The sequence below is a fragment of the Abramis brama genome, assembly GCF_963993115.1.
Source record: "Abramis brama genome assembly, chromosome: 15".
NCBI lineage: Eukaryota > Metazoa > Chordata > Actinopteri > Cypriniformes > Leuciscidae > Abramis > Abramis brama.
In genome coordinates, this window is record NC_139977.1 from 10,064,527 (window position 1) to 10,208,705 (window position 144,179).

Sequence of the window (144,179 nt, forward strand, 5' to 3'; positions counted from 1 at the left end):
AAAGTCAGTTAAGACCTGTTCATCTTCAATATTTACAGATAATATGTCATCCCATACATCCTCATGGGAACAATATTTTTTTAAAACATCAGAAATGGGAACATAGGAGAAGCTACCTATTTTATGTCCTGTAGACCCTCTTAAAGTGTATTGAACTGGTTCAGTCAAGTCTAACACCGACTTACAGTATTCTTTCAATTTGAACTGAGAAGAGAACTCTTTTGATGCTTCCTCAAAAAAATCATTGGACTGTAAAACCTGCTGAAGTTCAGGACATCCTTTGACATCAAAAACATTTTCTTTAAGATGATAAGATAAAAATTCATCGTAATTCTCCTTAAAAAAACAAAATTTGGGGGTTTGGACATCTGCATCATTATCACACATAACACGCTCATGTTCATCTTCAGAAGCAGGGTTTTCACTAGCAGGCTTCTCACTAGCAGGATCACCAGTAGGTAAAATGCAAGCTCTATGTTTTCTATAAACATGACATCTGAAAGATGGATAACTGGAAAAGTGGATTGACAGTCAATGAGTCCACATGTGATCGAGAAGCCTGCCTCATGGGCATGAGTTAGTCCCACATGTTGGACCAACTTCATGAGAGTGAAGGTTTTTCTTTGGCACTTAGGGCACTGGTGTACACGAGGGTGTAAACGAGGCATTTAGAGGAGGTTTATAACTCTGGTTACAGTCGTCGGCAGAGGCCGGTCTCCCTTCACATTAATTTTCGCAATACATCGCTGGAGGAAGGTCAGAGTGTTCTTGTTTTTGGGTTGGTATTCAAGATTGAGCTGTCAGGCGTCCTTGCAGGCTCCAGCGACTGCCACCAATCCGAGTGAAAGAAAGAGGCACACTGCCTTCACTGACCTAGAACGCGAATAACGGGGCGAAAAAACAGCCAGTCATAATATTAGACAGACCAACAACAGGACAATTTTGACAATTTTCGCCATCTTATTCATCACTAAATTCACTTTTGAGAACCTTTTAGGCGAGAAATGAACTGTTTAGATTTCGAATATAGGCAGTCTTGTGAAAATTGATGCCGATTTGACAATTTGCTTCAAAGTTTTCGGAGTTGAGAAGCTCCATGAAGTGAGGCGACAGCCAGCAGGCGCCTGCCCCGGCCGCTAGCTCGTTGCTCGGCCAGTCCTGCTCAGAGACCCCGCTGTGAGCTGGAGGTCTCTCAGACCGGTCTCGTAAATAAGAGGCTTTTATTTCGCTGTTGACGGTTCGTTTGTTTAAATATCACAACACATGTCCATCATAAGATTAACAGGAACCTGTGGTCTTTTCGGAGTTAAACTTCACAAGTTGGCCGATCGTCACACACACACACACGGCCACAGCACAGCAGGCAGAGTTGGGGGGGAGAGAGAGATACCCGTTTCTCTTCGGCAGACTTGTCTATGTAATACTCCTGTAAAGGATGATATTAATGAACAAGTTCAAGCGATGCGATCATCAGTGTTGCTTTATCTTGAATGAAATACAAATATGTACATTAACGTGCAGTCTCATTCTTTTACACACAGCTTTAAATTACATGCTGTTCATGTAAACACTCAAATTCCATTAATGCCATTGATGTACATCCAAGTTCACTCGACTACATACTCATGATGTCACATACATACTCACTATCAGTGAAACAGCACGAAATAAACTAATAATACAGAATTAATGAATAAAGGAAAACATAAAACATGCAGAATAACACTATACTCGGTACTTTATCTCTGCATAACTTGCGGCGCGCGCACGCTAATCACAGCACGTTTGCTAACAATGTGCACAGCACAGATCGTTAACACTATAAACAGTTTACAGACACAACAGTCTCATATACATAGGAAACAATACAGTTAACAGTCCTTCTTATGAAGATCTAAAACAATGATGGTGTGCATTTTATACATTCGTTACCTGTAAAGGATGATATTAATGAACAAGTTCAAGCGATGCGAACATCAGTGTTGCTTTATCTTGAATGAAACTTATTGTGAGAACTCCTTCTCTAAATGCACGCAATGACGCGCCCACGCCCGCACAACCAATCACACACATCCATCTTTAACTATAATAATATTGAATTAATTCGAATCAATAGTGCTTATTATAGAACCCAAAGTATATGCAACAAGTATTTAAATGAAAACAATAATAATAATAATTATAAAAATAGAGTATAAATCTGTAAATAATCCCTTAGCAGAAACAAATGAAAATACATACGAAAACTGATAGTGATAATAATTATGCACTTATCACAGAGGATTATTCAGCATACCACATTTACAAATTATGACAAAGGCTCTATCATCTTAGAAAAGGCACGCACAAGTAGCTGCTACCCCAGAGGATTGTGTACCCTGTCACTTGAAAATTACTTCTTAGTGCCCCACAGGAAGTGTACCCTTTGACTTGAATAAGGTACTTTTTTGTACCCTACAGGATGTGTACCCGAAAGGTACTTCTTAGTACCCCATGGGAACACGATAGGACCTTTAATGGTACATTTGTGAATGTTGTACCTTAAAGGTATAGCGGAGGATTTTTTACTTCCGGGTGGATCACCTATACTATTGGTCCTCCTAATTGTCAATCATTCTGGTGAATCAATCAAACTTATTCAAAAAGTGGAGAGGGCGGGTCTTATCTAAAATTCGGAAAGATCCTCCACTATACCTTTAACTATTACTTTATATATGACAATGTACCTTTTCAAAGGGCACCTATATGTACCTTTCACCATGCATATTTCATTGTGTACCCCTTTTCTTTGGAAAGGTACTTTTTGGTACTCAGCTGGATGTTTGTACCTTTGCTGGCACATTTGTGAAATTTGTACCTTAAAGTACTTAATTGTACCCTCACTGTACCTTTATTTCTGAGAGTGTAGCTGCCATGTTTGACCTAAGGTCACAGTGCTGAAGACATCCTTGACACATGAAAGAGACCAGCATAGTCAAGGACGACTGGCAGGCATGGCTTCAATCAGAGGCAGCGAGGAAACAACTTAGCTGCCTTAAGAGAGAGCCATGGAGAGCCGAGCACACACACACACACACACGCACGCACGAATGCACACACACGCACACACACACACAGACAGAGAGAGTGGAAGCTCGTTCAGACCCGCACAGTGAGTACTGAGCTCTGAAACAGCAAAAATGGCACCAAATGTGAGTTTTTGTCAGTGCTGAGGTTGGTTTTGGATAAGCCTTTTGGCTCCCTTTGGTTTTATAAAAGTATCCTTTGAAACCGATATGGTAGAAACTATTTTTTTTTTTTTTTTTTTTTGTGCAGTCTTTGCTGCCATCTGGTGGATTTTTATTATATACCATCAATCTCTGATGTCTCAAATAACACTCACACATTCATAATGAAAATGCAAACCATAAGATATGTTGCTCTGAATTTCGGTGTGGGATTGCGCATAATTTTCATTCTCGTGTGAGTGTCAAATTGCTTGTTGCTAATAAACAGTCAAATACACAAAACAAATATTGAGAAAATCACCCACTGCTTTTGACTAATTAACCTTTGCAACTTTATTTGATTAATCTGTATTTAATTTTTACAATGAAAACAATCCAAGATAATTTTACATTTAATTAATTTATTCAGTTTCTATAGTATTTCTTACCTAAACAGCCCGACTACTGTTAGACCTACCTGTATTTTTATTCCATTTTATTTATTTGTGCTATCTTTTGTACATTTTTCATTTGTTCTTATTCTATTACTGACTGTTTTCTTGTCTTTTTAAAAATTCAAGCTCTACACTAATGTAGGTCAAAGGGTGCTGTGACTGAAAAAAGGTTGGGAAATACTGCTTTAAAAAACAAGATTTAAAAACAAAAACTCCAAAAGTGTCTGGGTTTATTATATTTTGGACACATACAATAATATATAATTAATATATATATATATATATATATATATATATATATATATATATATATATATATATATATATATATTATTGTATGTGTATATATTATATATTATATATATATATATATATATTACATTTGTTTATGTTATTTTAAGGTGTTTCATTTAAAATGACACCAATTTTATTTATTTGCTTAATTGTACGTGTAAGGGGAGGCTTCAAATTTTATGTCAATTTCAGGCTGAAATTAAGCAAAATAAGGTTAAGAGCTTAAGGGGTTAAGTGAACATAAAATCATTTTTCGAAATAGTGGCATATGTATCAGTATATTGGATCCATGCAACCGGTCTTAAAGTGACAGCAGCCTAATATTCCTGCTGTCATCTGTGTCATTAATGTTAATCAAAACATGAAAAGATAAAGAGAAAATCACTCACTGCTCTTTAGTAGATTTACTAGGATTAATCTATATTTAATTTATACAGTGAAGACTATGCAGTGTTATTTAACATATAACTACACTGTTAGACCTTACCGGGTTTTTTTACAGTAAAATACTGGCAACACTGTTGCCAGTAATATACTGTTAATTGTACAGTTCTTTACTGTAATCTACAGTTTGTTTCTGTAAAAATGCACTAAATTAAAATTCAAGTTAACTAATTACACTTGCAGAAACCGACTGCCTTAAATTGACCAACTGTCATTTAAATGTATTAACTAAAATTTATAATGCATTAATAATCTGATAAAAGTATTACTGTGAACTTCTTTCATTTGAGACCACTAAAAAACTATTGTACACATAAAGAGATTTCCACTGAACCAGCAACTAAAAAAAGCAACATGCAGCATATCAGCAATGTTTGAAGATCTTCTCCTGGACTGAAGCACAGGCTCTACTCTTCAGCACAACGGTGACCCAAAAAATAAATTTTACAGTAAACATAGGCTACCTGTTTTATAACTTACAGTTTATTACTGTTAAAATACATTTTGTGGGTGTGACTTTTTATCTTACACTGTTAACACTTTCAACCCCACAGGAAAATCCACACTACAAAGAGTAAAAAGTAACATCGACGCAGTGTTGCAATGAGATAATTAAGTGAATATGTTGAATACTAAGTTAATAAGTGAAATAAGTGATTGTTGAGCATTAGTGATGAACACCTGCTGTTAACAAGCAGAATCACTAAAGAAAAGAGGAACACAAGAACAGAAAATAGAGAAACACAAGAAATACAACTGACTTCCAGCCATTACACATTTTTACACTTATTATTAACAGTATGACTTTTTTTTCTGTCATACATCTACAGAAGTTGTTATTGAGATGTTTAATTGAAAATGTTTGGTTTGAAGTTACCATGATGGAGATCAGTGTTTGCTCTAGTTGGGATGCTGACCCTTGACTTTATAACATTAGCATTTCACTGGCCGAATGACCTGTGTCTTTGCATTTGTGCACACACACACAGTTTGTGAATGATTGCAGTTATACTGATTATGATGAAATAATCATTGTATAGCCTGTTCATACACTAAATATCTTTTAGTTTTTAATTCTGTATCAAAAGTGTTATATTACCACCACTGTGAAACCCTAGTAATAAATTACAATGATCATTTTTTAACACATAATGTACAGCCTAAAAAAGAAACAGCTACAATGTCTTGTAGAAACACAGAAATATCAAAAATCTGCATATGTCTCTCAACAATGGTGGCAATAATTTATTTGTATTTATTTATTCATGCAGGAGTGCATGCTGGGAGTTTTATACAATCCTGGAACCCAGCATGCATTGCGACATGAAAGTTTTTATTGTCACCATTGTTGAGATTCATGTGCTGATTGTTGATGTCTGTTTGTGTCTGAGTTAAGCAAGAGTTCAAAAAGTTTTAAAACACTATGTTATTTCAATATTCTTCAGAATAACTAATTACAGAAACATTGCTGTATTTCACATTATAGATTAACAGATATATGATTAATATAAAAAACCCATAAATCCAAAGCTTTTACACTGGTTAAGATCAGAAAATCAGACATGTCCAGAATGACTATGTAATCATCACAACAGTCATACACACATGATCATCTTTCTCTTGACTTTTTCTTGCCATAACAAATGAGTTTTATAAACTCATAGTTAAAGCAGCCAGAGAAAAACTGATATAATAATGTCAATGGTTCAAGAGCCCAACTAAAACAAATACTGATCTCCATCATGGTGATAATAACTTTATTATTTTCAATAAAACATCAACAATTAAATATCTGTTAATTCTCAAGAATAACTTTTGTACAAAAGAAATAATCGTAAACTGGTTTGTAAACTGGTTTCACACTCAGTGTGGCTGGAAGTCAGTTGTAGTTCTTGTGTTTCTCTTTTTTCTGTTCTTGTTTCTCTGTCCTTCAGTGATTCTGCTTATCAGGTGTTGATCAGTGTCTCAATTTACTCACTTCTTTTCATTCACTCTGTCAAGGGGACCATATTAGTGAACTAATGTAGGGAATAGTGAATGAGGGTATAGGGTGTGATTGTGAAAACAGCCTCTGAGTGTCGATTTTGAGCACTGTTAATTCACAGTATATTCCTGTAGGCTATTTTTGTTTTCTACGGTATATTACTGTTTTAATGGAAAGTGGTATGATACTGTCTGAATTAGGCCTTTTTTTACAGCAAGGGTTAACAGTGTATTTTCTATTGATATAGACTGTTCTGGGGTTTTTTTTTTAATCATTTTTTTTATTTCACAGGAATGCTATATTTGTTAAGCTCTAAGCTGTTCCTAATCACCTCAAGAGAGGGAATGGAAAATGTTGCACATGTTGCTTGCCAATAAATAAAGAGTTGTCAATTCATGATACTTCCTCATCTCTTAATTTTTTTAATAGGTAAGGGCCTACTTAAAATACATTGTTGTTAAGAATAGTAGGCTATTATTTATCTCTGTGATCGGTGACTGTATTGGCAAATACTGCTTCCAGTGATTGGTAATCGGTGACCAGACCCCAAAAATCCTGACCGGAGCACACTTAGGTGAAATGATTTTGAGACGATTGTTTGATTTTGCCTGAAAAGAAAGGGGTTTTGTGAATGTAGTTTGAAGATTTGGCTTTGTGTTTAATGTTGTAAGAAAATGGGTGAATGTTTAAAAAAAAAAGTGTCTTAGCCGGGTCGGATTTTGGACACCGTATCTCACTCCTGAGAGACTTCATTGTAAAGATTTGAGGTGTTATGCCGAATTCTGTTACCCACCGAATTATGTGACCCTATAGTATTTTATTGTATATTTTATCTTATTATTCAGTGCAGTACCACAAAGGTATGATGTGAGGACAATAATTTAGTGGCATAAATGGGCAAAAATGCCCTGTCACAAGCTTCTATTGTTTTTTCTGGTTTGTGGTTGACCCTCCGGTAAGAGGCTGGATTACTGGTATAATCTCATTACAGTGAGGTGATTTAACTGAGATTGAGTCAAGGGGTCAGTTGAAACCGGTTCAAACTGTGTACAGTATGTACACACACACACACACACACACACACACACACACACACGCATGCTGCTCTGTGATATTGGCCTATATTTCTGCAATGGTACAGACTATTTGTTGTATTGACGACATAATTAAACAGGTAGGCTACGCTTAAATATATTTTATTATATAAAATAATGTGTAATTGTTTGTTGTCTATTAAATTCAAATGTTTTTGTTGTTGTTGTTTTTTAATAAAACAACAGACAGCATAATGAATCAAACTTGTTTTTCATTTTGTGCTTGCCATGTGGCAAATAAGTGATGGTTGACAAAATTTTGGTCTATACACTGATAACGTGTGTAATCCTTTGGCTCATACTTGTACAAGAGAATATTATGTACTAATTTATTAAAATGCACTATTGAGTTTTAACTTGTTTTAATATATCACACTTTCTGTTTTGCTTTAATAGTATGCTGTATTTTTCTCTCAATTAAAAACAAGTATTTTGTTTTATACAAATTTATACAGTTAGGTACGCTAGTTCCAGTCATTGAATTTGATTGGTGATTGATTGGCGCCAAGTCTTTTTATGTGTGTATTATGATAATTGAATCATTCATTTATTCTAAACCGATTCGTTCACTCACTGATTCATTTAGCAACGCCGTGACTCAGTTGTGCTCCTCGGATCTCCTTTGGCGGAGAAAAAAAAGACGACATAACGGACAATATTGAACAATGTAAGGTACTTAATATTAACTTATTGTTTATTGAACTGTAGTATAAAATAAAAGCAAAAGATCCACACTGACTAGCAGTCGTGCTGTTGTGATGGATGAGATTTCTGAAATGGAGACATTAACGTTACCGTGTTCAGTGGTCAAAATGTCATTGAAATCTCAATTGTTATTAATTATAAATAAAAACGGGGACATTTTTGTATGTTTTATTTTTTTGTTTTTTTGTTAGTTTTTTTGTATGTGGGGGGTTCCATACTATTTTTAATAATTAAATTGTTTAACTGACCCTAGCTGGTTTTAATGCAATTCACCAAAAATCATACTAGGAAAAATAGTAATAGCATGTAGGCCTGCTCAACTGTATAGTGTATGAACTTTATAGGGTTATTCGTAGTTAAAGCTGTGACTGTTGTCGAGTGCATAACGTCCCAATTCGCCTAATTATACAATGTACTAAAAGTATGTACTGTTTTTGTGAAGAAATAGTACATACTTTTGAGTGTGTAGCAGAAGAGTAGGCTTGCGTTGGGATATAGGCTACTTCGTCATAAGTGTGTCATCAACGGACTGCTCTAGGACCGTGACTCCTGTCACAGTTTAAACTGCCCTGTCAGTCAACCTGTCACAGTTTAAATCCTCCGCATTCAATTTAATTTAATTTCCTACAGTTTCGGAGAGAAATGTAGTAGCAAGTTTATCTTGCCAGTCGTGGGTCTTTCATGCGGAGACTCTGCTCATGTGTTTGTAATTTGTGCATTTAAAAAGTTAATGACCAAGCGTATCTTTACAAAAGTTCACAATGCCGTTGCAGATGAAATATAATGTGGATAATATTGAATATCTTTTCGTCAGGTTATATGCTGATTATTAATCATTCAAACCCCTTTATCTAAACATCAGTCTCTACTTTAACCGTCGGTCACGCACGTCATGTTTGTAGATTTTTTTTAAACACATTTTACTCATGTTTGTTGTTCTAATCGAATCTTTGTTCAACGCGCAATGGGTTGTGGGCAATATTAGCCATTAAAGTGTACGGATCTGCACTACGGAAAAAATTCCATACGGAAAAAGTTTACCTAGAAGTATACTTTGAAATGTAGTGGTCAGGTTACTAAAATGAAGCAGCCTGACGTATGCGGCCAACAAAAGTGACCTCCGGAGAACGCAGCCATCGAAATGAGACACAGTTAGGCCTTGTCCACACGGACACGGGTATTTTTATAACCGTGACCTTTTTTTACGCGGTTCGGCCGTTCGTCCACACGGAAACGCAGTATCAGGTCACTGAAACCGGACATTTTTGAAAACCCCTGCCAGGGTGAGGATTTTCAGAAACGCCGGTTGCAGTGTTGTCGTGTAGACAGTAAAACCGGGGTTTTTGCCTTGCGACATCAGAGTGTGCGCCGTTATCCGCTGTATTTTGACGTCAGATTGTGCGCCGCTGACTGCTTTGTTGACGATTTTGTGCAATGGTGGACGTAGCCCAGATATTGCTGATAATAACTGTGCTAACAGGGCTTATAACATGTATACAGATACATGCTCAGTTCTCTTACTATATTGCGGAACAGAGGTGTCAGAATGCAATTCTACGCAGGGCACTGCTAATGACAACACTCCCGCGACACAGACCCCGCCGCCACCATCGCCGGTTTTGGACGAGACCCAGTCGGACCTCTAGTTGGTGGGACAGCTTTGAGAATGAAGTGGTTGTTGCTGAAGAATGGAGAGAGAATTTTCGTTTGTCGAGGACATCGCTGTTGACTTTGAGTGAGCTGCTTCGCCCGCACATTGAAGGGCAGACAACTGTAATGAGATCGCCTGTCAGTGTTGTCAAAAAAGTTGCCTGCACACTGTACTATTTAGCAGACGAGGGGAGATTACGCAAGACGGCAAACGCCTTTGGATTATCTAGACAGGTGGTGTCGAAAATAGTAAGGCATGTATGTGAAGCAATTACTGTCCACTTGGGCCCTGTGTATATACAGTTACCTGTCACTGAGTCCAAAGTAAAGGAACTTGTAGCGGGGTTTCACCGAGCCCATGGCATTCCTCAGTGCATTGGTGCCGTGGATGGGACCAATGTGGAAATAAAGCAGCCATCTACAAATGCTATGGATTACTTGAACAGAAAGGGGAGGTTTTCTCTTAACATACAAGCCACATGTGACTACAAATATTCATTTATTGATGTCGTAGTCAAATGGCCAGGTAGTGTCCATGACGCCCGTATGTTTGCAAATTCAATGCTGAACACACATTTGAAAAATGGCACGATCCCCTCCTCAAAAAAACTAATTTTAGAACATGAGGAGTCCATTCAGTTTTTCTTCTTGGGGATCCAGCGTATCCTTTGCTTCCCTACCTGATGAAGGAGTATGCAAATGGGGGAAGCACTGTTCAGGAACAGTATTTTGGACTCTCCTTATGTTGAGCCAGAATGGTTATTGAATGCGCCTTTGGCAGACTGAAAGCACGATTTGGAGCATTGAGAAGGGCAATGGACATTAATCTAAATGACCTTCCCTTTGTCATCTATGCCTGTCTTGTGCTCCATAACTACTGTGAGGCCACCAAGGAGACGATGGATGAGAACAGAGTCAATGAGGCAATTCAGCATGACAAGGACAACCAGCCAGACACACAGACTTATTTCAGAGCCGACTGCATCACAGCAGAAGGGAAAAGGGTCAGGAGAGTTCTTACTGAATTTCTTGATCCATAAAAGGGACTTCTATCTGTTGGCCACTGAGGCCACAGTCTTCTCTGCCTAGTACATGAGGAGGGTGTGTTACATGCCAGTCAAACCTGCTTATGGTCTATAAAGTGTAATCCTGAACATGTGAAAAACTGTTAAGTGCCTTAATTTAAAAGTTGTTGTTTTGTTGCAGGAAATCAATTAAGGCAATTTTATATGAAAATTATGTATGTGGTTGTCATGTCCTTGTGAGTTTACAGCATCTACAGTTCATAGCATTGTCTTGTTATGTTAAATAAACACTCACTCAGACATGTACAATTTTCAAACTCTTTGTATTGAATACATTCTTCACATTGTTGGGTCTGTTTCAGCACAATTTAACAAATTAACTTCAGGAGCATTACCAGTGTCAACAATGGTAACTTAAAGAATAAGCTACTGGCATGACCTGACCTCATAACTGGTCAGGTCATAACAGCAGGCGAAGCACTGCTACTTGGGCGGAGTGATTTGCTCGCAGCGCCTGAGAAGCCCCGTGGTGAAGAGCAGAGTTCGCTCAGAGTTGGAGTAAATCACTCCGCAGAAGTAGCAGTGCTTCGCCTTCTGAGAATATAGTTCCCAGTATGTATACGGTTAGAAGATGGCTGTGTCTCATGTGACCTTGTTATTTGTACACGCTGTGACTATACAAATCACAACATGTAAATAGGAAAATGTTGGCGTTATTTTGTCACTTATTGGGAGCAGTATGCTAGCTGGAGCCGTTTACCTCCAGTCTTTGTGCTAAGCTAGGCTAGCAGTGGGTGCGTCAGACAGTGTTACGGCACGCACGGAGATGAAAAGGGTATGTATGGAGTCGGCGTGTTCCTTTAATAACTCAAGAACAGTTCATTCAGTCCTCGTGCATGGTGGACCAGAACATTGAATTATTTCAAATGAACATAGATCTGTTTAACATAAAGATTAAAATATGACATGACAAACTTCAAACTCATGAACAGTTCATTCAGTGCATTTGCTGTTATCAAGTATTAAGGTTGGTGCTTTAGAAACAGGGGCAAGTTCTTCTTTCTAAAAATAAGCTTTTCTGCTTTTTCACAGTGCAATCTGTTTCTTTTACTGTCCTAGACATTGGATGCAGCACTGAACAATCGTTCACTGTCGGTGCTTGTGCACGGTGCACACGAATAGTTGCGTGCAGTTTGCGCAAAAGATGGAAAGCGATCTTGATTGACACACCAGTATTGAAGAGGATTCTCATTTCTTTCAACTGGGATTTCTGCGAGGTAGGCATCCACTTGTGGTATGGTAGGGTTAATCCTAAATCCATGTGATAAATTTTCTTTCAGAACTTTGTCGAACATGTCACACAGACTGGGTGCATTTCATTGTCCTTGCGTGACTTTTTGGCTTTTGGGTTGTCCTCTGGGTGGCGCACTGCGTCTTTTCCACCACTTTCGTCGCTCAAATCCAGCTGTACTTGCAGCATCATGCGTACTGCCTGCTTTTTGTCCGTATCGAAGTAGTTATCTTTGAATCTTGGGTCTAACACTGTTGCGATACAATAAAGAGGTTCTGAGCCCTTTTTAGCAAAACGCTTTGTCACCGCGTCTGTTAGTGTTTTTTTTTTGTGGTTTTTACTCCCTGGTCAGTTTCAAGGTCCTTGCTCAGTAGCCGCTTTAGCGCAACAATTTATGGAATAACATCTGCTGCAGATGCTCCAGATGCACTCATCTCCCTCATTAGTTGCTCAAATGGGTAAAGAATAGACACTGTGTTCTCAATTAAACACCAATGATGGGCAGTTAATGTCACAGGCAGAACATAATCTGCACTATAAGCCGCAATTGCTTGCTTTTGATCCAAGAGGCTTCTCAGCATGTAAAAAGTACTGTTCCACCTTGCTGAAGAATTTTTGGTTGCATTCCCAACTGAATTTGGACACTGTGTAAGCGTGAGTACGCAAGAGGGGAATACTTAAAGTGGCCTACTATTCGTCTGCATTTTGCTATCACGTCAGATATGCTCCGTTGACATAACACGTGATTTAAAGCACCGTTTTTGAAGACTGTACATGTGTGAACGTGCTCTACTATGTAAGAACGAGCCTATGATTGAATCTGGTAATACATTAATTAAAAGAAGGTATTACTCCACCACGTGCGTGACATCATTAACCAACGTGGATGAACGACCAATTTGCGACAATATGGTTTCGGGAAACAGTCGTGACTAGCTAGTTGATTTCTTCAACGATGCATCGCACTACGGTTGTTAAGCAGCGAGTTAAGTCGTCGTTCGGGAAATGCACCCCAGGATGCTTTTTCAGATGGCAGATTAAATTGGATGTGTTGAAATTCTTAGCCGTGCTACCCCCCTCTTGATATTTCTGCTGAACACTCATTGCAAATGGCGATTTTTTGGTCTTTATCCGAGATTTTGAAAGAGGCCCCGACCGCAGACATTTTTCCGAGACTCCTATTCAGCGCGCATTTCTCACGTGAATGTTGAGCAATCACTCACGTGATTTACAAATTCCCCACCCCCGATCCACATCTGACAAACTATATTTTATTTTGTACAGATTTAATTTTGTTTTGGTAAGTATTTCATTATTTTATGTTGAATATGCAACAGACATGCAACTCATTGCCTTTAAGCAGTTAATTAATAAACCGGTATCAGCCTTTTTCATGCTTTTGCTGATATGCCGATGGTTTTAAATTAATCAAACACCGGCCGATAAATATTGGTGCATCCCTAATATATATATATATATATATATTTTTTTTTTTTATATATATAAAATCCAAAACATCTGATAACATTTGAGTGAATTCCACACTGCTGGAAAAAAATAACACTAACATGCTAGGATTGACATTGTCCTTTACCATAGTGGCCTTGTTTTTGGGATGAAAGCAGAAAAGGTCAGTTTTGGGGTGAGTAACGAGTAAATATTTAACTTATCTTTTCCAGAGGTGCCTGTGTGTACATGACCAGGGGCAGCTTCTAATATCTACATCACAACAGAGATGTTAGGATCACAAAAAGAAGGACTGTGGGAACACACATCCACACATGAGTGAATGAAGCACCACTGGAAACATCTCACCCGTTAACATATGTAGTGTAAGTACACTCGCATTACACTTTAGCATACTTTTAAAAAGAGTACTTGATATGGAAATAATAAAATAATATACTTAAGTGTGTATTGAATATAATGTTTTTGCAATTTAAGAGTGCTTTTTAAAGTAGGGCTTATGTACAACTTTATATGTGATTTCATAATTACTTCTGTTGTCTTTGAAATTGAAAAGTGTACTGCTGAATGTTCTGACAAGCATTGACACTTGTATGTCATGTAGAAATATACTTGAAATTACACATTTGTAATTAAATTCAATTCGATTTCACTTTATTAATGGAATTGTCTCCCAAAAATGTTCTCCCATCCCACAGCGTTTACTGTCTCACATCCGTACACATCCACATCAAGTAACAAAACGCAATACAATAAACGCCACTTAAAACAAATACAAGTATGTAAATACATAACCGGCTGCAGTGCATTGATTTAGTCCTTTCTATTTTTCAGAACCCTAGATTTACTTAGACTACCAAATCTGATTTATTAATTTTACAGTCCGATGAACAAAAGATTCCGAAATCTGCTCACTCTAGCATATGCTACTCTTAAGTCTTCTGTTTGACGGCAAAAGTTGATATTCCTCATACAAAATATGAGAAGGGTCAGACATAAAAAGAAGTTTCTTAAACTTCTTCTTCCGAACCACCCTCCAGAGATCAGATGTGCTCCTTCAGTAGTTACATTCAAATCCAGACTCAAAACACATCTGTTTAGCTGTGCATTTACTGAATGAACACTGTGCCACTGTGTGTCCGACTGATTACACTGTATTTTATTTCTGCATCCTACTTTTGATTCTAAACTCAAATGGCACTGAAAATTGGATAAGAGGCAAACATAAATTACTTAATTGGAGAAATTGAGAAATGAAACCATGCTGATGACCTGGGTCTGTGGTGGAGTAGTGAGTTTGATGTGTCAATTAAACTCGAGGTTCTGTGGGGTGCGGACTGATGGGGCAGTGAACCCAAGGATTCAGTCCTAGAGCTCCAGTCCGATTTTAGGGAAAAATCGGGTCTATTGGACACGTCAAATTGATTTTTAGGCGCGTCGAAAGATCACCACAGACACAGTACATTTAACATGTGATAATCTGAATATATGATACAAAATATGATACAACAGTGTTTTGCCAGTTTATCTCTTTTAATTATTTTTATAACTGTCTAAATTGTTAAAAGGTACCTAAGGGGGATTTACTCATGATGGTCAAAGGAACACTGTGGTGATCAGTATGGGGATACTAGTCTGGTGGGTTTAGTTAATCCACGGTATTGTAGTGGGGGAAACCCTGAGGGTCTGGATAATCAAATTTGTGAGCAAGTTGTGAGTGCTCACCTTTTTCAATTGAGGTGAAAATTGATCTCTCTAAAGACGTCTAGAGTTATATAGGTGTACCGAGGGAAAAACCACAGAAAAGACTGACCATCATGGGAAAACCTCAGAGTATCCACTGTACGTCCGGCTGACTGCACTGTATTCTTCCTTTTGATTCTAAGCTGAACTCAAATGGCACTGAGAATTGGGTAAGAGAGAAACATAAACCACTTAATTGGGGAAATTGAAAGATGCAAAATAAGATACACCGGTGTTTTTCCAGATGAGAAGTTTATTCTATGTATCATCTTTTTACTACTTTAATTCATTCCTTTTATAACTGTTTTAATTTCCCTTGCTTTTATTTTGTGCTTATTTTCTATGCAAAGCACTTTGAATTGCCATAGTGTGAAATTTTAATTCCTTTCTATGTAAAGCATTTTGAATAACCGTTTTAATTTTCCTTGCTTTTATTTTGTGATTATTTGTATTCCTATGAAAAGCGCTTTGAATTGCCATAGTGTATGCAATGTGCTATATAAATAAACTTGCCTTGCCTTAAATGTTAAGTTAACTTTAAATGTAATATTGAATAACACACTGCAGTTAAATTATTGAGAATTAAAAATTATTAAAAAGGCTAAAGTGAGCTGTTTTCCTTTACAGTGATCAAGCAGAAGTGTGTCTGACTTTTGGAGAACACATTCATTCAGTGGGAGACATGGCGATAGCAGCGCTAGAGTTGATGGGTTTCTTTTTTGGCCTTTTTGGCATGCTTGGGACCCTGGTAGCCACTCTTCTGCCATATTGGGCGACGTCTGCACACGTTGGCCCCAACATCGTGACGGCAGTGGTCAGCATGAAAGGTCTGTGGATGGAGTGTGTGTACCAGAGCACTGGAGCCTTCCAGTGTGAGACCTACAACACCCTTCTGGGTCTCTCCACTGATCTACAAACAGCCAGAGCCATGATGGTCATCTCGTCCATCTTCTCAGTCATGGCCTGTGCCGTGTCCACCGTCGGCATGCAGTGCACCGTCTGCATGGACGGCTCTTCGATCAAGACCAAGGTGGCTGGGGCAGGTGGTTCCCTGTTTCTCCTGGCAGGGCTTTTGGCGTTGATCCCCGTGTCTTGGAAGACCCATGAGGTGGTCCAGACCTTCTACATGCAGAACATGCCAGCCGGGCTCAAGTTTGAGATTGGCGACTGCCTGTATGTGGGTTTGGCTTCTTCGCTCTTGTCCATGCTTGGTGGAGGGCTGTTGAGTGCATCCTGTTGTGATGATTTAGATGGTAGCAGGGGAACCAGACGCCATTACCCCTACCCTGACCGCACCGTCCCGCGCGGACAGCCCCTTTCCATGCCTTACCATCCAGTTACTCTACATTCCACCACTAACCCCAACTTTACCAACAAGAACCAGACCCTTAACAGCCATACAAGCACTAGTACCCACTCCAATACGCCCGCCCAGGATCCCAGGAAATCGGCTCGGCAGAACACAGCAGCCGGGTATGACGTCACCGGCTACGTTTGAGGATTTGCACTAATCTGTGCAGTCGTTTTGTACCGTTTCTCCTAAAAGCACTTAAGTGATTAATACTTGAACCATCAAAAGACTCTTATAATGGGTTGGATTGTTGGATTAAGGCGCAAGCAGAGCGGACACATTCCCAGAGAATTTGACTGAACACAATATGAGGTGCTTTTTGGTTTCGGTCTCACATTGGACATTTCTGTTCTTTGTTTGGAGGTTCAAAAATACTAAAAACAGCAAGATGATTTTCAATATGAATCGACAGGATCATATGCTAACATGCAGAGCTAATATTTGACAATGACTTTTCAGCTGCCCTCTTTTATGAAGCACTGGATCATAACTGCACTTAAACATACAAAATGCTTTTGTAGTCACATGTTTTTTGCAACATTGACTGTTTTACACAGTTTGTTTGAATATTTTAATATGACAGTAATGTTCACTTTGTCAAAATTAACACATCTATATGCACTCACTTTGAGCTCTAAATGATCATATTCACTTTGTTAATAAAGTTTTGGGTTGTTTATTAGTCTTTGGCTCCAGACTCTAGAATAGAGAGGCTAGCAGTTCAAAAACACTATGTTCCTCTTCTCTTAGAAACTACGAGAGAATTTTAGAGTAAAAATGTGAAAGGAAGACGGTAGTTTTAAGTCAAATTAAAGTGGGAGGAGTTTTCAAACTGGGTCCGAGGATCTCCAGGGGGCGCAAGTCTGTTCAAGAGTTTAGAGAAAAACGTTTTTAAAAAAATAAAAAAATAAAAAAAATAAAAAAATTAAAATAATAAACAAATCATTCAGAAATTAACCTTTACAGTACAGTACTATAGTGAGTAGAAATGTAATGTAATAATGTAACATAATAGGTCACAAATTATTGTCAAATAATATTTTACACATTTATATTTTTGACTTTTTAATAGATGAAAATAGCTTTCTTTTACGTTTAGGGACAGAGGTCCCTCGCACAAGGATGATCAAATTTGGCATTTAAAAGAGTGAAAACCCTAGGCTATGATTTTCTCAGGGTAGAATAATAGAAATTCTTGATACAAAATAATGCAAAATCATTTTAAATTCAGCATCAAGACGTTAAAATTACATATTTGTGTGAAGGAAAAATATTTTGGATCTTGTAAGTGGTCGTCATTTTCCCTTTAGTTGTTCAATTTAAATGGTCTTGCATTGTGATTGATTTATTTTTAAAAATAAAAATGTCCATTGTAGTAGCTAATAATATGGTCTTATAAATCGTATATATGATTTTTGTTAACATTTTACATAAATTGCTGGCAGTAATTGGATCATCATTCTATTTTACTAAGAATAAAGAAGAAAAGAATATAGTGCCTTTTTAAAAAATGATTTCATCTTTGTAAATTTCATGTAAATTAGCATATCCCTGGGGTGGGCGCAGCTCGTGATTGGGTGGATTATCCTACTGAACTATTTGTTGTTCTTCAAATGAAAGAAGGGGTTATTTTTGTTTCATTAACTACCCAAATATATCCTTACAGACACATACAAAACAATATACTGAAGCCTGTGTGTTACACGTTTATGCTAAGGTGAGGTTATCACATAAACAAGTGCTTTACAGTAAAAGCACTCCAACTGAAACTCAAGTGCATTGATTTTAACCCCATTTTAATGTGTAACTATGTGGGAAAGATAGCATAGCAAACATGGCACTGAAATGTAATTGGTTCTTTTGCGGAGTCCTGTACTTGCAGGGTTCATTGACTGCGAGCACAACCTTGCATATATTTTAGAGAAGCAAAAGTAAAACATCTACACATAGCAACAGCAGATAGTAGTATCTAGATAGTGTCACTCTGCTTCTGCTGGTGACTGTTAAAGAACTGTTCATTTTGGGTTTATGGTGACTTTAGTAATGGAGAAAGAGTGGGATCTGCTGGTCAACAAAAGAATTACAAATATACTTTGAGACATTTGTTTTGGGATTTATTTAAGAGATTCACAATGTGACATTATTTCCAAATAAACAGCATATACAATTGATTATTTACAAAAAAACGGAATGAAAAAGCCACTTAAATACATTTAGGTGGGTTTCTCGTTGCAGGACTGTTCATCTTTTTGTATTGAAGAAGGGGTGTTGGGATCTACAGAGGATCCATCAGTCTGTGCATCAGTCTCTTTATTTCTCTCTCTGCCAAACTCAATGATCAGAGGCTTTTCAAGCAGCTTGTAGCCATTTAACAAGTCTAGAGCAGCTTGGGCGCTTTTGACATCTGTGAAACACAGAAGGCAGTTAATCCAGATGTTACATAGCATACTGTACCAGCAACTGTGTACTTATGTGCCCAGATGCGTTATATGAAGTTCTGCATTAACTAATATTCACCCAAAAATGAAAATTCTGCCATCATTTACTCACCCTTAAGTTGTTTCAAACAACTTTCAATTTCTTCTCATTTCAACCACTAGCTGTCAATATTAGAGGTCGACCGATAGTGGATTTTACTGATACCGATAACTAGGTTGGACCGCACTAGCCGATAACCGATTAATCAACCGATAGTTTTTAAAATGGATTCTGAATGAAAACAAACATTACACATAAAATAGTGCTGAACTTTATTACAAAAATTGAAAACAGTACTGAACCATGAAAATGTACTGAACTTTTTAAATATAAAAAAATATTAATATATTAATTATACCTTGATCATTCATGTTAGTTCATGGTGCATTAACTAATGTTAAGAGATACAACAATAAAATGTAAAAACGTATTAGTACATGTTGAAATTACCAATGAACAATACTTTTATCAGTTACAAATGGACATTATTGTAAAGTGTTACCATTTCATATAAATCCAAACAGTCACGCTTACAGATCTTTAAATATCTACACAAAGACCATAGCACTGAAATTAGACACATATGTATATTATATGTATACTTTCATACTTTATTTGCCTCTATTTTAGAACACTTGATTATCTAATCAAATTAACAAAATATGTATTACAGTGACGATTAAAAAAAGAACTGAAATTGAATGTGTTTCTGATTTGTTTATATGTGTCTGTCGGCTGCATGACGATACAATTTGCTTTCTCATGACAAGCTTTAAATAACTTTGCTGCATTACAAATGGATAAAAGCGATCAGCCGGACATAAACTAATGCAAATAGATGGTAACAATCGTGACATTAAACATTTGGGTCAGACGCTCAAGGTACTGCTAATGTTAGTGTCCTCTCAGCCTCGAAGGCAAATATACTGCTGTTCTTTCCCTACTAATGCTGCATCTAGTCAACAAATGAATTACTTTATAATGATATGAAAACATGTACTGTAGTGTACTGTATATACCGTTTCATTGACTTTAAAATCCGCATTGGAAATGTCCCTCCCTCAGCCTCGCGTGTCAAAACAAACTCCATGAGGCGCCAGTGATATTTTATTTCGCCTCTAGAGGTCGCTCTCGTTCTATATAATGACAGCAGACCCTTCTCAGTCGCTCCAGTAACGGACACAATCTGGAAAAACTGTCGCTATGGATTTTTGCAGATTGTAACGGTCACTTTGTGTTTTTGGGTTAATATGGGGTGAAATGGGAACTGCGCATGTGCGTAGAGTGTCAGTTGTAGATTTGACGGGTGATGAGAGGAGATAACCGCTCTACCGCTACTCTTTCTTTTATTTCCTTTTATATTTTGTGACCAGAGTTGGATGTTTGTTTGTATAAGTTACTTTTTCTCACTCGATCCCCATGTATGCGGACGAGTGTGACGTTTAAGTAATTGTATTAAACACGGGGAAAATACGCCATCTCTCGTCTCTCGTGCATCTTTTCCTCCGACACCTATTGTTTTTTTCTTTCTGGGCCACATCCCAACTTTGCGTTACAAGATAACCATTGGTTCCAGCAATCAGTTATCAGTGTCTATTCATCGGCAAAACTGATCAATCGGTCGACTTCTAGTCTATATTACATACTGCACCTTTAAGCCTGTATGGTTGTTTGTTATGGGAAATAATATAGCACAATGGAGTCTTTCTCTTACCAGAGAGTGTAATGAAAGCCTGGCCCTTGAGTCGGCCAGTCAGCAGGCGGTACAGAATGGGCTGTTTGTCGTCCCTCTGAAACCTTGAAAAAAGAGAAACCAGCTGAGCCACTGTTGCCCGTGGACTCAGATTCTTCACACACAGGACCTACACACACAAGAGAGACACAAATGTACTCGGATGTATAGAAACATCTTTGCATGCACTACCATTCAAAAGTCTGGGGTCAGTAAGTGTTTTGTTTTGTTTTTTTCAAAGAAATGAATACTTTTAATCAGCAAGGATGCATTAAATTGATCAAATGTGGCAGTGGAGACTTTTTACATTGTTACAAACATTTCTATTTCAAATAAATGCTGTACTTGAACTTTCAATTCATCAAAGAATCCTGAGGAGGGTTTTTTTTTTAAACACGGTTTCCATAAAAAATTAAGCAGTACAACTGTTTTCATAATTTACAGGAATAATTTACATTTGAATTAATATTAAAATAGAAATGGTTATTTTAAATTGTAATAACATTTCACAATATTACTGTTTTACTGTATTTTTGATCAAATAAATGCATCCTTGGCAAGTACAAGAGATTTTGTCCAAAAAACATTACAAAATCTTACCAACCCCAAACATTTGAATATAATATAATATATAATACAGCCCAACTTTTAAATGATATTATAATATATTATAAAGATTTCTTACTAATTCATTATTTCTTTCGTAAACATTTTGTAACATTTCTAAAGCAGGTATGTTGCTATTATCCTCACTTACGTTGGATGGATTTCCTCTCTGGTAGTTCTTAAATCGGGGAATATTCCGTATATCCTCTTCTGTCTCACGATTGTTCTTGATCTCTTCATCTGAAATTTCCTCTATCCTTCCACTTACTGTAAGGGGCCCATCATGCCCTTGGACAAAAGCTGCACTCAGTGAGCCAATGGACTGACTAACTGTCATTTTCATAGTTTTAACTCTTTTTTCATGAGACTGTGGTTGGAGGACAGTGTCTGATACAGGGCTTGAATCCTGGGATACGTGTTGGTCTTTGGATGGGCTGGAATCACAGACCGCGCGAGTTGATTGGTCAGTTTTAGAGCTTGATGACTTACATGGGATATTAGTGACAATTTTTGGTTGAGGAAAAGTACTAGCAACATGTTTGTTCTGGCCTTCAAGAAAGTCTTTATAGAAATGGTCCATTGTGATGGCAGATGTCGCCCCCTGCTGGCTGACCAGTGACTCTTCTTCTGTGAATAGAAAAGACAGCAAAGATAAAAAAATAAAAAAACATTAAAAAAAACTCCTACAGCTGCTACTTAGTATTACTTTATCCTCTAACCTTGATGGTAAAGGGCAGTGAGGAAGCTGCAGCGGTCACTGCCGTGGAAAAGAGCCTTTTCGATCTCCATCTCCCTACGGGAAAGCGGCCGACTGCTCGAGAAACGCTGAGGTCGGGACAGCAGCTCCGCATGTGCCACCATTTTATCCCGGATGGCCTGTAGGCGCATATTCCTTGCCTCTGGTGCCACACAAACCCCTCTGTCCTGTAAAATAGTGAATTGAGTGACATGGCATTGAGTGACCTACAGCCTTTACATTTCTCACTTTCCTTACAGTTCAAAATCATTCAGTTTAGAATCCACGTAATGTTAAAACTGAAAAACGACCTTCCAAGAGCTCTCCGGCTGGTTCCTGCATCTCCACAGCTCTATTTCAGCTTCTGTAAGGCCCAACTCTCTAAGAGCGGCCAGTTCCTGATCCCCGTCCTGCAAAGCCTGGAACTGGGACAGACTCCTCACACCGGCTGCCTGTTCCCCAAAAGGCTTGTATACTGCTGCTGGAGCAAAGCATTTCTTCTTAGCGACACACCTACAACAATGATGTGAATGAGGAAATATTTCATACATTATGTAAATACACTTTAAACAAATAATATGAAATATGTTGCACATATATTTATTTAATAATCATTGAAATAAAAACAATATAATACAATTGTAGATTTAATTGATTATAAAATACATGATTTTTTGGGCTGAAGAGAGGAAGCCTTTTTTTAGGCCGAAACCCAGATATGAGTTCGCATTTTTGCACTTTCAGTTCCAACGTCCTGATGTCAATGGGTTTTTGGGTTCAGTTCATCTATAGCCTATGTTTAGATTTTTACTTCTGGCGATTATATTTTCAAAATTCATAAAATTTGTCAGTTACTGCTATATATGTGTGTACCAAATTAAAATCAATTATAAAGCCATGCTTAGTTATGAGAAACTGACTGTTCAATGTTTGCATCTGTATCCAGTTGCTGCAGCAGCAGATTGTGTAGTTGTCTCTGGCCCTCTGTCTCCTGTTCTTCAGGGATGGGCACATCATCACAGGCATGACGTGTAACCCTAAAAATCACAAAACACATTTCTGTCAACTGTTTTTCTACTCTCTTCAAAATGCATCCTGATTTTTTTTTTTTTTTTTGTGCAAATCTAATTATTCTTGTTCTTTTAACCAGCATAAAATAAAGACAGTGCATGATAAGACTATCATGATGTGCAAGTATAATATTTTTATTACAATATCCATTTTTGGATTCGTTTTTCTTTTATTTAATCCTGCGTTCATGAGGAAGAAAGCTGAAAATGTCCAATCACTTTTTTATTCTTTTTTAAATATTAAATATTTAATATGCTTGATATATATATATATATATATATATATATATAAAATTATGAGTTTTAGTTATATTTATTTCCTGTCTCAGAAAACGCCAGGTACACTAACCACCATCCAACAGATATAAGTTAAGCGTGTTTTCTCATCATTAACCCTTCACAAATGTAGCGTGGCTTGCTTTATCAATACAAGAGATTTCTGCTCATATTTAACATGGCTCTGTGGGAATATTTATTATAATGCGGTCAACGTTCACGTAGTTTCAGACCTAATTAACTTGAAAATTATAAATAAAAACTTAAAAAAATAGCCTTTCGCTTACCGCTTCATGTTTACACCAGAACCTCACTTCCTGTTTCAACAGAAAGGAAACGTCGGTTGAAAGGATCATGGGAAATGTAGTTTAAATCAGTCGAGCAAATCTCATTCTTGCTCTGCAAATACCAACACGCACATCTGTGTCAAGACCTAACGGAATGCAGAACAGTGATGTGGTATCAACTTCAATTACATTTGACCGTATATTGATCATATCAAAACCAACATTCATAAACCAATTTAATATATGAGGTTTCTGGTTGCAATAAACAAAATTAGGCTAACAGACATCCTTGTCTTGGTTAAACCTGGATAGAAAGTGCTTAGCATGGAAAAATACTTTTAATTAGAATTAAAAATGTCCATCTTATTTGTAATGATATATGTATTAGGTAACAGCCAAACATTAATACTTATAGTAAACCTAGGAAATGACAGATAGTTTGCTTAACATCCCTTTGAAGATAACATATTGCTTTAGCTGCAAAAAAACAGGGTCTGCTTGCATAAACCGCTACAAGTTAGTCATCAAGGCTGTTCATAACTTTTTTTGTGTCAGTAACATAAAAACATAGATTGGTCTAATTTGATAACAAAAAGTAAGACTGTCTGTCCAATAACTAACTGCAAGTGGATCATACTAGATCTTAAGTCACTGGCTTCACATAATGGCTGTGTTTATGCAACTTTTTATTATTTTTTATGTTTATGCAACTGACCCCTCACTCACTAACCCGCACTGACGTCACAGCCATGAGCACATTAACATATGATCGCCCACACTAATGGGCCGCCCATGGTGAAACCACAAGGAGATTAATATTGTTTCTAAAAAATAAAATAAATAAAAAAAGGAGGAAGAATCCGGTGTTATTTGTGTGTATCTAGATTCTATATGTGGGGTAAATCCATCAAACGTTGTGCCATTCCCGGCTGTAGGATCGAGCCCGCGTCTCTGCACAGCCTCCCAAAAGATCCCAACATCAGAAACGAATGGCTGAAGTTTCTCTTTACCGACATTCCCGATCGTTACAGTCCGACATTAACGATCTGTTCAGCGCATTTCAGTCCGGACTCTTTTGTGAACCTGTCACAGTTTAATGCAGGCTACGCCAGTAAACTCTTATTGAAGGAAGGGAGAGTGCCGACTATATTTGACCCGGCACCAAACCCGCAAACCGTAAGTAAGATTTCTTACTCTTTTTTGTTTACATGTGAAGAAGTTGGCAAGTGATAACAAGTGTAGTCAGCATACAGAACCCGTACGTACACTAACGATAAAACACATTGTAAAGTGCTTTGCTCCTTATCGCTTCATGTTTCCCATTGTACAAGAACTTCCTGTTTCAATAGGAAGTGAGTGTACGTGAAGAGGATTATGGGGAATGTAGTTAAAACGTACGGAAAAGGTAAAAGTTTGAGTGATAGCCTAACTGACATGACGGTTATATAGAAGCCCTTAATCTTATTTTTTTTTTTATCATATGGTATTCAAACGAAGGAAAAAACAACAACAACAACAACAAAAAACACAACTGACAGGTTTTTGAGACACTATAAGCAATTTATTTTGGCCTTGTTCTTTTCTGTATCACATTTGTTGCAATATTTTATTCTTTATTTAAAATATTTGATGCTGCTTTAAAAACAGAGTAGACCTACTAAGTACCCTGTTGAACATTACTTTTAAATGCATGCCCATATAGGCTATAATAGAGTATGATTGCATTTATAATTTTAATGTTACACTTTTTGGTAACATTAAATTATATTGAACATTAAAACATTGAATAAAACATTGAATTATAACTAAAAAAGTTTATGCAAACTAGCTTTTGTAGCTTAGATTTCATAAATTGGGGCAGAATGAGTTTGTATTTTATATCAAAAGAAAGCAAATAGGAATTGTAAATAAATAAATAAAAACATACATTATAAAAAGCATTATGCATGATCTAAATTTAATCAGAATCCCCTTCTGTCAAAAAACAATTCATGACAATGCATGACTTCCCGTTAAGAAAAAAAAAAAAAAAAAAAAAAAAAAACCTTTTTATATATTTAAAGTATATTCAATCACTAAAGTATTCTGTGTGAAACAGTATTCAACAATAAATTAGCCAGGATGTATTTGTGGCGGAAATTCATCAAACAACATGTGCAACATAGTTCATTCCCTCTCTTAGAGGTGATTAGGAACAGCTTAAAGCTTAACAAATATACCATTCCTGTGAAATAAATAACAATAGTAAAAAACACTGTCAAGTCAAGTCACCTTCATTTATATAGCGCTTTTAACAATATAGATTGTTTCAAAGCAGCTTTACAGTGATAATAGGAAATTAAAGTAACAGAGATTGTTTTGGCTTTACAGCAGCTCTAAAATAAAGTTACTGTCCAGCTAAAGTTAGTTTTGATTGATTCACTTCCATTGCAAAGATCATTAGTTATTAACTTAGAAAACAGAAAACCCCTAAAGTGCTCTGGCCCTCTCATTCGCACAACAACAGTGCCTGGTGGCTCGAGAACGTAAACCTTGAAATAGATTCCAAGGTGCAAGCCTTAAAAAACTTTTTTTTTAAATCTCTGCGCAAGCTTTAAAAACGCAAACCTGTGAAAATGCTGATGACGTCCACATGCGTATTACATGTTTAGTCTATAGGAATGTGCGTTTGAATATGTGCGCAGGCGTGTAGTCTTTCTTTACAAATTGACCTCAACAAATTACTTGTCCGGCCTTAAAATACAGAATTATTTATCGCTTCAGCATAGCCACGTGAACCGGAACTATTTTAACAACGTTTTATCTGTACAGAGGTAAAGGGAAGGAGAAGGGGGCCTTCACAGGGGAAAGACTAGTTGACACTTCAGGACTGCGTTGTTGTCATGTCTGGGCACAGGTCCTTCATCAGATCTGGATACGTGGATCCGGCAGACTGCGGTAAACCTCGGGATAAACAGAGAGACTAATATTAGCGTAGACGCCATTCTTTTTATGATGTAACGAGTACATCAGGATTTATGGGAAGTATTCCCGGTTCCGGCTGACCTAATCCATGCAGCCTAACATTGGATTATAGAAGTTTATAATGTGTTATGTGTATGCTAGGCCAAAAAGATGTGTTTTGGGTCTAGATTTAAACTGACAGAGTGTGTCTACTTCCCGGGCAATGTAAGGAAGACTGTTCCAAAGTTTTGGTGCTAAATAGGAAAAGGATCTACCGCCAGCAGTCGATTTTGAAATTCTAGGTATTATCAACTGGCCGGAATTCTGAGATCGCAATAGACATGAAGGACTATAATGCGTTAAGAGCTCGCTCAAGTACTGGGGAGATAAACCATTTAGTGCTTTGTAAGTAATCAGCAATGTTTAAAAATGTATATGATGTTTAAAGGGTTAGTTCACCCAAAAATGAAAATTCTGTCAGTAATTACTCACCCTCATGTTGTTCCAACCGCGTAAGACCTTCGTTCATCTTCGTAACACAAATTAAGATATTTTTGATTAAATCTGAGAGCTGATCACTCCTCCATAGGTTTCTATGTGATTGAAACTTGCTGGCCCAGAAAAGTTATTAAAGAGATCGTTAATATAGTCCAAGTGACTACAGTGGCTCAATCTTAAGTATATCAAGCGACGAGAATACTTTTTGTGCGCAAAAACAAACAAAAATAACGACTCTATTCTACTATTCATTTCCTTCTCTCTGGGCCTCTAGTTGGTTCACGTAGTGTTTTGCGCTGTGCGTCTGTGTTGCACGTCACCACGTAGGCTCACTATTGGCCGACGCTGGTCATGTGTGTGATGCGTGATGACGTGTAACACAGACGCGCTGCGCAAAAACACTACGAGGCCCAGAGAGAAGGAAATGAATAGTGGAATAAAGTCGTTATTTTTGTTTGTTTTTGCGCACAAAAATTATTCTCGTCGTTTGATATACTTAAGATTGAGCCACTGTAGTCACTTGGACTGTATTAACGATCTCTTTAATAACTTCTCTGGGCCAGCAAGTTTCAATCACATAGAAACCTATGGAGGAGTGATCAGCTGTCAGATTTAATCAAAAATATCTTAATTTGTGTTCCGAAGATGAACGAAGGTCTTACGCGGTTGGAACAACATGAGGGTGAGTAATTACTGACATAATTTTAATTTTTGGGTGAACTAACCCTTTAATAGGGAGCCAATGCAGTGTTGACAGAACCGGGCTTATATGGTCATACTTCCTGGTTCTGGTAAGAACTCGAGCTGCTGCGTTTTGGACCAGCTGTAGTTTGTTTATTAAGCGTGCAGGGCAACCACCCAGTAGAGCATTACAATAATCTAGCCTTGATGTCATTAAATAATTGTTCCGCATTTGTCATTGAGAGCATATGACGTAATTTAGATATATTTTTAAGATAGAATAATGCGCTTTTACAGATACTAGAAAATACTAGTGACTTTCAAATTAAAGATTGGTATCAAAGAGCACACCCAGGTTCCTAACTGACGACGAAGACTTGACAGAACAGCCATCAAGTGTTGGACAGTATTCTAGATTATTACGTGAGGAAATTTTTTTGGCCAATAATTAGAATCTCTGTTCTTTCAGAGTTAAGTAGTAGGAAATTACTAGTCATCCAGTTTTTTATATCAGCTATGCATTCTGTTAATTTTGGCCTTTATGTATAAATTAAATATTGGTGCCATAGAATGGAAAACTGTATTTACCTTGGCATAGTTAAATAATAAGAGTTCTGTACATGGAACTGACATACCGTGAGCCTCAAACACCAATGTTTCCTCCTTCATATGTAAATCTCGTGTTTGCAAAAGACCACTGAAAAACCATAGACAGTATATAAACGTGAAAAACGGGTGAATCCCAACATAACAGCAGCTGTGACATTGCAGTCAGGATCATTAATATTTACGCCCCCAGAATTTGCATATACCTGCCCATGTTCTAGGCCAGGCAGTATTAACATGGACCTGCACAACCTAATCATCAGAAGTTGTGCAGGTATTGTGAAGAAGCAAGCAAGGAGAATAGGGAAAATAGCAGATCATGGATATAAATGTTATGTTCCAGGCTGTGCAGGGGATGTGAGCACTTTTCACACCCTTCCCACAGAACAGAACTGTCAGCAGGCATGGCTGATGTTTATCTACAACAGGATACCGCAACATTTAAATTCAAAGTTGTTAGTTTGCTCTGCCCATTTCACCACTGACAGTTTTTCTAACCTGGAACAATATCAAGCAAGCTTCGCTCAGCGTTTGATACTGAAGAAGGGGGCAATTCCAACTATATCGCCATTACAACCCCTACCGCAAGCAGTAAGTAACGTTAGTGATTTTATCCACTTATTGACTGTTTAAACCATTTCTGTTTAAATCGAAAGTTTCTTGGTGAGCTAACAACATTAACGATAATTTTCCCATTGTTGTCGAGATCGAACGTTAGATGACGAGGCTGAATCCAGCTACTTATTCGTGTGTTACTTATTGACGCTGTCCGTTCCACCTTAAATGACGCGAACTTCCGCGTTTGCTGGCTACTTATTGACGCTTATAAGTCTTAGGGACCGTCTGCTTTTCTCATTTTTTTGCGTTTTTAAAGGTATTGTGTTAGACCTACTTTTTTGTCTGTTTTCAGAATAAACGAATAATAAAAATGTTTAAATGCAAATAACACTGATATATCAGCGAAAATGGACAGTAAAAATATAAAGGCACACTACAGTATTTTTTAATTATTGTACATGTCATTAGCTCAATTTAAGGTCCATGTGGGTTTTCACTTATTCACACTTTTTAGAGACCCTGTTTGTATTGTTTATATTTTCAGAAAAGAATATAATAACATAATTTAAAGGTATTTAAATACATTCAATACATGTATTGTTTTTATTATTATTACAAATTAGAATTTAACGAGGTAAACCGATATTATGTTCTAGCTTGGATCAGATGACCCAGCACCTCAATAGATGATGAAACCTACCCCTGCAAGGACTCCAGAATCAAACATGGATGATTGTACAAAAATTATCATTACTTTAAACTGCACACTAATCTTGGTAAAATGCATGTTTGATATTTGTTAATACAAATTTTTACTAACTTTCTGATATCTCATAAAATCCTATTTGATTTTGTAACACATAAACCTGCATTTTCTGTAAAGCTCCTTTTAAATGATGTATTGTGAAAAGCATTATAGCCTACAAATTAATGTATGAATTAAATTGAATTGACTTGAAAGCAATGGGCATGGTTAATGTACAATTTAAAGTTATGGAACCAATCTGACCATACAGAAGAGTTATCACAAAATCAAATTTAGACATTTTCACTGTAGCATTTTGAAGTTATGCACCCATGACAAATGTGACGATACAGTTCTAGAAGTTGCATTGTTTTGGACGCATTTGCATTTTCTTCCCGTTTCACAGCCGCCTCAGAGGATGCGTTAAATTGGACATTGCCCCGTTATATTAGAGCTACTCCTCTAATGGAATCCACATTTTGAGCAGGTTTTACTGTATAATTTTTATTTTATTTTTTTTGCTGAATTTTGCATTTGCAATAAGCCGCCTAATGCATTTTCTGCCCATTTTGCGGCGCTGTTTCTCGGCCGCCTCAGAGGGTGCGTTAAATTGGACATTGTCCCATTATAGTAGAGCTACAACTCTAACGAAATCCAAATTTTGAGCAGTTTTTACTGTATAATTATTTTTTCATGAATTTTGCATTTTACAGTGCACAATAAGCCGCCTAATGCATTTTCTGCCCATTTCGCGGCGCTGTTTCTCGGCCGCCTCAGAGGGTGCGTTAAATTGGACATTGTCCCATTATAGTAGAGCTACTACTCTAATGCAATCCACATTTTGAGGAGATTTTACTGTAGAATTATTTTTTAATTAATTTTTGAATTTGGCATTTTACAGTGCACAATAAGCCGCCTAATGCATTTTCTGCCCATTTTGCGGGACTGTTTCTCGCCGTCTCAGAGGGTGCGTTAAATTTGACATTGTCCCATTATAGTAGAGCTACTACTCTAATGAAATCCACATTTTGAGGAGATTTTACTGTAGAATTGTATTTTTATGAATTTTTTAATTTTGCTTTTTACAGTGCACAATAAGCCGCCTAATGCATTTCTGCCCATTTTGCGGCGCTGTTTCTCGGCCGCCTCAGAGGGTGCGTTAAATTTGACATTGTCCCATTAGAGTAGAGCTACTAGTCTAACGAAATCTACATTTTGAGCATTTTTTTACTGTAGAATTATTTTTTAATTAATTTTTGAATTTGGCATTTTACAGTGCACAATAAGCCGCCTAATGCATTTTCTGGCCATTTTGCGGCGCTGTTTCACGGCCACCTCAGAGGGTGCGTTAAATTGGACATTATCTTATTATAAGACAGCTGTTCCTCTAATGAAATCCAAATTTTGAGCAGTTTTTACTGTAGAAATATTTTTCTATGAATTTCTGAATTTTGCATTTTACACAGTGCTCAATAAGCCGCCTATTGCATTTTCTGCCCATTTCGCGGCGCTGTTTCTCGGCCGCATAAGAGGGTGCGTTAAATGGGACATTGTCCTATTATAGTAGAGCTACTCCTCTAACGAAATCCACATTTTTAGCAGTTTTTACTGTAGAATTTTGTTTCTATGAATTTTTGAATTTTGCATTTTACAGTGCACAATAAGCCGCCTAATGCATTTTCTGCCCATTTTGCGTCGCTGTTTCTCGGCCGTCTTAGAGGGTGCGTTAAATTGGACATTGTCCCATTAGAGTAGAGCTACTCCTCTAACGAAATCCAAATTTTGAGCAGTTTTTACTTTAGAATTTTGTTTCTATGAATTTTTGAATTTTGCATTTTACAGTGCACAATAAGCCGGCTAATGCATTTTCTGGCCATTTCGCGGCGCTGTTTCTCGGCAGCCTCAGAGGGTGCGTTAAATTGGACATTGTCCCATTAGAGTAGAGCTACTCCTCTAACGAAATCCAAATTTTGAGCAGTTTTTACTGTAGAATTTTATTTTTAGGGCCCAAGCCCTGAAAGGGCGGAGGCCCTATTGTTTTCGTAAGGATTATTTTTAGGGCCCAAGCCCTGAAAGGGCGAAGTTAGTTAGTGAAAGTTAGTTACCTAAAGGCACCGGGGTTGCGGTGCCACCGGCTTGGGCCCGTAATCGCTGCTCGCAGCTATATATATATATATATATATATATATATATATATATATATATATATATATATATATATATATATTTTTTTTTTTTTTTTTTTCTTCATTATTTTTTTGTGTGCCTTTTTGCCACTTTTGGGGCCCTTAACATGCTCAAAAACTCTTGAAACTTTGCACACAGGTCAGAACCTGCGGCCATCAGGGCCGGACTGAAGCTGGTACCCGGGCGTGGCAGGGGGGCTCGACAGCGCCCCCTGGAATGGGGTCCGAAATCTTGGTCCATAAATCAAACACGCTTGCATGTAATAATATGAAACTCAGTACACATATAGATCTCATCGGGCCGCACAACTTTCGTGCTCTAAGTTTTACAAAAGCCCAACAGGAAGTCGGTTATTATACGTTGTTTGGAAAACGCATACAATGGAATGTGAAATACTCCTCCTAGGGAATTCATCAGATCGCCGCCAAACTCGGTGTGAATGAAGTGAAGACATTGAGGATGAATTCTTGCGAACAGATTTTTGATATCTCGAACGGTTTGGCCGTGGCGAGGAAACGAATTTATGGCGAATAATGGGACACAGGAAGTGTGTTATAACTTCTGCATACATTATCTGATCTTGCTGAAACTTCAGCAGTGTGTTTGTTGTAAGAGGCCGATCACATGGATGTGACTATTGTGAGTCAAAGTTATAGCGCCACCAATTGGCAACAGTAAGTGTGTCCCTTGCAAAATGCTTTTGACAAAAGTGGGGGGTAGGGGTGGAGCCGAACCCGAATACGGTATTCGGAAAGGCACAAATAATGTGTTTTTTACGAATACTTATTTCGAACAAATACTTTAAAAATATTTGTATTCGGGAACAAGAAAAACTTTATATCAAAAAGCTGCGTTTCCTCATGAGACATGGCGACCGGCGGTGCTGCTGAGGAGGAAAGAGCCACATATGGAAATATTTTGGATTAGGCTAATGTTACGTTGTCATAAGGGGTCGTTCTCATAGCGCGTTTTTTGCATGTGCAGATTTCAAATGTAGGCGCGCGGCAAGCGCGCTTAAAATAGAAGCGAGCGGCGCGTTCGTTTTTCCAGGTGCGCCTATGTCCATGTTTGCATAGCAACGACAGACGCCACGAGTACGGTGTACATTTTAGGACATCCTCAGACCTCAGACATATGAAGACAAGGCATCATGCCTCAGACTAAAAGGCTTCAGTCATTGGACAAAACGGCATCGCGCCTCAGACTGAAAAGCTTCAGGTCTCAGGAAAAACAATGTCAGGTGTCAGGTCTCGTACAATTAGGCATCAGATGAAACGGACTCAGACATAAAGGCATCAGACATAAAGGCATCGGACGAAACGGACTCAGACAAAAAGGCATCAGACGAAACGGACTCAGACTAAAGGGCATCAGAATAAAAGGCATCGGCGAAAACGGACTCAGATGTCATCACATGTACGCGATTCATAGCTAAAAGAACGCTTTACTTGATACATTTCTAAAGTCTCTAAGGTTAATTAAAAACAAGAAAAGTTACAGATTCTTGAAATATTATGATATTTTTGACAATACCACTGATGCATGTTTCCTCTGTGTATGTCTTTTATTTATTTATTTATTTTATATATGTGAAGCTTTACATATACTTGATATAATTTAATTCCTGTAGAAGTTATATGTCCTTTATATCCGCTTGTTATCTGATACATATTCAATAAAAGAAAAAAAAGAGGAAGAAAAAAAGAACGCTTTACTTCACGATAGTTTGCCAACATACAAGCTAGCTAGTTGAAATATGTCATCTAACTTTTTAAACGTGCAAATAAAACTCGTGAAATGCATGTTCTCTTCTGTATACAACATAATTAGTGTAACATTTAATTAAAGCACATACATATATATATATATATATATAGTACAGGCCAAAAGTTTGGAAACATTACTATTTTTAATGTTTTTGAAAGAAGTTTCTTCTGCTCATCAAGCCTGCATTTATTTGATCAAAATGTAATATTGTGATATATTATTACAATTTAAAATAATTGGTTTTCAATTTATTATACTTTAAATTATCATTTATTTCTGTGATGCAAAGCTGAATTTTCAGCATCATTACTCCAGTCTTCAGTGTCACATGTGACGTCTATCACATGATCCTTTAGAAATCTTTCTAATATTCTGATTTATTATGAGTGTTGGAAACAGTTCTGCTGCCTAATATATTTGATGAATAAAAGGTTAAAAAGAACTGCATTTATTAAAAAAAAAAAAAAAAAATTTCTAATAATATAAATCTTCTGAACAGGGGCGGATCTAGAAAAATATTTATGGGGTGGCGAGAGGGGGGCAGGAATTTTTGAGGGGTGGCAACATATGGCAGACGTATATATACTGAATTTAATCACAGTTAAATTGGCCATAACTTTTAATTTGTTGCTGCCAACTGCGGTATATCCGCCCCTGCTTCTTTACTATCACTTTTTATCAATTTAACACATCCTTGCTGAATAAAAGTATTGATTTATTTAAAAAAAAATAAATAAATAAATTACTGACCCCAAATTACTGACCATTGTATAATGTTGTTACAAAATATTCATATTTTTAAAATATTTGCTTCTTTTTTTTAATACGTTTTATTCATCAAAGTATCCTAAAAAAGTATCACAGATTATGAAAAAATATTAAGCAGCAGAACTGTTTCCAACTTTGATAATGAATCATCATATTAGAATGATTTCTAAAGGATCATGTGATAGACTGGAGTAATGATGCTGAAAATTCAGCTTTGCATCACAGAAATAAATGATAATTTAAAGTATAATAAATTGAAAACCAATTATTTTAAATTGTAATAATATATCACAATGTTACATTTTTTCTGTATTTTTGATCAAATAAATGCAGGCTTGATGAGCAGAAGAAACTTCTTTCAAAAAACATTCTCTCTGTCCTAGCATGTATCCCATATTGTATAGGGTTAAACACTTTTTTTGTTAAAAAAAATATTTTTTTTGTATATGTTTCCAAACTTTTGGCCTGTATTGTATATATATATATATATATATATAATATATATATATATATATGCTTTAATTAAATGTTACACTAATTAAGTTGTTTACATTAGAGAACATGCATTTCGCAAGTTTTATTTGCACATTTAAAAACTTAGATGCCATATTTCAACTAGCTAGTTTGTATGTTGGCAAACTATCGTGGAGTTAAAGCGTTCTTTCGAGCTATGAACCGCGTACATGTGACGTCATATGGGGCGGGGCAATGCGAACCTCCAAACTCCATCTGAGTCCGTTTTCGCCGATGCCTTTTAGTCTGATGCCGTTTCGTCCGATGCCTTTTAGTCTGAGTCCGGTTCGTCCGATGCCTTTTAGTCTGAGTCCGTTTCGTCCGATGCCTTTTAGTCTGATGCCGTTTCGTCCGATGCCTTTTAGTCCGAGTCCGTTTCGTCCGATGCCTTTTAGTCTGAGTCCGTTTCGTCCGATGCCTTTATGTCTGATGCCTTTTTGTCTGAGGCTGTTTCATCTGATGCCTAATTGTACGAGACCTGACACCTGACATTGTTTTTCCTGAGACCTGAAGCTTTTCAGTCTGAGGCGCGATGCCGTTTTGTCCAATGACTGAAGCCTTTTAGTCTGAGGCATGATGCCTTGTCTTCATATGTCTGAGGTCTGAGGATGTCCTAAAATGTACACCGTACACGAGAGAGCAAGCGCTTGTGGAAAGGAGAAAGCGGTGCGAACTGCGCTCTCCATGATGACGAGGAAGTATCAGCAAAGAATTAATTAATTTCTAGCCCTTGCATTAGCTTTAGATATATTTATGGAGATGAGAAATGAAATAAAAAGCCGTCATTAATATCAGTCCGTCAGAAAAGCAGTTCTAGGCTTATTCTTGGCTGGATAACTCTCGGTAATTTAGACAATAGGCTGTTGACAGAGTAACGTAAGGTAATGGCTGTTATGTTATTTTCTTTTCAATGACGTTCCTTGTTACATGTTCATTGCTGGATTTATGGAAAAACATTAATCAATATTGCATATCCATAATTATTATAATGGATACAATTAAAGAGTACTTACACTATAACGTAAATTAGAAGTGTAACGCAAAAAAAAATGGATTTTTACACCTATTTTGAATTTTACTCTAATACAACTACAAATACAAATACTTTTCCCCCCTCAACAAATACAAATACAGATACAAATACCGGCTGCTTTGCACACCCCTAGTGGGGGGGTTAGTTTTACCCACAATTACAAAAATCAGTACGTATATTGGTCTCATCGAGCCGGACAACTTTATAATTTACAGTCATTAGCTCTAACCAACAGGAAGTCAGATATGTTGGTTTGAATGTGGATTTATTTGCAAAATTGGCCTCTGAATTTTATATATATATATTTTAAAGTGACAAGACAGAGAATATTACTTGTCCTATATATATATATATATATATATATATATATATATATATATATATATATATATATATAAATATAGCTGCGAGCAGCGATGGAGGGCCCAAGCCGGTGACACCGCCACCCCGGTGCCTTTAGGTAACTAAAGGCACTGGGGTTGCGGTGCCACCGGCTTGGGCCCGTAATCGCTGCTCGCAGCTATATTTATGAATTTTAGAATTTTGCTTTTTACAGTGCACAATAAGCCAGCAAACGCAGAAGTTCGCGTCATTTAAGGTGGAACGGATAGTGTCAATAAGAAGCTGCGAATAAGTAGCTGGATTCAGCCTAGTCGTAAGATGCTAGTAACGTTAACCTTAGCTAACTAGCAAGCTCCAAGTAACGAGCATAGATTACTAAATAGTATGACGACCTATTTACTTTACACGGAGGTTAATATTATTTCCGGCCTGTGTTGTCATATAAATCAACAAAATACAACTCTAGATACATCTATGTCAATCCCTTTTGTCAGGTAGTATTATAATTTAGCTTATATTTAATCAACAACACATAACTCAGGAGCTAACCAGGTTAGTTGCTCCTTCTAGCTAACGTGACCTTCTTCACCACTTAAATTGAAACGATTGTCATTTGACAGTGTATCTAGTCAATTTGTCAAAATATTTTTTTGTTTAAGAACTTAAGTATGATTATTTTGCACGTTTGTATTTCATAGTACATCACAGCTTCTGCGTAAACCCCAGTGTCGCCCCGCCCACAACCAATTTCATTCGTTTATAATACAGCAATCTTAGGCTACGTTTACACATGGATGGCTATTTTCATAAACGGACATTTCACCCCTCTTCGTTTTCAAAAATAACATCGTGCACACGAACCTGTGTATATGCTGTCAAGAGCATGCCAAATCTGTAGATGGCAGTGTAACGAGAAGCTCGAGCACACCTTAGCCAATCAGAATCCTGAAAATAGTCACATTCTGTGACGTCGCTGCCTAAAACCAGAGAATGTCTAATAGGAAGAGAATTGGCACTCTCTGCTTACTTCCGGTTTCTGGACTGGCTGCAGTAACACGTCTCTGTCCATGCGGGGGCGCTCGCAGGCGAGTGCAGAATGAATGGAGGTCTATGGCGAAAAACCCTAAAAATCCACTTTTCTCAGGATATAATTTTTTGTCTAGTAATTTGAATGTTGTATTCGAAAGGAGATGCAAAGAAATTACACATTGCTGGGTGTTAGATTTTTTAGAGTCACTTATTTGGTTTAAAAAGTCTTTTAAAATGTCAATGACGTCAGAATGCTGACGCCATTAGCAGAATGCTAGCGTGTTATGGGCAACAACAACTCAACCTGTAAGAAATCGAAAAGAAATAAGTACTCGTTCATTCAACTTTCGACCTATAACCCATGTTGAACTTGCAAAACCTACAATAAAATCTGAGATTTCTCAATGGCAATCGGGTGAAAGAGACACATTTAGCCGTCTAGCCCCATAGACTCCCATTCAGTCTGCACTCGCCCGCGATCACCTCCAGTGGAATTCTAATGGAACTGCAGCCAAGATCGATACAATGGGGCTAATAGGAAGTGCCAAGGCTCTCCGTAGACGGGCTCTGCTAAAACTCCGTTTTTCCGAGTAGCCTCTCGCTGCATCCTGCGGTGGACATCCAACCCTGCCACATCCAAGTGGGCCGGGTTGGATATCCACCGCAGGATGCAGCGAGCTGTATATGGTTTTTCCAGAGCCCGTCTACGGAGAGCCGGAAATATATACATGCACATGTGAGTATTTATATATACAAAATAATTATACACAATACACACATATATATTATGCAAACACAAACTTTTATTTTGGATGCGATTAATCGCGATTAATTTTTTCCCAGCCCTAGTTTGCATATAAATGTGTCTTTGCAGTGTGTGGGCGCAACCACCATATACTGAAAAAAATCCATTCACTCCTTTATTTTTTGTCCTCAAAAAGCCTAAACACTCTCAATAATCAAGCCATTTGTATTTTCTGAGCAATATGATGTCATTATTGCTCATGCTCCGCCCACGACCGCTGACGGACTGTCCCCTATTAGCATATTTCTCATATTAGCATATTTCCTCCCTCAGCCATTTGTATACTTTCTGCCAAGGCAGCACTTTTCTTGTCTCGTGTTGACACACGCCCCACGGAAGAGAGGGGTGGGGTGAGCAGTTGCTCATTATCATTTAAAGAGACATGCACCGAAACGGGTCGCTGTGAACAGAGCTGTTTTTGAGGAGGTAAAAAGGGTGTTGTTTTACACAACCATTGAGGAATTTTAACCAAAGCATGTTACAAACTTTACATGAAGACCCTAAAGAATCATACCAACTTGTGGAAAATGGGCATCCGATGACCCCTTTAAGTGATATCCATAGCGATTTCAGTAACGATCAATACGCTCTTTGCACGAATGCTGCTGATGTATTCCCGGTATAATCTCAGCCAGCGTCTTTACTTCTGCATAGCACGTTCTATAGCGGAGTGTACTAGTGGCAAAACTTTCATAAAATTAATTTTCTCAGAAACGGAGACAACGATTTTATAAACCGATTCCCTAGTCGGATTTTGCATGATATGAGAGAATACTCACCCTCAAAGTTGTCGATGTAGCTTGAAATATATAATTTAAAGCCCTTCACTTTCTTACTCTTATTTGACAGCTAACTGCCTCACAATAACATCATTCATGTTAACCGCTGGAAGTTCTTGTAAACAGCGAGTGTAATTTACCATTATCTCCACCAAATGTAAAAACGGCTTCCGACGCAGCACCGGATGTAACTGGGCAGGCTGAGACAAAATGCGGAAGCGATCGTGCATAGAGCCTATTGGATAATATTTTGCTGAACTTAATACGAATCAAGTTAGATTAAGATACTGTACAAACAATCATTTCAGGCAGAACGCCGTGTGACATACGTGCTGCTAAATCTGCGGAACGAATTCTTAATTTGTGGCCATGATAGGCTAGCCTATATAGACCTAGGTCTATATCAAGTGAAGTCAAGTCAAATTAATTCTTATAGTGCTCAATTCACATCATTTCAAAGCAGCTTCACAAAAAGTAATATTGCATAAGATTTAATATTTAGCAGTTTTAGGGCTGGGCGATATCACAAAATATGTTGCTGATATAGGCTAAATGATACACTGTTTGAGATTTAGCTGTATTGTATTTATTATTTAGTGCCACTTTTAGTGAGCAATGAGCATGACTGCATGAAATTACTGGCATTGCAAAGGAGAGATATTTTCTATTGGCTGATAGTTGACAATATTTTCCGCATGTCATGCAGGGCTCCGTAATTTCACATCATTCATTAAGGCTTCTTCACTTTTCCATAATAGGATCGGTGGATAAACACAAACTCAGGATTTTACACAAATGATGATAATTCACTGTATTTCAGTAAGACATTGGATAAATCCGAAAGTGTGTTTGATTTTAGATTTTAAAGAGGTCATGACATGAGAAAACAAAATTGTCCTTGATCTTTTGGTATATAAGAGGTCTTTGTACCATTAAAACTTCCTCAAGTTTTATAGCTTAAGACGTCCTCCCCATTATAAACTAAGCATTTATTTAATCAAGCTCTAATTACAGTTCGTTGGGGATCCATGGTAAGAAGTGACGTCACGGTACGAAGTATCTGTACACGGTATTTTTTGCGTACGTCCCAGTCACGGCAGTGTTAATTTAAGAGTGTGTTCTCTACATTTCAAGGATGACTGTTTTGAGAACAAATCGCAGTATGATGCTGGCTTTGCAAGACAACTTTTGCTTAAAGATCAAGCCGTGCCGACTATTCTGGGCACAACTGGGCACGCAAACTGTAAGTAATGTATTTCATCTTAAAACTACTTTTAGCCAATGACGTTAGCCAATCATAACAATGGGCGTTAACACTGAACTCTTAAAGGGGAAACACCCCCAAAACAGACTGTTTGAATCAGAGGATGAGAAACAGGGTGGGAAAAGGTCATTAAATTTTTTTGGTCCAAAAAACTTTCTTTTTTACTAAAACATATGTTATTATGTCAATCTATGGCAAATATTATTTTTATGTGCTCAAGAGCATATTTAAGCAATAAATGTTCATATCACTTCTCTGCTGGGTATTTTTATTCATTTTTGAAGTACTGCAGGTTATATTGCACAGATTTACAGCAGTGATTTTTTTTTATAGTTATGCAGCTATGAATAATATAATATTTGAAACTATTTTTATCCTGTACATACGCAGATTATAACATGAACACAATGTGGGGGTGGATAAATAAATACATTTTAATACCTGATGTCACAGTCACAGATAGTCATGTTAACCGGTTGACACTTATTTAGGCCTAATAGAAAATAGGAACCTTTAAAAACTATAACAAAGGCCTATAGGCTACAGAACCAATATATAGACCCTCATATTTTATTAACCGGTAAACAAGGAAACATGAGTTTGCCATTAAACATTTTATTTGCACTTTGTACCAAATAATGCAAGCATTGGACAACAAATCTCGTTAAAAAAACGGTTGTGCTTTAAAATTTAAATCAACTGCTTGCGTTCGGGTTTGTCCGAAGTCTTAATTTAATACAGTGAATTATCATCATTTGTGTAAAATCCCGAGTTTGTGCTGATCCACCAATCCTGATTGACATGTAGAAGCCAAGTGAATGATGCACTAATGTAAAATAGCTCTATTAGCCTGAAGTACACCGAGGTGCCGTCACCAAGCGTTCTTTTTTAAACAATAACATCTATTCTGTGTCTTAAGTACAATAAAGCCAATAGATCCTAACAAAAACTACCATGTTAAACCCTAACAGATAATAAGATACGATTAGAGTTAGCACTTAATTTTTCTTTAATACGTCCAAATCATTCACAAAATCGTATACAAAGGAATGTGCATGCTCAGGCTTGAAGCGTAAATGCCAATAAGATTGCTGTATTATGAACGAATTAAATGGGGGTGGTGTGTCCTCCAGACTGCACTTGTACTACTACAAATCTGTGAAACAGCCAATCAGAGCAGAGCGCAATATTATTATTCATGACCCTTCCAAATAAGGTAATAACAGCCCATTTCATTCTAGGGACAAATCCTAGGGTTGTAAATGGACATGTAAAACCGTGTCAGGAGAATTTTTGCCTTTACTTAAGCCACATACCTTCTATGTAGATATCAGAGAACAATTTAAAATATTGTATCAATGCATTCTATGGCACCTTTTATCGTACTAAATCTACTAAAGAGCAGTGAGTGATTTTCTCTTTGTCTTTTGTTGTTTGACTAACATTAACTAACAGATGACAGCAGGAATATTAGGATGCTGTCACTTTAAGGCCGTTTGCACAGATCCAATACTAATACATATGTGACTTATGTCTTAAATGTTTATGTTCATTTAAGACATAACCAACGGTGTTTAAGCAGCTATCACCAAGCTGGAGATTTTGACATGTTTTTCTTTATAACCGTTTAGCTTCAAGGTGTGATGTCTGTGCGAGCAGGGTGTGTGGAGGTATGAAAATACATACGTTGACAGGCAGGTAGGACATTGTATCGCTGCATTCGGACCGAGTATATATATATCAGGATAACAAAAAAAGTTTCTAGAGCAAATCACCTACCCTGCCTTTAACACTGAGAATTCAAATAATTGTAATGTGACGGTTGGGTGCAGATGATTTATTTTTAACCGCAGTCAGATGACGTTAGAGCTGATCCAAGCATCTCTATGAAGTGGGTTTTCATGAAGAAGAAAAAACCTAAATAAAATCAGACCTGCAAACAAACACTGGATGAAAAAAAAAAAAACAACAACAAAAAAAAAACACTCCCAATAAATGTACAGTGATTCTAGCAGAGCATTTATTGTGTTATGGTATAAGCCTATTGTACATCACTTACATGATCTTCTATTGCATTTCATGTTGATTTGATAGGAAACATATTTTGCATTATTGCCATTGTTCCATTTGAAATGTTTTTAAATGCAGCTTAAGTATTTGACATATGACATATTAACATTTAACTTTTATCCACTGCAGTCAGAGCCATATAGACTAATGTGTTGTTTTTAGATAAGTCGTTCAGATGGGTTTGAACTGCATTATGCATTTAGACAGACTTGCTTATTTATATTCATATTAATTTTAAATTGTAAAGAAATAAATATCCGACTTTGATTGTCGAAAGAATTCCAGGTGCAATTTACTCTCAGCCAACAAGACTTCATGTAGCAGTTTCATCGGCCAGTCGTGGAAGTCTATTCGGATTGGTGCAGGAGCTTTCTACTGGGCAAAAGCCAAAAGCACGGAGATTCGCGCTCGCGCATTACATGGACCTGTCATTCAAATAACGCCCCCCCCCCCCCCCCCCTTATACAGGCTTCGCAAAGAAGCTGATATGAAAGGATGGGGCAGTGCCGACAATATTTGACCCTACACCAACCCTGCAACTTGCGAGTAATTTATTTAAAAACTCTTTGAACTGTCACTTTCAGATTTGTCCCTTACCGCTTCATGTTTCCTGTTGTAAGGAGACTTCCGGTTATCACGGGAAGTGTAGGTTGAAAGGATTATGGGAAACGTAGTTGATAACCAATAAACTAGACTCCTCAATCCTCTGCAAAGAAATTCTGTGAGAATAATAAAAATTAAAAAAAAAATCCTAAAAAAAAATCCTATTTAATAAATAGTAAATAATAAAAATATTTTCATTTAAAGCCAAAAGTAAGAGATCTTATCTGAAAAATATTTTGGTTTTAAATTAAGCAAATGCAGAATGAAATGGTAACTGTGCCAAGTTCGGTGAGTGGTAATACATTTTTTAAAGACCTCTAGTGGGCCTCTGCAGTTTGAAAAATCTTGATACAGAGTGGTATATGACATAAATTTGTAGGCCGGAACATGGAAGTGAGGTAGCATTTTAGCATTTCCAGTTCCATCATCCAGAAGTCAAAGGGTTTTTGAATGGATTTTTGGTTAAATGGCTGAAATATGGTCTGTGGAGAACACAAGCTCAAGATACTTTCATGTTTTATTCTAAGACATAAAATACATCAGTATCACCCCACTTGTGATTTTTTTAAGCTGTTTTGTGTCTTGAAATGGTGTAGTGTGAGCGACATTATTAGGTTAATAACTAATGATCTTTGCAATGGAAGTGAATCAATCAAAACTAACAATTGTTAGGACAATAACTTTATTCTAGAGCTGCTGTAAAGCCAAAACAATCTCTGATCCTTTAATTTGTATGTAAAGCTGCTTTGAAACAATATTGTTAAAAGCGCTATATAAATGAAGGTGACTTGACTTGAAAATGGTTGCTAACAAGTGGCTTAATGTGACTACAGAGGCTACCAGAAAAGGTAAACTCAGTCAGCTTTTACAGCCTATTATGCTTATAATTGTGCTCTTACAAACTATTCTTACTCAAACGTTTTAGACAAATGTTTTTAGGTAAAAACTGAAAGAGTTGTTGGAAGCTTAGTGGTGGTGAGGTTGAAACAGAGGGGCCATGGTGTAGTTAGTTTATAGCCTAGCTTTTTACTTCAGGTGACAGCATCTAGGCCTCAAAATTCACAAGTTATGTTCATCTGTGAAAATGATCTTGATGGACAAAACGTGCAAGTATGATATCATAAACTTTTGTTGGTCACAAAGCTTCACAAAGTTTTGGCGATAATTTAAAGGTGAACTAAGTAACTTTTTTACCTTAACTGAACAGCTTCGGAGTCACTGGAATGGTTATATTACTTATTTCGGGATGAATGGTGGTCGTTTCGCACATAGATATCATATATAAAGGCTAGATGTCTGCGTGCGCGGACATCTAGACATCTAGATCTGTGCGCGCTGCTGGCCAATGGAGGTCGACGTCCGCACGTGGCGGCCATCTTGCCACAGTGTGCTCGCTCACTCGTTTAATGGTGCATATACTTTTAAATAACCATAACTTGCTCAATTTTCTACCAATTTTCAAACGGTTTGGTTTGTTATAAACGTCAGAGATGTAGTTATGACACTGCATACATACACTGCATACATATGAATAATTATAACATACATGTTCAAGCATTCGGAATTATAGCCACGTTAATAACGTTTGTAAGAAACCAAACCGTTTGTAAATCCGTCAAGATTTCAGCGAGATATGAGGATTTGTGTGCGTGCTGATCATTCACCTTAATTCACAGCTTCACTGTGACAAGATGGCCGAACGGTGATGCCGGAAGTGACTGCGCCATAAGACATCTAGCGTTTATATGATATCTATGGTTTCGCACCCCCCTGGTGCCCGTGAGCGGAAAATCCGCACTTGCAACTTTGAGCCGGCGGGCCGCCGGCCGCCGCGTCAGGAAGTATCGCGTGATATCAGGTCTCGCGATGTAACGAATTGCTTTATGGCCAAAAGAAATCTGCTAAAATGCTGTCATTATTGCGCTCCCTCACGCTGTTCGAACCCGAATGAAGAAGACGTTTTAAAGAATGTCCCATCTGCTTTGATGTCGTTGATCTACTAGCCTCTGGTGTCTGAGAATCGCCAACGAGTTTTTACAAGTGTTGTCAAATATCTATTCCGAAGCTGTAGGGGGAGCTCTAGAAAGAAACCTGCGAGCAAAAAGCGAGAATACAGCGAAGAAATCCCGAAATTACTGAGCCCTGCTTTAAAAGCCTATGGAAAAATCCTTTTGGGATTTTGTGGAGGAAACCAGTGTGATGCTAACTGCCAATTGGCCTACAAAGTGATGTCATACCTGTACAGCTCTATAGACTTTGATTATTTTATATACAGCTAATTATATTTAAAGTCATAATCCTACCACTATTCTGCATTTTAGAAAGAGAAGGAAAAAAAAAAACACTTAATTATTTTAATTGAGGGCAAAATTGTCCCTAAAGTAAGCTAAATCAGAATTAAAATTAAAATTAAAATTCATTCTGGGGCCCTAAATGTCTGATTTTTCTTACTTTAGGGGCAATTTTGTCTCCAAACCTCCACACAGCAATGAATGCACATGAGGCATCATCTTTAGCAAAAAGACCACAAGTAGCTCCGAACATCCGGTGCAACTTTACGTCAATAGGTGAGGTGACACGGGTTGTGTGATGATGATGACGATGATGATTCTGAAGTCCTATTATCGCAGTGGCGCGTTGAGCGCCGCTGCTGGTTCTGGCTACACACTCACTCACACACACACACACACACACACACACACACAGCGGCTGTGATTGACACAGCGAAGGGGTGGGGACGCAGGGTGGGGTCAGCAGCAGGGAGAGGCGGAGGAGAGACTCACAGCTCGAGCCCAACCCTGAAACACGGCAACAAACACACACTGAAAGACGACCGGGGCGACGGAAAGAGGGTTTATTTCTCGACGCCGGGGATATGATTTATGTGATCCGCCGAGGCAAAGAGAGCACCCTTCTCCTCTAATACTGAGGTGGAAAAACTGACATCGACTGTAATTCAAATATCACCCCGCCCGATCCGATCGACCCCCCCTCCACTCCGCCGCCGCTTAGATACCGAGATGCACACGGAGACTCGGAACAAAAAAGTAAGTCCGTTTATCGTTCGCTATAGACTCATTTGCAACGTAGCCGGTAGCTTTAGACGGCAGTCGCTGTCCTATTTCCATTCTGCGGGAGTTCCTCATCTATGAGCAGTTACCCGGTTTCGGTTTGCTCGCCGTTAACCGTAACGAGCCTTTAATAGCTGAGCTGCTGGGTGATTACTTGACTCCTGTGCATGCGCCTCTGAGCCAGCCCGTTATCCGAAAGCCTCCTAACGATAGTGCTGGTGCATTTGAAATACTTGTGCAACTTGTGAGAAAGTCAGTGTGTCACATCCGTCAGGGTCGTCTTATCTGCAGTGCTGTTTTAAAGCTGTGAACGCAGGAAGGAAGCGCGCCGAGTGCCGCTTGCTGGAGAGACACCATCTTAGCTGATTTCTTAAAGGGACAGCAGCCTTGAATTTGCATGCGATGAAGAAATTGTTGTTGCTGCTGGCAAATTCTATGTTCTATTGTCTTTTGTCATCCGCTCTCAGTTATTAAAGGGCAAAATATTAATGTGTTGCCGGCAATGCATTGCCTAATAAGAGACTGCAGCTTGTACTCAACTAAGGACTGTCTGTAGGCTACTGAAAACTGTCATGAGCATCCCATGACAAGGAAGGGGTCAAATTTGTTGTGTGCATTTGTAACTCTGGTTATTTGTTATTGTTGCATGAAAGTATGTTCTGGAACTTTTAAAGGGTAATATTGATATCTAGAGCTGCTATAATGCCTGTCACTATCACAAAATAACAGCCTGACAGGATGTTTAGCACCCCAGCACACAGCAAATAGGTTATTTTGTTATTTTGGAAAATGGTTTACCAAATAAACATTTATATGTGATGGCCCGGAAATATGAACTATTTCACATCAGAATGCAGTGATTGGTCAAACACAATCAAGTATTTTAGAGAGCTGTGAAATTATTTATATCAGACTTATTATTGCAAGATATTTGGACACTTTTAGATGCTATATATATATATATATATAGCATCTAAAAGTGTCCAAATATCTTGCAATAATTAGCCTGGCCAATATATTCATCCATCACAAAGATGCATTGTTAAGATAATTAATGGTAATAGTGGTTTCCCAAATTAATGGTCAGTTATATAGCAATGCCTTGGACATCAGTCATTATTCCAAATGATTTGACTGCAAAATACAGTGATTGGCCAATCAGAATCAAGTAGAGAGTCTCATTTATTAAAAGAAAAAACAAAAACCATCTAGCTTATTGGATGTGATCATCTCAATACGCCTAAATGTCTTGCCGATATATTGATCCATCTCTACAAAGACACATTGTTAAGGTATCGCACATTTGAATCTACTCTGTAGAGCAACCCGTAAGTTTAAAAGACATTAATGTAATTGTACACCACTTTTTGCCTTTAATATCTTCTGTTGATGTGTTCTGCACTTGAGCTCATTTCTTTGGAGCAGCGTCTCCTGCAGGAGCAGTTACTGAAGGAGTCAGGGAGGTGAGTGGACTGAGGCGTTATCATTGGAGGAACAGAGAGTGTTCTGGGCGTGCCAGACAGCTGGTAATCATTAACATCTGTGGACAAACTTTGGTCAAAGTGGTTTAACACTCATCTAACCCTCTGTAGGTCTCAGCCTTTGGGTTTTGTCTGGGTGACATCGTTTCAGGAGGGTGTTCTAGGTTGAGGCATCCATTGGCAGCCTAATCAAGCCAGCTAGCCAGGGGGTGATGTAAAGTGTATCTGTTTTTAGGAGTTGAGACAGTTAGGGACTGTCTCGGTCCAAGAGCACAGTTATTTTTAGGAGAAGGGTGCAGTAGGCCCTGGGTGTGACTGAGGTTGTGTTTTTGCAGGGCGGCTATGGTGCACGCCTAGCAGTTCCTCTCACTCCCTGTCTTAAATCGCCTCTCGTGTTTTTGACTGCAATTCAGTCACACCCTTAACCTGTCCTAAAGCTTAGCTCTAAAAGTGCAACACCAATTAGTCAGTGTTCAGTTTTGTATAAACTTGATTCGGTATCACTCTTCCTCCCTTAGATATTTCAGGTAAGTCAACAATATGGTGTAGTGCCTCAACATCACATGCTTTGTTGATCATTGCCGCCTCTTAAAAAGCCCATTGTCTGCTCTGTTGTCAAGAATGTTACCCATATGAAGTTGGAGCTTATGACACCTTCAGTTTAGGCCTTATTCTGAATACAGTACAATGTGTGAATACAGATACAGGTGGGATAAGTCCAGCATGTCTTTTATGATCCACTAATACAAGGTCATAAAAGACTCTCACACTCAGTCAGGTGTAAAATCCCTTTATATTCTTACACCCTGCAGACTAGGGTCAACATTACACCTGCAGATCTGAAGTTCTTCCTGTTGTTCTCTGGTTTGCTGTTGTGGATACATGGACGAGTAGTTAATCATTGGTATAATATAAATAGACTTTTTGCAGTTTTAATTAGTCATAAGTGAAAAACTTTTTATTGTAAAGCTTGTATTTCAGTAAATATTCAACCTTTCAAGAAAGGTTGAACATAAACATTAAAGTCCCCCTAGTCATTAATTCCATCCCTTAAAACTCATATTTGATCACCAAAATGACATTTCAATGTTTTTTTCCTGTGAAAAAAAATTCTTCATGCCTTAAAATAGCTTGAATGTAACTCTACACCCTTGTTTCATTTATTATACGTGGATCCACAAATATGCAAATTAGCCCCGTCTCCACTTACTCACCCAGCTCAGAGATCCACTCACTCAACTTTTACTCAAGTTACTGTAGTAAACTCTGCTCAAAGGTATCGCTCTATACAACGGCGGACACATAACGGTACTATAATTAGGCCTAGCCTTTTGCTTGACTACGTTATCAAACGGCTAATAATGTGTTGCTAGTGTTACACAAACAATGTTCCCGTTCGCCGTCTCAGAGTCTCAGTCTGCCTTCTAAAAATCAGCATCCTCAGAAACACTTTGAACATCATAGGATGTCAGTGGAGAAAGGCATATAGTTCATCATAACATCATAATATACATCATATACATAATTCACCCGCTATATTGTTAAATGTACATGATTTTTCATATCAACAGAAAGATTGTATGGCTTCTTTTGAGATTCCCGTGCTTCACAGAAAAGTAATGATATGCAAAACCCGCCGGCACGTTGACATGATTGGTTACAAGGTAGTTTGTGAAGTCAGAAACACCAGCGATTTCAAACCGTGTTTTTTAGACTGTCTTTGGTTCACTGCAGTTTTCAGGATAAAATACTCAGTAATGGTGTTGACTTATGAATTTGCACATGGTTTGTCTGAAAGCATATTAAATACAACAGACACATAAACGACAATAAAAACTTGATTTTCACCACAGGGGGTCTTTAAGTTGAATGAATGTAGTACCATTTAAGGCCAAAGTGTGCACAGTTGAATGCACAGCCTTTCAAAGTATATTTTTTGTATGCTATTTGATTGGACGTCAACACATGCACACTAGGAAGTTTCATCCTTGTCCAGTGTCTTTTTCTCCAAAAGTTCTGAGTGATAAAAAATGTCTTTGTACTCGTTTAAACTAGAGCTGCCAGTGTCTTTTAACCCTCTCACACAACACAAGTGCTCTTCAACTTCTGCCGGTTGCCGTCTCCAGTAATCCCTATTCTCTGTTTCTTTTCCGACTGTGTAACAGTGGTTTGGGCCAGTTTTGCCAACTTTTGGATTAAAACTAATCAGTGCATAAAAAATTCAAGGTTCATGTGCTGATGACTAAATGTTTCTCGCACACTGCAATGCATATATATGCATATATTTAAATAAACTATATTTATGCAAATAAACTAAATAAACAAATAAACTATATATGCAAATTAAACAACACTCAAATTAAAATACTGCTGAACTTTATTACAAAAAATAAATAGTACTAAACATTTAATGTAAAAAATAAATAATAATAATATATCTATATATATCTATATATATATATATATATATATATATATATATATATATATATATATATATAGAATTTTTTTCCTTCATTTTAAAAGTACATTAAATGTTCAGTACTATTTATTTTTTGTAATAAAGTTCAGCAGTATTTTAATTTGAGTGTTGTGTTTATTTTAATTTATTATCCAAATAAAAAATTATCGGTTGATTAATTGGTTATCGGCCAGTGCGGTCCAACCTAGTTATCGAATCACAAAATTATTTAGCCTGCTGACAGGTTTTATGAGGGTTTTAGGCTTTACACTTTTTTTTTTTTTTTTTTTTTTTTAATGTTCTTAAGAAAAGGAAACCTTATATTCTCAAGGAAATCACAAATGAATCAGCCCTCTATGTCATCTGTAGAAATGAAAGTTCGTTAAATGCAATAATCCAGTCCTAGCTTGAGCTCCAAAAATGTATTTTAGGACCATTGACTTCAGTATTACTATCTGCCCCTTCATTAAGTTTGGTTTCTCAGCATCTTGGTTTCTAATAATCTATATTTTACACTAATATCCACCGTTTTCAGCTCACTGATTGTGCACACGGCACATTATTCTACTGAAAGGCCTCAGTATTGAGTTAATGAACAAGTGGACATATTTTTATGTCACACTTTTAACATTGTAATGAAGCACAGTTCACAACCCATTTTACATCTATAGTGTGACATTTTCAAGTGACGAAAAATTATGTACAGTGAGGAAAATAAGTATTTGAACACCCTGCTATTTTGCAAGGTCTCCCACTTGGAAATCATGGAGGGGTCTGAAATTGTCATCGTAGGTGCATGTCCACTGTGAGAGACATAATCTAAAAAAAAAAAATCCAGAAATCACAATATATGATTTTTTTTTAAAACTATTTATTTGTATGATACAGCTGCAAATAAGTATTTGAACACCTGTCTATCAGCTAGAATTCTGACCCTCAAAGACCTGTTAGTCTGCCTTTAAAATGTCCACCTCCACTCCATTTAAATATCCTAAATTAGATGCACCTGTTTGAGGTCGTTAGCTGCATAAAGACACCTGTCCACCCCATACAATCAGTAAGAATCCAACTACTAACATGGCCAAGACCAAAGAGCTGTCCAAAGACACTAGAGACCTCCACAAGGCTGGAAAGGGCTACAGGGAAATTGTCAAGCAGCTTGGTGAAAATAGGTCCACTGTTGGAGCAATCATTAGAAAATGGAAGAAGCTAAACATGACTGTCAGTCTCCCTCGGACTGGGGCTCCATGCAAGATCTCACCTCGTGGGGTCTCAATGATCCTAAGAAAGGTGAGAAATCAGCCCAGAACTACACGGGAGGAGCTGGTCAATGACCTGAAAAGAGCTGGGACCACCGTTTCCAAGGTTACTGTTGGTAATACACTGAGACGTCATGGTTTGAAATCATGCATGGCACGGAAGGTTCCCCTGCTTAAACCAGCACGTGTCAAGGCCCGTCTTAAGTTTGCCAATGACCATTTGGATGATCCAGAGGAGTCATGGGAGAAAGTCATGTGGTCAGATGAGACCAAAATAGAACTTTTTGGTCATAATTCCACTAAACGTGTTTGGAGGAAGAAGAATAATGAGTACCATCCCAAGAACACCATCCCTACTGTGAAGCATGGGGGTGGTAGCATCATGCTTTGAGGGGTGTTTTTCTGCACATGGGACAGGGCGACTGCACTGTATTAAGGAGAGGATGACCGGGGCCATGTATTGCAAGATTTTGGGGAACAACCTCCTTCCCTCAGTTAGAGCATTGAAGATGGGTCGAGGCTGGGTCTTCCAACATGACAATAACCCGAAGCACACAGCCAGGATAACCAAGGAGTGGCTCTGTAAGAAGCATATCAAGGTTCTGGTGTGGCCTAGCCAGTCTCCAGACCTAAACCCAATAGAGAATCTTTGGAGGGAGCTCAAACTCCGTGTTTCTCAGTGACAGCCCAGAAACCTGACTGATCTAGAGAAGATCTGTGTGGAAGAGTGGGCCAAAATCCCTCCTGCAGTGTGTGCAAACCTGGTGAAAAACTACAGGAAACGTTTGACCTCTGTAATTGCAAACAAAGGCTACTGTACCAAATATTAACATTGATTTTCTCAGGTGTTCAAATACTTATTTGCAGCTGTATCATACAAATAAATAGTTAAAAAATCATACATTGTGATTTCTGGATTTTTTTTTTTTAGATTACGTCTCTCACAGTGGACATGCACCTATGATGACAATTTCAGACCCCTCCATGATTTCTAAGTGGGAGAACTTGCAAAATAGCAGGGTGTTCAAATACTTATTTTTCTCACTGTATATATATGTGAAAATTAAATTTGTTGACGTCAGCCAAAGAGTAAAGTCCTTTCAGAGTTGAGAAATGTATGACTTTTTTCAAATAACAAAATATGACCAGAAACATGAATTAATAAATCCTATATAAGGATGAACTGGTACAGATACTAGTATTACAGATAGTTGTATTAGTACATCTGTTAACTAAACAAATTAAGTCATCTAATATAATTCTTATTCTTTTGGTCTCTCAACCCAATATTTGTAAAAATTACAAATGCAATGAAAATATAAGTTATTGCAAAGTACCAAAATTAAAATGCTGGTACTCGTTCTGGAAAAAGTAATCCCTAAAAGTAAATAAGATACATTTTAATTTAATTTCTTTTTTAAATAAAAACAAGATCAAGTTCAGCTAAAGCCTTGAGATTGTGCTGGACTTCTTTTTTAGAGGTTGTGTAGGCTATATTGCTGGTGGCGGAAGAAACAAACGTTTTTCGGTTGAGGATTCGGTTGTCCGAGAGAGCAGAGGAAGTGAGACACCAGCATACTGACTGGAAGGAAAAATAAGACTTGTAAGAAAGAGGTTAAAGGGAACTTGCAACATTATGTAGTTTAGCTCCCAGACCTAAAAAGTAAACCAAGTTCGAGGTGAGGTTTTGGATGAGTGGGGCTCGGGTGTGTTTGTGTGTATGGTACGGGAATGTAAGGATATTGTCCATGTCTCCCCAGATTAGAGCCGATGTGACAGAATGACCCCCTACCATTGCAGCACAATCATTAACCAGGGAAAGAATCCCGTCCCCATAGCAACCCCTGCAGTTCTGCCAAACTGTCTGCAGTGAAAAAGAGGGAGCGGGGGTGGGGTGCTCAGGGTGGGGAGGGTGTGTCTCAATATATGTGTGTGTGTGTGTGTGACTATTGATGCAAGCCATTGCTCAGAATGTGAAAATTAGGCGATTTGGAAAACTAGCTGCAAACCTTTGTTTGTGTAACCCCCTCTAAACAAATGCAAATGCTGGACATTTGCATTAGCCTTTTACTGTAGCGTAATTATAAGGAGCGAGGTGAAAATGTGTCTTTGCCGACCACGTTCTTCCAGGGAAGTGAAGGCTATCCGCTCAGGTATGTGCTTTGGGAATTGCAGCTTGCCCCTATACCTTTAAAGTTGACATCACCAGCTCTTTCTTGCTTTGTTTTCTCTCGGTGCAGCTCTGCAGCAGAGATGAGCTGCCTTACAGAAAGATAGAAACTTCTTCCTTCCTGTCTTCGGTGCTCGTCTGCTTCACAGACATTTAATGGCTTGAGACGAGGTGAAACATTGAGGTATACACACTGACACATTGGCTCGTCATGTGAAGAAACTTTATTTCTGCTGGTATGCAGGACAGACCTTTCTTTTTGAGGAAATGAATTGGAGGTAGAGGAATGAGCAGGTTTGGACTATTGTGCATGTGTGTGTTTTAGGGTGGGGAGGGCTATGAGAAGTAGCAGCAGAGTTTGCGTCAGAAGGGTGTGGTGAGATAAGGGCAAGTTCACTGCTATGGTGACTCTGCCAACCATGAAGAGAAAGTCCTACTTGTGCGCTTGTTTGAATTTACTTGCTGCTAATATATACACACCCAGCCATCACTGGTATTCTTAAAGAAACAGTAGACCCCAAAATGACAATTATGTCATTATTTACTCTTCATCATGTTGTTCCGAATCCAAACCCTTATGATGTTAGTTTTTCAGAAGAACACAAAGAAGAATTCTGAAAAACGTTCGGTTTAACCACTCTGTCAAGCTCCAAATAGGACCAAAAAGATCTTATGGTCCTGTTTACACCTGGTATTAAAGGAGAACTCCGGTCAATTTTAACATTGAGCTAATTTTTTTGTAAATTTGGAGTGCTGTCAGTACAGACAACAACGACAAAAATCGGTGTTGCCTACACCGTGTTATCCTCTTTTTAAAATTTGCACCCTATTGACTTAAATGGGGCAAGTTTTAAACCTGCTTTTAGCCTCTTAACATCCTTGATGTGTCATTACAAGTGCACAGCCAATGTGAGTGATTCCTTCAGAGTGAACACGTTGAATCTGACTGCAGTAAATGTGAAAGATATGAATAAAAAAGTTAATTCAGCCAGCGCTCACACCTGTATTTATTTCCTGTTTTCGGTCGAAGTCCATAGTAATCGATTGTCGAGTTCACGTGCGTGATCATAGGTAACTAAGCAACATTGGAGAACTCGACAATCGACTACTGTGGACTTCGACTGAAAACAGGAAATAAATACAGGTATGAGCGCTGGCCGAATTAACTATTCACATCTACTGCAGTCAGATTCACCGTGTTCACTCTGAAGGAATCACTCACCGATTTTTGTCGTTGTTCTCTGTACTGACAGCACTCCAAATTTACAAAAAAATGAGTTCTCCTTTAAGATGCGTTTTGGCTGATCGGATCCCAAGTGGATGATGCTAAATACAGGTGTAAATGGGGTGTAATATTTGTCCACTTTCAGGGGTATTCAAAAACGCATTAGACTGGATTGCTTTCGTAGTGTAAGCGCTAAAGCACTGTTAAACAAAATCCTGTTTAATTTACGGTAAAAATGCTTATAATTATTTATTATTACCAAAATCTGCCTTTTTACCTTTAAATATAGCTGTTCATAAAACATGGTCAATACTTGTATATAGGCGCTGCACAGGGTCATACATACAAAGATTAAACACTGTCAAGGTAACATGCATAACGCTAAAATATTGCAATAAACATTAAGTAAATAACATAAAATGTAACACAAAAGACTCTAATGTACATTACTGACAACAAAAATAAGAAACAAAATGGTTATAAAATGCAATCATGTGGTGTAATGCAGGGACTTCTGGGAATGTCCTTTTACTGTAAATTATATGGTAATTCATAGTTTTTACTTGCAAAAACCATAAATTTGACAGTATGTTAAACCATTTGCAGTTTTTCACCGTATATGGTAAGGTAACTTACAGTTAACCAATTAACATGTTTTTATTTTTCTGTAAAAATTACAAAAACTTTTTTACAATGTGTGGTCGAATTCACAGCCACAAAAGACCACATACTGACCTAATACGTAAACATTATGGGAAGCGTGCTAGCCTGACGGGATTTAAACTATGTTGGCTGGAGACACTAGTTTATTTGAAGACGGAAAACGAACCAAGCGCAATGTTCTCTCACCATTCCTGATTTCTAACACGCATTCACAGCGCTCTGCAAGATTTTGCTATCAGAGCTTAGGGTTGGGAATCGAAAATTGATTCCAATTCTGGAATCGGATATTTAAGGTCAGGAATCGGATAAAATTTCGATTCTGTTTGTCGATTCCTGTTGTGCGCATTTTAATGTGGTTTTAAACCATTCAAGCAAAAGACACAGTTTTCTGTGCTGGGAACATCCTGAGCATGCGCACAGAAAGCCGCCTCTTGTATAGTGCACAAATACTAAATTGATTCCTCTTTTGCGTCTCCTTGCACTTGAATGGACAAATTCACAAACAATTATGTCAAAATATCCTCGTAAACAGTCGGTTATGTCTTAAGTGATTTTTAACAGTTGAGAAAGAAATTGCTTGTGTAATAGTATATTGTGTCCATGCATTCGGTCTTAAAGTGACAGCAGCCAAATATTCCTGCTGCCATCTGTGTCATTACAGATAATCAAAGAACAAAAGAAAATCGCTCACTGATCTTGACTGAATAACTTTTGTATTAATCTATATTTTATTTTATATATAAAAAACTATGCAGTGTTATTTTACATTTGATATCAATTTCTGAACTTTGTTCAGTTGTATTTATTTGTGCTATATTGATAATTTGTTTATTTGTTATTGTATTAGCAACTGACTGTACACTTGTCTTTAATAATGTTTGAAATTTATATTAGTTAGTCTAGTTTATTAGTTAGTTGTTCTTTAGGCTGCTGATTTTTCATAATAGGCCCATTCAGCTGCAACGGAACATTTTGCAAAAAGACATTGAATAAATATGTTTGATATCTGTGATATCTATGTTTGCCTCTTTTTTATTTATTTTTTAAACATATTGGAATCAACTGTGAATCGATAAGCATAATCTAAAATTCGCATGATACTTAAACCTTATCAGAGCAGAAGAGAAAGCTGTTCTCCGAATGCTTTTCCTTCGCCCATACATTTACCCACCCAAAGACACTCCCCTTGAAGAAATCAGGACAGAAGTGGTTGAAAGTGGACAAAAGAGACATAAAACACCAGGTGTAAACGGGAATGTATACTATAGACCAAAACGCATCTTAATACCAGATGTAAACCAGGCCTAAAAGTAGCACTGTCATCCAAGTCTTCTGAAGCCATATGATAGTTTTGTATGATAAACGCACTGAAATTCACTTATCTTTCCCTTCTGCCAAATTAACTGCAAAAGTCTTTTAGATTGCAAAATGGAGTGCAAATGCTATTTAACACCCTTTGGAATTGTTTTTTAACATGTTTTGTGGCCAAACCTCATTAACATCAATGACGCCGTGTTTGATTTGAGAACCACTGTGGAGATGCTCAGTAAATAATGGCTTTTAAATTTTGGTCTGTTCATTACAAATATCTATCATATGGCTTCAAAACACGTTAGTGTACAAGTCATGTGAGCTTTCAAAATAGTAAATAATGACAGAATTAAAAATTGTGCTATTTCTTGAAATTCTTTTTGCAATTAGCATTTTCTGAAATGCATTGTTTTAGGGTGATATGTGTTGAAATGGAGTCGGTTGCCCCTCTTTGAGACCTTTTGTAGCCCAGACGTTCCTACTTCAGTCATCCAGTTGGCCTTGACTTAATCAGGTGATTATTTATTGGTCTCAACTCTCACCTCAAAAACTCCTTAGTTTCTCTTTTCGGTGCTCACTTCCTCTCATTTCAACCCTCAGTAAACTCCTCTGAGGCAGGGCCTCAGTTGCACACAGCCCTTTTGTTCCAGCACGACTTCTGTGCGTGAGGGTGACATGACTCTGTCTCACACATCTTGCAGTATTTCTGTTTACAAAATCCAGTAATTTCAATAAGAATCCACACAATAAAGAGTCCTGATTGTGTCAGGGCAAAACATTTCCCCACGCATATTTTGCGATTTTGCCAAAATGTAACAGCGCCTTTAGTGGGAAGTGTTGTCTAAAATAAGCTGCAAAGTGGACCAGACTTTGTGACAATTTTCAAAAGTCTGGCTTTGTGAGACTAATTTCAAAGTACTGTCTGAAACCATCACTGGTACCACAACTGTACTTTGTAAGGGCATAGTGCTGTAAAGTAGAGAAGCCCGACACACAGGGTGGTCTTTGGCCAAAGGGAGGCGATGTACCTTTAAGAGGGTAAAGGAAAGAACCAGAGGGTAGGACAGAGTCCTTGCAGCACAGTGTGTGTCACAGAACCCTCTGCCTGACTATCCCCCTTACACACCCTACGCAGATGTGACCTTACATGTGTATCCTCCCTTTCTGCCTCTTTTCTCTTTCCCTGTCTCTCTCACTCTTTTTCTTTCTCTTCTTTCGCTCTTGGACCGATGAGTTGATTACATAGAGGGACGCAGTGACAGCACTGGCTGGTACACAGAACAAGATGTGCCCCAGGCCCCAACAGACTGCATTAAAATTACACTGTTCTGACATATTTAAACAGCAGCGGAAAACATGTACACGTACACACAGATCTGCACATGCATATACAACCATAGATCTTGTTTTCTTGACAAAAAGAGTAGTCCCCCCCCCCCCCCCCCCCAGTGATGTACAGGCTATCTTCTCCAATGAACACTAAAGGAACATCTCATTTGTTTTCGTAGTTGATCCTCGAGCACCTTATTTGGCAGTGTATGGAGTTAGTGGAGCGACTCTGAGAAAAGCAATGACAAAGTAAGTTGTAGTACTTGTCAGTCAGTTACTCTCTTAGAGTTTGGTTCACTTCATACTCACGCCACGACTTATTTTACAGCATTCAAGAATCACAGCATATAGGAATGGCAATTTAAAATTTTGCTTTACATCAAATGTCAAAAATGACAACTGCTCAAAGTTCTTACATGTAAGAAGAGCTTGCATCCTAGCAAATAAAGCAAGTATGGACTTGGATACCGTTACTTTACATGAAGATGACAGTGGAGAAAGGTATAACGGTGCAAGACCGAGAGTGAGCACATAAAACAGTTCAAAGAAGCTTTTTATAGAAACGAGAGAAATTTACACCTGATGAAATTGCTTATAAGCAAAGTTTACTATGCTGACATATTTCCAATTGAAACAAATAATCAGGGTGGAACCCTGGAGGGTGGAGTTTTTATATAAGAAAATAGCCTTTAGTCTATGTAACAGCTGTGAACCACGGTTTGCTACTTGCTATTGCTAATTTTACTTGACAGAAATTTGTATACTCCACTGAGTGCAAGATGAGTCATCATTATTTTTGGTCTAGAAGAGAAAGACATGCATTTTAAATGTAAACATATCTGATAAAATGTTTTAAAAAATCAAGATACATTTAAAATATATATATCTGTTAAATGTTAATTTACATTAGCTTATAGATGCATCAAAGCAAAAAAAAAAGAAAAAAGAAATAAAGTCTGATGTTTTTGCATTGCAACATTCTTTGGCAGATTTAACATAACCTGTTGGTAAATTTACACATCGGTCAAACAATCTTGTCCTGTTGTATGGTGTAAGTAACAGTCTGTAGGGAAAGATCTTGCTGAATGGAAATGAAGTAGATTTAGAATTTATCTTGATTTTCATATTTTTCAAATATGAATATGTGAGAACATTCTTTGTTCAAACCAGATTCATACACCACCAGCTTGCTCCCTAAACACTAAGTGTGTCACATCAATCAACCAAGCATTTTACCTGACTTCCTTTAGAAGAGCTAAGATCAAAAAAGCACTGGCAGTGGAACTGTGCAAACTAATAATTGGAAAGAAACATGCAAACTAGTACAAATGTATTCCAAAATGTATAATATTCAAAAACAAAAGAGCTTTAACAAGCAAATGAGATTTTTTTCATCCTACTTATTCTGATTAGGTAAAAGGTTAGGGAAACTTTCTTCACAATAAGGTAATTAGTGTATAACAATCCATGAGCAGGATAATTAAAGAGACAGAATCTCACCTCACTACCTATCCTCAAGCTTTGCTATGCACCATGTCAAAATCTGATCTCAAATCAGTTACCTCTGTCGTATTTTCTATGTTCACTCTGTAGAAGAAAGCTGGTCTTTTTTCCCCTCTCTGGGCTTATGGGCCATTGTGCTAGATTGTAGACCAATGTGTGTGAATGTCAATGTTTATGCGCTGAATGCTCTCTAGACTAACACAGCCAAGTACACCCCCCCCAACCTCCTTTTATTTATTCTGTGAGCTTACATATGATACTTAATGTAACAAGAGTTACATTAACAAGTACCTTAATTAACAAGAGTTAATGTAGTTGCGTAAAGTATAAATTTGGAATTTAAGTTAAGTTTCTTGAATTCTCAATGTGCAATGTGCATAGTTGGGTGAATATCAACAATAACACTAGTTAGAGCAGTGATATGTCCTGGTACAATGTTGGTAGATGGTGGTTATGCCATATCCTGTTTTATTTAGATACCCATTTATCAAAACCGAAAAGGAGTCTTGGACTGAATTCAATTTTGGACATGGACTTAACAAATCTCCTCTTAAACTCAGAATGGGTTCACTCTTAAATTCACTCTTAAACTCCACCTCCACTTGCCTCCATTATCCAGAGAAAGAGTGGGGCAGCTCTTGCACTTTGGAATTTGGGCAAAGGTTTTGCTTGTGTACAGTGGTCAGAGGAACTTGTAACACAACAGCAGGGTAGATGGAGAGGCCCTGCCTTCCCTCCCCCGCTGTTAGGAAAACTGTCCAGCACCACTCAGAGAACAACACACACCTCCCTACCCCCTCTGCATGTACTTCTTTTGCACCCTCTCAACTACTCCTCACAGGGGGGTCCAGTCGGGCCTAGTCGTGGTGCATGGAGCATGAGTCAGCATCCAATCTCTGGTTACATGATTGTGCAACATGGGGCTTTGAACACCCTTTCGGCCCTTCAGAGCTGAAGTCCTTTAACTTCCTTCTCAGGGCCTCATGCTAGGACCAGCCCCTTTTGGTCCTAGTAAGTCTCATGGTTTCCTGTTATCAGATTCTTCATTCTCAACAAGAAATAGGGTTTATAAATAAGGTTCTGCTGACCTTAGATCCTCTGACATGCCTCAGTTGATGGTCAAGTTTGATGGATTCAAGATTTGGAAGCTCCTGATATTTTTCTGGAAGTGCCCAAGAGATATAATGTCCCATGGCACTCGGGCTGGGGATGTGCTGCTAACTGTTTCTTCAACAACAACTGGTTTATACCATGTAGATCAGTGGTTCTCATCTCCAGTCCTCGGGACCCACTGCTCTGCACATTTTGTATGTCTCTCTTATCTGACACACTCAGTTCAGTTCATGGAGTCTCTCCTAATGAGCTGATGATCTGGTTCAGGTGTGTTAAATAAGGGAGACATACAAAATGTGTAGAGCAGTGGGTCCCGAGGACTGGAGTTGAGAACCACTGATGTAGATTATTGGTTACCTCTTCACCCAATCAAGTTTCAGTGCTTCCTTTCAAAATGCTTAAAGTCCCCCTGAGTCAGTAATTTTATCCCTTAAAACTCGTCTTTGATCACCAAAATTACGTACTTAAACGTTTTTTCCTTGATTTTTTTTTTTTTCATGCCTTAAATTAGCTTGAATGTTACTCTGCACCCTTGCCTCATTTAGTATATGAATATGCAAATTAGCCCCACCTCCACTCACTCGCACCAGCACAGAGATCCTCTTGTTGACAATCACACATTGACCTGAGTGGTTACAAGGTAGTTTGTGACGTCAGAAACACCAGCTATTTCAAACCACAATTTTGAGACTCTTTGGTTCACTGCAGTTTTAAGGAGAAAATACTCAGCAATGCTGCTGACTTATGAATTTGCACATGGTTTGTCTTAAAGAATTTTAAAAGCACCACATAGACGTATAAACAACAGTAAAAGCTTGATTTTTTTTTAATTATTATTATTATTATTTTTTTTTTACCACACTTTAAGATGATGAGGATTGTTTAAGTTAGAATTTCTAAAGTTGCTCAAGAAAGCCAATAAATCCTAAATATGAGTACTAAAGAATGACTTTCTTTGGAGAAGGAGGGGTGGACAAAAGGGTGTGTGTGGTGAGCAATGCAGTCCCAGACGGCCACTCTACCCACGCTGCACTGAGGCGGGGACTGGTTTGCCACGGGGGCTTGGGAGCAACTGAGTGAGAGAGAACGCCATGACCCAGATTGTGATGGTTCTCTCTTCCTCTCCCCCTCCACCCCCATTCATTCTCTCGCTTCTTCACATCTTTTTCGTTCTTTCATTTTTTTAACTTGATTCTCTGCCTCTGCTATCCTCTCTACTTTGTGCTTTCCCCTCTCTAATCCTTGATGTTCCCTCTCTCGGTAATGAGAGCCCCCTCCTCTTTCCATAACTTCCTGCTGGGGTATAGAGGGACTGGGGTCACACCCACCCCACCCTCTTTTATTCCTGGAACTACCCTCAGCACAAGCTCCCTGGGGAGGATTTACACACATGTATACGCACACATACTCTGGTAATGCTTCCTCACTGATATACATCATCATCTCTCCAAAGGGTTTGCCAGTGGACGAGTACTACTCTCAATCATTGAAGTGCTCACATACTTTTATACATTGGACATTGGAATTATTTAGCTGTGTTCTTCCTTGCATATTTGTGACAGTGCAGCTCATTGTGACTCTTGAGATGAGCCATTCTCCGTCATCTAGTCTAGCTGCAACTAAAACAAATACATAAAGACATATCATATTTTCATCTTTTCATCACTATGTGAGGAATATTTCTTGTGTTAAAAAGGAGTTTGAAAAAAGAAAACCTTGATAAATCAATAATTTGATAAATTGACAAATAAATTGATGATAAAATCAAGAAAAGGGTCTTTAACTTTCTTCACACCAAACACTCCTTGATGGATGGAAAAATGTGTTGTGCAAGATCCTATCCCCTGCAGAGACCCATTCCCCTTGGACACCAAACCGATTTCATTGGCTAAGACAACTTTTTATAGGTACATTATTCAGTGCCTAATTAGAAATAATACTGTGTATTTAGGTTTAATCTTAAAAACAATTTCCCCTTTCGTTGTGGTTCTAGTTTACTTCAGCAAATGACAGCCTATCATTCATAACATTTTTCTTAAATGTGGCAATTAAAGTCACTGGCCATGTGCGAGTACCACAATTTTATTTACTCACCAAAGCCACTTAGTGAGTACTTTTTGGACCCTGTTTACAGACATTCTACTCTCATTCAGTTTGAATAAAGCATTTGTTGTCCAGCTATCTCAGACATTATTAGCCATCAGAAGACATTTTGTTCACCGTGCACGGGTTTGCTGTGTGTCAGTGCCAGGTTGAGAGGAGGGGCACATTGAGGACGGCCACACCCCAGCTTATGGGGGGGCCACACCTCTTTGTGGAATCCACTGCAGCTGGGTCACATGACCCCCACTCCCACCCCCATGCCTAAGCATTACCACATTTCTCCCTCTCTCTCCACTAATACTGCTGCTCTACTCTGTGAGACAGGCCTCTTTCCCTTGCTATTCGGTCTTAAAGAACTGGGTGTGACTGCTCTGCTTGAAGAGGGAGGCGACACAGGATTGCTGACTACTCCTCCCTGCTTGTTCAGTTGTTCTTTCTCTCATCTTGTCTTTCTCCAGCTGGTCAGTCTTTAGAACCATCTCTTGAACCATTAGAACATTTTTTTTTGCCTTTCTCTTCCTTGATGTCTTCCCTTTTCTGAGATTCTCACTCCATTTTCAGACATCCCCCCACATCTGATTGACCTGTACTTGATTTCCAATCATCTCTTTTGTTCCTTGATGTCTCTGTGTCCTCCTCCCCCAACTAACTTTAGCTTAAAAGAGAGTAACTATCTTCTAACTCTTCTCACATCAGTCTATTGAGGCTAATGGATTCTCTCTCTCTATAGCCTCTGTGACCTCCTGTTAACTTTTCTTCCTTTTTGGATAACTCAGGTAATTTTGTTCAAGCAAATTGTAGGTTTTTACAAATCTGTTCAGAGGTTAGCATTCTGCTAACTTCTCAGAACTGTTGGTAAAACTACATCTCAATGCTCTGATTAGCCCTTAAGTGTTCTCTGTTTTTTCCTTTGCAGTGTCAGACGAGTCCGAAGAAATCCACTGCAGCCACTTCTGAGCCTGTTGAAGAGATGCCATCCATACAAATCAAGTCTGAGCCAGAGGAGGTGGAGTGTATGGTGGTGAGTGAGCTTTTGTAATTTGGTGTATGTATGTGTGCAGCGTTTGAACTTCATAGTGGGAGAGTCCTGGGAGAGTATGAAGCCTAGAGTTATTGGAAAGGGGTGTGGTTGCAGTGTCATGAGAATGAAGTCAGTGGTCCTCAGGGTTCCTCTAGACTGGGAGAACTTGGATCTCCTCTCTCAAGATAAGGCCAGGGCATAATCTAAATGTTAGGCCAATGTTTACTTTATACTACAAATGCATTTAATATTAGTTTTACATAATGATTGTCTGGATTATGTGATTTGTACATTCAGTAGTTGAAGTCACAATGAAATGGAAGATTTCTGAAATATGAGTGAAACGGATCATAAAAAAAGAAAAAAAAGTAGGGTGTGGTTCTATCTATCGGTTGTTGATTGGATGGAAGCAATTAAATGGTTAACTGTTAATCGACAGACTGATTAATGCTATCATTTAAAGGAATTGTTCACCCAAAAATTTTAATGATCATAATGATCTGCATCATTATGATGACATTATAAAAATAAAATGCAGTTCATGATCCATTTAAGTGAAATATATTTGTATAATAATATATATGTGTGTGTGTGTATATATATATATATATATATATATATATATATATATATATATGTGTGTGTGTGTGTGTGTGTGTGTGTGTGTATATATATATATATATATATATATATATATATATATATATATATATTCACGTATTTATTCCTTTTATATAAATATGAATTCACAGAAGTGCTCCAGGTGCATGATGTGACAATGTTTAAATCCTCATGCTCTGAAAAACTAATTTTGGTATTTTTAATGGGTCACAGACTCTTATTCATACTAATTGAATTTAATTCTAATTTAACTAAATCTTGTCGGTTAGCAGTTAATGATTGGTTAAGGAGCATTGGTATAAAAAAACTAAATAAAAATCCCTTTTGAGACTGATCTGAATGCAAGCATGGAATCGATTGTAGGAAAGGAGGTTCGGAGGATAAAAGGTTTATGCGGACTAAATGATTGGAGAAGTCCGCTATACGTCACTAGAGGGAAGTTGTTTCACCATATTTTTTAAATGAAAAATTATGTGGTAAAATAAAAAGATAAAAACATTAAACATGCATAAATTAATCATTCACAATAAAATCAGTGATATGCATTTAGACAATATATATATAGGGTAATTTTTATTTTATTTTAAATATATAGCTTATAGGCATCTTTTGCATATATGCTTTGAAAAAATAGCATTTTCTCTTCTGGGAAAACAGACCAAAAATGTTTTGTCCAATCAAAAAATAAAAGAAATCGCACAATGCTCCTGGTGAAGAACCACTAAATTAGGTGCTGTCTGAGTGAGATGCAAGATGACCAGCCATAGAATTTTGTGTGATGTTTACTTTCTACCATGAACCTTGCAAACTTTAACTCTTGACTTTCTCGGAAAAGCTCATACTAGCTGCCTTGCAACATAACACAACTTTGTTTTCCCTGTAAACCAATACAGACCCGTGCACCCTGACTCCCGGAAATTGTGCGAAGTCAGCGAATCAAATTGAATTTGTGTTTTTGTAAAGCACTTCCTGTTTTGTGTTGAAAATGCAGCAGAAATGCATACCATAGACTAGCAAGAGAGTAGGAAAGACATAAATACAGCTCCACCTATCAGTATTCCTTAGAACAATGTTTGGGAACTTGGAAGGTCTTCCATTACTAAATATATGAGAGAGCATGAGGAAATGAAAGAGTGATCATTAACTGGCATTCCCTCTGCTGTGTGGTATCTTATAGGCCAAAGTTCCACATAAGGAAGCATTACCTAATATTTTTACATGCCAGTTCTCTTACCCTCCACTTTTTGGTGGTTTCTCTCAGTACCTTTCCATTTCTGTCCTTCTATCTTTTCTTCCAAGTCTCGCCAAAGCCCTAATAGGATATATCGAGGGAGGCTTCCGTTCTACTGTAGTCATGGCAACGAGGCTCTGGCGGGAGTTGGAACGACTGTGATGTAGCCTCCCCAATACCCCTTCGCCTGAACACACACAGACACACTACCCCACCCCCTCACAACACTCCCACTCCTTAAGCCGTAAGACACACATGGAACACCACATACCTGCAGGGGTACAGACATGCTCACATCCACATACGCCATACATGCCCGTCATGCACACGCTCACTCTGGAACTAACGGGAGCACTCATGCAAAAAGATGTGCTCCACACCCTTTTATCCTCATCCTCTTCACACACACATATACACACACAGCCTTCTCTGTGTCTAATGTGCTTTTACCCAGCCAGCACTTCATAAAGACTCGACTCACTACTAGTGTTTATTATAGAACAGCTTTGCCACTGGTGAAAAATTTGTGAAAAAAATCCAATGGGGAAAAATCCAAGTCAGCTGCTGATCTTGATTGAGTTTTTCAGTTTGGGCAAAAAGTACCTTGTAGCTTCCGTTAAGATCTGTTGTCCATTTCACATGCGCTATCTGATACGCCCATGCGGTTGTGAAAGGGAAGTTAGGGGCTTGCAGTCGGTTGCCAGGTATTTCAGGTATTCTTGTGCTCAAACACATAACCGGTTGTCTATCAAATAAATCTCCGTAAACAATATAATATTGTAAACCGGTAGGCTGGTGAGGCCCAGGGTGGGTTGTATTGTTTGTGGGAGTTAGGGATGTCAATTTACATAAATTCCCATAATCGATTGTTGTTTAAATTAAAGGGTTAGTTCACCCAAAAATGCCGTTACAAACCCGGAAGACCTTCGTTCATCTTCGGAACACAAATGGAAGATATTTTTGCTTTCTGATCCCTCCATAGACAGCAACAGCACTGCAACTTTCAAGGCCCAGAAAGGTAGTAAATACATAGTTAAAATAGTCCATGTGACTACAGTGGTTCAAATGTAATGAAGCAACGAGAATACTTTTTGTGTGCAAAAAAACAAACAAAAATAACGACTTTATTCAACAATTTCTTCTTTTCTGTGTCAGATCTCCTACGCTATTCGCATAGTAAACAAAGTGCAGCGCTTCCGGTTTCTACGCAAGAACGGCGCCTCACTATTGGCCGAAGCTGGTCACGTGAGCACCACGACACATGCGTGTGATGCTGAAACGGGAGCTAGCCAATAACGAGCCGGCTTTCTGATGTAGAACTCGGAAGCGCTGCACTGTTTACACTACGTCAACACAGTAGGAAAATGACGTGGAAGAGTAGAGATTGTTGAATAAAGTTGTATTTTGTTTTTTTTGCGCACAAAAATATTCCCATCGCTTCTTAACATTACATTTGAACCACTGTAGTCACATAGACTATTTTAATGATGTCTTTTCTACCTTTCTGGGCCTTGAAAGTTGCAATGATGCTGCTTATCAACGGATTTCATCTTCATTTGTGTTCTGAAGATGAACGAAGGTCTTACGGGTTTGGAATGACATGAGGGTGAGTAATTAATGACAGAATTTTGATTTTTGGGTGAACTAACCCTTTAATGATCAATTAATTGATTAAACGTTAACCATAACCTCTTAAATTCGAAGCAGGAGGCGCTTCTAAGTTATCATGTTACTTAACAACTACTTGCTTAACCAACACAAAATGTGTTGTTTCAAAGCTTAGAAGCTTGGCTTTATAGTGATAATAGGGAATATGTTTCAACACTGCACATTTGCTGTATTTTAGAAGTGCTCTAAAAATAACTGCTTTACATGAAAATTTGATATATAAAATCATAGTACATAACAGATTGGCTTGTCATATTGTTGAAAAGGTCTCAACTAGCAGAATAGAATGACATATTTGTTTTATTTAGACTACTGAGATTAATGACTCTATTTGCTGATGCAGCTTTGTTTTTATGCCTAAAAAACTTAGCATAGTGCAACACCAACTGTCATGTTTGCCTTTGTTTAGGTTTTGTTTCATTTTGGACTTTTAGTTTGCTTGTCTTTGTTCCCATGTTCTCGCTCATCATTAGTTACTATGGTTTTTGATTAAGTTCTCACACCTGTTTGATATTGAGTTTATTTTGTGTATACAGTATATGCCCTCTGTTTCAGTTCCTTAGTATATTCAGTTCCTCCAGGTATTGTATTAAAGCTACTCTACTATTTGAATGTAAAGTTTTGGGGTTTACAGCTGTAACTGCTTACAAGTGTAAATCCTGAAATGTTTTGCTCATTCAGGAGATTAAAATAGCTGCTTTAATATATATTTATTCAGCTGTATGATCCAACAGCTGAAGTCACAACCACATTCTAACTTACCATAGCGTTAACCATAGCAACAGTGTCGAACATGGCGGCGGTGTCCATAAAACCGCAAAGTTTTACCATGATTGACAGTGCGTAATTAAATAAATTAGTCCAATCGATGCGCGTTCTTTAGATATTTTCAATAACCAGCAACAACGTTTAATACTTTGTATCCAGTTGCAGAGAGTACGTTTGAGCCGCGCGCCTCGCAGCCACTGCAGCTCAAAAAAAAAAAAAAAAGGTGCTGTATGTAAAAAAAATCACACTTTAGATGGGGCTCGATATTTTTATAATACGGCTGATTTTCAGCATGCCCTGGAGCCGCCATCATTGGGGAACATAATTATCTCAACGAATCGACGCATTCCATGCAAACCGACTAATTTACTTAATCGACATAATTAATTGCGTTGACGCGTCATTCCAGCCCTATATACATCTTTATTTTCCGAGGCAGGAATGCAAATAGTTGCTTCAACATGCTAGATAACTGATAATTGATTAGTAACCGAAACAGAACACCAGAAACTCATGTTTACAGTTTCAGCCTCTCTTTTGCTCTACCAGTTTGTTCTGCTTTTCTACATTGTGAGAAACATGGATCAATGTTCTCTGCGCTGCCAGCCTTTACCATAAGCAGTTCCTCTTCTGTCCTCGTTCATATGCTTTCAATACTTTCTCACTGGACTACTCGGCTCACTTTGGATCTTTGTGTGTCCTTGATATTGTTTTTTGATTTGTTTATACTGCAGTATATCCACGGCGAGATTTAAAAAATCTGACACCCAGCAGAAAATTATAGCATACACTTGAAAGTGTGTAACTTATGGACACTTCCATTGTAGTTAGATTTGTTGATTATAATGGTAACAATTTTGTTTTGACACGTCATGCCATACTGCGCCATAGTGTAACCTGTGTAACCAGTTGTTTACTGTTGCCAGTTATGTTGCGACTTGGCACGTTAATATGGAGTGTGTGACTAACTATGCTTGTATCAGGTGTTTTATAATGGCCTCAAACATGGCTTATCTACTCTGTCTGATATTCAGAATATGTTGCTGTTTTTAAGTCGCTAGATAAAAAAAAAAAAACTGTGGTTACTGGTTATGTTTGTTATATATATGAAAAAATACAGTTAACATGATACCAAAAAATCCTGGTATAAATCATTTTAGATTTTGGTCATATTCATACCTTAATTATAATTATTACACTTGGGACCTTAACCTAATGTCTCTGTGAAGTTGTCTGTTTAATATAATATTATATATATATATATATATATATATATATATATATATATATATATATATATATATATATATATGTAACTTCACAGAGACAACACCTCAAATGTTTTGTAAGCAGTTTGTTAACAATGTTGATTTGTGAAGAACCCGTATGATGTGTCGTTTGTTTCTCACAATTAGTTTACGTTTTTGTCTGCTTTCGGTTAACGCAATCCAGACGTATAATTAATATGAAATAGTAAAAACATCACACAGATCAAACACAATTGGTTTTGATAATGACAGCCACAAGGCTCGTCTTTATCACAACACTCACTCGCCGCCTCAGGCCGAGACCGTTTCCTACAACTGCTAATAGATATTGAACACACTCAATTATTATCCCACACAGCGCTAGTGATAATTGGGTCACTTATGGATGTCGTTCAACTGACTCCATCGACACATCTTTATGGGATTTCTTTAGGTTTGAGCAATGGAAAACAACAAGAAGAAAGGTGGAGTGGATAAAGGGTGGGGATGCAGCGAGGTAGCAGGGTGGAGAACCATAGAGAGACTGAGAGAAAGGTGGGCGGGATTGGGAGAGGAAAAATGAGTCAGCTGATATACCTCCCAGTTTCCATGACAACCGGAGGCCTTTCCCACCCACTCTCCCCTTATTCTCTGCTTCGCTCCCACCCCGGCCCACTCGCTCTCGTTTTCTCTCATTCGTTTCCTCCTAACACCTCCAGTTACACAACTCAGCTGTACAACCTCTGTCTGTACCTGGGTGGATGACATGACATGCAATTCTACCTGTCCATGATGTCACATACTAATAAAAATTATACCTTTATGTTGTTCCTCTGACAAGATATTATTACAGCATACCATAGCTGTAGTTGGTGTATGAAGACCTCTACTTCAAATTTTTATCTAAACATCAAAATTGTCATATGGTGTGACTGTCCGGGTATGTGTGACCTTACTAATATGACAATATATCTCAGCAAAGTATAAATAATTGGTAGATTTACAGTTTAAGTAACAGAATTAGGCATTTTTAATGGACACAGAAAGTGTTGATGTCTGTGCATGATTTTCAAGCAAGTTCTGGCCAAATACATTTTGTCCGTAAAATGGGTGTCATATGGTGTGACACTGCAATCTATATTTTGAACGGGCAATAATTTGGACATCATTATGTTGAAGAGGTCCACACTCAACCAGAAAGTTGTAGTGTCATCTCTGGAGTGGTTTGGAAGGTCAAGAGGTGAGTTCTGACTTTTACATTTTTAATTAAAAAGCTCTGTATCTGATATGATCACTAGTGGTCAATGTTTTGTGTCTTATGGTGTGACATTATTTACATAAAAAATGAAACACTTTTTTACAATTTTTACTTATTAATTCTTAAAAATCATTGCTGCCATGTGGCAATTTACATGCTAAGTGTAAGCTAGATGTTTTTAGATAACCAAGAGATTAGCTTAACTGAACAAAACATCATATGGTGTGACACTGTATCATACACTGGTCTGACCGTTTTTAACACCATATGATATATTTGTCACACAATATTACATACACTTTTTTTAATGATAAATAAATAAATTCAAAACATATTGAATGAATTTAATGGTGAACATTAAATTACCCATACAATTAATGTATTCCCTTTTCAATTTTATACTTAATTTAACCATGTTTCATCATGTTTGCCATGCTTTGCATATTAAAATATGCAATTTTTTTTTTTTTTTTTTTTTTGTCTGTGCCAGGCAGAAATGTCAAGTAAAGAGAGGACACAAAAATACAGGGAAAGACTCTGCTGACCATACAAGAGGAGAGGAGGTCCTGAGGGAAAGGAGGAAAAAGTAAAGAGATCATGCCAGTTCACACAGAACAGACACCTTCTATAGGGTTTGGAATCTGATCTAAATTATTAACTGTCCATACTGAGTATCGCAGCTGTTCATATCCAGATTTGTGTCAGATTTGATATCCGATTGGAGCAAAGATCTTTTACAGTGAAGATTGGTAATTGTTTTTCTTATCCAGCACATATCACCAGTGGGGTTCCACAAGGGTCCATTGTGGGCCCTGTCTTGTTTTCATTATATGGGCCTATGCTTCCCTTGGGAATGATATTTTTTTTAAATACAGTATTTCTTACCATCTTTGCCTTTAAGACCTAATTGTAATGTTTCTTGTGCAACACTCCGTAGGTTTCTGGTTTTTCATATGCTGTTTTTGTTTGTTTTTATTTCTTATTATTGCTTTATGTACTTGGCATGTACAGCACTTTGGAGTTACTGTGTTCCTGTAAAGTACTCTATATATAAATAAATAAATAAATAAATAAATGCAATAGAATGTGTGACCCGTGTCGTCTTCTGTAATATCTGCATTGGTTTCTATGGGTATATGCCAAAAACAACAACAGCAACGTAGAGGGGTTTGCAGTAGTTTGCAAATAGTTTTTTTGTCTTATATACAACATGAAAGTAGCTGTGTTTCCATTACCCTTCAAATTGAGCTAATTGAAATTGCGAATTGAAAATACGCCCAATTTAAACACGTCAATTTTGCAAAAACTCCTATTGCAAAAAATAAGTATATTCATAGCCTCATAAATTTCATACGATCAAAAACACTTCACACTGTCAGTCCAAATCTGATCACCTCGGTATTGTTTTAATTTACATCTCATTCCCTTCACCCCTCTTCCCCGATCTCTCCACATGTTGAAACGACCTGAAGTTCACCCAAAAAGCTGTATGGTTTAATGTGAACAATTATCAAACACTATACAACTAATTGTAGACCAACATTTGACTAATTGTAGATTGATAATATTTTTACTGTTTAACAATTATAGTCGTTGTTAAGAACACACACTCTCTTCTAATTTTAAAATGTTCATGTTAAAGGTTCTTGACGTGAGATGGTTGATTTACTCATATTTCTGAGTTTCTTAAATAACATTTTAAAAGTTTTAAAACAATGTTAGTATGTTTGATGATTTTTCTTATTAATGTTAACTGGATTGAAGTAATTGAATGTTGAATGCATATAAAACACTTTTTTGAATTGACAAATGTGATATGCTGTGGATCATCATATAGTGTGACACTAATTGGTGTGACATTCAGAATTGTCACAATAAAAAGCCTTTTTTTGTTGTAAATCATAAAAAAAGTAAATGGAACACAAGAGAAACAGTATCAGCAAGAGTCACAAGCATTTTGATAGATTTAAAACAGGGATAACATAATTAGTCTAAAATATCTGGAAAGGCTGAGGAGAGATGTATTACTTTGCATGATGATTGCATGAATACAAAATCTTACGAATCTGCACAAAAAAAGTTAAATCTTTAGATAGCAATGATAAAGATTTATGGTGAAGTTAGTTACTTAGGGAGAGTATATCCCATTTTCATTTTATATAGAATTACTTTTATGTCACACCATATGACAATTTTAGGGACAAATGCATCAAATTGGTGAATAAATCCAATTTGCAATACAAAATCTAAAAGACCACATATATTTTTGGAAATTCAAGAGTCAGTACAACACAACTCAATATTTTATTTAAGCCTAATATTTGAATTAAAAAAATATATACAGTATATGTTTTTTTGTTTTGTTTTTGTCAACCACCCACCTGTCTTTTTTATTGCTTTTTATTGTTGGACGTCATGACAATTTGCCATGCAGCTTATTTGAAAAGCCAGGCATCTTTATCACTTTGTGTGGATGCCACAGGTCGAAAGACCTTATTAAAGACGAATAATGTAGTTTCTGTGACTCAAGTGGAACCTAGCAGAATTACACAAATGGCATATTTTCAAACAACCTTGCAAGCGCTCCTTTCGCACAGGTAAAAAAAAAGTAGGCTACTTTCAATAAAGGTCCAGTATATTCTGAATACTTTTAGCTGTGTTGCTATATGTCATATAAGTAAACAATTGAGAAGGCTAAGGCTAACACTATAAACTGGTACATTGGTCTTTCTGAATGAGTACATGATTATACTGTATGGTACTGAAGCGTCCATTGAAGTGCGTTGGATTGCAATGCCCCATTTGCTTTGACATTTTCAAAATCTGTTTAATTTTAGCTTGCACTTCTGTAACCAAAGTTGAATGTCTTTTCCCATGTAATGCGTCAGCTTTGGTCCCACACTAGCTAAACACCCTCTGGCTCTTCCTGCTACAGTAGCCAAGCCTCAAACTATATTGGTTGAGCTGGAAAGAGATTGGCAGATCTGAGCAGACCGCTCTCATTGTGTTTGGGAGGCTCAATGTTTATACTTTTGGGGGAGATAAGCCCATCTAAAAGTAGTCAATGAACAATAAACTGGGTTAAGAGAATGTATTTTGACATAAAACTTACATGTGTCATACAATCTTACATGCGTCACCTTTAAATTACAACAAATTGACAAAAACTTTATTATTAAGTAGGGATGCACGATATATCGGCCACCATATCTGTATCGGGCGATATATGTTCATTTTTGATGTTATCGTTAACTGCCCGATAAGAAGATTTGGAGGGAAAAAATAAAGAAATAATAGATTATTTCCTTCGGTTTGTCATGATGGATTTGGAATCACTTGAATATAAGATGCATGTGCAGCGCAAGTCTATCATATAGGCTATATTATACTATATTAAAAATTATAATATTATAATTGTGTGCTTTGGACATGGCTTTTAATGGTGAGACTTTTGTTTTTGTAATCAGGCTCTCAAGGATTATATGAAAATTTGTATTTAGATTTGTCTGATACACAATGATGAAGTGACGTTTCACTCATAGTTACCACAGGCAGAAAACAAAAGAATAGAAAGTATCATCAGCAAAACTTGAAATGGCTCAGTGATTTACTGCAGAGAAGTACTGAAGCAATCAAATATTACTGTCACTGTCACTAGATGGTGGATCTGGTGAAGAAGCTGTCAGCGATTAAAATATTGATTTTGAAGATGTTGAAAATGGTGGTTTTGAGAATATGTTTGAGATCGTGAATATGAGCTAGATGCTGAATACAGGAATGAGCTCTGACGAGGACAGTGATGATAGTATAAAACATATGCTCAAACTGAACCCTTCCAAGCTCCAAAAGGTAGCAAAATATGCTTTATTTTATTATTCTGTAATTGTTACTATAATATCAGGAGAGTTTTATATTATCGCATCAGGTAGAGACCCAAAAATACCCAAATATTAATAATGATTGGCGAAACATTCATGCATTTAAGGGTTAAAAAGTAGACTGCTGCCATTAGGGAAAATATTAGGCTGAGAAATGTTTAATTAATGCCTATGAAAATAAAAACTATTTTGAATAGTCTGAATAGTGTTTTTGCCTATTTACATCCCTAGAATTGCCATAGACAAACATTTGAAGAAGGGAACTGAGCTATGTCTTGAGACCAGAATATCATATATACCCAGAAACGGCAAAACAATATGCTTAAAGCCACTCAGAACACCTTAGCAACCACATAGCAATGCCCTGACAACCACTTATGAATTCCTAGCATCATGGCAGCAAGTTTTGCACAAATAAGCACCACAAGTTTAGCGTTTAGCGTTGACTGTCCCCTTGCTGGCGCTAAAAACACACTAACATCTCTGTTTGCATGAGGCATCATTCAAGAATTGCTTTCAAATGTTCCATTTGTTTTATTGCCTTTACCAAAAGAGGTTTGTTATGAGTCTTACTGCAGAGGGAGTTTAGTGGGTGGAGCTTGTGCACATACACACACAGATCTTTGCTTTGACTATGTGTGTATAAATGGGAGTGTCGACGTTTGGCTGTGTTGAGCTGGACTCGTGCCAGTTTCAGGCCTTCTCCTCTGCCCAATGTGGCCAGCCATTGTCCCTGTGTTTTGTGGAGCTTCTGCTCTGTACCCTCCCTTTCCTTTCCGTCCCTCCTAATCTCCTTCCTCACCTCGTTTGCTCTTCCATATTCCTTCCTTATCTCCCTTATACCCTAGTTTTCTTTAAATCTTCTTCTATTTTTCTGCCTCTACAGAAAGAAGAGCCATTAGACGATTGTCCTGAGCCCACAGACCTCAAAATCAAATCCTCCCCCCCTCCGCTCTGTGACATCAGCGCCCGACACAACGATGACGACCAGACGGAACCCGTGGACCTGTCTCTCAACAAGCCCCGCCCCTCCCTCCCGGTAGCCACGACGACCTCCACCCCTGCAAACCCGACTCTCCAGAACATAAGCGCCACCATCCCGGCGGTGCTGTCAGCGGGCTCCATACTGGCGTCCACGCAAGGGGTCGGAGGTCAACAGATCCTCCATGTCATCCACACCATACCCTCTGTGAGCATGCCCAGTAAGATGGGGCAGCTGCAGACCATCCCCGTGGTGGTGCAATCCTTACCGGTGGTCTATACAACCGTACCCACGGATGGAGTGGCCACCGCCGCCATCACTGTACCTCTCATCGGGAGCGACGGCCGGTCGGAAGGATCAGGTGAGATGGCCGTGCGCTCTGACCTTTGAACTGAAAGAGATATAGAATGAGCATAAAACCTCATACATCTATACAATAGCTACAGTAGTAGTACAGTGTAGTAGCTTTTAAGTAAGAGTCATCAATGGTAAAAGTCAGTGTAAAAACCTTTTCATGTGTGCAATGATTATAAATGCAAATATTTCTCAAAAATGCGTGTGTATTTATATATACAAAATAATTATATACATTACACAAATACATTTTTATTATGTAAACACAAACATTTATTTTGAATGCGATTAATCACGATTAATTTTTGCACAGCCCTAGCTGATTTGCTGATGACATGCCTTGAAATCCGAGCAGTTTAATAATAGTTTTTTTCAGTCAGTAATATTCTTTTTTGTTTTTATTTGTTTGTTACCAGAACTGTGAATCGATCAAATATTTAATTAAACTGAAATATAAAATATTAATTAATAATATACAAAGTATAATATTATTAAATATTTACCTTTTATTTATCATAATATTTTCATAGTTTAAACATTTTAGTTTATTTTTTAAGGAAAAACAATATGCACTCTACCATATTAAAATAAAAGTATTAATTGTAATAATATTTCACAATATTACTGTTAAGAAAACAAAAAAACATAAAAGGACCCCAAACTTTTTAACAGCTGTGTATACTGTAATTAAATCTGCATTAATTCAATGATAAAACTTTCCCTACACTTTATAGATGTAATCTTACATCAGTTCCAATCATCTCTGAAGGTTCAGATCAGTTTTTTAGAAACTATAGAGAACAGAATCCAGAAGTTATAATGTCAAATTTAATGAATCTGTTAATGCTGGTAAAAATAGTGTTAAAGGAGTAGTAGTTCACCCAAAAACAAAAATCTGTCATCATTTACTCACCCTCATGTTGTTCCAAACCTGCAGGAAAGATTTTCATTTTTGGGTGAACTATCCCTTTAATTACCTTTTTAACTGCATCATTAACTTTAACAGCTCTCGTTCTTGCTGTTTTGTTGACATCTTAAATTAAAAATCTAATCATTTGTCATTTGACAGGCTCCTATAAGTCTAATTTTCCAATCATTATAATTTTTTTTGAAATCCTCAAAACCACTTAAGGACCAGTTAAGGAATCCAAATCACATTCATTCCTATTCAGTAGAGTGACATGCTCTCGCAAGTGCAAGTTTTTTGTTGTCATGCGTTAAGTTGGTCAAAAGTAATGCAAATATGAGCCTGGGACGAATCTTGTCTCCTCTATTTGAAGATCAGTTACTGCTGATCTTCTCTCCTTTAGCTCTACCCGTTTCCTTTAGGTGGTCACACCCTTGGTCTCGCCCTCTTACAGTTTCGTGCCATTGCTGTTTAGTTATCTGTATTCAGGCATAGCTTCTTCCCACACATATGGATGTGTGTATAAAAGACACAAAAGAGGATTTCAGGGTGAGGCAGAAACAAGCTTAAACTTTTAATTAAAGGAGATAATAAAAAAAAATTGGCCTTTATTTAAAAGGAATACAGGTTGCTAAGTAACAAGTACAGGCCGTGTTACAGTTTCACTCACAAAAAGGTTTTTCTGAGGTTTCTGATTGAAAAAAGCTTTTTTGTTTAAAAGAGACATTGGAACATGGACTTGTTTCATCATCTTTTGACATAGCATTTAACTTTTAAGAAGGACAAATTATAAAACTTTACCACAGTTTCCCCTCAAATGCCATAGTTACAATGGTACAAAATTACATTTCATATTTGAAATCACCAATGAAATCTGACGATCTTATACATTTAGATTCTAAATGCTCAAATCATGACCAAAAACTGGATTTTTTAGAATGGTCCAGTCAATGCACATGTGCGTCTCAGAACACTGACTGTTTTTATAGAACCAAAAGCAATAACTTTACCAAATGCCGATTGGTTCTTTTATTTAGAAGGTGGGATTTTTCCACCTTATTGCGCGTTGCACGTTCTCCATTCATAGTGATATGAGTGCACTGTCTTTGTATCAATAAAGTCTTTGGGGATTTCAAACAAATCCCTTAGACTAAGTATTAAACCGTAATATATTTTTTTGAAAGAACCTATGCTTCACCCCTCTTTTTGAGGTGATGTAACCCAAGGCCAAGAATGGTAACCCATACTCTGAATTTGTCCTCTGAATTTAACCCATTCAAGTAAGTGAACAGTACTCACATTAGAAGCAGTAAGTAGGGAACACACACACACACACACACACACACACACACACTGAGCAGTGGGCAGCCATTTTGCTGCGGCACCCGGGGAGGGATTGGGGTTTAGGTGCCTTGAGAATCGAGCCCGCAACCTTCGGATTACCAGTCTGACTCTTTATCCACGACTGCCCCATTTTCTTAAGAGTGAAATGGTTTGTTCCGCCTAGGTCTTTTCCTTCCCATTCCCCTTTTAATTTCAGGGCTTTCAGCCTCCCCTGAAAGACACCATGCAGGTCCTGGACCGTAATAAGAACATTAAAACACACCAAAAATGAATAAAATTTGCTGAATGTTTTTTAATGGGAGAACCCCACCCAAACAACACTATGGAAAAAAATGCTAATGCTTGTTTAACACACTGATTCAACCCCAAATTTTAAACTCAGGGAGGAGTTGTGTTTGGCTCCTTTTGTTTTCGGTTATTAACTTTGTATGTAGCTCTTTGAAACCAAGTAATGTAATGGAGAGATTTTGAAGGTCAGTAAATTGTGTTATTTGGGTGGGGATCATCTTCAAAGAAACCATAATGTAGATCAGTTTCTTTTGGATTCAATTTATGGGAAAACTACCGAGGTGGAGGACTCAGCATGCTTTATTGAACAGGCCCATAACACCCCATGTTGTCTCCAATGAGAGGCTGTAGATTAAGTATCTCTGTAGATGTTTTTTTCTTTCTTTCTTTTGAGTAACTTGGGACAATTGGGTTTAGGGAGAGTAGACAATTAATGAATGGGCAGCACCCTTCCCCCTTTCATTTAGAAGATAATCTTTGCAAACTCCTGGGCATCTCCAAATCATCTCCTCTGTCTGTGGTTAAAGGTCATGTCAAGAGATATCAACCCAGTACTCAACTAGCCACACCCTGTGTCAACACTGAACATGAATTTAACTTGTATTCTTTTTTTTCTCTATTTCTTCATCCTGTGGACTCAAGAACTATCTGGTTGCCAAAAAACACAAAGAAGATGTTAGGTTCTGGAAGTGGTGATGTTTGAATTAAATTTTCGGCAGGAAAGCTTTTCTGTATTTGATTGAATTGCTTGTCCCAGTCCTTGACTCACACCTCATTTCAGTGGGAGGCTTTTTAAACGACCCAAACATGTGAACAGAACCGATAGATAAAGTTAAAGTTACAGCAGGAGCCCGCACCAAGCCCATTGAGTTTTAAAAGACACCCTAAAGCGTGCGGTGGGTTTGACGGGGGGTAATTGGGAATGAATAAGGGAAAGTCACGTGAGAGGAGACAATGCCTCCATCGCACTATAATTGGATGTGATTGGATATGATTGGTTCATGTAATAAATCCCGCCTCTTCGTTCGCGTTCGTGAATCAGTCTGAAGAACAAAATAATGATGTTAAAGCGATTAGTTCACTTCAGAATTAAAATTTCCTGATAATTTACTCAGCCCCATGTCATCCAAAATGTTTGTCTTTCTTTCTTCAGTCGAAAAGAAATTAAGGTTTAAGTGTATACAGAGCTTGATGACTGATGATTCGAAAGTTGACTATTAAACATCAGTTCACAAATGTTGTTTAAATTGTTACAGCCTTTAGTTGTTTTGGAATAAATGTTAAAATGCTTAAAAACATTAACTTGATGAGATTTATACTTGGTTTTAATAAATAGAATTAATTACATTATTGATAGATGGATGGATGGACGGACTGATGGATGGATGGATACAGTAAAAATGCTCATTGTTGTGTTTTACAAAAGTAAACGTAAGTTAATATGTAAAGGCCAAGGTTATTATAGTTAAATAAATCTTTTTTTAAAAAAAGTCAATATATTAATAACTATAATTTAAATGAAACTAACTGGTTAAGTAAGGCCAGTTTATGCTACCTCTAAGAAAAGAGAGTGAAAAGTCATTAAAAGTCTGTGTAAACACATCTTTTGTATATAGGTTTACACAATGTCCGCCTATGGTCTTCATTGGCTGCCCGTGAAACACATCTACTTTGACCCGTCCTCAAACACTACTGTTGTAGCTGAAGCCTGAAAGATTATGGTTCATGTCGACATGTCTTTCAAGAAGACACTGTTTTTCGTGCTGTGAAAGCAACAAAAAAAAGCACTTTCAAAGGATGACTCGCACTCGAATTGACACGGTAAAACTGACACCATTGTTACTGTTTGTGTCACTGCGTAAACAAGTGTTGAGGAAGAGCTGAAATTCAGATATGGATAGAGATGTTTTGTTTCAGACACGTGAGCGGTCGACCAATCACAACAGACTGGGCCATCTGACCACTAAGAGCAGAGTAGGCTCTCGGAAAGGATGAGGTTTAGAGAGACCGAATCATTTATCGAACGTTTCAGAAAAGTGGTGATGCAGCAATGAATATTCTGAGAAAATTAAACTGTTTTTTGACCTTGGATGCATGTAAACGTATTGTAGGAGAAAACAAAATTAGGAACCTTTAAAATGGTATAATAGTGGCACTTAAATAATATATAGTTATTGTCATTGAAAGGTTAAATACTTAAAAAATGTTGAAATTCATGTTGATTTTCCAATTCAGCATTTCACTCAAATTTCTTTTGTTTTCTTTTATATCATGTCATTTCAGTGCGTATAAAGCCAGGCTCAACCTCTCCAGTGGAGTTTCAGTCTGACAGTGATGCTGAAAGCGGAACAGAGTCTGGATCGGCCTCTTTCAGCACGCAAGGGATGGATCCCAGGTGAGAGAGATATCCCATATCCCATATACATCTGAATATCTCAATCCCGGGATATGTACAGTGTGTGCTAGAGAATCTGACATCCTGGTCTAATGGCATCACTGCACCACTCCTCTGGATGATTATGTAACCTTCAACACACTGGAGGCCCATGGCTCTTCTTTGCGTTGATTTTAAGCTGGATGCATCCTCTTCTGTTGGGTGTGTGTGTGTGTGTGTGTGTGTGTGTGTGTGTGTTGCTGGGCAGGGTTCTCTTCAAACTGGGTGTAAACAATGTTACATAACTTGCAATGTCGTCACACCTTTGAAAGAGGGAGTAAAATGCAAAGAAGGACAAACAGAAGTGGCAGGGTGACAGGGCAGGATGGAGAACAAGAGGGTCTTTTGCCAGTGTGTGTATAATTGTTCGGACATGCGGTCAGGTGATTGCTGGGAGAGAGAAATCCGATGGAAATGAGTTGGGTGGGGGGGGGGTGAACTGGTTTGCAGCCAGTGAGGGGAAAGGAAGAGGCTGAGAAAGAGAGAGGAAGGAAAGGAGGGGAGAAAGACATGGGCTGAAAAAAAACATGGCAGGGGGAGGGGGATTGGAGCAGGAAGGGAAAGGGAGAGAGATCGGCATTGAACTGGAAGCTCTCCAGCTGTATGGAATTTAGATACACACACACACGCGCACACACACACACACACTTGCTCTTTAGCTCTCCCTGCTGGCCAGTTAGGATTGTTGCACTAGGGGTCGTAATGGTGATATTTACATATATAACTGTGATGCAAGAATCATTTTAGGTAGTGTTTTATACAGCTAGGTTTATTTTATGCATTCATATAAATTAGAGGCACATATTTGATTACATCACTATTGGTTTTATCAAACCCCTTCTCAAGTTGTCAGATAAATGTGAACTCCCAAGCCAAACATGAAACTATGTAATGGCAAATAAAATACACAGTGCACTTCCTTATTTTTAGCATTTTTTTTATGGGGCTTTGTGCCTTTGTTTTCTATTAGAGCTGAGTCTATACAGAAGTAGTAGAAGGGGAAAGCGCCACAGGTCTAAAACACTGCACCTTGAAATGTTAACTAAAAACTAGTGAGATGTCAAGTTGATAAAAATTCCCTCAAGAAGGGGTGATTCATCTGGAGACTTGGTATTACCTTTCTGTGACACTCACCCTCCAGTTTCTTGTGACCAATATGTAATTAATTTCTGTAATTACAGCTATAATAACACTGTTGACCATTCCCTTGATTTGACTCACATTTTAACATAAATTATGTATTTGTAATCAAGTAAACCTAAGGCATCTGTCCAGAAAATGTTCATCTTGGAATATTACTAACAATATCAAAGTTATACGTACATTTACTATATAAAATCAGTAAAGATTTTACAGCAAAAAAAACAAAACAAAAAGGAACACGTGTACCGTAACCTGAAGGAGGATGTATTTAGAAATATACTAAAAGGCCTTTTAACTTGCTAAAAAAGTATACAATTAGACAAAGGCATGTTGTAGATTGTGAACAATAGATAATTTAGAGGCCTTAAAAATTTGAGCATCAAATATCATACTATTGGCTAAGAGTGTTGCAATAAAAGTTTTCATTGTATCACTGATCAAATTTGATCACTGTAATCCAAGTGATGGATTAATCTGTTTTATTCATGATCATGCTGAATGTTTGTACCTGCCTTCACATGCTCAAATGCGCTCTTAATCTTTAGATAATCCAGGGATAGGTTTGGTATGACTTGAATTGATCGCCACACCCTAATAGCGAAAACATTTCATTTTTTGTTCCTAGTATGAATACAGATGTGGACATCCAAGTTGACCCCGACTCGCCGGACATGAAGAGAAGACGTGTGCACATGTGCGATTATGACGGCTGCAACAAAGTCTACACCAAGAGCTCGCATCTGAAAGCCCACCGGAGAATACACACAGGTATGCCTTTTTTCTGCTGTTTTTCTGCTGTTTTTGGCACAATTGTAATTTATTTATAAAAATTCTAGAAATGATTTATGTTTTATCTATCTATCTATCTATCTATCTATCTATCTATCTATCTACATATATATATATATATATATATATATATTAGGGTTGTAATTTGGGGTCTGTAAGATATGTAAGTTTGAAATTAATGAATGCTTTTATTCAGCAATGATGCATTTAATTGATCAAAAGTGACAGTAAAGACATTTATGAAGTAAAAAAAAAAATCTATTTCACATAAATGCTGTTCTTTTAAACTCAAATAATTTTTTTTATCACAATATTAAACAGCTATTACAAAGTTAAAAGTCCCCCTGTAGTCAATAATTGTATCTCTTAAAACTCATCTCTGATCTCTAAAAATGCATATTTAAACTTTTTCCTTGAAAAAAAATGTCTTCATTCCTTAAAGTTACTTGAATGTAACTCTACACCCTTGACTCATTTAGTATACGCGGTTCTATGAATATGCAAATTAGCCCCGCCTCCACTCACTCACAGTAGCTCAGAGATCCACTCGTTGATGATCACAGGTTGACGTGATTGGTTACAAGGTAGTTTTGTGATGTTAGAAACACCAGCGATTTCAAACCGAGTTTTTGAGACTGTCTGTGGTCCACTGCAGTTTTAAGCAGAAAATACTCGATGGTGTTGACTTATGATTTTGCACACGGTTTGTCTTAAAGCATATTATAAACACCACATAGACATATAAACAAGATTAAAAGCTTGGTTTTCACCACAGGAGGACTTTAAGAAATGTTTCCTGATTACCAAATCAGCATATTAGAATCATTTCTGAAGGATCATATGACACTGAAGATGACTTTGCCATCACAAAAATACATTATAAATTATATTAAAATAGAATTTAAAATGTAATATTTCACAATATTACTGTTTTTACTGTCTTTTTGAGTAAATAAAAGCAGCGTTGGTGAGCATTAGACATCGACCCAAACTTTTAAACAGAAGTGTGTATATATTTCTATATATATATACATAAGTGTATATTTTTAAGTTTGTATTTATGTATATATATATCAGGCATTTTGATTGACGTGGTGATGCCTTTACAGGTGAAAAGCCGTATCAGTGCACATGGGAGGGCTGTACCTGGCGCTTTGCCCGATCGGACGAGCTGACGCGACACTTTCGCAAGCACACCGGCATCAAACCCTTTCGCTGCACCGACTGCGACCGCAGCTTCTCCCGCTCTGACCACCTGGCACTTCACCGACGGCGCCACGTCATGATGTGATGCATTTTTCCCGCCACCCTCCCCAGCCCTCACCTCCCTGCCTGCTCCTCAGGAGACATGCGCGCCCATCCGGGGAGTCCAAACGCTGTTGACGTCACCTCCTCAGTCTCCAGATAAGAACATGAGTTGGATATGGAGAAAGGGTGGCGCAATCATATAGGTTACCCCTCCTGGTCAGAACATGACTGCAGTTTTCAGCTAAGCTTCTAAAAGCCACAAACCACCCGTCCACTGGTGACCTCCACCTTCATCTAGTACAGATGTCTAGATGCATGCCTGATCATTAGCCAATACTTGAAGGGACTACAAGAAAGGCAAACCGCACGCAGCACTGCTATAAGCAGAGAGTGAAGACTGGGGAAGGTACCCCTTATTGAGAGTTGTTGTAAGTTAGAAAAAGATGAAAGTAAAGGATTTTATACAAGATGGTTTGGAAAAAGTAAAGTTATGTAATAAATGTAATCATTTTAATGAGATAGGAGGGTTGGAGATACATCTACAGCTGCCTTGTTGAATTCTTAAGTTTTATCCAAACTTTTTCTTGTCCTGAATTTGTATACACAAGCTCTACATGCATCTTAGGGCCTGTATGTTTCTGTGTGGATGGAAGTTAACGTAGAGCGCATTGTAAAGACAGCTGAAGATGTACCCTGTTTTACAGTTTTTTTTATTTGTTTTATTTAACAAATCAGTTTTTATATCTACCCTAACCCAAATGAGAAGTAGAGGCAGGGGGCTGACAAGACTGTGAATTTTTGTAAAATATTTTTCTTGATTAGTATCTGTTGTCTAAGCATCTTCCCAAAAATAGTTTGGCGCAAAAAAAAACACCAGTATTTCTTTTTGTTTTTTAAAAGACATTTTTATTGCCAATAATGGCATCTAACATAAACACCTTTTGATGGGTGTTAATCTAACCTTCAGATATTATTTCATAAGGCTGTGAAAAAAAAAAGTTTTAAAAAAAGCAACATAGCTGGCAGGGAAGGGGGGGGGGGGGGGGGGGGCTTACTAAAATTGGTATGTATGTGTGTATGTCTGTGTATAAGCACACTTGTTTGCATATTTGTAAAAAAAAGAGAAAAAAAAAGAAGAAAAAAAAAACATAATCAGAGATATAATAGTACAGATGTCTAGATGCATTGTTACTTCTAGCCCATCAGAGCCTTAATTGAAGTAAACGTGCAAATCTGATTTGCGCAACAGGGTTTCGGAGTTCCTCAGGGTTCGATACTGGGACCCCTATTTTTGTGAGGCACCCTGAAAATCCCTATTTGCACCTAGTTCACAGTGACAAACATGTCTTAACAGCTCCTGCCCTGATATGCATGATATGCAAAAATACCCCCTCAACCCCCCCAAAATATGTCGAAGTTATTGGACAGAGATATTATGAAAATGTTGGGCTGAGTCCATGTAAATCTGCGAGGAGAGGGTATCCTGGACACTTCTTCCCTCTAACTAGCACTCATTGCCATGGTCATTATTTCAATCGCTAGCATCTGATACTTAATCGCATTATGCGACATAAAGCGCATATGCCTTTTTTCAGAAGAAACGCTTGTTCGATTCCAGCCTTTGAGAGTTAAGTGCATGTCTGCAGCAGCTGCACGATATTTGGTTCAGAGAGCAATGTAGTCGTAAGATTTTGTATTGTTCTCTTGCTTCAACTCAAAGTTACTAAGCACATCTTTCTAGAAGAGTATATGCATTTGATTGCGATCCCTTTCTTTTTTTTAAATCTGTTCATAGACTTACAGACAATGAATAATTAAAGAGTTAATGTACATACTGTATATAATCTACAAAGTTCTTGAATAAATGTAACGGGTGGATTTCTATTTTTAACACTGACTAGATAATGTGAAATACTCGTTTTCTTTCTCTTTTTTGTTGTTTCTTTGAATCTTCTTTTTTTTTAATCCCTTGAAATGAGTCCCTAATGTGTTGTACACCCCTAAAGTGTTGCATGGAGAGTAGAGTTTTCTTTGTGAAGTCGGTGAGCATGTCAAAGCGTTGGTGCCCTGACAGATGTGGCCTATAAGCACTGATAATCCACATGAAATGTGTGCAACCATGGCCATTCGTAGCATATGCATGGCCTATTTATAACTACTACAAGACGTGCTGGTAAAACATGTACCTTCATACCATCCTAAATTGAAATTATTGTATTCCAAGATGGCGTAATGTTAGGAGTCAGCCTCTTATCAATGTTGAAGTGCCCACGACTGAATTTTGTGACATGCTTGTCTATCTAAAAGTATGTTTGCTTTCATTACTTGCATATGATTTGTTTAAAATAGTGTGCGACCTTGTGCTCAAATCATGAAAGAGTTTGGGTTTCGTGTGAGTGTATGTGTATGTGTGCAAGTGTGGTTATCATTAAATTCTCTTTTAAACTTTCAGAATCATAGGTATTTTATATTGAATGCAGTAACTTATGGGCCAGTACTATATTACTCAGTGCAATGCAGTTATCATTATAACAAAACAAGTAATTAATGTTATTTCTTTTGTATTTGTACAGAACAAGTCTGTAAAGATCAGCGAGGAAAACACAAGCTTTTTGATACTGTGAGAAATGGTGTTAAAAGTCAGTTTCCCTTGTACAGTTGTGATTACCCACTCCTTTTATAGAATAAAATGTTTTGGTGCAACACGGTGCGTTGTGTATTTTTTTAATAATAGTTTTATAATAGTATTTCCAACAAAAATGGACCCCATGCCCATTTCATTATGATACGTCTCTTAAAAATCACCCTATAATGAAAATTCTGTCATCTTTTACTCATCCTCAAGTTGTTCCAAACCTGTATGAGTTTCTTTCTTCTGTTAAACACATAAATAGATATTTTGAAGAATGTTGATAATCAGACAGTTGAAGGTACTCATTGACTTTCATAGTTTTTTTTTTTTTTTTTTTTCTACTATGGAAGCCTATAGAGTGGTTCAGGTATGACGTCACTTTATAGGCCAACCGGCAGTTAGCATCACGCTGGTTCCCTCGACAAAAACCCATAGACAGTACAAAAACCCAATAGTATTTTCCCATTGGCTTTTGGATTATCCCTAAAAACAAGCTCTGTGGTCAACAAAAGTTTATGATACTTGCACGTTTTGTCCATCAAGATAATTATCATAGATGAACACAACTTTTATGCATTTTGAAGCCAAAATGCGGTCGCCAGAAGTAAAAAGCTAAAGGTAGTGTATAAACGAACTACACCATGGTCCCACCGAATTCAACGTCACCACCACTAAGCTTCCGACAAATCTTTCAGTTTTTATCTACAAACATTTTCCCAGAACGTTTGAGTAAGAATAGTTTGTGGCATGATGACACCATGCACAGCTTCAAAAAAATCACGAGTTGGGTAATATTGATGTATTTTATGTTGTAGAATAAAACGTGAAAGTGAGAGAGTTTGTGTTCACCACAGACCTTATTTCAGCCATTTAACCAAAACCCCATTCAAAAAAAAACCCATTGACTTCTGAATGGAACCGGAAGTGCTAAAAAGTCCGCGTTTTGGCCTACAAAGTGATGTCATACCTGCTCCATGCACTCTATGGCTAATGTCAGCTGTCTGGTTCCCAACATTTTTTTAAATATCTTCTTTTGTGTTTAGCAGAAGAAAGAAACTCATACAGATTTGGAACAACATGAGGGTGAGTAAATGATGGCAGAATATTCATTTGTGGGTGAACTGCCCCTTTAAAGGTGACTAATTTATTAAGACGAAAGTATGACGTGTTCCTGGATCAACATCCTTGATTTAGGATTACCGGTATGACTGTTTGGCAAAATCAAGTCCCTCACTTTTGGTATCAATCTCACTCAAAATACTATACCTGATGGTTTATATACTAATTTTGTTTGTTCTAATATGAGAATGGCCTTAATAAAACAATCCAGCTGTCAATATCTTCGGGAAATTTGCTGAGTAACCATGAGAAGGTGCTGAGATGTTCTGCTGTTGTTTCGGGTTCAGCGACTGCAACGGTTTGGCACCCTCTAGTGGTGAAGATGTGTAACAGCTCATGTCAAAGCATTGTGCGGTGGCCTCTTTTAAAGTCTTATCGTTCCACTATCAAATAGGTAAATATGTATTATGAAGAAATATTTTATAATTTTGTCAATAAAATTGCCTGGCATTGTCTAACTATTAAAGTCAAAGTCCAACACTAACTTGGTCAGGACTTTAGTTCATAAGACGTGGTGCTCTTCCTTTGTTTGTTCCTAAGATTATATTACCCTAGTGTCTGGGAGGATAAATTATGGTCAAAACACAATCTTTATGACACTCACTTCTCAACTGGTGCAATAATGATTAACACATACCCTGAGATAGGCTACACAATAGTAAATTTCAATTAGTTAACTTTAAAAGGTATTGCCTCAGAAAAATATAGTAAAGTTTATCAATATTTTCAAGTTTTTATAACTTAGTAAATTAAGTCAGTAAAACTTAGAATCAGAGTAACAGTGTAAAAAAAAAAGTAATTGCTTTTTGATTTGTTTGACCATTTTATTTGCTGTATTGTCAGTATACTAAAGATTTTTGTAATGGTCAGACTTATTGATTTACACATTCATTTATTGGTTGTCATTTGCACGTTGAATGTTGTGTGACTCAAGCAAGATTGATTGTAAGAAACTGGCACAAACCTTGTTTTTGCATAAATTAAAAATAATTAGTCATATAAATGAAGTTTCAAGTGCCCAACCAAAGGGAAGACAAATCCCCATGGGATTTGGTGACAAAACCATTTTAGGAAATTAACATAAATTCATGAAGTGCTGTTCACACAAAATTATAGGTTTTATGAGCAAAGGCAACTAGGGAGAAAGATTAGTGCAGAAGTGGAGGAATTGCCCCACTTCACTGCTTGACCAAATAGATGTCCTACACAAACCAGTCAAGTAGCCTAATCTCAACCTGGATTTTCTGAGTTACAAAGGCATAGTATGTGAATAGTAGGCTATATTACAACATTTTTACAATAAATAATAAAAAAATGGTTTAAGTAAAGCTAACAAAAAGGGTCAGTAGCCAAAAAAGGTTTTGGTTTTTGAGCGATGCGCATTAATTGATCCTTCAGCAATTTCAGCAAACAAAAGTAAAACAGATGACATTTAAATAATCTGAAATATCCTTATTTTTATTTTATTTTCAAGACATGTTAAAGTCTATCTCTGGTCTCTTCATTTCTATCAAGCGGTATAAGAAGTGGGGCAAGTTTTAACTGGATTCGCGCTGCCACGATAAGCACAGTTAACACCTCAGGAATGAGCGAGGCTTAAATAGGCCTAAGTTTAAGAATACCTATAGGTATTCTCAACAATAAAGACAGTTTTACATTTACTCCGGGAAGTAGCGCTCACTGTTTTGAAATGGTTTACATATTTTCATCTTTTCATCTCCACAGAACGCGCTGCAATGGGTGTTCCCCTCATCAGTCATCGTCTTTTGTTGTAGGCTAGGTTTCATTCTGTAAATTATCTTGTCAGACTGTAATTATTAGTTTTCTGTTTCAGCTAAAATCTGTTCCCCACCCAATTTTAGTCCTTCGTTAACTACAACTGTTGGTGCATTTAATTTTTTACAAGCTGACTCATTGTTTTAACAATAAAGCGTTTAACAATATACAAGTTAATAGTGGAAGGCCTCCAGCTTTGAGAGGTAATGTGGGCCAAGTGACTCCTATATCATTAATTATTTCACTTTTTTCCCCGTAAAAGATTTTGTAACTTTATTTTATAACAAAAGGAACAGGTCTGTTAAAACGGTGTCGTAGCAGCCCCTAAGTTAATAACTAATGATCGTTGCGACGGAAGTGAATCAATCAAACTAACTTTAGCTGGACAATAACTTTATTCTAGAGCTGCTATAAAGCCAAAACACTTTACTTTAATTGCCTATTATCAATGTAAAGCTGCTTTGGAACAATCTACATTGTTAAAAGCGCTATATAAATGAAGATGACTTGACTTGACTCTTAAAAGGTACTCTATAAACACACTGGGCTCAGTGATTAGGAGTTTACTGGTTACTTGCCCTGCCAAAATTTTCACTGGCCCCACCACAAAAATAAAATAAAATAAATAAACAAATAGTAATGTATTAAATAATGTTAAATAAAGTCACTTATGAACAAATTAATAGCAATAATACAACAAAGTAGAAACAAACAGATTTCAGGTAGGTCTAACAGTTTTAGTGTATTCGTCCGTTTAAGCACGATAAAACTTTTCTCAAACTCAAGATAACTTGAGTTTTTCGCTTCGGAGCCAAGAGTTTTCTTCACTCCCACAAGCCATTTTGAATTATCTTCACTCTACGAGACGAGCGGCTCTCCAGTGTGTTGGTGCAACGGCGTGTTCCAGCGAAATCACATTGCCTGCTGCTGGTCTGTGCAGTGATCTGCCGACAGTGTGTGTGTTTCTCCCTGGGCGCTTCAGCACTCTGCTGACCTTTTTCCTCTCTCTAAAAGAGCTGCACGTGGCACGTCTTTTTCAAGATGGCTCGCCCGTGTGTGTTCTGGATGTGGGTGCGTGATTTTTCTGCCTAACGGTCACGAGCGCTGTTTGGCGTGTTGGGCTTAATCACGCTCGGCAGCCCTCATGGATGAGTCATGTTTTCTTCGCGATGTTTAGATCGAGACTCGGTGATCTCCGTGTATGTAGAGTCCCCTCTGCCACACCCCAATCTATCTCTTCCTCGAAAGGGGATACTTTTGGCGCTGCCCTGCCCCTAACGCTGTAGGCTGGACGATTGGTTACCAGCACTCGCCCCCAGTGCCTTTCTTCCCGGACGTGCATCCGGACGCCTCCGGGTTGCGAGAGTTCCAGTGACTTTTCACTGCACTCGTTGTCGCGGCGATCATGGTCTGTCCTCACATGTCCGGGCTGGTCGATCCGCCGTGCACTGTACTGACCTCGCTCTACGGACGACATCGGTACCTGCGTGATCCCTGGGTCAGGTGATGTCCACAAGTGTGGTCCAGGAATGGGCTCAGCCAGGTTGATGTGAGGGGGTCTGATAACTCGTTTTCTCAGCTCCCCCATGTCCCAGGCTGGGCTCTTCGGCGGTGAGGACTGCGCCCAACAGTCTTCGACCCCCCAGAAGCAGACTGAGGCCCTTCACCGGTCCCTAGTAGGAGGAGGTCGCAGGAGGGCGCCACCGCCCGTCTCCGCCCCTTAGCCGGCCAAACACCATGCTAAGCAGCACTCCTGAGACGGGCAGCTTGGAGTTAGGGCTCAGTTCTTCTCAGGAGCTGGTAGCAGGACCACTCCTTCCCCCAGTGGAGGGCTGGGGGAGAATCTTTTTTCTAAGAACTGATGCCCCTTCCTCCGAGCCCCAAGAGAACGCCTACTTAATGTCTCCATTCTTCCTCGACACAGACCGTTCCTATGGTTTGCTTTCGAGGGGCGGGCATATCAGTACGCAGTTCTCCCATTCGGGCTAGCCCTGTCTCCTTGCGTCTTTACGGAAGTCGTCGAGGCAACTGCGGCAACATGGGGTTCGCATCCTGAACTATCTCGACGACTGGCTGATCCTAGCTCACTCTCGAGACCAGGTTTGCGAACACAGGGACCTTGTGCTCCGGTACCTAGCCCGTCTGGGCCTTTGGGTCAACTGGGAGAAGAGCAAACTTTGCCCCATGCAGAGGATCTCTTTTCTCGGTATGGAAATCGACTTGGTCGCCATGTGCGCAAAGCTTACTAGCGAGCGCGTGCAGTCACTGCTGACTTGCCTGAGACAGTTCGAAGGCAAGAGTGCGGTTCCACTGAAATGATTTCATAGGCTCCTGGGGCATATGGCATCCGCAGCCGCAGCAATGGCGCTTGGATTGCCCTTAGAACGAGTTTTCAGGCATTTTGTTGTCTCAACAGATGCCTCCACCATGGGCTGGGGTGCCATGTGCAATGGACATGCTGCCACGGGCTCCTGGACAGGACCCCAGCACCTTTGGCATGTCAATTGCCTCGAGTTGCTGGCGGTACGGCTGGCTCTGCACCGCTTCCATGCGTTGCTCAAGAACCAGCATGTACTATTCCGATCAGTGGTCTACGCTCCCGCCGTATGTCGCAACAAGCCCGCCACCTCCTCTTATGGAGTCAGAAGCATCTGAGGTCACTTCGAGCCATTTATATCCCGGGAGACCTGAACTGTGCAGCCGATGAGCTCTCACGGCTTCAGCCTCTTCCTGGAGAATGTAGACTCCAACCCCAGTCGGTTCAGCTGATTTGGGAACAGTTCGGGGATGCACAGGTAGACCTGTTTACCTCCCACGACTCTTCCCATTGCAGCCTGTTTTACTCCCTGACCGAGGGCACGCTCGGCACGGACGCACTGGCGCACAGCTGTCCGCGGGGCCTCCGCAAGAATGCGTTTCCCCCAGTGAGCCTCAGGGAGGACCTGGTTCTCCGAACTAGTAATTCTCGCGACAGCACCTCCCTGGCCAGTTCCTCTGAGGAAGGACCTCCTTTCTCAGAGACGGGGCACCCTATGGCACCCTCGTCCCGATCTTTGGAACCTCCACGTGTGGCTCCTGGACGGGACGAGGCAGGTTTGAGTACCCTACCACCAGCGGTGGTGGCTACCATCACTTCTGCTAGAGCATCGTCCACGAGACATGCCTACGTGTTGAAGTGGAACCTCTTCGTCACCTGGTGCTCTTCTCGCCGAGAAGACCCCAGAAAATGCTTGATCAGTGTCGTGCTTTCCTTCCTGCAAGAAGGGTTGGAGCGAAGGCTGTCTCCCTCCACCCTGAAAGTGTATGTTGCCGCTATCGCCGCACATCACGACGCAGTCGAAGGTAAGTCTGTGGGAAAGCACAACCTGGTCATCAGGTTCCTGAGAGGAGCAAGGAGACTGAATCCTCCTCGCCCTCCTCTCGTACCCTCTTGGGACCTCTCAGTGGTTTTAACTGCCCTGCAGAGTGCTCCCTTCGAGCCTCTGCAATCAGTAGAGCTTAAGTTCCTGTCAATGAAGACAGCGCTCCTGGTTGCATTGGCCTCCATCAAGAGGGTAGGGGACCTGCAGGCATTTTCGGTTGACGAAGCATGCCTGGAATTCGGGCCGGCCTACTCTCACGTGATCCTGAGACCCCGGCCTGGATACGTGCCCAAGGTTCCCACCACTCCCTTTCGAGACCAGGTGGTGAACCTGCAAGTGCTGCCCTTGGAGGAGGCAGACCCAGCCTTGGCACTGCTCTGTCCAGTATGCGCCCTCCGTGCTTACGTAGACAGAACACAGTGTTTCAGGACCTCAGACCAGCTCTTTGTCTGTTATGGTGGGACGCTGAAGGGAAAGGCTTTCTCCAAGCAAATGTTGTCTCACTGGATAGTGGACACCATTGCTTTGGCATACCAGCAGCAAGGTTGACCGTGCCCCCTTGGTGTGAAGGCTCACTCCACCCGGAGTGTGGCTTCCTCTTGGGCTCTAGCGCATGGCGCCTCGCTAACAGACATCTGCAGAGCTGCAGGCTGGGCGACACCCAACACGTTATGCCACCGGCAGCTTTCGCGTTGGCTAGGTGCCTCCATGTGCATGGTTCCCCCTCTGGGCAACCCCCACATGTGTATTTTCACTGTAAACCTCTGACGTCACATCTCCCTGCCACTTCTGCTGTACCGCTGAAACGCCGGAGTTCAGTCTTGGCTCCTCAGCGAAAAAACATAACTGCACGTTGCCAGCATAATTACTTATATACCCACAAGGTGGGTTACGCTATGCAGTTATGCTATGCATAGGGAGTTACGCTATGCAAATTCCGCAGACCCATGGCATTTTCTTGCCATTGGCTCGTTTTGTATTCTCAAAGGTGAGAGGCTTTCTAAGTGAAACCCCATTCGTCGTCACAACGTTACGTCTCCGTTCCCTACTCAGGGAACGAGGGTTACGTAACCGAGATGTTTCTTTTGTGTCTTCTTGCACGTGAACAGTTTATATTCGTTTGAATGTTTATGAAGACTGTGGTCACGTTCTAACACTGCGTTCTAGTTTCTAAATACAAGTGGAATTTATGTTCAATTGAATGTTGCTCAATCTCGGGAGCTGAATTGAACATCACACCAATTTTGCAATCAGTTTTAATTGAATTTTTTTTTTTTTATAATTGTAGATTTAAAAGCAGATTTCCACAATATGATATGCATAGATGCAAAATCCAGTTGTTTGACCCAGCACTATGAGTTAAATGTATAAAACCCAACAAGCTGGGTCAGAATTACCTAGCAATGGTTATTTTTAACCCAGCATTTCTTAGAGAGAAAGTAAAAGTCCACCTTCTTATAGTTCCAAGAATTATTGCCCTTCATAAATATAACATGGAAATGTCTGTCTCCATAGCTAAGTGTTAACTAAGTACTATTCAAATGTAATTCCACTCATCAAGTGTCAAGGAAGCATGTTAACATACAGAACACTTTGAAAAGACACTAGCTATGAAATGTGATTATTCTTTTATTTTCAAAATTCTGTATTCAAACTACTACATACAAAATGTTAAACTGATCACTTAGTATGCAAGACCTACACACTCAATTAACCCACATTCAAGACAAACGTAGCAAAATCCCATTTGTTCATAATAAAAACAATCAGCTTCAAAGAGAAAAGTATTTACATGTAGTTAAACTTTAACAAAAATATATGTACAGTACCTTTTGATCCATCAGAGTTCCCTTCATAAGAGCAGGACATGTACAAAGGGAACTGGAGAACTTTTAAGACCCGTCTTGGAGCCCATTACAAAATCAAATGCTACGATGTCCACAACAAATACAAATTTGTTCTTGGGAAAAGAAAGGGATTGTTGTGAAGTTTCAAAACTTTCCACATATCGCACTCTCTTCACTTATTCTCTTTAAAGTTTCTTACCTTTATAAAACAATCAACTGTTGTGTGAAATACAAATTTGGCACACATGGTCAAATGGGGCTCTTGTGAGCTCATTTTTCACATTCATCACAGTCATACAAAGAGCCGAAATGTCAAACAGTTGACTGATCTGAGCGCTACTTTTTTACAATCTCATAAAGATTTGTATCCATGGATACACAACTGTGAGAACAGCAAACATTTCTTTTTTATCGCAGCATCTTACCCAAAAGCAAACAACTTTTTGTGAGTGGGAAATTCCATATAAATAGTATAGACTAGCGTTGTCTAAAATGAACAATTAACTATCACCTTGGAATTAATAGATCAAACTTTACATTTCAAGTTATTAGGAAGACACTATACGGTCCCGAAGGAACATTTCCAAATTTAATCAGACAAAGTGGATGGAGGTCAAGTATAAAATTCAGAACATCTTTTCACATTAATCTACAGACATAAACACATACAAAACATATGTACATTAGTATACATCCTGTTGGAGCTCTTTGCTGTGATGTCCAGTCCTCTTCATGACAAAATGTGTGGAGAGCTTTCATTAGTTTGATCTTCGTATACGTGAATGACTGTGAAATATTTAGAACAATAAAACTGTTATGAAAGTTGATGTGAAATCCGTTAGTTTTGGTGGCGCTTCATGTGCAGTGCCAGGTGGTCTGAACGAGAGAAGCAGCGACTGCAGGCGATGCATTTGAAGGGTTTCGCGCCGGTGTGTTTGCGGTAATGCCGCGTCAGTTCATCCGAGCGGGCGAAACGCCAGTCACATCCTTCCCAACTGCATCGGTATGGCTTCTCACCTACACAAAAAAAGAAAAGAAAACATAGTTAAATCAAATTCACTGAAAAAAACGAAGTAAAATTTACTTTTCTTTCGCAAGTTTTTGCACACAGATTTAAGTCAATTTCACATATGGAATTAAGTAAACTCTACTTAACTAAGTTAAGTAAAATTAACAAAGAAAATTTAACTTGGCCAGAAAAAGTTGAGTAATTTCTACTTAGTTGAAGCTTACTTTGTTGTTTTTATGTTGTTTAAGTAAAAATTAACACTGAATTAAACCACACTTTGAAGTGTATGCTTAGAAACATGTACGTAAATAATACAAAAGATATTGTGTAGATACCATATCTACATAATAGAAGTAACGTGGCACCTGAACACAGAGACCTCAATACTTGGTACACAATGACGGTATAATTCAATGTCTTTTTGAGTAGAAAATTAACTTCATATGTCACAAAATGGCAAGTTACTAAACCTAACAACAAAAGCATTGGTAAAAAAGTGTAAATACAGCTGGAAAGCAGCAAAAAATCAACCTTACTAATTATGCCCCAGTGCATGATGGGAACACCAGTATCAGAAAAGTTAAAGCTGCAGTCCGTAACTTTTGGCGCTCTAGCGGTTAATAAGCAGAACTGCATGCGTCTTGCAGAAGAACATTGTAGCTACTTCTCTTTGTTTATGTCTATGACGAGTCATGCAGGTACTCGGTTAATCCGCGGCGGTTGGCGTCTAAAATAGTCAGAATATAAACACTTATTATTGGTGTACCGTAGTGATTCAGGATAAGACAAAAACACGGTTTGGAAAATGGATTCATGATGTACTCGTTGCTTATATACATTTTGACTACTACAGCTTTAAGTAGTTTTAACTTAATTTGATGTCGTTGATGTATACGCTTTAATTTCTACAAGCTTGAATTGAGTACTAATACTGAATTTATTTTTTCATGTAGAAATTACATTAGTTTTTTCCTGTAGTATTTACTTCACCACAGAATAATTTTAATCATTGTTGATTTAGCTTTAAAAGACCATACAAAATGTTACAAAAACGACGAAACTTTTAAGAAAATATTATTTAAGAGAAAATATTTTGCTTCAAAATCAGCAAACAGAAAACTTAAGACAAATGACCGTCATTTATGTTATTTCAAGGCAACGTTTCGAAGTCCAGGCTCATACAAAGTCCAGCTTGAACATGTTACAATGTGTACTGTGACATTTTTAAATGGCAGTTATAGAGGAATTAGACATGCATGTGCTTGAGGTTTGGAGAGTAATAGAACTCCCATGTGTAAACACGGAAGTCATTTCCATGACGCTTAACACACACTGATAACATCTGACATTGTGAGGTTTGCCACAGCACTGAATCCTGAAAAGCCACGTTCAGTGTGAAAAGATAATGCTCATTCAACACATTTTTGATACTACCACCACAAAAATCACACTAAATCACTTTATGTTATGAATAGACTAATAATGTGTGTCTGTATGTTTGTGCATGATGGAGAGAAAAAGGGGGAAGTGAAAGAAAGAGTTTGTTTATTACTGTATGTATTTTTATGTTATAATTCAAATCCTATAAGTGTTCCATTAGCAGCTGTCAAATGAAAGTCCTGCTATTTCATGACAACTGGAGTTAGACTGACAGATGTAAGCAGGTTCTGGTCGCTTTTCATGTATAATAGGTCTGTGTTTCATTATAGAAAAAAAATAATCTTTTTTTAGCATAGGTATGTTGTTGTGCATTACCTGAATTACTGTGAGCGAGGTCCAAAACTATATATATTTGAATATATTTTAAAATGTAATTTATTCATATGATGGCAAAGAAAAAAATCTGCTTCATTACTCCAGTCTTCTTCAATCTCACATGAACCTTCAGAAATCATTCTAATATGCTTTATTAGAATTTATTATTATTTAACAATATTTTTTGCTTAATATTTTTGTGGAAACATAAAAAACTCCTTTCAAGGTTCTCAAGGACTTTATTTTAAATTGAAATCTTTAGTAACGTTATAAATGCCTTTACTGTCACTTTTGATCATTTTAAAGCATCCTTGCTGAATAAAAGTATTCATTTTCAAAAAAATTACCTTTCTTTGTCTCTTTGGAACCTTATTATAGTCCAATAAACACTAGCTTTCTATAAAAGTTGTTTAACCACATAACATCACACAATAAGTTTTCTGAAATATCATGTTTCAGTTCAGCTTCTAACTTTACCACAGTGAAACTACACAGTTCTCAGATATGAGAAATAACTGAAGAGAGCACAAATTCATCTCTTTGACTGGCTGTTTGAATGGTGCTGAAAGCTCTTTAAGCTTAGCGCTCATCCCTCCTCTTTTTCTAAACATGAAACCAGAATTCAAAAGGAGATGAACAAATGCCCTTCTGACAAAAGTCTCCAATAGCTCAGGGTCTTGAACAAGGTAATGCCCCCATCAAACACTTCAGCTTGTGGAATCTGTGTTTAAGGGCCAACAAGCTCAAACAACAGGGATATTATTTGGTTAGCTGGAGGTTGTGCAACGGCTAATTTGTTATCGCTAAAGCATTTTACTGCGCACACACAGCCGTTATAAAGACATAAAAATGTGGAGGTTGAATATGGTTAACCACGTAAATCGACATAAAAAATGCTAATTTTAGCATTAATTCGGATTCACTCAAAGAGAACAGTATTACAACACTACCATTATCGCTTATAACCTCCACAACTCACAGGGATAGCCATAAAATCACCATTGTAAGGTGTTTATCAGTGGCTTCTGTTTGAGGAAGGTGGGCAACAAGTTCCATTACTAAGATAATACAGGCTTTCACAAACACACCAGTTACCCTCAAAGTAATTAGGGTACATTTACTTCAGAACGATGTACTGAAAACAGAAAAGTTTTCTCTTTGTGCTTTTCGCGTACAACGTCGCCAAAACAATCCCCGTTTATACGGATTCGTGAAAATGACTAAAAACGCTGTATTATTCTACCAGGCCAATAGTTGGCGACGTCACTTTGTAAAGAAACATTATGTGCATATAGACTGAACACGTAATACGCATGCGCATGAGTTCAGTTTTCACAGATTCGCGCTTTTGTTTACACTGTATCATTTCCAAAACCGTGTACTTCGAAACACGTTTTCGAAAAATCGCGTTTTCAGGCCCCAAAACGCTGTTGTCATGTAAATGAATGGCCAAAACAGAAGGTTTTTAGTTAAAAACAGTTTCGTGTAAACTGCCCCTGTGAAAGTTTTGCATTGTGAGAGCTGTTAGGCTAGCACATTATAAACAGGATAAGGCTGCAAGAATATATTCTGTACAATTCCTTTGAAGCATGTTTAGATATGCTCCACCATACTGGCAAAGTTTTTTTTGTTTTTGTTGAAGAGCCGTTAGCAAAACCCAAGCTAACTGCTTAAATTACTACTTAGGTTACAAAGCTAACAACAAGTTTTGCAGGCTTGTATTTAATTGCTTAGTCAGAGCACATCTAGAACATCCTGACATAGTTTATTTGATCTTGTGAAAAGAACACATCATTCCTGGAGACATTAAAATTACCCATGTTATAGACCTGTTTTCACTTTCATCTGTCAGCACAGAATGTTCTAGAGCTCTTAACTGTTGTTTGACAGCTTTCAGTGCGACAAGATCTTTCCCAACCCCCGACAGCTTTTGAAATACAACTCCAAACCATGTCCACCTGAGGAATGATGACCTGACGTGAACAACAGAAACATACCATGCTGATGGACAGAGGGTTAAATAACCCAGAAGACATTTCTTCAAAATTATATTATGTCGCTTCTTGCATAACGTTCGGTTTTATCTAAAACAGATGAAAGTGAATCTAGCAATATTTTATTATGTTGGTTGTTGTATCACGGCAGTTCGAAAATGAAATGTCCGGTGACCGGTAATTTTAAAAGGTTCATAAAAGGTTAATGCAATACTCCATTTAAAAATAAATGTGAAAATTCTGTTGAATAGATACATAGTTATAACTCCAAAAGCTGTTCTATACTTTACATTCTATAAATCTCCAACTCATGTGCTGCTGGGCAACCGTTTACAGACTACAGGCTATTTGAATTAAACTTTTCTTCTGCCAGAAGATTCTATATTTTTATTATGTGGGCTGTGAAATTAATGTGTTGGTTTAGTGGAATTAATTGTTTTTAAAAAGAACCCTATACATTTTCTCTTAAATGACCTTCATTTAGGGGCTTTTCTAAGCAAATGTTTAAATGTACGAATCATTTTTTTATATATTTATTGTGATTATTAATCATGTAATTATTTTATATTTTTTAAATCTTTTTTTTTTTTTTACAGGCCAAATTATTAGAATACATTTAGCTATATATTAAACACTGGTGTCTTTTATTATAATGCAAAAAGCCACTCAAGGCTGTTTTACAATTTCGTGTATTAATTTCGAATTAATTAGGCCTATTGAAAAAAATAAAACTATAAAAAAAAAATTAGAAATTAAAAATCTCAAAACACACTTTTAAATATTGAATTGTTGTTCATGGTCTGAGAAGAAAAGCAGTGAGATGCGACATATTCAATGATTTTGTTCACCAAAATAATGCAATAAACCAATAATGCAAATAAACCAAGGCCATGTTTTTACCACAATTAAGGTAGTTTTAGGCACTCATTTGAATCATGCCAAGGATTGACCCTTAACTGTACTAAAATACGTAGTAAGGCACAATCTCAAATGGCTAAGTGCTTTAGTTTCATCCATGCTAATACTTGTTGCACTGCGCCAACACCTATTCGATTTCCTAACGTACCACATGGGAACATTCGTATAAGTTTAAACAGAGTTATGAAGAAACCTCTAGGGCACCAGTGAGTCAGAGTACAGAGTACAACAATAATGATACCTCAGGCTACAGGGAATCCCTCTGCATTCACGGTGACCACCCCGAAATGGTTAGAAAAAAAGAAAAAAAAGGGTAACTAGGCGGAAAATGTGCTTTTATCAGCTTAACATCGTGTTAAAAAAATTGCACCCATTGGTGTTGGGAGGGAAGATTTCGGTTTAATTCTAAAGTGTGCTGGGATTGCAGTGGGTTTCATCTTACAGAGTTGAACACACTGAAACTGCCAAGTTCTTTTCTCCAGGCGACTCACTCCTTCCCCCCCGAACACAGACAGAAAAAGCAGGAGGAACAGGTTTTTCCTCCGCCACTTGCCGATTCCCCCCTCGGGAAAGCATGCAGGGCTTGTACAGGCATGCAGACACAATGTGTATAAAAGCATGAAAAGAGAGTCAATTAATCTCTCCCTCCACCCTGTTCTCTGTCTTTCTACATTGCTTGTCCTTAGGCTGTCACCTTCTCTGCAAGCTGTTGCTGTATTTGTAGCTTTTGTGTTGATGGTACATTGCATCTGGTCAAGTAGTAACAACTGCTTCTAACTTTAGAAGAACAGTTAACCGCCCTCATGTTATTCCAAACCTGTATGACTTTCTTTCTTCTGTGGAACACAAGAATAAGAAGTTTTGAATAATGGATCTGCCGTTCTTTAACATGCAGTTACAACTAATAAAAGTATCAAAAAGGTGATTCAAAAGAACTATGAATCACTAGTGATAGTAATATTCCAAGTCTTCTGAAGGCAATATGATTGCTTTGTGTGAGAAACAGACCAAATGTAAGGCACTATTCACTGGTAATCTTCCCTTCCAGCGAGCTTTTAACTGATGCAACTGCATCACCAGCTAAGTTTACATGGATCCAAATAATCTGTTTATTATCAGATTGATGGATCAACTGGACTGAAAAGCCTTCATGTAAGCACCTCAATCGATCCGATTGAGCTTGATCCTTGATTCGATTGAAAGAGATGGTGTAGACCTGAAAAAAATCTGATCAAATATAAGAAAATATAAGCATTTAAATGCTTAAAGGTGCAGTAAGCAATTTCTAAGAAGCATTGTTGAACACTGTTGATATATGAAATCAATCCAAACAAACACTCCCCCTCCCTTCATTGCTCCGCCCCCAAAATGCATAACTCACAATGCAAGAGTTTATGTCTCTTTATCATAGCAAAAGCAAAGCAAAATAAAGCTTTGCGAAAAATGAAGCAAAGATGATGAACGAATGCCAAGAAATAACAAAAAATTAACAGAGTACACAAGTCGCACAAACTCAAAACCAATGCTACTCACATATGGAGCAGAAACAACACAACCTCGGCGTCCGTTTTCAGGCCTTCCCATTGAAGTCTCTCCAGCACTGGGAAGCTTTTCTATTATTAACACGGGTCCTAAAGCTCTTGCCTGATCAGAACTCTTCTTTTTCCAGTGATATTCCTCTGCTTTTCTCTTTTGTAATGTCTCTCAGCCATCTCTCTTTCAACAGTCTTTCTTCAAATCTCCCTCTTGCTCAATCTCTCTCATGAGTGGACACGCCCCCTTCTGCTGACTGGCTACAAGTTTGTTGTGGTACTCGGGCTGATCCACTTTCAAGAGCATGTATCAGAAATCGCTTACTGCACCTTTAAATCCAACTTTTTTCTCAATTAGATTCAAAAACATCATTGCCGTGATGCGTATGCTTGCATGTTTATGTCTGTATGTTCATGAACTTGTCAGTGGAGGAGACTGAATATATTTACTAAATATTAGCTTGTTCTTCTGACATATGTCAGCTTTCTTTTTACATTTGTCATCAAGGCAAAAGTGACAATTATGCCTGCAGTAGCTCAGGTTCTGAGCGCACTGACTGGACACTTTTTGACTGACGTTTTGTTCAGAATACAAGTAATGCACATGTAATATGTGAATGGGATTGAAATGCTTAAGGTTCATAAACAAAACTTTTGGAATCTTAGATTGGATTCACTCCGATTGAGGAAAATTGACAAGGGCGGATGTCAAGATTACGACTTACATTTTGTTTGTTCCTCACACAAAGCAATTGTATGACTTCAGAAGACTTGTGGGATACTTTTAAATTGCTTTTGCACCGTTTATGAAGCTTGAAAATCCTCAGTCTCCATAAACTGTAATTGGATGGAAACGTTCTTCAATATCTCCTTTCTCTGTGTTCCGCGGAGTTAAAAGAAAATCATATGCCATTGAAACGACATGTGGGTGAATAAATAATTGCATCATTTTCATTTGTTGGGTGTCTGTGTTTGGTTTCTTACCTGTATGAGTCCTTTGGTGTGCTTTCAAGTGAGAGCTCTTTGTGTAAACTTTAGTGCATCCTGGTACAGAGAAAATTGCCCAAATGTTAGTTCACAAAAGTCCCTGATAATCTCTGCTCATCTTCAGGAAGGCATGGCACATCATGTAATCCAAACTATTTACTGGAAAGGCACACTAACCTGGGAAGTCACAATGGTGAATTCTTCTCTTCTCCAGCTCAGGGTTGTTCCGTCGGTTGTATCTGGGCCCCGTGAGGATGCCCTGACCGTGGGCCATTAGCATGGAGTGAGGGGTCATCTGTCCAACCTTCATTCCCATTCTACCCTGGTACGGTGGGGGAGGGGAGGTAATGAGATCTGCCTGGTTCTCCGGACTGCCGGGCTGGGAGTTTGGAGGCGATGGAGGCAAACTGTGTGGCTGGGGTGAAGTGAAGAACGGCTCGGGCATTACAAATTCACCAGATTGCGCTGTCAAGGCCACAGTGTTCAGGTTGAGCATGGTCCTGCCGGACGAGCCGATCCCGTTCATGGATTGACTCTGGGAGAAAGTCATTGTGGTGAGGTCGCTGCTGCTGACGGGCATCTGGTAGACTGACGGCTGCTGAGGGCCGATGTGGAGCTCGTCTGCGACAGACATGTCGGGTTTGATGAAGAGGCTGTTGACCGTCTGGGGCACACTGAAGACGGAGGTGAATTCGGGGAGTGCCTGAATGCCGCAAGGTTCGTCCACGCCAGGCTCGGTTTTGATCTGATGCACCGGCGGTTTATTTGGGCGGTAAAGGCCAGTGCGAAGATGTGTGGTATTGGGCAGGATAACGTTAATGTTGAGACTGTAAGGGGCAGGCTTCTCATCTGCAAAATACTCATCCACCACTGAGGCACTTTCCCGACGGTACTTCTTATCCATCATGTTTTGGGTAAGCACCGGGCCGCTCTGGGGCAAATATTTATCCATCTCCATCCGTGTCTGAAATGAACAGAAGATGATTATGATACAGTACACTATCATAAATAAAGCTAGGCTACTTTATTGGCATCGGTGGTTCCATGAAGAACTTTTAACATTCATGGAATCTTTCCATTGCACAAAAGGTTCTTTATAGTGGAAAAAAAGGTTCTTTAGATTATTAAAATGTTCTTCACACTAAGAAAAAAAAAAGATTATAAAAAAATAAAATAAAAAAAAAGAGGTTATTTTGAGAACTGCTAACTGAAAGGTTCTTTGGGGAACCTTTATTTTTAAGAGTATGCCAATAAAACTCTATTACATCAAAATATTTGCACATAATAATAGTGATAATATTATATAGTAATAATAATTTTTTTTTTATAGAAATAACCTTTTTACACTTCAACTGAATATTTTATTAAAATTTTATTTTGTTGAGTGCAATCAAAAAAAAATTTGTAAAATGGAAGTCCGTTTTAATCTGTTTTAATATAAATCATTGGCATAACCAGATGTACAGAAATCCAGACTGACAAATGACAGGAAACTGATCTTTTTTTTTTTAAATGTAGTTTATTTAATTTAGCACTTAAATTAAAATACAGTAATTTATTTATGAATTGTTCAATGCCAGAAAATAGCCAATGACTTTCTCTATTTTGAAAAGAAAAAGAAAAAAAAAGACCAAAGAAAATCAAATTTACTTCATTTTCATTGTATATAGTAGGTATAACTGAATTATTTTAAGTTGTATAACAAGACCAGAACTGAAATTGAAACGGATTCATGAAAAGGATCAATTTAATTGGAATTTTTTTCCTTAATTTAATTAAGTTTATTGAATGTAATTTGTATTTGTTTGTTTGCATGCAGTCCAGGTAGATATCTTTTGTGTGTGTCTTGGTAATTGGATTAGCTGGCATCAAACTGAGCTGCCATTTTACTCATTTCACTTCACCGCAGCTGTTCAAAAAGATTGTTTTGAGTGAAGAGATTTGGCAAGAATATACTATGTATTGTCTTTCACACTAGATGAAGTTGATTTGTGATCACAGTGCCTGGCACAAGCAGTGGGAGATCATTCCCTGCTTTAACCGCGCGCACAAAGCCAAGAGCTCTGCATAGTGCTCTAATGCAGCACAGAGTAAACAGAAACCTCATAGGTGTGGTGGCCATGAAGGACTATAGAACACAAAGCAAAACCAAAACAGTGACATGTGATAGCAAGAGGAGATATGGGCACAAACAATGTACAAAAATAGAACTCTAAAAAACGAGTGCACCCTGGAGAGCCATTCAGGTGCAACGTTGCAGTAACCCCAGAGACTGATAAATGAGGGCATTTTTGCGATTAGAAAGAACCAGATTTACCAAACCAGTCAACTGACAAGTCAAATGAGCGATGATGAAATGGTTAGCGCATGCAAAAACCTGAACAACGTAAATACCTGTCTTGAACAAAACGTTCCAGGTTTATACAGTCCATAGTGCCTGCAGCGTGTAACCAAAATAAAGACCACTAGTGAGGAATGCTTCTATTTTTCATATTTCATAACAATTTATATTATTTTATATGCCCAAAAATTTATACATTTCAGAATGATTATTTATGTCATATTTTTGCTTTAAGGACAGCAGCACTCAAGCTTCAAGTTCTTTGAAATGTTACTACTCTTTGTAGTCATGTTGGTTTCATATGGTTTTCAAAAACGAGTACATAATTTTCAAGGAAAGTTTCAATTCAATAACTATAAACTTCGATGTGATGCGTGTAACCATCAAGATTTTTTTTTTTTTCTCGATATCATGACATTTTATTTTAGCAATATAATTTTGTATATATATATATATATATATATATATATATATATATATATATATATATATATATATATATATATATATATATAGACACCTTCAACATTTCTCACATTATCACAGTTTATTCTCTATAATTTAGAAAATGGTAATTAATTATGACAAGAACACAGAGTTATCAAATCAGTTGATATTTCACTGGTTTTGGCCATCCTTTTGTTAGACTGTCTCACAAATGAATTAGGTTGAACAGCTGTCAGCTGTTAAATTTAAGTAATACCAATTTAGGCCAACCAATTACCAAGAAATTCTTAATTTTAATCAGTCTGTGGTGTAAAAAGGTTGCATTAGCAATTAAAGAAAAAATACTTAAGCAAAACAGGGTCAGGTCAAAGTGTCTGGTCCCAAATTGACTGGTAATCAACTGTATGAAATTAACTATAGTGTCCTGCACCCAATAAAATAAAATAAATATAAAAAATTATATCTGGCGTCTGAATAATTTTTGGTTTGACTAATATATATATATATATATATATATTAACAAAGTAGTTTTGTTAACAATACAAGATTATGCTAAACTACTTATAGTTTTCTTTTTAATTCTATTAATGTGATCACAGACATTTGGACCCCACATTAAATACACAACTGCCTTTATTGTTGTCCTCACTGCAGTCAATATATTAGACAATAAACATTTCAAAAGCACTGCAATGTCCAGCTGTCTGAAGTGGCAGCTATGTCAACAATAAGGCATGTATTGTCAAAACGCATTTCCTTGGCAACCCACTGATGTGGTTTCATGTACAAATATCTTCATCCTTTCAGGTAACTCATACCCTAACGTGTGAGGTCATGTACTCTCTGGGAATGTACAATGAATGCTGACGCTTCTGCAGCTTTTCAAGCAGCTGCGGATGAGCCATTTACTGCAGACGATTGTACTACTCTCAGTGTTAACCGCAACAATTCCACCTTCATCCCCATCAGGACAGCTTTGGAAAGTTAAAACCCAGGTAATTAATGGAAAATAGTTTTCGCTTTATCTCCAGACCTGGCAAGCGTACTGCCCCTGCTCTTAGTCCAGGGCACAAACGGGCCTTGTGTAGTGGTGGCACTGGCAGAGAGGCAAGTGCACTTGGCCATGGCCTCCGTTGGCCTTGGAGACCCGGTTCTGTTCACTGGTGTGTTCTGTTCATGTGTGAGGAGAATGAACAGCAGCTGAACCCTGGCCCAAGAACTGAGTTAATGATTGGAGAACATTTACAACTGCTCAGTTATGTATTTTAGGGACCGATAACGACTGAGAGCCAAGTTAGGCATAAAAATAATCTTTGAGATAAATAAGATGGAGGATTTCGTGCAGCTCAGTATCAACGTTCTTTAAAAATACAGCTCACTTTCTTGAAAAATCTCATTCGCTCTTAAAGGGATTCACGCAAGAAGAAAAATTGTGTTATCAGGTCTCTCGCCCACATGCTGTTCCAAAGTTGTATGACTTATGACACACACACTCACACACACACACTGTGAAGAAAGCTTTGTCCATACAATGAAAGTCAATGGGGCCCAAAACAACATTTTACTGTGTAGATCAAAAACACACACACACACAAAAGGCTCAGAAGCCTCAGAAACCCAGACAGGGGTGCATTGCCCAAAGCCAACTATGGTCGCAAGTTCCGTCATTACCAACATAATAGAGTTCAATGGAAATTGCAATCATAGTTGGCCAAAGACTGCTTTCGGGAAACGCACCCCGGTATGTGTCCTTCTCAAAGTTTCCCAGCCTATTTCAGGGTCCAAGTAACCGGTTAGCCCAAAGACCTTTTTCCGAATTACAACACAAAAGGTCTTTCCCTTTGAAATAACTGCCTTTTATGGCCCAAAAGGAATTCAAAAAGATGGAGATTTCCACAGATCCCAATAAACCAGAACTGATAGGCTTCTTGTCTGTTTACTAGAGCCATAACAGCACAAATCATCCGAGGGAATGGAGAGAAAACAAAACCTTTGAGACGAAAATGATGTTTTATGGCTTTGGGGGAAATAGATAACAGTTGTTTTGGCTTTTCAGGCCAATGAATAGTGAAGGAACCATCTTGACTGCTCGTCGCAGCAGTGGATATGACTAGTGACTTCTGGATTTGTTAAACGCTGTGAAGAAACCACATACCAAAAATTTAAGTAAATTACAGCAAGAGAGCTGCAGATGGACGTATCACTCAGAGATGGATTGATCTTTTGATTAGATGTGAAAAATCAGTCAGCAATTAAGATAATCTTAACTTAAAAGGATTATTTTTAGGATTATTTAAGCAATTTTATATAAATTAGACTATGATTATAGGTAATTATGACTCCTTTAATAGCAGGTACTTTTTTCCAACAATTACTTGAATTCTTGAAAGCACACGAGGTCAGCACGTGCTTCTCATCACCAACACAATACAGGCGTCAACAAGCTAACAAGGCCAAAGCGAAGGCCCAGGCAGTTTCCTTCAGTGAAGCTGACAACCTACATGAGCCCTGTGGCCATTTCAGCTTTTGAAGGAGTGCAACGAGGTCATCAACCATTGGCTAAACCAGTCATAAACACTGGTGTTCTAGTTAGGATCCCATACGATCCAACAGAGCACATTCAGTATGCCATTCAGACCCATCCATGTTCAGGTGTCATTGTGGACTCCGAATACGATCATCAAAACAGAAAATACAACGTCACAGAAATGTGTAGTAGATGCGGATGGCCATGACCAAAGCCAAAGAGCAAACTATAGAGAAACAGAAATCTGAAATGAACTATGAACTTGTGGATTAATCAGAATTTTCTATGTGGGGAAACTAATACATTAAACTTCTCACTATCACTGTCCCAGTGTTAAATTGTCACCATGATTTTATACACAACTTCAAATAAGTTGCTGAGCATTTGTGTATTCTTGTACCCCAGTAAACATCAAGGTACATGTTTCTGTTTGTATTATTTATTTTGCTTTTCAATACACTTTCCAATACTTAGATTTCACTCTTATAAAGAAGGTTTAGGGCCAAACTTGTGCATTTACTAGCAAGTTAAGTATTAATGTCATAGTGCCCTTGTAAAGCAGGTTGAGCTCCCATTTATCTGGAAGAATATATTCATGACCAAGTATATTATATTCAAGCCAAGTCACAGTCAAGTGTAAGCTGCACCATTTATGAGAATAATATGACGTCAATGTTTATTGCAAAACCTAGACGCAAATTTAAAGAGAAATGTGTTTTTTATGTAAAATAAACTATTTAAAGTAAAACATTAAGTGCATCTACAAATGCACTGTAGTAAATATATATATATATATATATATCATAAGATTAAAAATATGAGATTAATTGTTATTTATGTTAATAATAATAATAATAATTGTATTGTTTGTGAGCAACTTTTCATACAAATCCTGCTAAATGAATAAATGTAAAAGCAATGTGAGACAAATAAACAGTAATTTAGTGGCCTCTTATGTGAGGATGTAACATGCACACTGCAACGAGAACATAGCCTAGGTTACACAGCCTCAAAAAGATGCCTGTAATAGCTACATTCAATATTTTATCAACAATGTTTCATTATTATTATTTTTTTTTTAAATAGACAAATACTTACATTGCAGGAAGCCTTTCATAAAGATTATTTTCTATTACTGATCAGGTGCTTTCTCTTACACTGCATCTGCTCTATCTTTATTTGGATGTTTAAATATTGAAATATTTAAAGTATTGACACCACAGGGCGCCTTTCATACCTGAGCCATTTCAACAGCGTTTGTTGGGATTCTAACCGCGGGTTTGACGTCCTCAAACACGGACGAGTCCTCCGGGCCATCCGCGCCACACATCCGCACGGGTTTAAGCTGCGTGAAAACGGCTCTCTCTTCTGTAATCGGGGCGCTTACGGCCAGTCCTACACTTGCCATTTCTATATGCAAATGACGAATATTATATTAAAAACTTATTCTTAATTACGAATACACATATACGGGGTTATTGTAAACGTCCTGGTCGGTACATCCAGACGCGCGGTGTATCCAAAAACCCTCCCTGTGTCCCTCAGGTAGCCTTACCTGTTGTAAAGTATCACACTGTGGACACGTAGTACATGAGTGACAGCTGCCTCAGCCATTCAGAGCGAAGGAAATAGCGCCTTCTCCAATCACAGTGCAGGAGGGCGTGGCTCACCTGAGAGGTGTATAACATGGAGGCTTTACCATCAAGAAAATGACACCGATGCTATCGTATTGTAAACAGTTTTTTCCCCTCATTACATCTATCTATATAAACGATATTTGAGGTGGAACCCTGTTTAGTTTATGAACCAAACTATTGTGCTTTTATATGCCACAGTCTCAGTCTACAATGTCTGGCTCTCTCAATCATTATAACAACATAATTCAATAGCTCTTGTGTTGTGTGGAACCCGCACAGACATTACATAAGGCATTAGTGCATATTGTAACATGCCCATTTATTACCAGTGAAACTCAGTAAATCCCACTTCACTTGTTAAGCTGTTATTGTTTTGTCTGAAGCATATCTCGGACTCAAACACATCTGAACATGAATCTACCAGATACCTCACAGGAAGCACCAAACCAACCAGTTTTAATTATTTATCTTGATGTAAAGATTTAGAGCAGCCATTCTATTTCCCCATTAATTTTAGACTTAACACAGCAACGTGGACGAAGGATAAGAAAAAGTGATGGGGTGGAAACTGGATCATCTGCATTCCTCCTGTTTTATCAAAGAGCCTGAGGACAGACAGGGTCAGTCAAAAACAGATGTGGCCACTGCAGGTGTTACTGTTTAGGGCCAATTCAGAGTGAACTGCCGCTGTGAGAAAGGTCAGACAAGGTGAAAACACCTGTTCATGGGTTGAAATGGGTTGCTACTTTACAAACGCTATATCATGGAAAGTGTACTGAATGCCAAAAATGCTTTGTGTAATGTGCACATTATGTACATTTTATAATGCAAAAGGCAAATAATGCTTAATTTGATTTAAAATCTTGTTAAGAGAACACACGAGTGCTACAACAAACCTCTGCTTCTTAAAAATGAAAGACTCTTTGTTTTATTTGAATGTTCTTTGTTCATGGATGTTATGGGCATACAAAGTGAGGAAAAGAACGACCTTGGTGACAGTACAGGCTGTGATAGACTTTAATTATAATAATTTGCAGCAAAATGATGGTTGTTAGGACTCAACACCTCCCAGTTCAGAATGATAAGTATTCGGCGTTCATCAATCCTACATCACTTCAAACATTCCAGAGCATTCTGGAGATCTTTGCACGATGTGAACTTATATTTGGAGAAGAAGGTATATAGAGTAGACTACTTAATGTGAGTGATTTGTATCTCTCTGGCTCCTGAATTTGAATGGAAATTGAATTGCGGTAAAATAGACAGGATGCAGTTCTAATTTAAAGGGGACCTATTATGCAAAATTCACTTTTACATGCATGGTGTTTGAACTTAAATGTGTGTCAGCAGTGCGTGTGAACAACCACCCTATAATGGTAAAAATTCACCCACACCTCTTTTTTTAATCCCAATAAATCATAAGCAGTGTCTCAGAACAAACAGTTTGCTGATTCTATAGCAGAGTGACATCACAAATGCTTAGGCCCCGCCCACGACTGCTAAAGACTCTGCCCTATTGGCATAGACCCTGCCCTCAGTGAACTGTACACTGTCTGCCATGACAAAGCATTTAACAGCAGTATTCGAGTAAGAAATGTAAAGCTATAGTTATTCAATCAAGAGCAGTGAGTTATTTTCTGTTTTTCTTTTGTTGTTTGATTCATATAAACAGCATATAATGCAGTAGGTACTGTATATTACGCTGTTTTCACTTTAATACACAGATCTAACATACACAAGCGATTTCTTTACTTGCTGTTTATGTTCACAGACATAACCGACTGTGTTTATGTGCACTTTGTGTATTTTTTACATAACCTTGTGTGTATTTGACAGTTAAGCGCAATAAGACGTGAAAGAGAACTTAGTTTAATTATCACGTCTGACATCCAGCTTTCTGTGCGCGAGATTCGGATGTGTGCGTTCAGAAAATCCAACCCAATCTCACGCCAATTCGTACAAATTTTACGAGGTGGCTAATTCGTATGAATTCGTACGAATGACCTACCCCAGATATGGCTTCAAAACACATGCAGATAATAAACTTTATTGATGATGAAGAACTGCAATGTCACATGAGTGTAACTGCGATGATAATCAAAACCAAACAGATGTTTTCGTTTTTGGCAGGAGCTGTACAGGCTCCGCCCTCTTCTGGAAAGCAGGGTAGGGAGCAGCAGCTCATTTGCATTTAAAGATACATGCTTTTTCTTTCACTCAAAAATGGTCATTTACAACATAAAAAATGATCTGTGGGGTATTTTGAGCTGAAACTTCACAGACGCATTCTGGGGAGACCTGAGACTTATATTACATCTTGTAAAAAGGGGCGTAATAGGTCCCCTTTAAATTTGATAAAAGTAGAATTGAAATGAATCAAAATGAAAAGATATTCATATAACTTCAAAAAGTATTGTAATAGATAGATAGATATTCATTCATTCCTGCATCTTACAAATCCTTTACAGTTTTACATAGAACCCTTTTCTTCTAAGAGGGCCAGTGCCGGGACAACATTTGGAGAAAGAATCACTGGGAGACTGAATGTGTACTTATGCAGAATTAAGTACACTAACTATTAAAGAATCTCACCTGAGCACCTTGAGGGCGGCATGTGTGCTTGTGTAATCAACAGACCTGTCTTTGCCTGGTTCGTATCAGATTTGCATGGGCAATTGGTTGATGGATTGCGGTGAGTTTCAGTGTGTGGTTACTAGCTCTCTGCCTGCAATTGCTCACCTTCCTGAGGTCAAATTACAGCAGCAGCTCTTGCACACACTCCTGAACACGTGTGCTATGGGGCAATACACACGTATCCACTCACGCTGTGTTTCGATGCCATTTTGCTTCATTGTTTAATCGCCGTGTCAGACAGTATGACAGATATGCTAACATTTAGCATCTTGTTTTTCACTGCTGGAAACCTTTTCTCAGTACACTTTCACAGTGAACAGCTTAAAGTGGCCACACAACAACTCTGTAAATGAATATCTGAGCATTGAAAGTAACTGATGCATTCCGGGGGCCAGAGAGCCAGTGCCGGCTATGGATTTGAGAGCCAAATGTTGACTGAGGGAGGGTGTCCTTCAGCCCTGAATAGGCCCTGATTGTTCTCCGCTATTACAGCACTGCAGCTAAAATGTGTACTTTTCAATACGGTAAGAATCAGCATTGATCTAAGCAAACCGTGCAGCGCCAACCAACCGTGTACACGCCTAGACTCTCATTGTGAAATGACAGAATGAGTAGTGTGACAAAAGGTGAAAAATAGATTTTTTTTGTTCTTCCAGTGAATACAAACTATGGCCACTTTCTAAAACACAATGCTCATATGTAAAAAATAAAAAATAAAAAACATCACAGTACTCTATAACTCACTGTTGGGTTATTATGCTGTCTGCTAAGAGCATTTAGAGAAATTATCAGCACATAAGCTGTATGGCTCTCTCTCTCTCTCTTTCATGCTGTCTCCTATAAATACATAAAAATACAAATTTAAAATATGACTTCCTATTGCTTCTGGCTTTAAAGGTCCTGAGTGACCGGATTGACCAAAACAGCTAAAATGAAAGCTAACCACACATCTGTGAACAATATGTTCTTGGAACCATTCCCAGTTTTGAAAACATTATTTCTGAATGTTCTCTGGACGTTTTAAGAACGTTTATTTATTTTTATTTTTATTTTTTGTGAACGTTATGGGAACATTCTTTTTTGTCATTCTTCAAACATAATGGGAACATTACTTTTGAATGTTCTCTAAACGTTTCACAAACGATCTATAAATTATGTTTTTGTGCTGATGTTTTGAGAACATTATTAACTCTTTCATTGACCGAATTTTCCGGCAATCCATGTTTCCACTGTTGTACGGTGGGGGGTGCTATTACGCATCTTCTGAAAGAGTACAGAATCTCCGGATCAAAACACAGGTGAAGAAGAAGCAGAAACAAGCGATAGGAGATTTGCTTATGCACGTTATAGTCTTTGAAAGAAGTCTTTGTTCAAAATGTTGGTAACAATTTATAATAACTGCATGCTATGGATCATTAGTTAAGCATAAGTAAATAGTTAATTCATAATTTATAAAGCATTGTGCCAACATTAATAGACATTAGTAAGAATACAGCTATAAATGATTTATTCTTGATTTATAAGCATATCTATAATGTTTTTAATAATTGTATTTTCATACTTTATTAGTGATCAATTTATCATTTATAAATTATTCCATTATTTACAAACAAGTATTTTTGGAGTTGTCAGTGATCATTTAGATAATTTAGAAAGTGTAAGTAAATGATTAAAGATCATTTAGAAAGTGTAAGTAAATGATTAATCAACTATTTAAAAGTACATTTATACATATTATTTAGACATAGTAATAGTTACTCAGTGTGTTAATAAATACTTTATTAACACGTATTCCTACTGTAATTCATGATTAATTCAGGTAGTTTAGTAGTTCTCAGTTAACTATTTTTGGGAGCTCATCTAAAGTGAGGACTATTTATATTTCTCATAAAGCTTTTACAAAGGAGATTTAAAGGCTCAGTTATCTTCTTAACAGAAAAATGAAACAAACACAACACAGAGTGATATATAATTCATAACCCACATTCAAGTGTTGATAAAAAAGAATGCATGAAGTTAGATTAATATGTTGTTGTTTTTTTTGTTTTTTTTGTTTAAAAGCAGAGGGTCAGTTCTTTCTTTAGATTTATTGTACACTGTAAAAAATACATGATTAATAAGTAATATGACAACATATGTTTTTACATTACGTTACATTACATTATGTTACATTCAAGTTATATGATATTCAACTTATTATTTTTTTACAGTGTATGTTCAGATATTCATGCAACAAAATATTCTGTTAAAGTTAATGCAAAAATGCTGGCAGTGGCTGGCAACTTTCTTTCTTTTTCTTTTTTAAAAAGTACGGTTGATATATGTCTATATGTTCACTGATGAATGTTTATTTGTGAATAAAAGCACACATTTAATCTGTTCTCCATATAAAGTGAGCATGTGTCCAGAAAATTTTGGACTAAACCGCTCAATTCGTATGGATTCATTTTACGATCTCTTTATGAATTTTTTTAAACGTCAAAGTGGTAGTTGGACTGTCAATAGAGGGACAGAAATCTCTCAGATGTCATCAAAAAGTCTTCATTAAGAACACAGACAAGTTTTCAAATAATTTGCAGTTCTGAAAAGAGACACCTGGATAAACAAAATGGGTAAAATCACAATAGTGCAGAAGGCAAAACTTCACATGGGTCATTTGAAACTTCACAAATACACTGCCAACAATGTGAGCTGTTGTAACGCTTGGAATGAAAGCATTTGTTGTGACATAAAAGTCAAGAAATTTAGTTTTAAGCATTGAAATATATTAATATAATTTTTGAACTTTGATTATCTTTAGAAAACAGTTTTATTGCCAGACTGTTTACCCAAGATCTATTGTTAAAAAAACGTTAAAGATCCTATTGTTTGAAAGACAAAGACAGGATAACAACGCACAGAAATCTATCAACTTCCCACAGACCTTACTGTATATTAATACCTGTTATTTGAATCACCAAGGAAACCAACGAGTTAAAGATTACATGTAATGTTTGCTTTATAACAAAATTACGTATGTGTGTATCCATTAAAAAGTCAAGCAGGATGTTGCATGTAACTTTTAGAGTGCAGTTGCACAATTCTGAGCACCGGAATTCAGTGGGAAGTGACCATATATGGGCTCAGGAAATGCTGGATTCCTTCAGGTGAGATAGAGAATGACGTTTCAGTGGAATGAGGTCAGAGAACATGGGGTTAAACCATTTCTGCGTACTATCAATAAAATATGCAATTTGAAGTCATTCACTGTTGATACGCTTATCTGCAGTACGCAAAGAATGACCTTGCGTGAGAAAAAGGAAACGTTACTGTTGACATGTTTCAAAAACGAATATCTTAAGCAACGTAGACTTGTCATATTGGATGATGTAATGTGTGTTTTGTGCTTTTATGTTCGCAAAGGACCCATTTTTGAAGCCTAAGCAACTTAATATTATATGGGGTGTAAAACTGTGAGAAAACTAATGCTTCAGTTTTGCATTATTCAAATGCAATATTTTTCATTACAAATTATATGTATACTAACACGTTTGGGTCAGTAAGATGGAAAGAAATGAATAATTTTATTCAGCAAGAACTTTTAATCAAAGAAACCTGAAAAAGTATCATGGTTTCCACAAAAATATTAGGCAGCACAACTGTTTTCAAAAATGATGAAAATAATAAATGTTTCATGAGCTGCAAATCAGAATATTAGAATGATTTCTGAATGATCACGTGACTCTGAAGACTGGAGTAATGATGCTGAAAATTTGACTCACAGGAATATTAAATGTATTATTAAAATAGAAAACAGTTGTTTTAAATCACAATACTATTTGTTCTTGGGGAGCATAAGATACTTTTTCTCCAAAAAATTTTAAGTTACCAACAAAACTTTTGAAAGGAGGTACATATTTTTAACTTTATAAACTTATATATTAATATTGTTAATATTCTGTAATCTTCAATATTTCCAATTCACTTAAAATAATTATTTTACTTTTTTTAAATTCCTGATAGCAGGTTTAAATTACATTTTGAATCCCATGCTTTCAACATGATCTCAGCCCACTGCTTGTTATAGCGACTGCCTTGTTTGCTGAGGTTTTTAAAATAGTGTCTTGTTCCTGCACAGCTAGTAACCATCTGTTGTATGTAGCCGTATGGTACGTTTTTATGGCATGACTGATCAATATTCTGATACTTAAACTAAAAACCTGCTTTGCAAGGACCAAAGGAGAACAGTTAAATGTTTTACAATGCCGTTACTGGAATACCTATAAATAACATATACATTAGATATAGATATTTAGATTTTACAGTTGGTTAGTGAAAATGGAGCACAACAGGAAGGGGAAGTTTGTCATATTGATAGACTGATGCGATAACTATGTTTTCATCAGAAAGTAATCAGTTACAATCTCATCTCAAGTGTCTGTTTGCGCATCAAAATTTATCTTATGATTCTTATTCACTTTCTTGAAAAGACATGGTAAACCCTACGTTATATGGGGACAACATTTGTAGGTCCCCATGATGAAAACAGCTTATAAATCATGTAGAATGATGGTTTTTTTTTTTAAATATAAAAATGCATAGCGTTTTCAGTGATGGGAAGGTTTAGGGTCAGGGGATAGAATATACAGTTTGTATGATATAAAAATCATGATGTCTATGAAAAGTCCCCATAAAACATGAAAACCTACATGTGTGTGTGTGTGTGTGTGTGTGTGTATTTTTTGGTCCCACAGTGTCAGGTTACCTTAAGTCCAGTCTGAGAGAAGGCTCTGGGATCAACTCTCTATTGTTACTCCATAAACTAATAACAATTGTACCAGGAGATTCCCACACTCTGTGTCTTACAGAGCTCGTTTATTTCCCTTTTCACCTGCATTGTCTTTCCTCCCACATCAACTGGACAACATTCCATTTATCTGGATCCAGACCAGTTCTGCATCGCACCAAAAGAAAAGAACAATATCTCTAACTGTAATGAGTGTGGTTTATTTGCTTCATGCTTGGTTGGTTTTGTATTGCACACTCCATGTCAAGATTTCAAAGAAGTCTTGAAATCATACTATATGGCCCAATGCAGATGAGTAGCTGAGGTGTCTCTTCAGCAAACTGCCGCAAAAGAAACTAAAAGATCGGTGTCACACAATCGTCTTCATTAAAAGTAGTGAGACTAAGGGTTTGTTCACACTTGGCATGTTTGGTTTGATTAAAGCGAACTCTAGTGCGATTGCTCTGTTAGTGCTGTTCATTTGAATAAGTGTGAACGCTACCATCCGAACCCTGGTGCGCACCAAACAAGTGGACCGAGACCTCTGAGGGTGTGTTCACACTTGTAGTTCGGTTTGCTTGGTTCATTTGGTCCTGACCCCGCAAAAAATAAAAACTTTAGTCCTGGTGCACTTAGCGTTCAAATTGGCATTTTTAACACCGAACGTAAAGACATCAAACCTAAAGGCATAGGGATACGTTCACAACCTGATTGGTTGGCTTTTATGACATAATGCCTATTCTGAGACAGAACTTTCCGAACATCCAAAACAATGCTGTGTGCTGGGATAAATGCACTTGTTGTATGTGCATAGCCTACATATGATAGTATTTTGATGAGCTGAGAACTCGTGAAGAGCTTAAAAAATGTGTAAAAGAGTCAAAACAGCGGCAGGAATCCTTCCGTCACACACAGAGATTTGCTGTGAGGAGATACGGTTCTGATGCCTAAACTGTGATGGGTAACATCGTGACTATGACGAGAAAAAAACAGGTATGCTTGAGCATTCTGAGCTTTTTAGGGTCACATCTGTGAAATCATGTCCCATTTTTGGTGCGTTTACATGCTTTAGTTTGTGTTGCGTTCATTTCATTCGAACCGAAAGTTCATTTAGAAGTGGACCGAGGCCCATCTTTTCAGCTGTCTCTGTCTCTGACCAAAGCAGAGGTCTTCAATCCTGCTCCTGGAGGGCCACTGTCCTGCAGAGTTTAGTTCCAACCTGCTTCAGCACACCTGCCTTTGAATACTCAAGCGATTCAGAAGTGCCTGATGAGCTGATTCAGGTGTGTTTGATTAGGGTTGGAACTAAACTTTGCAGGACAATGGCCCTCCAGGAGCAGGATTGAAGACCTCTGGACCAAAGACATGTAAACGAACCAAAAACGGGACATGATACGGGACATGATGTCAGAAGATGCGACCCAAAAAAGGACAGAATGCCCAAGCATACCCTCCTCTCACTGTAGATCTTTGTTTGTATGTGTGACGGAGGGATTCCTGTCGCTGTTTTGACTCCTTTATATTTTAAGCTCCTTTTATAAGCTCTTCACGAGTTCTCAGCTGGTCACACAGCACAGCACAGCATTGTTTCGAATGTTCCGTCTCAAAATATATGTAATGAAAGCAGACCAATCAGGTTGTGAATATATCCCTATGCCTTTAGGTTCGGTATCTTTAGTTTCTGTGTTTAAATGTCAGTGTGAACGCTAAACAGACCAGGACTACAAGTGTGAATACACCGTAAATGATCTTACCAGTTCTGAAGCAGCTCTCTCTCCTATTGTGGTCTTTGATCTTGAAATTAGCTGATGATAAATAAAATGCACACTGTTAGACCTTACCAGGGTTTTTTTTACAGTAAAATACTGGCAACACTGTTGCTAGTAATTTACTGTTAATTGTACAGTTCTTTACTGTAATCTACAGTATGTTACTGTAAAAATGCACTAAATTAAAACTCGAGTTAACTAATTTCACTTGCAGAAACCGACTGCCTTAAATTGATCAACTGTCATTTAAATGTATTAACTAAAATGTATAATGTATTAATAATGTAATAATTCCACTGGACCAGCAACTACACAGTCACCACCTGTTAAATAAAGCAACATGCAGCATATCATCAATGTTTGTAGATCTTCTCCTGGACTGAAGCACAGGCTCTACTCTTCAGCACAATGGTGACCCAAAAAAATACATTTTAAAGTAAACTACTGGCAACAGTGTTGCCAATATATACCTGTTTTATAACTTACAGTTTATTACTGTTAAAATACATTCAGTGGGTGTCTTTTCATCTTACACTGTTAACCCTTTCAACCCCACAGGAAAATCCACACTACAAAGAGTAAAAGTAACATTGAGACAGTGTTGCAGTGAGATAATTAAGGGAATATGTAAGTGATTGTTGAGCATTAGTGATGAACACCTGCTGTTAACAAGCAGAATCACTGAAGGAAAGAGGAACACACGAACAGAAAATAGAGAAACACAAGAAACTGACAACTGACTTCCAGCCATTACACATTATTACACTTATTATTAACATCTACAGAAGTTGTTATTGAGATGGTTAATTGAAAATATTTGGTTTGAAGTTAACATTATAGAGATCAGTGTTTGCTTTAGTTGGGTTCTGGACTCTTGACTTTTTAACATTAGTTTCTCTCTTGCTGCTTGAACTGTGTTTTTGCAGGTCACACTTGTGTACACACATGGTTTGTGAATGATTGTAGTTATACTAATTATGATGCCAAAATCATCATATAGCCTCTTGAATCACTAATCTCATTCAGAGTTTAATCCTGTATCAAAAGTATTACATTACCATCACTGTTAAACTACAGAAATGAGTTACAATGATGATTTGTTTTTTAACACATCATGCACAACCAAAGAAACAGAGCTACTCTACATTGTAGAAACACAGATATATAAAAATTTAGCACATGAATCTCAACAATGGTGGCAATATTTTTATTTATTTATTTTTTATTCATGCAGCAGTGCATGCTGGGAGTTTTCTACTATCCTGGAACCCAGCATGCATTGTGACATGAAACTTTTGATTGACACCATTGTTGAGATTCATGTGCTGATTGTTGATGTCTATGTGTGTCTGAGTTAAGGAGGAGTTCAGAATGTTTTAATGCACTGTATTATTTCAATATCCTTCAGAATAACTGGTTACAGAAATATTGCTGTATTTCATGTTGTATATTAACAGATATACGATAAATACTAAATACCCATAGATTAAAAGCTTATATAATGGATGTGATCAGAGACTCAGTCATGTCCAGGATGATTATGGCATCATCTCAACAGCCTAAAACACCTGATCATCTTCCTCTTGGCTTTTTCTAGTCATAGCAAATGTGCTTTATAAACACACAGTTAAAGCAGCCAGAGATAAACTAATGTTATAAAGTCAAGGGTCAAGAGACGAACTAAAACAAATACTGATCTCCATCATGGTGACAACAAACTTTATTATTTTCAATAAAATATCAACAACTAAATATCTGTTAATTCTCAACAAGAACTTTTGTACATGTATGAAAGAAATCGTAAACTGGTTTGTAAACTAATGTTTACTAATGTTCACACTCGGTGGCTGGAAGTCAGTTGTAGTTCTTGTGTTTCTCTTTTTTCGGTTCTTGTTTCTCTGTCCTTCAGTGATTCTGCTTATCAGGTGTTCATCAGTTTCTCAATTCACTCACTTCTTTTCATTCACTCTGTCAAGGGGACTGTATTAGTGAACTAATGTAGGGAATAGTGAATGAGGGTATAGGGTGTGATTGGGAAAACAGCCTCTGAGTGTCGATTTTGAGCACTGTTAATTTACAGTTTATTCCTAGGCTATTTTTGTTTTCTACGGTATATTACTGTTTTAATGGAAAATGGTATGATATTGTCAGAATTATTTACAGCAAGGGTTAACAGTGCAGCTCATATCTGTTGCTTTCGTAAACTCTGTTAAATTTGCATATAGCACAGGAATTGAAGATTTATAGCTATTTGTTTTGCAGAGACACATTTACAGTGACCAAAGTGGTACAGTTTTAACAAATCAGATAGATATCCGATCAGTAAAAATGCATGAAGTTTCCATAAAAAGATTATTCTTGTGATGTAATGATAAGTATATCTGATTGTGCTAAAGTGGAACTATTGCAAGTATACTTTAGGTACACTAAAGACTGATATTATACAGAGATCATACTATCCTTACTAATAATGATATTAAACACATTTTAGGCTTAATATTAAGAAATGTGCATTGTGCAATAAAGAAGTACTCCAAATAAAGTTTAATTATAATATTTATATCAGTAAGTCTTAAGCGATATGTCAGTAAATATGTTAATGGAGTTATAGTATACTTAGTATGAAATCAATGTATTTTAAATACATTTTGGTACAGGTTTTTTTCACAAGGGACTTGTATTGTCTTTTCACAAAATCTAGTGAGGTTTATGCATAAAAAAAATAAAATAAATAAAAACAGTGGCATAAGAAAGACACTTATTTTCACATATGAACTATTCTAAATCTCATGCAGTTTATAATAAAATAATACTGATTCAGAAAATTGCAGTACAGGCGGATGTTACGCAAATGACCATATGATGAGACTTTCTTTTGGTTCCTGTTGAGATTTGCAATTAAAGGGTCTAGAAAGTTCTTGTAAAATGACAGGACATGTGGACTTTCCACTGAACAAAGAGCGGTCTGTTGTTTAAGTATGAATCATGACTGACGGTAAACGATTACAGTAGGAGTATATCATTCGGCCAGATCTCCAGTACCTGAGAAATCAAGCAAGCTTTTTTTTTTCTCATGGTACCTCAAATCAGAACTGGTGATAGAATTTTTGTGATATGATATTACAGTAAGAGAACAATGATAAGCATTATATCGTAACAGTAAACCATACAGTTCTGGTGCCAGTTGGTGTAGTCTTGCTAAAACACACATAATTGTAACAAGTATGACGCAAACTCCTTTTCTCCTCGTTACTGTGTATATCACTTCACAGCAACCATACAGGCCAAATATTGACTTTAGTTCACGCATTAGAAACTATATATCTTTAAGTAGAGTGATGGCACTTAAAGAATGTCCCTTATAACGATTTAATGAAAGCAATGTTTATTATAAAGACAATCAAGTCAAGTCACATCACCTTTATTTATACAATGCTTTATTCACTGCAGATTGTTTCAAAGCAGCTTTACAGTAATAACAAGGAAATTAATCAATGATGAAACAGAGTTCATTTCGGCTGTAAAGCAGCTCTAAAAGAAAATAGTGTCAATGTTAAGCTGATAAAAATAAATTAATAATTTAATTTAGCGTAATTTCCACTGAAACAGGAAGCTAAGGCGGGACATATTTAAATTGCCCCTCCCTCTTTTCAAATAGCCAATAGCATTTGGTTTACCTCACAGACTGCAAGTCATACTTGAAAGCACATTGGAAGCGAATCCATTGATCCATTGCGCTGATGATACGTTGGATTCAGTAGTAGAGGTGTGAACAAATTCTAGACATTTCATTTTTAACCAACGCACAGTTGGAAAACAGAATAAAACTCAAGCGTTTGAGCAACCGAACACAAATCTCCAACTCATATTGCTCTGTGTCGTGTCAATGGTCAATTGGCCAGGTGATATTTATAGCATAGGGGGCAGAGCTTTAGATTGTAGAGAGCATTTGATTGGACAGAAGATGTGATGAGAAGCTGAAGCCCACGGTGATGTCATAAAAATCCGTTATCCATTTAAGCGGTGTTGAATGCTTAAATCTCCTAAATGCGAATTATGTCATTGTTTTGGAACACACCAGCTTATTCATTATTTTACGGCTAGCATTTTCATACTAAAAGCTAAAAAACTTAATTTTGATTTCAGGGGGCCTTTAAATAAGTTAATTTACTCTATTAAGCATTTCTGCAAAAAAAAACTGTGATGTCATTGTCCAGCTCAGTTCAGTTCTCATCCAATAGTGTCAGTGCATTAGTGTGAGTATGGAAATTGATTGTGGTTCTACTCTGGTAACACACGATTAACAAGATTTAATTAATGGAGTGATACATATTTGCAATCAACAGATTTTTTTGACTGTCACATAGTAAGACTGCAGTATTAAGTATTAACCAAACCTGTTATGACTGTATTTTAAAGGTGAGATAAATTCTATTTTAAACCATTTAATAAACACATTATTTAATTTAATTTAATTTTATTTTATTTTACAGGGTAGCCATAGCAGTGGTGCAATACAATGACTCATTCTCACTGAAGGATTTTTGTGTCAATCACAGCTTTTTTCACAGAAGTTTCTCACAGCTGGAGGTATGATGGTCCGCCCACTGGTTTTCTTCTCCAGGACAGACTTACGTCAAGAGACTACATTCAGACCTAATAGCAGTGGGTGGGAGCAGTAGTACATTCTTGCGGTTTTAGTTTTGCGTGTGATTTAAATGTTAGGATGTCCCTTTTCATGGTTGCCCGGCAACGTGAGAAACACAGGCTCAATGACAGTGTCAACAGACGACTTGCTGAGCAAATGGAAAAATTATTTGACGTGAGAAGACTGCTGTGGTGTTTGTTCTGGTCAAATTCAGCAGGAAATGCCTATGAAACAAAATAAATAAAATAAAAAATAAATAAATAAATTAACAGTTATTAAAAACTTACCCAAACTAATTTTATAATTAAGCAATATTTGTAAGGTTGCAACAGACATGTTAAAACATGTTAAAACCTGATGTCATCATCTTTTCCGCTTGAACATGGCTACCTACGTCATCTTGATATGGTAACATCACGCTACTACAGTGCCAAAGAGCATCCGAATGAACACGAAATGCACAAAACGCGAGGTAAACCGAGGCGACAGGCAACGTGTGACAGCCAAACAGCGTTTACTCAAGCGGCAGGACCTCTGGGAGCTGCATGCCTGGTAACATAGTCAACTAAGCGGTAACTAGTGTGGAATTTCACCTGTGCTTTTGTCTCGCAGCACGAGTGGCGAGATGCTGTTTCCTCACTTAGAGCCTCGGGTCATTGTGATTCTGCCACAAGGTGCCAGAAGTGATAAATTATTTCGGCACCTGCATCATGGGGTCAGCTTTCCCATTGGTGCCACACAAAACACAGCAAAACAAAAGTTCTAACGGCAGAATGCGACACAACAGCAAACGGAAAATGAGAAGGGTCTAAATTAGCTTTTGATTTGGGGTGTCAGTTTTCACCTTTGGGATTTGGTGGGATTTCGAGATGAATGAACTGAATGGATCATGGTGAACCGAGATGTCAGCTAATCCTACCAAATCTTGGCTATGATTAATACTAATCAGAAGATTCTGGAATCAATCAATCAATCAATCAATCAATCTATCGTGCTAACAAACATTTTGGAGAAAACATTGGAGAAGCTAAGCTACAGTACTTAAGAATACTAGCATCCCATTCTGTGAACTAGCATTGAAACACAAGATTATTTGTTTTTATTGACCCTATACGATATTGATTAAAGCATCAAAATAACTTGATTGAGGTAAATCAATTATTTACCTTAATTTACCATAATTATTCTGACATTTTTTTGGCAACTACAGCTACAGGTTTTATTTTAATATGCACATTTTTTTATTATTTTTTTATTTTATTTTATTTTATTTTATATAATCAGTTATTAATATTTCATTGGTTCACTCTTGTTTTTTATGTGTTCATAATTTCGGTAACACTTTACAATAAGGTTCTTTGCTAACGTTAGTTAATTACTTTAGTTAATATGAACTAAGAATGAACAATACTTCTACAGCATTTACTCAATGGATACTTGTGAGGGATACTTGGATACTTGGATATTGGCTGTTTATTAGTACTTATAAAGCACATATTAATACCTCATTCTGCATGATCATATTCTACATCCCTTAATCCTACTTAACAACTAGCGTACAAACTATTAATACGCAGTAATTAGAAGTTTATTGAGGAAAAAGTATTAGTTAATAGTTAGTTAATAGTGAGAATTGGACCCTAATCTAAAGTGTGACCTTAAATTGTCATATACATCTATTAAGCATATGTCTGAGTAAATTTTCTCACTGCATTTCCTTTCTTATTGACTTTTTTCATGCTCATTGATCATGTGGTATACAGGAATGTTTTGATTAAAATATAACTTGTCTGCCTTGCTGGACATGATGATCTTACCACAGAAACACATTCATTTTGTTAGTGACTTTTTAAACAAATCATCCTGTGTTGATAGATCATGGCAAGAGAGTTAAAGACAATTCAGGCCTTCTGTATGAAAATGCACTTTCCTGAAGGAAGGAGATGTTACAAGTTTGGACATGAGGTTAAATATTTCTTTTCTGGATCAAAGAAACCACAGCAATCTGTGATTCCGTTGTTTCATTGTGTAGACTTTGATATTACATTTGCCTGCACATCACATTTTTGACATTATTGATACTGCTTTAAATCGTAATGCCACGTGCCGGTCTACGGGAAATAAACTAAGCCTTTAAAATAAAAGGGTTATTGAGCTGTTTACACTGTCATATACAATAAATGAGCCTTTACTGCGACAGGAAATAGAAATGAACACAAAAAACCTGCCTTGTGCCTACCTTACACAACACTGACGGTGGTCTTGACGCTCAAGAGTACAGCGGACAAATTCTTTCTACTCACACAGGCATACTGCAACGGTTACAATATGACTTCACACTCTGAGCCTATGTTTTAAAAAACATAATTTGGCGTGAAGAGCTCCACTCAACGAACAGGTTCCACTTCAAGGCGTAAGCCCCACCTGGGGTAGATCACCTAAGTCCTGCCATAGGGTGCCCCTTCTCTGAGAAAGCAAGTCCTTCCTCAGAGGAATATGCCAGGGAGGGGCTGTTGCGAGGAGCATGAGTTCTGAAAACCAGGTCTGGTTGGGCTAGTAGGGTGCAACTAACAAGACCTGCTCCTCGTCCTCCCTGGCTTTGCACAGTGTCTGTGCGAGAGGAGGAGATGTGACATTCGATGGGAGCGTAGATCTCCTTGGTGATTGATGTATGCAGCGGCCACATTGCTGTCCGTACGGCCCAGTATGTGCTTGCCTTGCAGCAGCGATTTGAAGCGACCCAGCGCAAGCTGTACTGCTGGCAACTCGAGGCAGTTGATGTGCCTATGCAGTCGGGGTCCCATCCAAACGCCCGAGGCTGCATGCCTGGTGTATGTGGCACCCCAGCCGGTGGTGGAGAGAGAGAGAGAGATCTGTTGAGACAACAGCATGCCTGGACAATTGTTCTAGGGGATTGTTTTAACTCCTGCCCATAGAAACGAAGGATCTAATCACAGGCTGAAGGTTTGGTGACAGGCCGGGGTGATTGTTACACGGTGTGTGCCACGTTGCCACACCCATCTCGGGACTCTGTCGTATAGCCAGTGTTGAAATGGCCTCATGTAAAGCAGTCCGAGCGGCGTTACTGCGGCTGCGGATGCCATATGCTCCAGGAGCATTTCAGTGGGCCACCGTCCTGCCCTTGAGTGAGTTCAGGCAGTTCAGCACAGACTGAGCACGTTCCTGCATGAGGCATGCCATCAGGTTGACCGAGTCCAACTCAATACCGAGAAAAGAGATCCTCTGCACGGGGGACAGTTTGTTCTTTTCCCATTTGACCTGAAGTCCCAGATGGCTGAGGTGTCTAATCACCATGTCCCTGTGTTCGCTCAACTGCTCTCGCGAGTGGGCCAGTATTAGATAGTTGAGATAATTGAGGATGCAAACACCTTGCCTCATCGGAATGAGGGCCGCCTCCACGACCTTAGTAAAGATGTGAGGCAACAGGGACAGCCCGAAGGGGAGGACTTTGTACTGGTGTGCTCGACCCTTGAACGCAGAGTAGGAGCGGTCAGTGTCGAGGGACAATCAAACGTTAAAGTATATGTTACTTCAGGTCGATCTTTGCAAACCAATCTCAAGGATGGATGCATTCGAAAATGCATTTCTGCATTAGCATTTTGAACGGGAGCTTGTGAAGGGCCCGATTCAAAACGTGCAGGTCCAAGATTACTAACCTGTAACCCACCGCCTTTCTTGGGCACAAGGAAGTAGGGACTGTAGAACCCTGACTTCATATCGTCTGGAGGGACCGGCTCTATCGCGTCCTTCGCCAGTATGTCGTCTCAGGGCCGCTTGCTCTTACACTTGACGGGTTTGGCGAGCCCGATCTCACGGGAAAACGTACAAATTCTACGAGGTGGCTTATTCGTACGAATTCATACGACCTGGCTCGTACGAATTAGTACGATTTTTGCAAAATCGTACATATTTTACGAATTGGCCAATTCGTGTGAATTCATACGAATGACCTACCCCTGACCCCGCCCCTAAACCTACCCATCACGTGGGTTTAGACAAATCGTACAAATTCGTACGAGCTAGGTCGTACGAATTAGTACGAATTAGCCAACTTTTTATCATTCGTACGAATTCGTACGAATTGGTCGTGAGATAGCGTTGGTTTGGCAGGGGCTGCGTTTCTTTCCTGCGGCTGGCTCCACACTGTGGACCAGCAATCTCACCCGGAAGCTCCACAGCTTGGGGTGCGAGACTCCACCTCATTTGAGGTAATTAAGGTCTTGAACACAGCACCATGATGGTCATCTTCCTTCAGTGGGTATATGACTCGTCCACGAATGCCACCTCAGAGTGTGTTAAGCCCAGACACGTGAGGCAGTGATCGTGACTGTCAGACGGGGCCAGGTAACGACTGCATCCAGAAACACACTGGTGGAAATTCCTTATATACCCGCTTCACGAGGCGTAGTTCGCAATGCAAATCTCCCACCCAGCATTGGCTCATTTAGCTTAGTTTCAGCCGAGATCTCAATTTGTCAGTTCAGTTCTGATGTAATGTCGAATGTGAGTGACTGATAGGGAACTCTAAATATTATCTTTCGTCTTGCTTTGACATGTTGGGTTACGTCTAATGCTGTAATCATACTGAAAGGAATGACATAATTAGCCTCTATGTGCCTTTTCATACCTTAACTCAGCCTATAATTTGTAAATAAAAACACAAACAGAGATCTAAGGTTTACAAAGATCTAAAATCTATAATCAGCCAAACATCATAAAAGCATTAAATTTGTAGGTTGAGAGATCTCTGTAAATGATGGAAAAAGACAATACTTGAAGACAATAATGAAGTGAAACCCAGATAACAATCACCCAGCTAAACTTTCTTTCTGGGAACTTAGTTTCTGGTTATGAAAAATACAACCTGGAAAAAAAACAACAAAAAAACATTTATGGTTCTTATTAGGACATTCATAGAACATTGCAAATTAGTTTGTAAAAAAGATAATAATTATATTAATAATTGGGAAAGGCATTTGTAGAAGGCATTATGTTGTTGATGTTTACAAAGTGCATATGTTCTCATATGCTTGTGTCCACCTTAGGTTTGACCACAGAGATGTAGAGCGAATATTTAGGTAATGAGAATATCCGTAGCAGGATATTTCAGGGTGTGGTTTTGGTTGGGACACCATAAGACTGTAGCTGTCAGTACTGTAGCTGTTTTTTTTTTTTTTTTTTGCCAAAGATTAACACAATGCTGTTGACACAGAGCAAACATGGAAATTATAGAGCCGACTTTAGAAAAAGATGAGCTGTGCTAAACTCTGTGGAAACATTGTTCTGTGTGTATGCAGCTAAAATGATTATGTAAACAATGTGAATAGCCAACAAAGAACTAAAACTATTACTTAAACTGTTGTATTATTTTTTTTAAAATATTATTTTATTTTAACAGTTGCTATAAACAAACATCTAAACCTTTCCATAATTTAATTTAACATATTTCATTTCTATTAATGAATCAGTTTTCATCTAATCCTGACCCACACACACTTTCAGTTCCTCACTGTGCTGACTGTCCAGGCATGCACACTTATACTGAAGCTTTTATGACATAAGCTCCATCAGTGACAGATGTAGATGAACTAGACACAGACACACATGTAAAAAAAAACCACTGATAATGCCCGTTTTCACAGCCCTTCATCGGCCTCTCCCCGGGGAGGATGCGCAGTGAAGATGGAGCTTATAAATACAATCAATTTCTAATACTGCACAGACTCTCTCTCTCTCTCTCTCTCTCTCTCTCTCTCTCTCTCTCTCTCTCTCTCTCTCTCTCTCTCTCTCTCTCTCTCTCACACACACACACACACACACACACACACACACACACACACATACACACTTAAGTAATAAAATACTAGTATGACATCATTTCATTACGATTCTTTTATAACATAATTGTCATTAAATTATTTTCTGTATTCTATAATTGCAGGCATTTTCAGCAGTTTCTCTTTGTTTCACAGTAACTATGACACCACACGGAAATAGCTGTGCTGTAAATCAGTCAAATAGAGCCTCCAAGCAATTGCTGTAGACAAAAAGTGTATGTGTTAACATTCCTATAGTTTATAAAGCACTGACAACTATGTGATTACAGAATATGCTTTTGCAAAAATTAATTATGTGGTTTGTGTGATAGTGAAACTATTTCAAATATTACACAGGAAAGAAAAACCGGTACTGTGAATACTCAGAAGATTCTCTTGAGTAATCAGAAATGATGATGTATTTGGAAACACTGTAATATATAATATAATATAATATAATATAATATAATAATTTGTTATTAATATAGTTTTATTGTTACTAAAGTATAGTATATTTAATTTAGTTATTTTATCATAATTTAAGATTCATGATTTTAAGTTACTAACATTCATGTCAACTTTTCAATATCTGATATGAAGTAAAAAATTTACTTTATTAAATAAAATGTATTGCAATGGGTAATTTTTTTTACAGCTTAAGTTTAGTAAATATCTAGAAGCAAATCCATGGTTGCATAACCTTATATGTAAAAACTACAAAATCTGAACTCCATGTCCATGATTGCTACACCCTTGGGTTGTACCCATCTACAAAAATGCTGCTTCCATTCAGCGGAACAATGTAAAGTATAATAACAAGTAAAAATTAGAGCCACACCTTCTCAAAACATCATTGTGCAAAATTGCACAGCCTTTAGATTAGAGAAAGTTGATAACGCCCAATAGCACGGAATTTGATAGAGACAAAGATCTATAATAAATCTTCCCAAGTCAAGATACTGTAAAAAAAATCTACACAGCATTTAATTTGATCTGATCTGGCAATTGGCAAGAGTTGGTATTAAATATGTTGTTTATCAAAGTTGTGTTTTAATGTACAATTTATAACAACCTCAATCCCAAGAATCTCAAGGAGTCAGCAAAGTTAAGATAATGTAACACTTGAAGAAGATAATGAGCATCACTGTCAATCAACATGAGGATATAAATATGTAAAAGCATTACAAAACAGGCAACAGTTTTCAGAGTGGCTGGCGGAGAAGCTTAAAGGTGCTGGTTTGTGACTTAAACTGTTTATTTAGTGTCCTGAGTGAATTCTTTCATTGTGTTTCGTGAGCACTGGGACTGCTTGTCTTCTTACGTAGTGGAAAAACAGAGTGAATAACATTAGTGAAACCACTGAACTAAAACACGATGTCTTTCGTTTGTTTGATATGGGATGTTTTGGTAGAAGAAGTATAGACATGAAAGGCCAGATTCGATGTCTGTGCATTGTCAAATGCATTTTTAATATTATAGAATTGTGTGAAACTGAATTAGTTCAAGTTCCTCCTGGCCATACATTTAGGTAGGGCAGATTCTGGGTCTTATAACTGCTAGTTTATGATAAACATTTTGTAAGCTTTACATTCTAATCATTGAACACATCAGACACACTTTTGGCAGAATTCCAATGTCTTTGCATTATTCAGCCTGAGGGTGGCGCTCTAATGATGATTGACAGACTTTAGTACACACGACAAACGCATAGAATGCCATCTAGAATTGCCTTAATGTATTATTTAGTGCGTCCAAATGTTGTTTTAGAATGTTGCAAGTTAGGAATTCCAGTGAAGAAAACAAAGTCATGTCTATTCTCAGAACAAACACAAAACAAACACATCAGAACTACTGTATGTAAAAGCTATTCACATGAGCATGTTTAAACTGAAGGATTTATACTTTCATTAATTTGATACACTATACTCCACATAGGAAGAACAGACATGCCAACTAGATTCTGACCTGATGCAGACACATAGCAAATCTGCCCCAATGGCTCTCTATGAGCGCGCTACAGTTGCATTTTTTACCACAGATATACACTGGAAATGTGTGGGGGCGCTGTAGAGCCAGGGTGGGCTCCGACACTGGCTGCCCCGCTTAGTTTCATAAATACATGCCTGCCGAATCCATGCACTTAATTTTTATATATCCTCGTCACTTTACGACTTAAAATAGTCTAGAAAAAACGAAAAATATTTGTTGCAGAATGCTGAACACATTTATATAATTTATTATTAATTCAGTGTATATAGAGGTCTATGTTTGGATTAATATTTTGTGACATTTCAAAAAATATATTGTTACCGTTGTAAACTTCGTTCCCTATCTGTCAGTCACTTTAACGTCGCGTCAAGACTGACACAAGGGGTCGCTCTTAGGAGCCGCAAACACCTCTGACGTGTTCAGAAAAGGCCAATGAGAATTGGCGAGTGGAATTTACATGCCAGCCACTCCCCCGGACATACTGGTGAAAAAGGAGGCTGGCGTGCACCACTTATTCAGCTTTGTTCTTTGGAGCCGAAGCACCACATATCTTATGGGAAACTACGCTGCTGGATTTACAAGCACATTCATTCACAGATAAGTGCATGGAGTTCCCCTGGGCGCATTAGATGTCTTTCCGTCTGTGTCCCTGTGACGATTTCTCTCTCTCTCTGAAAGCCATGATTGCTGTCTTGAATGCATGGGCCGTGCTCACACTGAGACAGCATTTGTGGGTGGCTCATGCTCTTACTTTGAGAGCATGGCCTTGTGGTCTTGACTCTCGTACTTTTTCAAAAGCCAGAGAGTCACCTCAGCTGCTTCCCCTCCTGTTCCTTCTAACTTCAGGTATGAGGCCTCGTCGATGAGCACTGAGGGCAAACTGGGGGTCACAACGAGAGTAAGCGTTCCACAGCATGCTCGTGTCCCTCGGATGAGTTAGGCGCTTTACCCAAGGGTGAACTTACTTTCTCATTTAGGGCTTGGGAGGTGGATGAGCTGTCAATCACAGCATCAGTGTGCAGAGTACGGGCTTATGACGTCTGAAGCGGAATACTCGCCTGGGCTTCCACTCTCGGGTGTGATGGCCCAGTCTGAGGCTGATGCCAATTTGGCAGCCATGCTTGCCCAGGCGGTCGAGAGCATCAGGCTTGAGTGGACTCCTCTGCCCTGCCCTGAAAGCTTGTGGTTGGACGATTGGTTCCTAGTTTGGAGCACAATATATCTTTCCGGAAATGCATGGAAGATCACAAAGTCATGGAAAGCACGTTTTTCTGCTAGAACACTCTTTGCTGGCTCCTCCACCATCACTATCATCAATGGCGGGGCGGGGATAATATGCGGTTCCACAGGTGGAACGTGCGACTGCAGTGCATTTGTCAAAACGCCACCACCAGGCCAAAGCATTGAAACATCTGCACAAGGGTAGTTCCTATTCAGAGTTTATGTAGGAACTGCATTGAGTGACCGACTACGCCCTACACGTCACATAGGTCACGGCACAGGCTCTGGGTCGGGCTATGTCCACACTCGTCGTCCAGGAGCGCCACCTGTGGCTTAACCTGGCGGTGATGCGGGATGCAGAGAAAGTGTGCTTTCTTGACGCCTCCATCGCCCAAGGTGGCCTTCGAAGTGCTCCTGAGATGGGTGATCCAGGCCGCTGACCTGCTTGCCAGCCCCAGGACTGGGAATGGGCCTTACTCCCAATAGAGGGATGGGAGGAGAGTTTTCATTTTCTTTTTCTTATATTTCTTATTTCTTTTTTTATATTTTAAATGGTCAGCCGTGTCCGGGTCAGGTCCCAATCTATTACTTCGGGTCCATGGTCTGTTTAACATTGTGTGTAATACCCGAGTCGATCGGACTCGGAGAACACCCGGCCGTGATCAGAGTCAGTCAGCACTGCTTGTGTGTTTTTTGTAACTTGCAACTTGGAAAATTAGGTTAAGAAAAGTGTGAGCCGGGAAATAAGGTTAAAAACACACAAATTGTGCTAAAAAGCTCTTCAGGTTGCTCCAGGCATTATTGGCACGTCATGTCTTACAATAGCACTGTGCCATTCTATTCATCCAGTCATTATATTTCATTATAAATATTAGATTTAACTGAAAAACTCAAAAGAAAACTCAACAGCGTCAAAGATGTTGTTCTTCAAGGTTGATACTACCCTCTGCTGTACAGCAGAGAAAACATATTTTCACATTACCTTTTGTTGGCTTGTTGTAAGCTGCATCAAAACACTGTAAGCTGAAACAAAACATATATTTCATAATTTCAAAATCAACTGACACTCAACATGAAGATCTGTGCCAAAAACTAACTTGAAATGTTCAACTCTGTTCAGCTATGCTGAATACACACATTAAACACTAACTACAAGTCCTGCATGACTCAATCAGATAAAATGTCATTATAAAATGTTGACAGACATTCACAGACATCACAGGAAACCATTCACTTCCTCAATATCCTCGCTTTCTGCTAACACTTTATTGCTGAAATATCTAAAGTGGTTTTCCAGCCAATTTTTGTGTGATCTAAAAAGCTTAATTGGTTTATTTGTTTGTATATCAGCCCAAGGTTCAAAGCATACATCTCTCAGCAAGTTTTACACTTCATCGTTATATTCATCTTTTTTTACACTAAAACCCACAAAGCAAGAAGTAAGCAATATGCACTTAACTCTATCCTTTAAGCGAGAGATGTCCAAAAAAAGTTTTCATTTCACAAATAAATAAAAATGAAATAAAAAAACTTTAATTTCAAATAGCAAAGGATGGTGATTTAGTAATAAAGAAACATAACTCACAGTTAAATAAAACTGTTATAAATTATTACTTTATAAGGAAGGAATCATATCATGTAATGTAGTAAATGACTAAAGGTAATGTAAGAATAGGGAAGTCTAAAGAAGGGACTTTGACCTGGCGCTAAATCTATCATCCAGACAAAGTGTAATGATGAATGGAAAGACAGACAGAAAGATTGATAAGATAAACTGTTCTCAAAAACATTAAGACGCCTGTACTAATTTGGATTCCATGCTGGGTGGAATTTTCTAAACAATGTGCTGCTGATGGGACACTTGAGAGTATTGATTAGCTAGTGTTTCAGTGTGTTAATCAGTTAATTTAGAAAAATCTGCTGTCTCTTTCAATATATTTTAGTGGGAAGCTATATGCCATAGTTAAGTCGGAAGTGAGGAACAAGTTACTGTGTGTAATCTATAACATGATTTGGTTACTCTCACATTACCAGACTTTAGACTATTGGCATCAAGTCTGGTCCACTTTTGCAGCTTATTCTTTCCAATAGCTTTCCACTTATACAGGATATTTGTTTGTTTGTTTCTTAAGATATACTTGTACATTATAATATATTTTATTAGACATTTAAATGGCCCCTATTATGGATTTTTGAAAATGTAGTGTGTAACATAGCTCTAAGTGAATGAAAACAGCACAGTTTTAAATCTGAAAGTGCACCATATATAAAGTTATTGTCTTTCAAAAGTAAGAGTTGACTCTGAGTTCAAACGAGTCATAAGCCGTTTCGTTGTGACGTCAAGGCGAAACATTAGTATATTGCCCGTCCATTTATTGCACGCAGACACCAGTGAAAACTGGAACCTCAAACCTGCAGCTGATTCCTGTGGATACTGGACCATGTCGAGAAGACGCTGTGCTCTACAATGTGAAGGTAAAGCCAGTTTTTTTTTCACTGCCAAAAGGACGAGCATGTGAAGAATTAGTGGTTAAAATTCATCTTTACCACGAAATCACAGCAGTATCCTAAACTTTTGCTGTGTTCCCTTCATTTTACTGAAGACTGCTTCTCAAATCTCGGAGTTCAATGCAGAATTCGTTCAATGCAGGACTGGTTTTTACTCTTGGAAGACGGTGTTCAAAAAACGTAGTTTTGAGTTTTATATTGAGTAGGTCTCCTGCTAACTGGCTAACTCATGTTATCACTGTCTTACTGAAATACTTCTGCTAATCAGTTGTGGGCCACTATTACCTATAACTGTGTCTATTAAAGGGTTAGTTCACCCAAAAATTCTTCTTGTCGCTTTATAAACTTAAGATTGAGCCACTGTAGTCACTTGGACTATATTAATGTGTCTTTAATACATTTTCTGGGCCAGCAAGTTATAATGCCTTAGAAGCCTATGAAGGAGTGATCCAGCTCTCAGATTTAATCAAAAATATCTTAATTTGTATTCTGAAGATGAACGAAGGTCTTACGGGGTTGGAACAACATGAGGGTGAGTAATTACTGACAGAATTTTCATTTTTGGGTGAACTAACCCTTTAATGCAGATTGTCGGTCATTCTCACTACTTTGAGGAAATATTTGTTTTTACCAATGTTTATGTTACATCAGATCATTCACTCTAGAGTTCGGCTAATGTATACATTGCATACATGCACTGTTATTGATACAGTTTCCACATATTCACCGCAATATATTAGAAAAATACTCTGTAAATTAGTACAAGTAAAATAATCGGTTGATGGACATGCACTTGTTCATGCTGATGTTGAGGAATTACAGTTGCAACATCTCATAATGTACTTCAAACTGAGTAATGTATCACTGAGAAACACTAGTCCTGCTCGAGTCGTCCTTGCGATGGAGGTTCGGGTTGAATATATAGTTCTTCCAGTGTTTCATCATCCAACTCGCGCTCGCATTGATATGGTCAAATCGACGCCATTGTTCGTTACTGTGTTTAGTTTACTGTGTAGGAAGCCTCAGGACAGCTGACGTTGTTATGGCACTGTCCGTTTTTGTTTTCGACGCGCTGTACACGGTAGGCCAATCACAACAGACTGAGCTGTCTGGCCAATCACAGCAGAGTAGTTCGCGGAAAGGAGGGATTTAGAGAGATTGATTCATCTCACGAGTCGTTTGAGAATCATTGAAAATGTGATGATGTGCAAATGTATATTATGAGGAAATTAAACAGGTTTTTTTTTTTTACCTTTGATGCATGTAAACATGTTGTAGGTGACTCCACAACAACATTAGGAAACTTTAAAATGGTATAATAGGGGCCCTTGAAGATATGATTGTAGAATTGCCTGCACAATGAATAAAAGCATGATTTCAGGCCTGTGATTTATGTCTTACTTCAGTTGAACTTACCATGAACTTGCACCTGTACAATTACATTAAGCTGTTCTTTTGGTTTATGTGGCCATCAATGTGTTCACTTGATAAATGATTATTTAAAAAAAACAGACCAATCGGCACGCCACTATAGACCTTTCTCACAATAAATACGTAATCGTTGTGGAAGCAGAGTTCCTGTCAAGCGTCAACATATCAGAAAACCATACCCGGGCAAGAGAAACTGGATCAGAGAGTCTTTACAACTTCAATTTTTTTTTAACTTGTCATGGTCCAGTTGTTGATGACTTTGTAAAATGGTGTGGTGATGCTTGTCTGCAGCTGAATGTATCTAAGACCAAAGATATGACTATTGATTTCAGAACTGAAGCTCATTCTTCATACGTCCATTAAAGGTGAGAAGGTGGAGTGTGTGGAAAGTTATAAATATTTAGGACTATTATTGACAATAAACTGCGTTTTGGTGTGAATACCAAAAAGAAGTCTGTCAGTTTTATTCAACAGTTATGTCCTTAATCATGCTCTTAGTGACCTTTTTTTTGCACTCAAAGTTCTCTATTCTGCTCTCGCTAGACTACAAAAGATGAAAAACAATTGATACAAATATTAATTTGTCCCTTGTGCAATCAGACTGTTAAATACTTAGAATGGTAAATATTAGTATTTTAAATGTATATGTAGCCTACTGTTGTGTGTTCTTATTTATTTTGTTTTATATTGTGGTCTATATTTTATGTTTCTACTACGCTGCATACAAATTGCCCGCAAGGGATCTTAATAAAGTTGAACTTGAACTGGCGCGTTAGTGAATTTATTTATTTTTATTTTTTGAAAAAAACAACAACAAAAAAACAACATGCAAAACTCTTGTAGGGGAAAGAAAATATATATGCGTATACAAATGTTGTCAATATACAAAAAAGTATTAACCAAGCAGAAAACAACAACAACAAAAAAACAAAACAAAGAGGGGGAGCTACTTCATAATAATACATAAATCAAAGGCAAAAAGGCTAAAGAAAATAAAATTAACATTTGGAGCGTCACACACACACAATGGCGCGTTAGTGAATGGTGACATGAGAAGGAGAAAAGTTTGTCACAGGATCAAATCCCGCCGGATAGCCTGAATACATTTCCGTCGAACTTCATCATCAACAGGGAACTGAGGGAAGGAATGAAACCGACAGATATGGCTGCTTTTGGGAATAACAAAAAACAGCCCGGTACGCTACAATAACTCTTGCTCGTTGCTTGTGCCATTTGTTCTGACCAGTGCGGAAGAAGATTACCACGACGATTGCGTATTTCCGGTCACAAATACGGAAGTTGTGAGAAAGGTCTATTAAAAAGAAGCCTGAAAAGTTCAGGAATTCATCTGGGCAAGTGAAGGAGGATGGGCTTTATGAAAAAAGGGAGTTATAAGGGAAAAGGGAAAAGTACCTAAATGTATGCTCATGGGTCAGAGACTGTATAAGAATGAAAGATCTGCAGGCATCTCGGCCCAGAGAGCAACATAGTGTCGGCCCAGGTCCGGGCCACATCTGGTACAGATATGGGCCGGATCTGGGCCGACACTATGTTGCTGTCTGGTTTGTTGTCTCCAATAATAAAGTTTTGGCATCTGGAACCCGTGACTAGTGTGATGTTTTGCAAAGAAGAGAAGACTTTTTCCACAACAGTATCATGTGCAATATATGTGTGACTGTGTTTTGTTATCTAAGATATGTGTATTGAATGTATGTGAGACCAAACATCAAGAAATATTCCTTATACATGCAAATGTATAAAGCGATTGTGATTCTGACATGTGAAAATACCATCAGTTTGTTATTTTTTATGTGACATTTAAGGTAGATAAATCTAATAAAATGTAAATACACACATACAAATTTGTGGAAAATGTCTGTATACCTTATGTCCATCCAAAAGTAATTAAGTTCAGATTATTTAATAGACATAGGCCTGGTTTCACAGACAGGTCTCAGATTAAGCCATGCAGGTTAAATTAGGACATTTAAGTAGCTTTTATTAAATTCCCTTAGATGAAAAAAAATAAAAATAAACATTTCTGGGTGCATCTTGAGACAAAACAATGACAATGACATATTTTAAGATATGTGAGTGCATGTTGCTATCAGTTAAAACAGCTCAAACATGCATTTTAGTCTAAGATTAGACGTAAGCCTTGTCTGAGAAACCGGACAATAATGTGCTAAAATGTGATGTAAATGCACTATAAACCTATTTATGAATATAATCTCAGGCTTGTTGTGAAGCTTTACATAAGTTTCACACGCAATGACAGATAGACAAACATTTTCTATTCAATAAATCTGACTTCAATTTTAAGTCTTGAGTTCTGTTCTGTGATTAAATATCACAGTGACCAAAGTTTGTAATAATTCTTAAATAACCATTTTAAAATGTATGTCTGTTATAAAGAGAAATAATGACTACAGTAACCCAGAATTCACTTTATTTTCTGTACAGTAAGTCTGTCAGTAATTTTTATTTTAAAAAGTCAATTCATAGTTCATTGCTTGTACATGGTTTCAATGATATTGGTTCAACATTGTCGTGTTGCTCTGTTGCATTGTCGTGTCCCCCCCCCCCCCACCACACACACACACTCTGGGAAAAACATGCTTTGGATTCAGTATTCAGTGCTTGTCTGTGAAATGAGGGGGTAGGGAGAAGTGCTCCCTAAGGCTCAATGGATTAGACACATTCTCTCTGGAGGGGTCATTAGCCCACGCTGATTATCTAAAGATCCAGTGACCTGCCTCCTCCCTCTCTGGACACCCTTCACCCCCATGGGGTTCAGGTAAAAAGAGCAGGGGGTCTGGACAGATGAGGAAGCCTGTCATCTGATATCACTGTCTGGATTTTGTGTTTACAGCTTAGACTGAGGAATTAAATACAAGATGACGATGGTCCAATAAATGAGAATGATTTATCATAATAATATTAAACAAAATAATGCCATAATAATTATAACATCAATCGAGCATGACAAAGATGAAAAATAACAACTGTACAATGTATCATTAGTGGTGCTTGCTAAGTCAAGGAAACCATTATTATTAGTCATACATTTGAACAAACAAACCTATTGTGCAGATTGTTGAGGATAGACGTGTCAACCGCTTTCCAGGCAATCAGAGATGCAATTTTCACAAAAAAAAAAGAAAAAAAAAAGGTTGAAACCAGAATAGCAACACCCTGGCAACTAGCCACAACACTTAATGGATCCTTTTCACAGACTGTGATGATGTATTTCCACAATAATTATATGTAAATTTAGCAAAGTTATATAGCCTATATATATATATATATATATATATATATATATATATATACTTTTGCGCCATTACCCTGGGATAAAATGAAAAATGCTAGTTAATGCTGCAGGAATGCAATAGTGTTTTTCTTTTGCAGTTTGAGCAAACGGGAATACAAAAAATATATTTGCCATAATTGTTAATGACTCTAAAATTTTTTAAGTACAATCAACTTGGATGTTTAAGTCATCAAACATTAAACTGACTTAAAATGAGTCGAATCTTGTAACCTTTATAACTTATAAAAAAGGTTGAAAATGTCTTATTTTGATGAGTTAAAGCAATGTAAAAACATAAGTTGTTATAACTTATTGATCATAAAAAAAATTGCAGTGTGGTAGTTAACCTGAACTTGTGAAAAAGGTCTATGTGGCTGCAAGTTTTTCACAAACAAGCACAGATCTGACAGATTTATTATATAACTTTGAGGTTTTAATTATTTATCTTTTGCATATACATTGAATTATTTTATAGCGTCACGTGATCATTCTATAATGCTGATTTGGTACATTTCCTATTATTAGCAATGCTGAAAACAGTTGTGCTGTTTAATGTTTTTGTGGAAACCATGAAACTTTTTTTCAAGTTCAAAAGAACAGCATTTATTTGAAATAAAAATGTTTTGTAACATTAAATGTCTTCCCTGTAATTTTTAATACATTTTTAATGCATACTTGCTGAATAAAAGTATTAATTTCTAAATCAATGAATCAATCAATTAATGAATGAAGCAATCGATCGGTCAATCTTACTGACCCCAAACCTTCACGGTAGTGTAGATTCAAATGCCTTTTGTTGCATTACCAGAATATTGTCTCCAGGTGGCAGTAGATGACCAGAATTCAGTGGCTGGACCGAAAGCAGAAAGTTGCTTCTTGTTTGTCAAAGACGCACTTGGCAAACAGCCATTTTTATATTAGTGACATTAAATGTGTGCTAATTAACACCTGATGTTCTCTTCATTAAGATCACTCAAGCAGTCCCACTGAGATACTCTGCATCACATTACAGATTGTCAACATTATGCTGAGCTGCTTAATGAAGAGCACCCCCCCCCCCCCCCAACTCCCACCACACACATACACAAACACACATATGTGAGTATAAACATAAACAAACACATAATACGTCACATTGCTGCTTTGCCTTGTTGCTTGATATCTTGAGGTGAGGCAGGCCTTGTGTTGTGTGAATATACATTTTAACAGTGTGTGCTTTATAAAAAAATGGCCCAAATTCAGATAAGAACTACCTCATTTACCTCCCTTCACATGTGTCAAACATATGTATGATTTAAAAAAGAAACTTTGCATTATACATTTAAAAACAAATGTGAGCATGCACGGTAATTCACTCCACGCAGTCAGTGAGGGTTCATAAGGGCTGGAAGTCCAGAGTCTTTCCTGCTCTAATCGCTCCGGCACCATTAGCACAGATCCATTAGAGCACTCGTTCATTCTCCATCTTCCTCCACCCCTCTCTTTAGAGCACCTCTGAGACACTCACTGCAGCTCACAGCATACAAACAGGTGCTCGGGTGGCTTTATTTTTGTTGCACGTGCGATTTGTCTGTCTAAAAATTCTGTTTTTCTAATTTCATAAAATTTTTATACTATACGAGTTACTATGCAACTTTTATTATCAACATATAATTCTGAGTAAAAAGTATTTACAAAGAAATAACATACATTATAATAATATCTGTATAACTGTATTCAATATGTGCTGTATTCGAAATCACCCCCTATACCCTCATTCACTATTCCCATTACTCCGCTAATATCCACTTGAAGGAGTGAATGAAATTGAGTGAGTGAATTCGGACACTGAGTGCGCCGGAAGGGCTGCCGCTTTTGCATAGTTTATGCTTTCTGTTTAATAATCATTTGAAACGTAGCAAACTGGCAGCTCCATTTGTAATGAAAGGATTTATCTTGATCTCTGCCATGGAAACTGTCATGTATTAACCTTAATCAAACAACTTAATAATCAATTAAAAAGGAATTTATACCTGTATGATATTATGCTGTAGCCACATTGGACCAGCGGTTTGTAAAATTAATGAATGTATGGATGATAGGGGTGTAACGATACCCTCATGTCACGATTCGATACATATCACGATACGATATTATTGCGATACTTCAGGACATTATAAAAGGTTAACAAAAAATTGACTGTTGATTATAATGCTAAATTTGATATTACATAATCATAATCATTGGGTGTAAATGAATAGGCTTGGACTTGGTGCTGGAAACCCAATGCACAGGACAACAACAGAATACAAATATTCATGATTCTGAAGCTGAAAATACAGAATTATTTTAGATGAATATGCTTGCACTCTGTCACTGACAAGATAATTTAGGCAACTTTTTACTGGTAACAGTAGACATTTGGCATTATCAGGACCCACAAATATTCCCCCATTGCATTATTATACATTATATTCAACATTAGATATAGCAGTTTAATGTAGTACACTAAAACTTGAATTTTTTTCTCACACAGTAATTTTTATTTTGGGTGAACTATCCACGATACATGTTGCATTTTTGTATTGCGATATTTTGTTACACCCCTAATGGATGATTCAGCAGCAGGTGCCATCTTCTGGTCAGACGCTTACATCCGAATGAACGAGACGGAAGAAAGTTAGTGAGGGAAGGACATAAAAAACTTGGATGTAGGGTTTAATAGAGTTGTAGACCAGAAACGACAAGCGAAGGTCTATTCTTTTGGAAAACCTTTATCGAGAAGTTCTCCCTTTCATGATAGACATCATAGCTTTGTCGGATCTAAACGGCAACATTGGCTCATCCCAAAGCATTGAACTGAGTTTGAAAACTTCCCATCCTCTGATCTAATGCTTCAAAACAAAAGCTTGTCTCATATATGGCTGCAGACACAGATGGAGATGGAGCGCCTCTTAGTTCCAGCGCAGCGGGTATCTGATGTTACATAAGTTCGACTCAACACCTGTGCCGGGCATCCCGCAAAGAAGAGCCTGCTACGGCACAAAGCCGAGGAAACATATTTATTTCATCGCAAGATCAAGCCTTGTCCCTGTAGTAAAATTCCCATGCAGTGTCAGCTTCTGAAGATACATTTTTCATAGGGCACCATGTGCCTTTCTGTCACTCACAGCTGCAGGGCATTGGAACCACAGGATTATATGAGGGGAGGGCAGAGGGAGGACGGAAAAAGGAAAGATTAAATATTTAAGTCTCACTCTTCCACAACACCAGGAGCCACTTGTTCGGCAGTCTCAAAAGAAAGGGGCCGAAGCCCCAAGATCAAGGGGTGGGTGCCGGGGTCACTGCCTTGTGGACTTTGGAGGTAGAAAATCACATGGCCTGTCCGTCAATCCAGGCCTAATGATCTCCTGCGATGTCATTATTCTCTGCGGTTCGGGACCGTGATATCGAAAGGGCTTATTGGGAAGGAGCGGATCAACATGTGCTGTAGTGAATTTGTCATGCTTGATGCTGGTGAATTGAAAATGGAGGCCAATGTTGCTTGTCACATCACACACAACAGCCTGTCAAAATAGTGAGCTGACTCACTGAGCATCATCAAAAATGAATTGCAGCGTGAGCTTGACATGCTGCCACACAAACGCATGGAATTTCACACACTCCAATAACACTAGATGGGGCTCAAACTGTGGCTGTTGTGCATAGTAGTAACACTGACTTCTAAAATCTAGACTATTTCTCATTATTACATATACAAATAATTGTACAAACAATCATCTAATCGTATTGTACAATTAGTCTAATTGTACAATCAAGTAATCGAAGCACTTACAAACAAGGCGCAAAAAAGTTAATTGGGGCCAATAAGTTAATTAAATTGGGGCCAATTTTTTGGAAGGTTTAAATACAAAAATGCTAAACTTTTATAAAAGCGCTCATATTCATTTATCTCTGTTAAACTATAATTTGAGCTGTAAAGTTATTGATATTTTTGCAGTTGTTTTAGGGTCTTAGATCTGCTACGCTGCTGCTGCTTTTGTTACTGCTGCTGCTGCAAAGTTAGTATGGAACTTGCCACTGCTAATACACATGAAATGCCAACTCTAACTCACGACCAATTCTGCGTGAGTACGAGGTGGCTAATTTGTACGAATTCGTATGACTTCACTCTGACTACGATTTGTGTAAATCCCTGTGATGGGTAGGTTTAGGGGTGGGGTCAGGGTAGGTCATTCGTATGAATT

At 37.8% G+C, this 144,179-nt stretch overlaps 4 protein-coding genes across 20 annotated transcripts; 2 read left to right on the forward strand and 2 right to left on the reverse strand.

The window, feature by feature from the left end:
- Window positions 1-7,408: 7,408 nt before the first annotated feature.
- On the forward strand, window positions 7,409-18,180 carry cldn2 (claudin 2). Of its 4 annotated transcripts, XM_084138250.1 has the most exons (5): window positions 7,448-7,557; window positions 8,064-8,144; window positions 11,977-12,134; window positions 13,828-13,980; window positions 15,986-18,180. In XM_084138250.1, the coding sequence occupies exon 5, from the start codon at window positions 16,041-16,043 to the stop codon at window positions 16,854-16,856; it is 816 nt and encodes a 271-aa protein (XP_083994376.1). In that variant the 5' UTR covers window positions 7,448-7,557; window positions 8,064-8,144; window positions 11,977-12,134; window positions 13,828-13,980; window positions 15,986-16,040; the 3' UTR covers window positions 16,857-18,180. The 4 variants fall into 4 exon arrangements, with proteins under 4 accessions (XP_083994378.1, XP_083994375.1, XP_083994376.1 ...); XM_084138249.1 differs by lacking the exon at window positions 8,064-8,144 and having other exon boundaries at window positions 7,440-7,557; XM_084138251.1 differs by lacking the exon at window positions 7,448-7,557 and having other exon boundaries at window positions 8,064-8,149.
- A 621-nt stretch (window positions 18,181-18,801) lies between these two features.
- Window positions 18,802-25,252, reverse strand: rbm41 (RNA binding motif protein 41; the record flags this gene model as incomplete). 11 transcript variants are annotated; one of them, XM_084138242.1, is made up of 8 exons in its annotated part: window positions 18,802-19,113; window positions 20,902-21,049; window positions 21,677-22,152; window positions 22,245-22,449; window positions 22,573-22,774; window positions 23,182-23,298; window positions 23,895-24,006; window positions 25,089-25,252. In XM_084138242.1, the coding sequence occupies 7 exons, from the start codon at window positions 23,900-23,902 to the stop codon at window positions 18,923-18,925; spliced, it is 1,347 nt and encodes a 448-aa protein (XP_083994368.1). In that variant the 3' UTR covers window positions 18,802-18,922. The 11 variants fall into 11 exon arrangements, with proteins under 11 accessions (XP_083994368.1, XP_083994364.1, XP_083994371.1 ...); XM_084138238.1 differs by having other exon boundaries at window positions 22,573-22,739; window positions 25,089-25,241; XM_084138245.1 differs by having other exon boundaries at window positions 22,573-22,739; window positions 23,895-24,040; window positions 25,089-25,241.
- klf8 (Kruppel like factor 8) lies at window positions 24,786-86,660 on the forward strand (the record flags this gene model as incomplete). 2 transcript variants are annotated; one of them, XM_084138247.1, is made up of 6 exons in its annotated part: window positions 24,786-25,070; window positions 63,691-63,795; window positions 75,353-75,809; window positions 80,625-80,736; window positions 82,544-82,686; window positions 83,817-85,107. In XM_084138247.1, the coding sequence occupies 6 exons, from the start codon at window positions 24,786-24,788 to the stop codon at window positions 83,996-83,998; spliced, it is 1,284 nt and encodes a 427-aa protein (XP_083994373.1). In that variant the 3' UTR covers window positions 83,999-85,107. The 2 variants fall into 2 exon arrangements, with proteins under 2 accessions (XP_083994373.1, XP_083994374.1); XM_084138248.1 differs by lacking the exon at window positions 24,786-25,070 and adding an exon at window positions 45,704-46,132 and having other exon boundaries at window positions 83,817-86,660.
- A 7,430-nt stretch (window positions 86,661-94,090) lies between these two features.
- On the reverse strand, window positions 94,091-109,768 carry klf5l (Kruppel like factor 5 like). Of its 3 annotated transcripts, none has more exons than XR_014609195.1 (5): window positions 109,439-109,768; window positions 103,064-103,850; window positions 102,884-102,943; window positions 102,625-102,775; window positions 94,458-95,708 (listed from the first exon to the last, which is right to left on the reverse strand). XR_014609195.1 is itself a non-coding variant. In XM_084136634.1 (5 exons), exons 1-4 carry the CDS (start codon window positions 109,607-109,609, stop codon window positions 102,723-102,725), a joined length of 1,071 nt encoding a protein of 356 aa, XP_083992760.1. In that variant the 5' UTR covers window positions 109,610-109,741; the 3' UTR covers window positions 94,459-95,708; window positions 102,701-102,722. The 3 variants fall into 3 exon arrangements, 2 of the variants coding, with proteins under 2 accessions (XP_083992759.1, XP_083992760.1); XM_084136634.1 differs by having other exon boundaries at window positions 94,459-95,708; window positions 102,701-102,775; window positions 109,439-109,741; XM_084136633.1 differs by lacking the exon at window positions 102,625-102,775 and having other exon boundaries at window positions 94,091-95,708; window positions 109,439-109,763.
- Between the last annotated feature and the right edge of the window lie 34,411 nt (window positions 109,769-144,179).

Coding starts and splice junctions, on each gene's coding strand:
- klf5l (XM_084136633.1), bottom strand. CDS start 109,609: ATGGCAAGTGTAGGACTGGCCGTAAGCGCCCCGATTACAGAAGAGAGA. Junction 103,851..109,438: donor ACGCTGTTGAAATGGCTCAG/GTATGAAAGGCG, acceptor TGTTCATTTCAG/ACACGGATGGAGATGGATAA. Junction 102,944..103,063: donor TCACCATTGTGACTTCCCAG/GTTAGTGTGCCT, acceptor TCTCTGTACCAG/GATGCACTAAAGTTTACACA.
- cldn2 (XM_084138252.1), top strand. CDS start 16,041: ATGGCGATAGCAGCGCTAGAGTTGATGGGTTTCTTTTTTGGCCTTTTT.